This window comes from Lepisma saccharinum, chromosome 8 (assembly GCF_977018435.1).
Source record: "Lepisma saccharinum chromosome 8, izLepSacc3.1, whole genome shotgun sequence".
Classification (NCBI taxonomy): Eukaryota; Metazoa; Arthropoda; class Insecta; order Zygentoma; family Lepismatidae; genus Lepisma; species Lepisma saccharinum.
This window is the reverse complement of record NC_139236.1, coordinates 44,143,848-44,288,026: the sequence shown is the minus strand read 5'-3', so window position 1 is coordinate 44,288,026 and position 144,179 is coordinate 44,143,848. Positions and strand designations below refer to the sequence as shown.

The window sequence follows — 144,179 nt, the reverse complement described above, 5'->3', positions numbered from 1 at the left end:
ATTAACTACTTTGATAAAGTTAAACATTGATTGAGTATGGGTGGATCAACGAAAGTGAGTATCGTGGCTGGTTCGATAGCTGCTACCGTGACAAGTGGTTGCTAGTGGATGCGATGGTACTGTGAGTAATGCGAGTGCCATAGAATGACTCGCATGGCCGTATTTAAACGGGGTTTGAGGGGTGGGTTAGGGTTCAATCCCTGCTGAAACTTCTGGCATGTTGGATTGGTGAAAGTTCTAAATCAAAAATCGAACTTATTTTGAAATACTTATTCAGGGCTTTATAAAAATACAGTAAGGTGACAAGAGTGAGAGAACCCTTCCTTGGAACAATAAAGACAAAATTTTCGAACATTTGGAATTCCTGAAACTCATGCGAAGCAGATTGGAATCTTAAAATAACAGTCCACCCACAACCCCTTCACTTTCACTTCTTGTTGTCCTCTCCAGTGTTGTTTTTGATTATGACTGAAAATTGTCATCTCCCGTCTTTTTCAACTGAGACAGAAACTGCACTCCTATGTTATAGAAGAAAACCATGCTAATACTGAAAACTTCATTCACAGTGCCTTTGTCCAGAAGTTGGCACAAATTTCTGATCTTTTTCACAAACTAAATGTTCTGAATGTATCTCTAGAAGGGGAATCCTGCGACGATCGGACAAGACGTCAGCCTTCAAAAGGAAGTTGCTGCTTTGTAAGAGGAAGATTAAAGATGAAAGAAAGCATTGGTGATTGCTTTTGTACAGTCACGGACACTTCTGGGTAGTAATAACTTCATTGAGTTACAGTGCGATCACTACAACCCAGAAGTGTCCGTGACTGTACATTGAGCATGTTGTTAGAAGAAACAGGACTAAAGTTCAATGAGGAAATCCAAACATTGCTGTATGCCTGTTTTTATCATCTGCTATCCAGCTTGTCTTACAATTTGTATTTGAACTGTTTATCTCTTGAATATCGTATCGCTGAATAAACTGACATAGGCTTATAAACATTTAAAAATTGTACACTGTCTGCATTAATCACACACATTATAGTACCGGGTGTCCCAGAAGTCTTTCCCTGATTACAAACCTTATTCATATCCGCTATATGCAATGTAGAGATGTGAAAGTGGTGCCAATATGTTGGAAAACTAACCAAGTTTATTTGTTGCAGGTTTCAGTAATGTGGCTGTAGTGTAGCAGTGTCAGTGCCAAGGAATCCGGAATTAATGCTCTTGACATCGGGTGGCATCTTTCCATACAATGTTTCTTGAATTTGACAGGAGTTGGGAATGCAGATAAATTCCATTTTTTAAATACCAACTTATTGATGGCAGGTATTCTAGACGAAAGAATTCTGTACATTTGAAAGTTCCTCTGCACTGTTATTGGTGACCAGAGGACATGCTGAGCTTTTAACTGATTTGTGAACATTTCCGGTTTTCTGGGCATTGACACTGCTACACTACAGCCACGTTACTCAAATCTGCAACAAAAAAACTTGGTTAGTTTTCCAACATTTTGGCACCCTTTCACATCTCTACCTTGCATATAGCGGATATGAATAAAGTTTGTAATCAGGGAAAGACTTCTGGGAGACCCGTATTTTCATTACATGCATGTGTACCAACAGTAAAAAACACATGAAGAGATTTTGTGTTGATCTTTCATGGTCACATCGCATGTATTTATCTGTTATTATGAAGGGAGGCGCGTGTAGATTTTGGCAGCGGAGGGAAGTCGGAACAGCTAAAAGTTTGAAAGCCCCTGGTATAGGAGCGACTGTTTGGAATACTGTTAAGAATAAGATAAATTATGGGACAAGTTTCTTTCTGTCATCTTTGGATGTTACAAGCGGTATTATATACGCTTCATTTAACCCCTGTATCTGTGGGACACATGCGACTAAATTAGTTAATTTTCTGAGAAACGATGGACCATATTAGTGTGACGGAATGAGTCCAAAGAAAGCTAACACGTGTTTTTCTCCTATCCAAATCAATTGAATTTTCCATTGGAAAGGGTAGCTTTAATTATTGTGACAGCAGTTGTGAAACAAATTGTGATGCGTACGTATCGTACATCAATGTAAAGGTGAGATTTCGGAGAATACGCCTATAGGCTATATCACACATATCTTACAGATGAGAATTTAAATAATAAATGGAGTAGGAAATCGAGTAACGCCAATGCTCCAAACGGAATCCAATCCGGAATCGCAGCCAATCGGCGGCGCCGTTTCAATCGCCTGAGGCTGCTGGTTTCCCATCATCCATAGCGGCAGCGTGACCGACTTAAGATCGGGTGAGGTTCGGGTCGACTTCGGATGTGCTCGGAACTGGAATGTTATGAAAATGCATGATTTTTTTACTCCGGTTATTCTTTACCTTATCCTCTGTAAGGTATGTATGATATATAGTCGTATTCTCCGAAATCTCATCTTTACATTGATGTACGAGAGGCATCATAATTTTGTTTCATAACTGTTGTCACAATAATTAAAGCTACCCCTTCCGATGGAAAATCCCATTGATTTGGATAGGAGAAAAACACGTTGGCCCGTTGTTTAGACTCAAATCCTGGTTTTGTCGTCTGCAGTGACGTCACCACTAATATGATCCATTGGGCGTGCGGTTCTAAGCTTCTAAGCAGTAGCTTCTTCGCTCTGTCTGAATACAGATGACCACAGTCTCCGCTTGTGTCCCTTAGTGTCTATGCTTACTAGGCTATTTGTATCTGTGAGATACAGGAGACCGATTTCATTCTGTTTAATGGTAGCACAGCCTGATTGTAAAATGGACTGTTCGGATTCGAAAAAAAAGATGAATTCATTCGTTCCATGTCCTACAGCAGTATTGGTAAATGCAATGAATACGATATCATCAGTGATAAGGGTCTGTCGGGAATTGTGATAATGTAAAGGTCAGATAATGTAATTGGGAGACTGAAATGTGATAAAAAACTCAATATGCTGACCAAGGCAGAAATTTATTTTATCATAAAACATAAACTAAACGTAACGTTTCAACCTCCTAGCAAGGTCTTCAGACTCTGTACCAAGTACAAATGTAACTGAAGTTAAACAAAGAATGAAAGAAGGTGTTAGGAAGAGTGGAAAGGACAAGAGAGAAAGAGGAGAGAAGAAGGAAGAAGATTGAAGGAAATAGAGCGTGAGATAAAGAGTCGAACCACATTCTCTTTCAGGTAAAAGTACAGTTGACAAGGGAAAGGCACCTGCTAGATTGTTCCAGAACTACTTTCTAATAGTCTGGAGGGGAGTATTTTTGTGTGTATAAATATATATATCGTCCTGTTGTGTACCTGGTTACATTTGTACTTGGTACAGAGTCTGAACAAGACCTTGCTAGAAGGTTGAAACGTTACGTTTAGTTTATGTTTTATAATAAAATAAATTTCTGCCTTGGTCAGCATATTTAGTTTTTATATCATGGAGACAAGGCTTAATGGTGTTATAAATGAAATGTGATGATTGCTATGAACGGCAGAGTGACGCATACAAATAAATTTGTTGTAAGGTGTCAATAAATATCATATGTAGTACTAATGCAATATTTTTAAGGTGCTTAAGAATCATTATATGTAATACTATAATAAAATAAGGTGAAAATTAAAAGGTAATCACAAATATTTTATACTCTGTCCCGGCTATCTTTAGAGGAAGGCCACGCATAGCGGCAGAGAAGAGGAGGGATCGAGTGGGCAGAGCGAAGCAGTACACGCTGCTGCGATGGCTGGTAACAGAAGTCGCTTTCCCCCTTCCACGCAATGCTGTTTCATCTCACATGCTCATTGGTGGAGCCATCTCGCGTCACTACTTTCGCAGAGACTTGTTTTCGTTCGTTTGCTCCAGAGATAGCCGGACAGAGTTTAGTAAAACCGTACTTGGATCTCACAGATACAGCACGACCGATCCTCTTAATTTCCTAGGTACGGCCTATGAAGGTTTAAATAAATAAATAGACTCCTCGTTTATTGTTGAAAAAAATATGTAATGTAAAATATGCACTTTATGTGCAAAATTGAACAATATATGTATCTACGGATTACCGAAATATGCAAAATATGTAACGTAAATGTATTTCAATTTACTTACATTTGGTCAAGACAAAAATTATTTTTTAAATGTGCCTTTACCAGAAAACACATGAATTTAGAAATCCTCAATCAAAGTACAATCCATCCTCAACGTTGCGATTATTTCGGAGAGACGGAAAAGCAATGTAAATAAACTCTGGCAAGAAATAAACTTCTTAAGCGTCTGAAACGTGTCAAAGTACGTAAAATTTACTGAATAAAATGAAAAACAAAAGGTTGCAGTTGCGAGGAAAAAGAAGAAAAAGTGTCACTTGTTGTGACGTGTCATAAGGCGTTACTTCCCGAACGGTTTAACACAGCGAGAGCGACAGCCGGGCAGAGATTCCGAGGGAAGAACAAGAGATAGGAAAAACCACGGGAGCATTCTGGCGACGAACACAAAAGAAACACAAACATTAAGAGACTTTTATAAACACCTTTGCCCTTGCCGGACTCGCGACTTTTTTCGTTCCTCCCGCAGAACAACGCGCGTGCGCACAACAACTACCCAGCGGAGACAAAAATATACGCTCGAGCGTTCTTTTCGAGGACGACTCTGCGTGTGAGAATATCCCCCCTCCCCCCCCTCCTCCCCGAACCATGTTGTTTTGCAGGTCTCCGTGGCATTGCAGTACGTGATCAAGCAACCTAGACCTTCCGTGAAGAATCTACTGTTTAACCTGCATTGTTGTTTTTTTTTCTTTCTCGTACGTCAATAGGTAAGGGGAAACTGCAATTAGTAATCGCCCAGTTATACTTTCACCATTACCTCCCCTCCCCCATTAACTATATTTAACCGCTTTCTCTTCTCAATAATATTATTCCGGCTTACGTCACAGCCAAGGAAAGTATATTTTTCAGGCCTGTTTGCTTGCCAGCATGATCACGCACAAAATTGTGGATGGATTTTTCTGAAAATTCGTTTGGAAGTTTCGGTCGCTGATAAGATTCCACGTTCTGAAGGCATCTCCACCACAGATGCAGGGTTGTAGAAGGCAAGGATTCTTAACAATTGGCAGTTAGGAATAGTAACATCGTGGCCGAGTGCGTTGAGTGGTCGAATTATGTTCTCGCCACCGTAGGTTCTAGGTTCGAATCGCGGCCTCCGAGTTCCTTTCGTCAGTTTCATCTTATCACCACGCATCCTCATCGTCGCGATTAGAAAATAGTGGCGGAAAAGCAACACAATATAAGAAAATTGCAAAGAATGAAGAATTCTTTGCAACTTGGGAGGTAAGGTGAAAAATAATGAAATGTTTCTTCACTATTTTGGAGAAAAAATGAAGAGCAACAAAATCGTTTTTCACAATTTTGGGGATAAAGTGAAAAATAAACAAACCATTTTTTACAATTATGAAGAAAGAGTGAAAAGCAACCATTCCATTCTTCACAATTCTGGAGAAAAATTAAAAGCAATCATTCCATTCTTCACACTTTTGGGGATGAAGTGAAAAACAATAAAATCAATCTTCACAATTTGGGAAGTAAAAAAAAAAGCATTCTTCACGATCTGGGAAATAAAGTGAAAAGTAACAGAATAGCTGAATAACAAGTAGGAGAAGGTACATCAAGTACTGAATCAGAACTCGAAAACAATGGGGAGAAATACTTGCAAACATACAGTAAAATCATAACAACAGAGTTACAAGCGATTTATCAGAAACGTACCAGAAGAAAATCCAATCAACTTACCTTCAACATTTCCAAGCAGAGCCAATATTTCAAGAAGCTGTACCGATAGACTTCTAAACTAGTCGGGAAACATGCCTGAAATACAAAACATAATGTTAAGAACATACTTGACATCTACCCCCAACTGCATTCCTTCTCAAAAGTATACCAATTACATCTAGAAACGCTAAACGTTGATTTTTTATAAAAAAATTGTTCTTAACACCATTTGCCCAGCTAAAATACAGAATCCCTCCCACCTTTCCGTTGTATTATTATACGAACCCATGAGATTCAATGCAACACATATACAATATATAGGTTATATGAGAAGTAATGAAAAGTTGCTGCTAAATGAATTATGTGAAAAATATTAAAACTCAAAATTTTGGTGTAAACAAACGTTACAATTAAGAGTTATAATTAAATATTACACAAAACAGACATTTCAGCGAAAAAAAAGGAAGAACACTAGAGCCAGTATCTTCTAGTACCAATTCGTGCTCTGGAATGGAATTTTGTAAAGGGCGCTAAACAAATATTTGATTGGTTAAACTACTTCCTTCGAAATAAGCAAGTAGTAATGTTGCTCATAGCAAAAAGTACTGTACAAGAGTTTTGAAATGTTAATTTGACATAGGTAAACACACTGATGGAAAAAATAATAAACTCAAATTTCATAATTTGTAACAAACATTTCCTTCAGTTTAAAATTGAACCTCACTTAATATGTCTACTAAACTAACCTTTAGTATTTGTTTTTGATTGATTTATTTATTTTAGTTCGCTATTTGTGACAATATTGGCTAATTTGCGAAGATGAGTTAGAGTGATGATGAGATGAAATTGATGAATGGACACTCACAAATATCAATGCCCAGGCCGGGATTCGAACACGAGACCCCTGGCGTCGTAGCGCGATGTGCTAACCATTCCGCCACGGGGGCCGGCTTCTAGTATTTGTAACCATAATATAGCATGAAGAGAGAAAAATATAACTTAACAATATGTTCCATTAATTTGGTTTCTTTAGGAAATTCTTCGTAATATTCTGGGCAAATTGTTTTCAATTCATCAATAAATTCTTAAGTTTTAAATTTTAGTTTAATATGAAAAAAAATCAATAAGCACATTCTATCGATGATTATACGTGTGCTCTTAGAAACAATTTACACTTTATAAAATTGTCCATTAGTATTTCTTATGTCTACAGACAATTTCTTCCTTTTGCAGATAACATGATAACGCCAATTATTCTGGGACCAGGACCATCCCGAGTTACATGTTTGTCATGTCAGCAGACAATTGTCACAAATTTGGACCATGAAGTTTCAACAAAAACTCACTTGATGGCGTTGCTGTTATGTTTATGCGGGTAAGTCTAAATGTAAATGTAAAATGTTGATTTGAATCTGTAGTGACTGAATTTCACATTTGAGGGAACATTATAATTTTGCATATCTCAAATGTGTCCAGAGGGCCGACGACTGTGTTTCCAGATTGTCCGAAACAGGTACGTGGGTAAGGATGGACGACTAGAGTCCACCTTGAAAATACATCTTTTCTTTTCTATCCCCCAAACTAAACTACAGGAGGCATTTACAAACAACAGGAGTAAGCTTTCAAAACGAGACACCAATTAGAGCTCAAAACACAGAAAGAGGGGGGGGGAAGGAGAGAGTGAGTGAAATAGAGAGAAGAGAGAGAGAAAGCGAGAAATGGAGAAAGAGGTGGAAATAGAGAAAGATAAGAGCTTGAAACCGAAAGAAAGTGGTCAAGATAGAGAGAGATGAAAATGAAATAGAGGAAGATATAGAAAGAGAGAATGATAATAGAGCGATAAAAATAGACATACAACCTTAAATAAAGATGAAACAGTGACAAAAAGAGCAAGATATGAAAATAGGGAGATACAGAAATAGTGGAAGAGACAAAAAGAGAGAGATAATAGAGCGAGAAATAGACAGATAGAAAAAGAGATAATAACGTAAGAAATAGGGAAGAGCAAGAGATAAAAGTAAAGACAAGCGAGAAGTAGAAATAGTGCAAAATAGGGAAATAGAGATAAGACAGCAACAAACAAGACAAGAGAAAGGTGTAGAAAGGTAGCTATGAATAGAAACAGGTGAAGAGAGAGAAATGGAGATAATATTAGCGGCCGTGAAGGATAGTTTCTATCAACTTTTGGCATGGTGGAATTAATGGATGAATGCTAGGGATGGAGGTGTATACTCAGGTATCCCTGGCAAGAGGTAATCCCTGCCCGGGGATTCTCCAATAAGTCCCAGTCACATATGAAACATTTTCTTTCATTAGATTTTACGATTATTCCTGAACCAAGCATAGTGTTTCCAAAGGTTATCAGGCACCAGAAATGACTATTGCAAAAATAGTCGTGCTGGGACGGGGCGTGGGGGGGAGGGGTGGTGGTACAACATCAGAAAGAATGAAATGATAAGCAAAAGAAGAAAACAATACATTAATTAACATACACTATAACAACTTTAAAATAGGATGGCCTCTCGTTTGGTTAGTGGTAACGTCGTCGCCTAGTAATCAAGTGGTTTCGGGTTCGTTACCCGATGAAGAGTCGTGGCGGTTCATAACTCACTTTAAATCAGGGTGTATAAAAATCATTTTTTTAATTTAATTAATCATTTTTGATGATTTTTTAAAATTTAAATCAGATTTTTTTATTTAAATCGATTTTTTAAAAGAAACACGCTTAAAATTACTTGTACGGTTTTTGGCATCATACATATAGATAGTATATGTTTCTTTAATTAATTTTTTCTGGTAAACGGCCCCCCAGAATATTTGAATCGTTTCATTAAAGCAAATAGAAAAAATATTTCTAAATATACATTTTTCTGATACTGTAACAAGGTATTTTTGAACCTATTATGGAAAAGTTTATTGAGTGTGTTAATGAAACCATAATAATTTCAGTAACTTTTCTGCCACTGAAAATAACACGTTCTGGATTTTCTATGTATATTGTAACTTCATTTTTTTTTTACAGTTTTGTAGCTAAATTTTGGTGATTTTTTTAATGATAGTTTGAAAAATATCATGTGCCATGTTTATCTACAGTTTAATGATAAAGACACAATTTACGGTTTAACATGATTAGTATTTTGTACATTATTCTGCACAAAATTTTTGTCTATAAAAATTATTGAATTGTAAATCAAGATAAAATTAAGTGTGTTTACAGCAAACATATCACATTTCCTATCGTATGAGCTTCACCCAATCAGTTCAAATATTTTGTTTCCTTGGTTAGATCCTAATAAACATCATTCAATTATTACGAGATTTATGTACTTTCACAAAAAGTAATTCTGATATCTACAAAATCCTTATGCACATTATTCTATAAATTATTTCTTTAAAGTGATTTAAATCAACCCACCTTGCTTTAAATTGTAGGTCCAGTCCCTATTAGCCTATCTATGCATAAGATGAACTAACAGCTCAGCAACTTTGAAATAGGATAGATTTGCAGGAACGTATTACAGTTTCATAAAGCTTCTAAAAGATGATCTTAAAACACAATTTAAGACAGTATCCTATCACTCACTTTTCCCTTCAATTATATGTAACAAAATATTTAGAAAACAACTGTACTTGTTTTTAAGTTCATATGTAAATTTCACTTTCGTTTCGGCATTTCCATTTTCTAATGTACCTATAAGAAAACACAACAAACCACGTTAACTCAACTGGATGCTACATGATACAACGTCCAAATTACGTACAAGTTCGAGATGAGGCGATGTGAAAAATGGTTTACGTACATTTCTGTTTTCCCAGAACGAATACAATCACCGTTATAATCGATACTAAAAAAAACGATAGATCGATATCAAAAGTGTTTCAGTATCGATTTTAGCGGTGATCGATTCGTTATAAAAATAACGTGACATCTAACAAGCATTTTGTGGCTTACTCAGCTTATTTTTAAGAGTTTGAATATTGTTTGAAGGATTGGTTGAAAACCCGGACATTTTTACCCTGAAAATCCCCCGTGACACCCTATTTTCTTTTCTAAAAAGAGGCCACGTCCGGGGAAAAGAGGACGTGCAGTAAACTAGTCTCGACCAAGAAAAGAAAGGGTCTCACCAGGCACGTATCTAGAAATATATTTCGGGGGGGGGGGATCCGAACCAAGTGTCTCAATAATAATAATAAATAATATAAATGTTTAAATTAAAATATTTAAGTTATAATCATATTAAATATTATTTAAAATATGTAAATTTGTTAATACTGCATTTTTAATATCACATGATATTAAAAACATTGTGTCAGAATATAGATATAACATCATATATTTATTATCTAACTTGCATGTACTTAAGATCGGCAAATTTTGTATAAAAACTAGGTAAATTAATGTCAAATAGATAAAGAATTGAATATTTATCTAATAATATAAAAAAGTATGTTAGATCCAGTTCACGAAAAATAAAGTTTTTGATTAATCTTTTATGTATGTTATAAGTAGAGGAGAAGGTCTAAATATGGGCGAAGGTTTAAATATGGGTTTTGGAGTTATCAGCGCTCCCGGGTGCTGCAGCCTGGCAGAGGTTATCTGTCAAGGACAAAGGTTGCGGCGTCAATTCGCAAGAGTGAGTGGTGGTTAATTTCGGCCTTGGACGCTGTTATAGAATTGCGACCTCCGAAAACTTTTTGCAGGTATGTTTTAACTCAGCGTTTTCTGAATTCTCATCTGCTTTGTATAGGTTATGATATGAGCGGTACATAAAACAAATGTGAGCTTTTATAATGCCATGATTTGTTTGTGAAATATGTACCACAGAGAGCGAAAATAAATTGAAGAAGAAAAATAGCGTGATGGTCTAAATATGGGCTATGACATGAGGTCTAATGTTATCATATTTTCAACAAATATTTGAATGTTTTTCTTAATTTCGATTTTTCCCATTCCGCGTGATTTTCAAAACAACAGATTATTCATAAATATGAATTTTATAATGTTTTAGCGATAAATGACTGTTTTTTTTAAAAAAGTTAATTGTTTTTTGTGATATTACCACTAGTAGCCCATATTTAGACCACAAATTTGAAATACTTCATTTTACCATTTTTTGGAAATTGCTTTTTTTTTAAAAAAATGGAGACCTATACTTTAGCATGCTATTACATAAAAGGTAAAGTGCTCCCCTGTGCTTAGCACCACGCCATGAAGGCGTATAGGGGGTGTGGGGGTAACGCCCCACACTTTCTTGATCCGGTCGTGAGTGGGGGTGATGTGATCAGCATCACGCCCCTGACCGCCTTTACCCCCCAGGGTTTCCCCTCAGGTACCCATGTTATTCGACGCTGGGTGGGCGCCGGGGCCACTTCCATCGTTAGAAAAGTTCCCGGATTTGAACCGGCCGGGGATCGAACCCGGGACCTTGAGCATGGTAGTCAGACGCGTTACCGACTGAGCCACCGCGGCCACCTATTACATTTAAGTACATATTTCATAGATATGCATTTTAAAGGCAGGTGCTTGATATATTAATTTTTTTCCTCCAAAAATGACAAAATAAAAAGGGGGGCCCATATTTAGACCTTTTCCTCTAGTACTGTGCATAAATCTTCTTTGGTAATGTCCTTCAAAGCAGTGTGGTCCAAATAATAATAATAATAAATAAATATAATAATAACCCTTGCCTTCCAAGTTCATACGAAATAAATAACCATCGAAGTACAATCGAGTACAGTATTATGCTGAAAAGTACATTTTCATTATTTTATTTTAGTACTTGGTAAGTCTTTCGAGGGGGGTCCGGACCTCCTGGACCTCCCTAAATACGTCCTTTAGCCTCAGTTCTCACCTTTCTTGTCAAACCTTGCCCTTCGTCTTCTGACGTTAGCCTAAATGCTTTTGTTGTTAGGTTAGGCATGTTAGGTTTAGGATCTCAGCAAAAAAATAACACCTTTTTGGTCAAACTCCGCCTTCGACTCGCGACGTCACAAAAATTGCAGTGCATTTATGCTAAGAGCCCTAAACCTAAGAAGCCTATAACTTGAAAAAGTAGGCATTCCGCACTTACGTCAGTAGACGAAGGGCGGGGCTTGACGAAAAATGTGATTGGGTTTCGTGCGATCCGTTATACCCGTTAGCGAGCGAAAGGGAGCGTTGGCGATTTGATCAGCTGTTTACCATGTAACCCAGCCTGCGTTGCCAACACGTAGTCGTCGCCTTTATTCGATGCCAAGTGTTTGTATAATCAAGAAGAGGAAAAGCGTATTCAACGAAAGTAGAGTTTAAGTTTGCTTTCAAGTTCACTTTATGCACAGATAGGCTAATCGGAACTGAACCTACAGTTTAGAGTGGGATTCAATCCACTATGTGCCTCCACCGGGCATCGACTCCGAGACCTTTTAGCGAAAGTAAAGAGTAATATGTAATGTTGGTGAATTTTTTTAACACGAAGCTTGACTTCTGATATAATTTTTCAGGAGTTCTGAGATCAGTTGCCAACGTGCATAGCGATGCGGTAGTTTTTGTACTTCCGTTGCAGTTCATTTCCTTTTCTTACACCCGCTTTATACGAACGCATTTTCCTTAATATTTGTGCCATGACCAAAATGCTACCGTGTAATGTTATGGCGATTCAAATGCCATGGCATATTTCATGGCATTTCTCAAGGATAGAACCTGCTCTATTTCCGTAACATTTTTCGTAGCATAACCAATCAGAAACGACCTCATGGTCACGAGTGCAGTTGTTAATGGCGGCCGCGTTAGATGTAAACAACGTATCACTTCACACTTTTAAACGACGATAACTGTTCAACCGAGAGGAATTTCGCTTCGTAGTAGTGTAAAAGGTTATATTATAAAATCGAGAAAGTACGAGGTATTGCCTGTATTAAAATTAGGTCAAAATGCCTATAAAATCTTATTGCTCAAGTGTCCTCCTCTATCAAATTTAAGATTTTTGTACAGAAAAAGTTTTTGAGAAAGTACGACCCCCCCTCTTAGATTGATTTGGCTACACCTGTATCTGTCAGATTCTTATTCATAAGCTTGTTAAAAATATGTCCCTCTTGATAGTGTTTTGGCTTTACTTAAAACTAATCCAATAAGCTCATAAGAGCTTTTTGATTACACAGTAGTACACTGTAATATAATCTTAAATACTTGTTTAAAATATTTTTGTACTATTATGTTAATATGTTGACCTGGAATGTTCTGAATATTTTAATTTAGGACCGGGCTCAACTGATATATCTAATACTAAGACAATGCATTGTGCAGAGGTCTTCTAGAATTGCTCTGTTTGGTTTCGCGTAGGTATTTTTATTTTGTTGAGTTTCTCTGTTTGGTTTCGCGTAGGTATTTTTATTTTGTTGAGTTTCTCAGTTTGGTAGATACAGCGCGTAGGTATTTTTATTTTGTTGAGTCTCTCAGTTTGGTTTCGCGTGGGTATTTTTATTTGTTGAGTCTCTCAGTTTCGTCGATACAGCGCGTAGGTATATTTATTTTGTTGAGTTTCTCTGTTTGGTTTCGCGTGGGTATTTTTATTTTGTTGAGTTTCTCAGTTTGGTAGATACAGCGATATACAAGATCGATATATAACACACGCTATTAGGTCATTGCCTTTCTATGCCCGTGCAGACATGCAATTGTACTAGGTCAGTGATTCTGTAGGTCACTGCTTCTGTGGATCAATACTTATTCTATCTTTGTGCGTGTGGGCTATTAGTTTTTACAACCTGTCATTTATTAAGTATAGAATTTTGATTTGAACCCCAAGAAATTATATATAATAAACCCAGGACAAAAAATACCCACACACTAAATATATACACTAAGTATACAAAACATATTGCTAAACCTAATTCATATTTTATATTAAGTATAGAGTTTTAATTTAAACCCCAAGATATCTTATATAATAAACTAATAATAAAAAAATATTAACATATTAAGTATACAAAGTATATTATTAAAACACAATTAATATTTTATATTAAGTATAAAGTTTTAATTTGAACCCCCAAGAAATCTTATATAATAAATTAATAATAAAAATGCCAAATCAAAAATATTGTAATCAATGCAATAAAAATATATCTAGCTCTAATTGGGCTAGGCACCAAAAGAATTGTGATCCAAAAAAATATAGAACACTTACAAAAATATGCCCAAAATGCCATAGAAAATATAACATGGAATATTTCTTATATAAACATAAAAATACTTGTTATGTACAACCATCTACATCTTCATCTGGTCTAAAAAGAAAACTTGAAACACCTGTTAATCATAAACCAGCAAAGCAGCCCCGCAATGCACCCATCCATAGCAGTTTTAATAGCCAACTAAAGGATTACCGTTTTATATCAGAGCCAAGATGTGATATTAAGAATTTTTTGAACAACATAAATCCTGATATGCAAGCTATTCTAAATGTACAAAATGGCTCTTATAAACTATCTTTCAAATTATTTACACAATATAAGAAATCAAATGGCACAAAATTTACACAGCCCCACATAACAGAAACTGTAGCTATATATTCAAATACAAATTTAGACAAAATAATAAGCAGGTTGATAGAGCAATTGAATATTAAACATTCTGAGTTTGCTGCTAAAGAATCAGGATGGAGTTTATGTGGAACTCCACACAAGTTATATATTAATATTTCTGAATTTAGCCCACTACAAGGTTCTACATATCTGCCATTACCTGCCAATATCAAAAACAAAAAGGCTGTGCTTAACCTAAAAAATAATGATCAGAAATGCTTTCTGTGGTGTATTTTAGCTGCTTTGTTTCCAGTTTTAAATAATCCAGAAAGAATAAGTTATTATAAACAACATGAACACAATTTTGATGATGCTATGGAGGGCTTAGAATATCCAATGTCTGTTCAGAATATTGATAAATTTGAAAAAAAGGCCAGAGATATTAATGGTAAACTATTATCTATTAATGTATTTATTTGTTCTACTGGTGCTGGGAATTGCTTGATAGACCCTCTCAGAATTAGTACACTTGATGATGATTTTGCTGTTCCGATTGATTTGCTTTTAATTGAGGGGGATGGCACATACCATTATACTCTAATACACAGTCTTGAAGCTTTAGTAAGAAAACAACTAGACAAATCTAATAGAATATTCAAGTTGTGCCGAAGATGTTTAACTGTATTTGATAGTAAAAAAATAGTAAATGGGGTTCGTGAACGTAACACAGAAATTGCTAAAAACAAGTTAGTTGAACATTTAAAATACTGTGGGAATCATAAACCTGTTCATATGGTTATGCCTAACCCAAATGAAAATGCAAAATTCAAAAAATTTGAAGCCTTGTTGGAACACCCAGCATATATAGTTTGTGATTTTGAATCAAATCTCAAACCCCTTGCATTCTGCAGCCCAGATCCTGATGAATCTTCAAGTACATCATACCAATTACATGAACCTTCTAGTTTTTGTTATATAGTTATACGGGATGGTGTTGCTAGTGAACCACACTTATATATGGGACCTGATACTATCAAAGAATTTGCACATAGAATAGAAAATGAGTGCCATGATATAGCATCTAATATCTTATTAAAATCAAAACCTATGATGCCTTTAACAAAAAATCAGATTGAAAATTTTAACAATACAGAAAAATGCCCGGTATGTGATTTTAAATTTTCAAATACAAATATCAAGGTAAAACACCATTCCCATACAAGTGGTAAATTCTTAATGGCTCTGTGTAATAACTGTTATATTATGATCCAGAGACCAAAATTTGTCCCAATATTTTGTCACGGGGCATCCAATTATGATTTTCATCATCTGATCAGGTACGAGGGGTTTGACAAGCAGAATTTAAATATTTTAGCAGAAAATGATGAGAAATATATAGCTATTAGCAAGATAATTAAAGTTAATGGTGTTCCTATTCACTTAAGATTTCTTGATTCATACAGAATTTTGTCGGCTAGCTTGGCTACTCTAGCCAGTCAATTATCTGATAATCAATTTAAAATTACTTGTGACACATTTCCAAATCAGGACTTGAAATTAATTAGGCGAAAGGGTGTATATCCATATGACTATGTTACAGATTTTTCTAAATTTGACGAGTGTGCTTTGCCACCACAAAAAGAGTTCAACAGTAAACTCAGGGTATCCAAAATTACTGATGAAGATTATCACTATGCTCAGTTGATGTGGAACAATTTAAAATGTCAGACACTTGGTGATTATCATAAGGAATACTTAAAACTTGATGTAACTCTCTTAGCCGATATACTTCAGGCATTTAGAAAATCTTCAATGAAAAATTATAAGCTGGATCCAATTTATTTCTACAGTGCTCCAGGCCTAGTATGGTCTGCAATGTTTTTGAATACTAAAATGCAATTGAATCTAATCCAAGCTGAAGATATATATCTGTTTATGGAACAATGTATACGAGGAGGCATGGTGCAATGTTCTCAAAGATATGCCAGAGCTAATAACAAATATATTTCTGATTATGATCCAGCACTGCTATCAAATTATATATTTTATGTGGATGCCAACAGCTTGTATGGTCATGCTATGATGGATAAACTGCCATATGTAGGGCTTGAGTGGATTGAAAATTTTAGTATTGGGGATCTTCAGGAATTTGATGACAGTCACTATGGTCTATTCTTAGAGGTTGATCTGACAATTCCTGAAGATTTACACAACAAGTTTTCTGATCTGCCTCCAATTCCTGAGGTTGAGTGTTCACTTGGCTCTAAACAGAAGAAGCTAATGATGACTCTGGAGCCAAAACAGGGTTATGTAATATATTACAAGAACCTTCAGTTCTTGATGCATCACGGTGATAAAGTAACTAATGTTGGCAAAGTCTTGAGGTTCAGGCACTCAAGATGGTTGAAGTTATATATTGATACAAACACCGAGCTTCGAACATCTGCAGTAAGCCAATTTGATAAAACTTCGTTTAAATTAATGGTCAATTTAGTGTATGGTAAAACTATAGAAAATGTTAGAAAGTATAGTGATGTTAAATTAGTTATTGACTCTAGCCGGAGCAAAAAATTGGTGGCAAAGCCTAATTTTAATTATAGAAGAATTTATGATGAAAATATGACACTTTTTAATATGAAAAAAAACAAAGATTAAGTTTGATAAACCTATTTATGTAGGGGATGTGATATTAGAATTGGCTAAATTACATATGTTAATACTCTATTATGATGTGTTGAAACCTTTTTATGGTAATAATATAAAATTAATGTATATGGATACAGATAGTTTTATTCTTGATATTCAAACAGAAGATGTTTATAAAGATATATCACAGCTTGAATTGTTTAAATATTTTGATACTAGTGAACATACAAAGATTCAACCCCACAACAAAAAGGTGATTGGCAAGTTAAAAGATGAGACTCTTGGCGATGTTATTGTAGGATTTGCTGGGTTAAGAGCTAAAATGTATAGTTTTGAAACATGTAGTGGTGCTGTTGCCAAAAAAGCCAAGGGTATTGGTAGAGAAATTGTAGATAAAGAGCTCAGATTTGAAGATTACAAAAATTGTCTCAAGTCACAGAGTTTAATCAGAATATCAGAATCCAGAATCCAGAGTAAAGATCATTTGTTAACCACAAATGTTCTAAGAAAAGTGGCTCTAGACTTATATGATGATAAGAGATGCATTTTATCATGTGGCGTATATACTCTACTATGGGGTTATTGTGACTTGATAAGTGGCAATCAATGCTCAAACACAGAGCATGATTTGAAATAAATAAACATGCCAATGAATTTATTTGGATTAAAAAAAAAGCTATTATGGACTTGCCAACACTAGCATCTTCTCCTAATATACAATCTATAATATCTAAACTAAGTGGTTTGTTAATTATTTATCTAAATAGCATACTTACAGATGTTGATGATAAAACAGGTAAAATATTATACATATTTAACAATAATTTAAATCATTACCAATTACCTATAGGTGGTCAATTACAATTTATTACAACTCCTGAGGGCGATGTTAAGGTTTCAGTAGGGAGAAATATTTACAGAATTAAGCACTCAAACATGATTTCTGGCACTGCTTATACTGTCTCTGCCGGTGACTGTTTATATATTGAGGTCCCGGGATATTATGACAACCTTATACCTTTTTTTATAGAATTAAGAATTAGATATTTTATAATAAATAACTACTAAAACAAAAAAAACAAAAATGCCTAATGATATATTTGGCTATACAAGGTATGAAGATCACAGTGATGAGATTCTGATGCTTGATGTCAGAGTTAAAAAATTAAGAAATGATTTACAAGCTTTACAAACCACACTCAATGCCAGTCTTCAACTAGAAATTACTAATTTACAATCACAATGCATGGACCCTCTTCTTAAAATTGATTCAGAACTCAAATTGCTGCTTCAAAAATATACTGACTTGGCTACATTAGATAATTTTCAAAGTTTAGAGGAGGCTGTAGCAGCTCTTCAAGCCAAATTAAAAACTCAAGCTACCAATTCTGAGCAATTAAAACAATAACTAGAAGAACAGATTGGTAGTGTCCAGACACAGCTCCAAACAATTGTCAAAAGCATAAAGTCACAAGAAGATTTTGATCTAGTAATTTCCACTCTAAAAGAACAAATTCAATCACTGGAGATTTCTAATTTAGACCCTCTGAACAATGCCATAGCCGAGGTTAAAGAAAAAATTGAAACACTTGAAACTTTTATGAACAACCTACCATCTTCTGATGCTCTGAGTGCTATAACTCGTAGTGTTGCCAACATCAAGCTGCAACTTGAGACATATGAAGATTTTGGAAAAATTCAAAGTACCATAACCCTTCTTGAAGGTACCATAGCAGCAGTACAAAATGATCTGACAAATGTACAAGAAACTCTAGAATCTCGCTTGCTTGGTATTGTAGACACTCTTGTCAGTGTTCAGCAACAGATCACCAAACTTGAAAACCTCAACACTGAATCTGAGCTATCTCATTTTCATCACTTGATCGATGATATCCAAACAAAACTTGAAATTTTACAACAATCAACACCTACTCAGGCAGACATAGCCCTGCTCAAAGATGCTATGCGTAGTGTGGCTGATGCTTCTGAATTAAATACTGTAAAATTGGCCCTGGAGTCTTTGCAGAATACTGTAGCCAATCTGCCTACATCTCAGGAACTTAAAGATATTAAGAGAACAGTGAATCGCACACTAAAATCTGAAGATATCAAGAATATCCAGACAGAGATCAAACAGCTTACTCAGACAGTAGCTACTCTACCAACTAATCAACATATTAATGAACCTTATGCTCTGTTTGAGGATATCAGAAGACAAGTCCATGATCTTACAGCCCAAAGTTCAAAATGGCTGTTGTTGAAAATATACAGCAAATTGTAGCCAACATCAAGCAACAGCTAGGGACCATGGAATCTAACCAAGCAAATGCTCTGTCTGTTTTTGCCACGCTGCTTCAAGAGATTGTGCAACAATACAAAAAACTTGCTGTAGACATAAGAATCAAACCAGGCCACGATGAGATTGTTAGGACTATCAATGAGCATCTTGAATCTGTAATCAGTAGATTGCTTACAGCAGAAAGAGAAATAACTGGCCTAATCGAGAATCCTAAGCATACAGTAATCCTTGAATTGTACAGTATCCCCAACAAAGAATATGATTCACCATTTACACCAGGTGGTAAACTGTATATGCTGTCCCCTGCACAATTTTATTACCAGTTTTTTGTTGGAGGCACACTCAGACCAATCAAGATCAAATACTCGCTACAACCACAGGCTCACCACTATCCTACCTTATCAATAACTAATAACTAATAACAAACCAAAGGTCACCAGTGTAGAGTTAGAGGATTTTACAGACCCCAATACATTAGAGACAACTTATGCTGAAGATGATGGTTCTCTTGAATTTAATATACAAATAGGAGACAAATTATATTTAGAAAATCCTGTAGTATCAGCTTCTGAACACCCCATAGTTGCAATATTCTTGTTTACATACTATGTCTAGACAAATTATTGTTGATGAGCTACACAAACCAGCCAGACATAACTATAAGCGACTGCCAGTGGTTACAAAAGGCATAGATGATTTATGGCAGTGTGACTTGGTTGAGATGGCCCCTCATGGGAAACAGCTGAAAAACTTTGACAAGATCAACAAAGACTACAAGTATATACTTACTGTTATAGATACATTTTCAAAATATGCCTGGGCTTTGCCGCTCAAATCTAAGACTGGAAAATGTGTTACAGAAGCCTTCAGGACAATTATTAATCAGAGTGGAAGATCACCACGCTATCTACAAACAGATAATGGCAAATACTTCTATAATTTGGTGTTCCAACAATTTATTAAAAGCCAGTGAATAAAACATTACTCGAGTTACAGTGATCTCATGGCCTCTATTGTAGAAAGATTCAACAGAACTCTAAAAAATCATATGTATAAACAATTTACCCTTCAAGGTAATTATAAATGGCTTACTATCCTACCAGAACTTCTAGATCGATATAACAACTCAGTCCACACCACAATCAACATGAAGCCCTCTGAGGTAACTTCATCTGATGAGTAGCAATTGATCAGCACTGTTTACTATCCTAGATGTCAGCCAACAACCAAAAAAGCTAAATACAAGGTTGGTGATCAAGTAAGAATTAGTAAATATAAGCACTTATTCAAAAGAGGCTTTACCAGAAACTGGAGTACTGAATTATTTACAGTGGTTCAAGTTAAACCTGGGACCCGTAACATATATATAATAAAAGACTATCGAGGAGAAATTCTCAAAGGCAGGTTTTATGAAAAAGAGCTCAGCAAAACTAAGCAGCTCGACATATATCTTATAGAAAAAGTTATTCGCAGAAAAGGCAACAAAATACTGGTCAAATGGCTAGGTCTCCTAGAACACAGCTGGATCGAGGCAGACAAAGTGATACTATGAACACCTGGGATGTTATAAAGAGACTACCAGAGCCTGAACAGCAGACTAAGAGAAATGGCAAGCTGCTGCCTGATAATATTAGATGTCTTATTGTTGGGCCATCGGCTTGTTGTAAAACTACACTAATGGTTGATAATTTTTTATTGGCATCCAACTGGTTAGACTAGAAAAACAGGCACTTGTATGTCTTCTCTAAGAGTTTAGAACAATTAAAATATCAGCAGCTGATGAAGCTATATGATGGACTGGATATAGCCACTTTTGAATCAGATGTTAAGCCACTCGATGACTGTCTTGATAACTCTGTTGTTGTGTTTGATGATATTATATTTGAAAACCAAAACAAGGTTAAAAATTTTTTTACACAGGGGCGACACAAAAACATAGATTGCTTCTACCTGCCACAGACTTTTTCTAAAATACCAAAACAGCTGATAAGAGACAACAGCAATTTTATATGTGTGTTTCATCAAGACCATACCAACCTCAAACACATACATGATGAGTATGTAGGTGGGGACTTGAGCTACAATGATTTTTCTAAGTTTTGCAGTAGGTGCTGGAACCAGGACAGTTATGGGTTTGTCACAACTGATATGGCAAGGGAACCTAATAGTGGTAAATATAGAAATAAAATCAACAATTCTCTAGATATTGAAACATATATAAATAACCATGAAAAGACCAATTATTGATGATCTTAAATTAAGAGGCTATCTTGTAAAAAGATTTAAGGGATGGAAATTAGAGAACCGAGGTATCTATGAACAACACAAGCGCACAGAACAGCCTATTATTGATGCTATTAGTGAACTAGGTAAAAATATCAAAACTGTTACAGAGCAGAACCAAAATTTGATCACAGAGCTTGTGCCGGTAGCTGCTAGGAACATATTAGATTATCTAATCACCCCACTTTCTAGAATTCATACACCTAGTCCTGTTCCTCCTCGAAGAATTGAGGCTAGTCAGGATCCTATTGAATTTGGTCTTCTTGCTCAAAAATATTTAAGCAGACCTAAAGACAACAAAGATGAGGTTTTTGGTTTATATGCTGACACAGAGCTTGATGGTAGCATCATACATAGAATTGGCAATTTCAGAGTAACATTTATGGGAGATGATGATTGTATATTCAGAATCTCATCTTGGAGAAAGAGGTGCTTTTGTTAAGTATCCTGGAACACCTGGATTATGGGAACTGATGACTCCTAAGAGACCTGGCAGCTATACAGATCAAGACTATGAGCACTACAAAGAAATATTAATAAAATCAGATGCTCTATACCAGAACAATGATCCAACACAAAAAGAGTCAAGTCTAGCAGTGGAGCAAAATACAACAACTTAATCAAGCCCATATGGTCACAGATCAAGACAGGTAGTGGGATCAAACAGTACAACACATTGCCTAAAGAATTTGTCTGGGTTGATGATGTCAGGAAACTTGTAGATAGGTTGCTGGTTATAGCTGGTGAAGAAAATGCCGGTAACCACAATTTTTACAATGAAAAGGTTGGAATTATGGACATGATAAGCACCAAATTGTCTAACGTTATAGTGAATGACAGTAAGGGGATTGGATATCTTATAAAAATTATTAATACTCTACCACCTAAATTTTGGAATATCTCTGAGGGTCGAGGGCTGGTTAATGACATTATAAACAAGCTGCCATTTGAGCTACACATACCAGGCTATCAGTATTGTGGTCCAGGCACCAAACTAGATCATAGACTAATCAGAGGGGACCCTGGTGTTAATCCCCTAGATGCTGCTTGTAGAGACCATGACATAGCATACAACACACATACCGATCTTGACAAGCGACATGTGGCAGACAAAAAATTAGAAGAGGCTGCATTTGGTAGATTTGTAAGCAAAGATGCTTCTTTGGGTGAAAGAATAGCAGCATTGGGGACCACAATAGCTATAAACACCAAACAAAAACTGGGGTGGGGGTTGTAATAGATTAAATAAATTGGCTACAACTTAATTGAACTAGTTAATCCAAGAATATGTATATAATAAACCAAGAATGAAGGCCAAAGGTGTTATGTATCAGATACCTTATGCAGGTCTTAAATCACTTAAGACTATTGATAGTCTTCTAACCAAAAAGCAGCGCAAGAAGAAAAGTTCTTGTCTTGCCAAGGGCCATGGTATGAAATTATTACTTAGTACCCCCCAATTAAAAAAATTACAGCAATCTAGAAAAAAATCACATATAGGTGGCTTCATATTTAATATCGCAGCTATTTTAGCAGCACTCGGTGCTGTTGGCAGCTTAGCTGGGGGATCGGCTGCTAGAGCAAAACAGTAATAGATGCCAAGAAGAATAAGGCTGAATTAGATGAACAAAAGCGCCATAATCTGGCTATAGAAAAACAAGGCAAAGGTCTTAAGAGAGTTATAAATAAGTTTAAAAAAAACAAGAGCCGCTTACCAACCAAGATATTGAAGCTTTAATTAAGCCACTGGACATCAAACATTTTAGAGGTGTATACATGTCTGATTCTTTACCAGAACAACCACTCAAAAAAGAGTGTGGCATAGTCAATTTGGATAAGTACAAAAATCAGGGCACTCACTGGATCTGCTATCTTAAATATTCAAACAATGAGGCATTTGTGTTTGATTCATTTGGAGGTGTTCCACCTGATAATTTAGTAAAATATCTAAAATCAACTAATCTTTATTACAATAATGCCCGTGTTCAAAACTTCAAAGATGTTAATTGTGGACATCAGTGTTTATCTGTTCTAAACCATCAATTGAAAATTTTCAAAAAGCCTTGTGGTATCTGAAGCATCATGGGAGTATTCCATCTTACCAGCCAAAATTCAATATTGAAGCTCAGACTACATGATGATATAGTTTATCCCAAAACAATAGCTCTTAGAGCATTCTATGGCATGTACTTGATCCCCAATATTACACACCATAATAACAAGATTGCAGTTGGTGACCAAAACATTGTCATTACTCCAGGGCAGTATAATCTGTCTAATCTAAATGCTCAGTTACCTAGAGGTATAGTGTTAACTCAAAATTCTGTCACTCACAGAGTAGAGATTGTGTCTGCTACAGAGACAGTGGATCTGGGTACTATAGGAGAGCTATTAGGCTTCGAGAACAACACAAAACTTGAACCAGCCATCAAACACATTGCTATTAATATACCTACGTTCTTAGCCATAGAGACTCTGAATATTCACTGTAATGTGGCCGAGGGTATGATCACCAAATTAGATGGCATAGGCACTCACAAACAAACTGGCATCATTGCAACATTCAAACCTAACTCTGAATTTATGGAGCCAATCATCTACACTCCATCACCAACATTATATTTTCCTGTGTGTCATAATAGAATAGATTATATTGAGTTGATGGTCACTAATGAAAAAGAAGAATTAGTTGATTTTGCTGGAGCCACAACAACTGCCATCATAGAAATTAATATTTAAATAAAAATACATACAAAAAAATAAATAAATAAAATGGAAAATATTGAGAGTTATGAGCTACAATCATTCCCCCCAAACCGGAGGACCTTTGCAAATTTAAATCAAGCCAACACAGAGATTGAGGTTGACCTTGATGTAGGAGATGGCTTTATACACCCTCACAGAGCAGACCTATATATCAAGTTTGATGTTGTAAAGCTCGATGGTACAGATTATCCAGCTAACTCAAATATAAGACTGGTAGACAATTTTGTGCCACATCTGTTCTCTGAAATTGAGATCAGAAAACATGGTGTTGTTACAAACAGAATAGACTATCCTGGTATTACCTCTACAGCTTCGGCCACACTAAAATTAGCCAAGACCGAGGCCTCTTACTACAAGATAGGTGGATTTGAGGCTGGTGATAAAATAATATCTAAGAGCCACACTGTACTGTTTCCTATGCGCCTGTTACCTGGATTCTTCTCAGATTACAAAGACATTATATGGAAGGGTGGTTTAAGAATTACATTTAGAAGAGCTGCCAATGATAATAATGCTTTGATGAGGTACAGTTCATTAAATTCTACTGGGGCAGCTCTGCCTAATACTCTACCTGATGAAGGCAAATGCCTTATTCAGACTATGGAGCTAAGAATTCCAGTAGTTGAATATGAAGCTAGTTATGCTCTTAAATACAAAGCAGATATACTAAAAAATCCACAGGTGCCTTTACAGTTTTATACATATCAATGTGTGCAAGAGCCTGCCACTGGTAGCTATTATGAATTTGATGCTACAAACTCATTCTCCAGTATATAATATAACATGCCAGATTTTGTGGTGGTACTGTTTCAGACTGGAAGAAACAATAACCAAGAAAAACATTCAAGTAAATTTGATAGCTGCAACATCAAGAACATATATCTTAAAAATAGCAGAAATGAGGTGTTCCCCAGAGAAAATTATAATTTAAACATGTCCAAGGATGATTTTCTTACATTATATGAAGCATTTACAGCATACAAAAGAGTCACAATTGGGAATACTGACATGTATTACTCACCAGATGAATTCAAAACACAGAGACCCATGTTTGTAATCAACACCTCAAAAAGAAAACAGGTTGTGATTAATGACAGGACAAACATTAAAATTATCTGTGAATTCCATGATACACTCCCTGATGACACCATATGTAGTGTTATTCTTATAGGTGAAAAATCATATGTTTATGATGTAAGAAATGAGAGAGTCACAGAGCAATTCTAGAAGACCTGTGCACAATGCATTGTCTTAGTATTAGATATATCAGTTGAGCCCGGTCCTAAATTAAAATATTCAGAACATTCCAGGTCAACATATTAACATAATAGTACAAAAATATTTTAAACAAGTATTTAAGATTATATTACAGTGTACTACTGTGTAATCAAAAAGCTCTTATGAGCTTATTGGATTAGTTTTAAGTGAAGCCAAAACAGTGTCGAGAGATATATATTTTTAACAAGCTTATGAATAACAATCTGACAGATACAGGTGTAGCCAAATCAATCTAAGAAGAGGGGTCGTACTTTCTCAAAAACTTTTCTTGTACAAAAATCTTAAATTTGATAGAGGAGGACACTTGAGCAATAATATTTTATAGGCATTTTGACCTAATTTTAGTACAGGCAATACCTCGTACTTTCTCGATTTTATAATATAACCTTTTACACTACTCTTCGTATTAAATGGTTTTAGGTAGAGAAGAATGGCGCTGACTAAAAACATACTTTACAACGTTCACTGTGCACGTATGGAAAAATATTTTAGCTTTTTCAATTGTAAACACCGTGCACACAGCATCGACGGTGTAACTCGACGTGCCTTTCCTGCTGTATGTATTGTACGTATTGAAACAGCTAACCGAAATGTTCCATAAAATGATTTCGTGTGAATTACTATCTGTTATAAGATTTTTTGTAAGCATTTACGTAGCGTCTAAAGCCGGTTTTGTTGAGTACAATATCTAAACATCGAAACGATTTGAGCGGTGCGTTAAAAATAAAACCAATAACAAGGATGATGGTCTGAAGATTAAATCGATACAAGACAATTCGCTGAATAATCAAGAGGTTGTTTCGTCAATTGAAACTCGACCTCAAGCATGATTGATTCAATTGTTGTTTTTAAGGCCACTTTATGTACAGATAGGCTAATCGGGACTGGACCTGCAGTTTAAAGTGGGATCCGAACCACTATGTGCCTCCACCGGGTATCGAACCCGGGACCCGGGCGAAGATTCGATTTTTTTTTTAAATTTGAATTTAAAATTTTCGGAGCGTCAGCACTTAGGCTATTTTGCTCCCGTCACATTATACGGGGGCCAGCCCCTTATCATTACAAATAACAACTCTAGCGTTGCATAACTAAAAATGTTAAAATGTTCTGACTTCTGTTAAAAGCTGAGGCCGTAAACGGGCACTCAGCACACACAAGGACAACAAACAGGACAAAACACACAAAATTATACTGGCCATAGTGCCAGTCGCCAGAGCCTCGTTAGTCTTTAGTCCAGGGTGCACTACGTGGAAGTGAGGTTGACTTTTGGGCGCCTACGTGGAAGGTCACCCCTTACACCCCCCGGGCGAAGACTTTACCACTTCGCCATTGGAGAGACCTCAACCCGGCATCCAATAATATACGTGCGCGGGAAGATTTCAAGAACATGATCATGTGATTGGCTATTCCGAGCGCTTGGAGATACTCCCGCCATCCGATAACATTAGAGCACGGGTAGATTCCAAGAACATGCCGTCTGATTGGCTGTTTCAAGCGTCTGGCGTTAGTAATGGCATCCAATATCATAAGGGCGCGTGCAGATTTCAAGGATATACTCGTCTGATTAGCTGTTTCGGGTGCCTGTTGTGACGCGCAGAACAGGCAACCCTGCGAGTAACCAATCACGTCACCCATTGGCGGTGAAAGGGCCGGAAAGTTGCAAGGGCTCTGGTATAGCAAGGAGGGTGCTTGATGTTGGAGTGTGGAACTATTAGAGAATCGTACATAATCTTCGTTCAGATTTACCTAAAAATGTGAAGTGAGAAATAAACAAAAATTTAACACAACTATTTTGTCCCCCTTCTATTTCGGGTATTTTGCGTCGCTTTCTACTTCTCGAGTTAGTCGTGATGATGAAAATGAATGATGAAATGGATAATGGGACGAACACAATGTTACACCCATGCCGCAACCAAGATACGAACCTGGAACACAGCATTACACTGACCAGTCCGCCATAGAGGTCGGTTCTCCTCCAAAATTTATTTGAGACACCAAATTACAACAAATTAATCCAATATATATAAAGCCCCAATCCCACCACTCACTCACTCACTGACATGAATGTAGATTACGACCCCCCACGGAAGTGCCCCAAAACGCCGAGAAAATTAAAAAAAATCGCTCACTTGGCCCTCTTTTAAGGGTGAAAATGCCCTTTTTACGCCCTTAGCAACCCGTTGCCACGGGAATTTTTTTCAGCACACATTGATTCCTTCAATTCTTAATTGTCTAGCTACATTATATTTCTCACAGATCAACAACAGATGAATCAACTCCTGGTTAGAAAAGGTGCCTCAAACAAGACTGACATCTACGTAAGGAGTTTCAGCCCAGATACAATTAGATATTGATATGCTCAATACGAAAATATCTATATCGTGGTTGTTTTAATTAAACGTTTAGGGGTATAATAAAAACAATTCTTTAGAGCTTGCCGTGCTTGTTGTTGTCCATAGAAACAGACGTTGCTAGGGAACTTAAAAGAAAGTTTATTTATTTATTTCAACCCGAAAACTACTGTAAGTGAATTATGCTAGGCTTTAGGAATTTCAAAATATGAGCATAAGAATTTATTACAGAGGAGGACTAGGAAATGGAGGGGAATGATGGGAAACAATCATTTTTCAATTACGTTTACAAATGTGAAAATTACAAAAGACGTAAAATATTGCTTCTCCAATTTAGTGTTGCTATTGAATTCGTTTATACAAAACATCCAAATAACTATTTTGAAACGGATATTACTTACCCAGTTTATTATTAAGAAAACAGACAATAATATTTTGGTTATTTGTACCATATTAGAGCCCGTACACACGTAACGTTACGTTCAAAACTTTTCAAATAAGCGAACCACGTCGGCGAGCGTACGAGACGTGGCCAAAGTGCGCGAGTCAATAATATATTCTCCGTTGTTGTTTATGACTTTCTCCCATCGGTCAATAACCCTCAATTCCACGTCATTATTAAACGATACACCGTGCAAAGCGTCCGAAAGAGTCTGACGGCGCCAAGTCTGGAGAGTATGGAGGATGAGGCAGCACTTCCCATTCGAGTTCTTGAATTGAGGCTTTGGTCATGTTGGACGACGTGAATTATTCCTCAACAACACGAGCCCCACCGAGAATTATCCTGACTGCAGGTCTAGACGTCAGAACCTCGTTAGTCTGCAAAATGCAGTCCAGGGTATACTACGTGGAATAGAGGTTGACAATTGGGTGTCGCTAGAAAGGGTACGCCTCTCCAACGCCTTTCGAATCACCTTGTATTATGCGTACTACACCCAAGAGAGACCTGTGCTTTAATCGTTACGTTACGTACAGTCACCAGCAATAAAACCGCTTCCATGAAATATTCGCAGTAGATTTTAATAGCAAATTTTCGATGGCTAGTTCCGTTACCGCCGTAGAGTTAGGCAACGCACATAACACCTTGCAGGGAAGTAAGTATCTCTGGATGTAGGTGTCCCATTTTTTTGCCGGTGACTGTATCTAAGTAAATGTTAAACGGAGGAGTGATTAATTTTCCTCATGTCTTTCTTGCAGATGCTGCTGCATCCCATACTTGGTCAACAGTTGCAAGACCGCACTCCACTACTGCCCTCAGTGCAACACCTTCATAGGGAGGTACCAGGATTAGCCATTCCAAGAACTGAACGTTCAAGATTTCTGCACTGGCTGTGTTTCGTTAAAGATATGCGGGGTACACCCGGCTCACTAATTCGTTCCTTTATACAGCATTTTTGTCCAAGGTGCAGGTCGACCGACACTGGACAAAGATGATGTGTAAAGATGAAAATTGCAGTAAGTGAGACGAGTGTACGAAGAGGAAAAAAAAGCTTTAGAAACAGAAGCACTTACATCATCATGACGGGTAACTTGGTGTCAGTGTCATCTTCAATTATAATAACAACGAAATAACACTAATAACAAAGATTAAGGCCCATTTACTCTCGCAATTATTCCATTGTAACGAATACCTTAAGAAATATATAAACTTTATGAAATATACATCAAAACTCTGTTGTTATTTATTTATATAAAAGTAGCAAGACTGATCTTTTCTTGTAAACATAGTTATGTCATAATTAGACATCGGAATTTTAGGTTCTAAAAAGTATGCATGTAGGTTCCTAAAATAGGCTCTAAAAATCCGAAAATAGGTTCTAAAAATCCTGAATTAGGTTCTAAAAACCTTAAATTAGGTTCTAAAAACCTTAAATTAGACTCGAGAAATCCTGAAATACGTTGCAAAAAGACTTGATTTGGTACAAAATTCCTGAAAAATACTGATTAGATACAATCGTTAAAAACAAAATTTCACAAGAACAGTAATAACCAAATATTCATTTTCTAAACAAATTTTCATTTCTTTATATCATTTTCAAAATCATCTACAAATTATTATAATACTGCAATTGTGCTGTTAGAAAAAGTTACTTGTTGATATTAAAAATGAATTACGTATGTATAATTTGCTGCACAATATCAGGGTGGCTACTCACTTGGAATTCCTTGAATTCCGGGAATTAGACGTGAACTATTGGCACCGGAAATTATTCATGAATTTTGGCAAGACATAAAATAAGGTACAAGCGGATGTTTTCTCTATTCCATTTTTTTTCTCCGTAGACGTGAAAAATTGCAACTTTTTTATTCCATATCCCATTAAATTTATACATGTTTGTAAATGCTATGAGGCAAGTTTCTCTCAGTTTAGCTTTTATTTCATTCGTTTTTTTGAGGATGAAAAAGAAAGCTACACAGAAAATAAAACAAAATTTTCTCAATCCGTTTACTTTGTTAGTGTATTTTACAGAACAATCTATCTGACAAACGGAAGATTATTACAAAATAATATATCTTCCAGTTGATTAGATATTTTTTTTGTTACATTGAAATCATAGCTACAAACCCTTTATATTGTCAATAGTTTTGTGTATGGAAGGGAGGGTGAGTGTCGGTAATAGGTAAGGTTGGAATAGCGAAAACATCTGCTTGTATCCTTGAATTTTTGGAAAGTTCGCCTTGAAAAGGAGGAATTATACTTGAATTTTATCATAGTCCTAGTGACCACCATGAATCTTTTTTGCGTCATCCACACTCAAACTCCACCTTTTGTCTGTAAGGATCATTTCATGTGCTGAAATCTTTCAACAGAAACATAGTCAGCAGTGCTAATTTGAATGCTGAAATATTACTTCGCAAGGCGTGAATGCCAAAAAGGACCAAACTGACGCGAAAGTGAGCAAGGCCACACAGATCAGAAGTTTGCACTTGGGACTGTGCAGGCAGTAGAGACGATTGGGTGTCAAAACTGAGAATGGGAAAGAGAGGGGGGGCAAGGACAGTTTAAATTATCTTAGTAGGCAAGGCTTATCATTAAGAGTCGATAATGTAGGGGTAAAAAGTAGGGGGGAAACTGTTCCCGTTTCGCCGCCACTGTCTGCAGGTAACAGTGACGTCAGACATTTTTGTTTTGTTTAAAGCTTTGATAAACATCATATACTTGGAGGGGGAGAAATCGACAAAAAACATGTTTCAAACATTGAATTATTTCGCCACCAAACCTAGGAAATACCTCTGTGACATATAAAAATCCTGTAAAACCTAAAAAAATAAATAAAAACCTAAAAAAGGTTAAATTTAGGCACATAAACCTAAAATAGGTTCTAACAAGCAAAATGCCACGTCCTCTCACGTGAGCATCTACCAGCTTAGCACAGGGTAGAAACGATGAGATATCTCTGGCTACAGATCAGGGTGACTAACACTACTAATATATGGAAAGAAACAATAGATTTAACCCACTACGGAGGGTACAATTCGTCATATATTCTTGAATAATCATGTACAAATATTAGATAACTTTGGAAAATGTTTTTATACTATATTTTCTTCTATTTTTATTTCTTATTAATTGTAGCCAATCTTCTTCTTTGGGCTTCTTCTCGTAATCGCTGAGGCTTCTTCTTCTTGTAATTACTGAGGCTTCTTCTTCTTGTAATTGCTGAGGCTTCTTCTTCTTGTAATTGCTAAGGCTTCTTCTTCTTATAATTAATAAGGTTTCTTCTTCTTGCAATTAATAAGGCTTCTTCTTCTTATAATTAATAAGGCTTCTTCTTCTTATAATTGCTAAGGCTTCTTCTTCTTGCAATTAATAAGGCTTCTTCTTCTTATAATTAATAAGGCTTCTTCTTCTTGCAATGAATACATATTGTGCACTTTTTCTTCTTTCTTTTCTTTATCGATCTTATCCAAATTGACGGAAATATTAATAAAATCGATCTCCCAGACAAACAAAGAGAAAGGGTTTAGTGAAAGATCGCCGCCTGGCCGGCGCTAACCTTAACTTGGAGCTGCAATAGATGCGCCTACCAAAAGTGCTTGGGTGCCTGCCGTGAGATGGCGCTACACCTGGGACAAAACAACCCAAAAGCCGCACGAAACTCTCAGTTCGTGGGAACCGAAAAAGACCCAGAATCGTAATTACAATTCGACTTCTTTACTTTTGTATAATGATCACATATGCTATTACTGAATATTAATTAACCTTTCCACCTTATTTATATCCTGTCATTGTACTAAGTTCATTTATTTCTTTCATTATAATTAGTATTAATATCTACAATCATTATTTCACCACATCAGCGCTTTCCTTTTTCTCTATTTACAATTGTATAAGTTTTCTTGGGTGCTGCCATCTCTGGCCCACTTTCTAAACTGCTTTATGCATCATCAAATATAAACGTCGTTCTTTTTGCATGCTGCCATTTATGATCCTCTACCTCAAAGAACAACAATGCAGTTTGTGTACGTGACACAAAATTCCCCTCCTTTGGGTAAAATTTTTCCTTCGTAGAAATTTCGTATGCAAGGAAAAATTTTCTGCAACATCCATTCTTACTATTCACTTCTCATGTGTTGCTTTCAACATTTGTTTAACGTCTTCCGTACAATTATATCTTTTTACATTATGTAGATTTTCTCTCCTTACTTCCTTTGTCACCATGTCTTGTATAACTATAGTGTTCCTAAACGTATATAATACAATATATGGACCTTCATACTTGAAAAACAGCTTTTTAATTGTGCGGTCAATGGCCTTACTGATTGGATGCGTTTTACAATAAACTATATCACCCTTTTTTACTTCTATCTTCTTTCCTTTCACTTCCTCCTTTGACGTCCTCTTCTTTCTTTTGTTATGCAAATCATTGAAAAATTCTTTCCTTGTTTCCCTTTCCATAACCTTCTTTGGCCATTCTAAATCATCGAAAATCATCGGCTCTGCTTCATATCCCAAGAAAATCTCTATCGGGCTCATATTTGCCTCAGCTGATATAGAGTTATTTGATAATTGAACTATCCTGTTAATTACTGCACACCACCTTGTATGATGATCATGACAGTACATTCTAAGTAATCTCACAATCTCTCCATTGTAACGCTCAATTGGATTGGAATTTGGATGATATCTTGTAACAATCAACCTTATCCCTTTGAAATATAGATATTCCTTGAAATATTCTGAAGTAAATTGAGTCCCGTTGTCTGTCAGCATTTTCTTTGGGCTACCATAATGTTTGATGAATCCTTCATCCAACTTCTTGACTATTTCTTTGGCTGTAGCTTGCTTTAAAGGATAGCACATGATAAACTTGCTACATACGTCCACACACGTCAATATATACAAAAATCCTTTAGACCTAGGTAATGGTCCTATTAGATCTATAGAAACCATATCTCATGGCCATTTAGCGATAATATGTAATTCTTCTTTCCTGAATTTTATCTTTGAAGGTTTAGTTTGTACGCAAACTATACAATTTCTGACATGGTTAACAAAGTCACAATTCATAGTCTTCAATACGTAAAATCTTCTAGCTAATCTCAACGTTTTATCAACTCCGAAGTGGCCAGATCCTTCATGCACAACTTCAAGTACTCTTCTTATCAATGTTCGTGGTACACTTATCCTTACTTGGTTCGGATTCTCATAGCTAACTTGGAAAACGATGCCATTTATAACTTTATATCTACTCTTTATCTTATACATCCTTGTTTTCTTGTTTCCTTCCTCTCCTTCCAACACCTTGATAATATCCCTTAATTCCTCATCTTCCTCTGGTCCAACTCGCCATTCCTCTTCTTTAATACCATTTACTTCTTCCTCAGCGACAGCGTTGATTTCTAGCCTAATCACTTCCACTGGTTCCTGATTTCTCTTCAAAGGTGCTCTGCTTAGAGTATCTGCAACATGGTTTTCCTTTCCTTTTATATCCATAACATCAAAACTGTACTGTTGCAGTAAAATCGCCCATCTCGTCAGCCTTGCATTCCACTGTCTTGCAGAATTTAACCAAACTAGACTCTTATGATCACATACCACCTTGAATCTTCTACCTTTCAGATATGCAGAGAACTTTTCTATTCCAAATATTATCGCCGAACACTCTAGCTCGCTTATCGTATACGCTCTTTCGAAGTTCTTCAAGCTTCTGCTAGCATATTGTATCACATTCTCTTCGTTGAAGTCGTTTCTCTGAAATAGGTATGCCCCCAATCCAATGTTCGATGCATCTGTGCCTAAAAAGAACGTTTTCCCAAAATCACGCTGGCTTATAGCTGGCGCTTGTATAAGGTCTTGCTTAAGTCTTTGGAAAGCCTCCTCTTCATCTCCTTCCCATTTCCATTTTATATGTTTTCTGAGAAGTTCATATAATGGCTTGGCTTTGCTTGCGAAATTGTGTATAAATTTCGATCGCCAATTACATACTCCCAGAAATCTTTAAAGTTGTTTCCTTGTGTTAGGCCTTGGGAACTTGCTTATCGCGTCATTTTTTTCTGGGCACATCTTTATTTCACCTCCAGAAACTACATGACCTAGGAAACGTATTTCCTTCCTTGCAAAAGAGCATTTCTCCAATTTGACAGTTAATCCTGCTTCTGCCAATTTACTTAATACCCAATCTATTTTTTCTATGTGTGTCCCCCAATCTTTCGTATGTATACAAATATCATCCACATATATAGCAAGCCGTTCTCTTGTCTCTATACTAAATATTGTATTTAGAGCCGTCATAAAAGCTGATACTGATGAATTTAGACCATATGGGAGCCTTCTAAATTGAAATAACCTTGATCCATATCGAAACGCTCTATATTTTCTAGACTCTTCTATTTCTACCTGAAAATATCCCAAAGTCATATCAAATGATGTGAAGTATATGCTGCCTGAAAAAGTGTGTAGTAATTCATTTATTCTTTCTACTTGATTTCTGGGCAGTAGCACGTGTTTATTTAGCTCCCTTAAATCCAGTACGGGCCTCACACCTCCGTCCGGTTTGTCTACCACGTGCATTGGGCTTACGTGTACGCTATTGGAGTTCTCTATTATCCACCAACTTAACCATTTCTTCAATTCCTTTTCTACAGCTTCTCTCTTTGCAAAAGGTATAGGATATTGCTTTGACACTATTGGACTCGCTGTGTCTACCTCAATCCTATAGGTGTATACATCCGTCACTCCTGGGCGTTACCTAAATATTCCCCTATGTCTAAACAAAATATATCTTAAGTCTTCTTTTTCATTTTCTGAGATCCAATGACACTCATCCACTTTGGCTTGTATTTCTTCTTTCGATGCATTGTATTTATTGTCCTCTATTTCTACATCTTTTTCATATTCACCTTTTTCATTTTCATTTTCAATTATATCATCGTAGTCTTTCTTCTTATACACTGCATTATGTTTCTGATACACAAGACTTTGCTTCCTAATGCCTATTTCGCTCTCGGAACCTTTAATTTCATCCTCCATAGGGATATGTACTGTCATGTTCTCCATTGATTCTAGATTTAGCCGTTTTTCTTTTATGTGTATGTGCCCATTGTAATTTTCTAAGAAAGGTACTCCTAGGATTATATCACACCTCAAACCCTTAATCACCAAAAATTTTACTTCGAAATTAGCTCCTCTGATGCTCATCATGATGCGTACCGTGCCCTGAATTTTGTATTCTTCATTTCCCGCAGCCATAACTAATCTGACTTTGTCCTTTTCAGAAGCGTCTAATTTTGCTTGTGGGTATTTCTCTTTAATTCTTTGCCAACATTTATAGCTCATTACTTCGACAACGCTCCCACAATCGATCAAGCATTTAACCTTAATTTCTATTATTTCTGCTTCCACATATAATGATCTTCCAGGTTTTAAGTTTTCAAAACTCGGCTCTCCAATTAAAAATAACTTCAGAATTCCTTCTTCATTTATCGTATGTTCTCCCTTCATAAATTCATAATTTTCCTTTGCTCTTACACCTGGGAGTTGCTGCGAGAGCTCTACAAGTTTAGCCTCTCGACCGATTCCACGTTCCTCGACTCCTCATTTATCTGCTGCCACCCAGCATTTCCTACTTCGTTCTGCACCTGGCTTCTGACTAATTCCACTTCTTCTCTTCGCTCTTCATTTATCTCAGTATTCCCCCTCTCGTTCCTCTCGTTGTAATTGTTTCCTCTAGGTTGCCTTTCTTCTATCTCCATCCTTCTTTCTGAGTTTCTTCGATTCGCATTTTCCCAATAATCATTTCTTCCTCTATATCCGCGGTTTCCTCTCCACGGTCCTATATTCCTTTTATCATAATTTCTTTGCTCTTCCTAAACATTATTTCGTCTTCTGCCGTTTCCGTTATCTTCTAAGAATCCTCTTCCTCTGCCTCTATATGCATTTCTGACTTCTATGATCCTAATCCCGAATTCTTGTTTCCGGAATTTCTGCTCTGGACGTTGTTCCTCTTCAAGATGATGCCTCTTAGGATAATATCTACCTTCCTTTTCCTTATCCCATGACCTTTGAGTCTTTTTCAGCATGTCATCTGTTCTGAGGTAGTCTATCAAGTCTTCCACCTTCCTTATCTTTACTACAGCCACCACTCTTTGTGTCCATATTGGTAGCGTTTGTATCACTTGTCTAAAAAACTCTTCCTCATTCCATTTTTTATTCAAATTTCGGAAGCTCCTTAATATTTCCCATATGTGTGCTTCCAAACTCTCAACCTTGGACCAATCTATATATTTTCTTTTCAATGTCTCCAGTTGCCTTTCCTTAATTTCCTCACTACAATAATATTCCAAACATCTTTTACTAAACTCTTCGAATGTTCCAAACTTGTGCTAATTTAACTGATACCAGCCTGCCGCAGACTTTTCAAAACATCCTTCGATAAGGTCCAGTATCATATTTCCAGGTATACTCATTAGTTTCACGTTAGTTGTTAGTTCCTTCAGGAATTCTCGTGGACACTTGTCAGATATATTTCCATTAAACTTCGGTAAGTGTTGTAATTCATTAGGCTTAGGGATTCTTGACTTATATTTTCCCACTTCCAAATTACTTCCGTTTACTTTGTCCAACCATTTTCCATTGTCTCTCCCTTCTTCACTACTTTTCCATTTCCTTTTCTTCCTCTGATGATTCCTTTTATGCTTTATTTCCTCCTCTGTAGTCGATTCGTCGCTACTACTTTCCTTTTTTATTCTCCTTTTTTCATACTCTTCTTTTCCATCATTTCCTTCTCGATTGAAACCTATTGGCTTATCTTGTATTCTCATATCCTCTATTTTAGGTATTATTTCTCTCCATTGTACTTTATTCTCTTGCTTTCCTTTGTCGATCTTACTTTCGAGGGTTTGCATCTTCTTATTACTCTCCTCTAATTCTTCCCTAACTTCTTGTTGCTCTCTAATTATCATTTCTCTAAATTTTAAAGTTTATTTTACTATTGTTTCTTCTGTCACAATTTTCATTTCTTCTACTCTGTTTTCTACTTCATCTATTTTAGAGATGTTAATATCTATCTGCTTCTTATTTGCCAAAATTTTGTTTTCTAAACTTGTACTCCTCTGCTGGCATTCTTCATTCACTCTTGAAGCTTCCTTTTCGATCATTCTATTGGTTTCTTCATGTCTTTCACCTGACATCCTAATCATTTCTTCTATCTTTCTCTCAAACGCTTTCCTGTTTTCTTCGCATACTTCTGCCATCTCTTCTATTTTCTCTTCCAACCTTTCTTTAACTTCTTTCCTGTTTTCTTCTATTTTCTCTTCCAACCTTTCTTTAACTTCTTTGCTGTTTTCTTCTATTTTTCGATTATTTTCTTCCAACCTTTCTTTAACTTCTTTGCTGTTTTGATCTTGACTTTCTTTTATTTCCATCATCATTTTCATCAACATCTCCATCGTGTTTTGTTCTTCTTTCTGTCCTTTTTCCTTTAACTTTGCTTTCCTGCATTCCTTGCATTCGTTTCCTTCTCCCCTTTCACATATCTTCTCATATTTTTCTTTCCGGATTCCTTCACATAATCAGTGTTTCATTTCTTCACATACCTTACACTGTATTATTTCTTCCTTATTTCTTTCTTCGCCACAACATATATATTTTCCTTCTTCCATTTTTGCTCTACTTATCTTTCCAAATTCTTATTCTTTGCGTTATTTTAACCTCTGGTCTGTATCGTGCCCCACACGTTGGTCGCCATGAATCAATGCCACGTCCTCTCACGTGAGCATCTACCAGCTTAACACAGGGTAGAAACGATGAGATATCTCTGGGTACAGATCAGGGTGACTAACACTACTAATATATGGAAAGAAACAATAGATTTAACCTACTACGGAGGGTACAATTCGTCATATATTCTTGAATAATCATGTACAAATATTAGATAACTTTGGAAAATGTTTTTATACTATTTTTATTTCTTATTAATTGTAGCCTATCTTCTTCTTTGGGCTATTTCTTCTCGTAATCGCTGAGGCTTCTTCTTCTTGTAATTGCTGAGGCTTCTTCTTCTTGTAATTGCTGAGGCTTCTTCGTCTTGTAATTGCTAAGGCTTCTTCTTCTTCTTATAACTAATAAGGCTTCTTCTTCTTATAATTGCTAAGGCTTCTTCTTCTTGCAATTAATAAGGCTTCTTCTTCTTATAATTGCAAAGGCTTCTTCTTCTTGCAATTAATACATATTGTGTACTTTTTCTTCTTTCTTTTCTTTATCGATCTTATCCAAATTGACGGAAATATTAATAAAATCGATCTCCCAGACAAACAAAGAGAAAGGGTTTAGTGAAAGATCGCCGCCTGGCCGGCGCTAACCTTAACTTGGAGCTGCAATAGATGCGCCTACTAAAACTGCTTGGGTGCCTGCCGTGAGATGGCGCTACACCTGGGACAAAACAACCCAAAAGCCGCACGAAACTCTCAGTTCGTGGGAACAGAAAAAGACCTAGAATTGTAATTACAATTCGACTTCTTTACTTTTGTATAATGATCACATATGCTATTACTGAATATTAATTACCCTTTCCACCTTATTTATATCCTGTTATTGTACTAAGTTCATTTATTTCTTTCATTATAATTAGTATTAATATCTACAATCATTATTTCACCACATCAGCGCTTTCCTTTTTCTCTATTTACAATTGTATAAGTTTTCTTGGGTGCTGCCATCTCTGGCCCACTTTCTAAACTGCTTTATGCATCATTAAATATAAACGTCGTTCTTTTTGCATGCTGCCATCTATGATCCTCTACCTCAAAGAACAACAATGCAGTTTGTGTACGTGAGAAAAATAGGTTATTTTAGGCACTATAAAACTTAGTCAGTTGTTTAGTTTTTTTATGAAACGCCGATATAACATGTTACTTCTTATTTACCTGCAAAGGAAAAAAAATAGGTTAAGAACCTATGTGAAGGCGGTAATTTTCTTGCATGTCTTCTGTGTAGGACATAAACAACAGAACGAAACTCATTACCAGTGATAGCGTCACCACCTCCATAGCAAAAAAAACAACAAAAAAAAACAGGTATTTAAATATTTCTTTTGCATCTTTATATAATAAAATATATGTATATTACCCATTTAATTATGGGTATGAGTCATTCCATGCGAAATCAACCAATGAAAAAGCACTTTTCAACCTCACATATTTTAATCTATATTTATTGATTGGTTGATTTGCTTTATTTTACTTCGCTTCTTGTGCCAATTTTGGATCATTTGCGAAGATGGGGATGAGTGATGATATGATGAAACTGACGAATGGGCACTCACAAACATCCATGCTCAGGCCACGATTCAAACCCCCTGGTGTCGTACCACGATGTGCTAACCACTCTGCCACGGGGGCCGGCATTCTGATTTATATGAAATTTGGCATGCTGAAAGGTCTACCTGAGGTAGGAAAATATGCAAGGTTGTAGATCCATATATTTTTTATTTACGAACTTACAGCTATGCAAAATGAACAATTTTGACCATTTTTCTCATCTCATTTTACATCACTATTCTACCACTTCAGGTTAACCATGACCAGGGATAGAAAAATGCAGAGGATCCGGTCGCCACGGAGCCAGAAAATTTCCAACGGGCGCCTGAACTATTAAATTCAGTTCTTTTGTTTTATTTTCTAATATTTTGAGTTGGCTTACGGAAATTTCCATTACATTTTTTCAAAATAATGAGCACAGTAGGTGTCTTTTATGTATCATTAAATCAGAACTAACCGTTGTTAGCCGAATTTCGAAATCTGCAGCGATATGGTAGAGTCGGCGAAATATTAGAATGTAATGCATAGTTATTTATGGACTTACCGATAGAGCCTTCTTTAAGAACGCCACACATAGCGCAAGAATTAATTACTCTTAATCGAATCTGGTTTTAAGATTGCAAATCATAGTTTATCTTAGATGGATTTATACCCGTTTCAGCCCGTATTTGAAGAAAAATATTGCTGCTGGCCTCTGAGAACAAGAAGCTGGCACCTGAATTATTATTTTTGTCTACCCCTGATCATGACCATTATGATAATTAGATGAAATTGATGAAGATACACTCACAAAGAAATGCAAATGCCCAGGTCGGAATTCGAACCCGGTACCTTCAGTTCAACATCCTTGATCGTCGAGGTGGTCGTGTATATGTTGGTGTTGTGATTTAATATTGATCACGTAATATACGCTATTTTATATCATTCAAAAGTAACAGCGCCTATGACAGAAACGCACTACTTTATAGTCTATAGGTCCTCTTGACTGCTACCGAGATGGCAGAAATAGATTCGAATGTTGCGTAATTCTTATTTGAAGTGTGCAAATAACTTACAGTTATCTTAATCAGAAACTAGAAGTAAATATAATTGATTGCGATATTGATAAAGAAAAAGATTAATAATTCCAGAAATCGTAAATATATGGATCTTTATGGAAGGAAGTGAGTGTAAGTTATCGTAAGAACAATGAGAGTTGTGAAACCATCCTTTCTCACACTTAGAAACAGTCTTGGTGACAAGATCAACAAGAATCGAGATAATCATTTTAAGAGAGACGTTCTTCTCCTCAAAGATAAAGGAATGCATTTATCTTTCGTTATCGTGCATTGTATATCACCGAGGCAGGAAGTTATCAATGTATGTGGCACCCTTAGGGTGTCGCCGTGTAGAGAGCAAAAGAGAAAATAACTTTTCTTAATAAAGCTTTGCTCGTTGACTACTTGTTTCGAAACTACAACCCCTTAAAAAAAGCCAACCTTCTTCCGGTATGTATGCAGCCACGCAGCACATATTCGTACTGTTGTTTGTTTTTCTGTTGGATAATGTATCAAAAGAGGACTCTACTAAAGCAGTACGTCACTGAAAGACTTTGTAACAAATCATGATAATGTTCCTTGGAGTGTGACTAAAAGTACGAATTCTATTTTTAATGTACAAGCATGAAATGTGATAAACGGGATGTGTATGAATGGTGGTGGTGGAGATTCATTCATTATTTGAAAAGGAAGGGACAAGACATGTGACTTCCCCCTGGACTGAGTCTATGAACACATGATTTTGTTTCCATGACGTTCTATCGCTTCTTTTTTGTTATTGTTATCCGGCAGTAAAATACATTTCTAGCAGTGATCATGAATCTGTGCTTCGTGGTTGCACACACACACACACACACACACACACACACACACGATAGGAAACGAAGGTGTTTTTAGGCTTTGCAGCTTACAATCGAGGACTGTATGGGCAAAGTGTTATTTAATAGAAGTTGTTAGTGTTGAACAGTGACCATGTACAGTCAGTCACGGCCACTTTTGGGTTGTAATAATCCCATTGACTTTCAATGGCATCATTACAACCCAGAAGTGTCCGTGACTGTACATACGTATAGCCTACGAGAATGAAAAACATAACTATTTTGGCTGGAGAGAGAGTGATACATAATTATCAGACTAACTTGCTGCCGCGAAGAGGGGTGGGACAAGGCATATGGATTAACAACACGAATGGTATTAATGGTGCTGCCTATTCGAGGGACTATGGATGATTAGCACATAGCAAAGAAATGATCTTATTTGCAGTCAAGGAAATTTAAACTGGGATCCAGTTCTCGAAGGTGGAGACGCAGGGGATGCTATCCCCCGGGTGTGTAAAGCATCCCCCTAAATTTATTCATTGTCACCATGTTGAACGAAGCATCCCTCCAACTATCTCCTAATTGAAACAATCATCTCTCCCTATCTGTGAATTTCCTCATCAAACACTGACTGGGTCTCAGGTTCAAAGTGACTTTGAATGTGCCCCAAATCTGGTATCGAACCCAGTAACACTCGACAAAGATTCCGCAACAGAAAAGTTACATACAGTGTGCGAATTAACGGGAGAGGGGGGGGGGGGGGCTGGTGCCGGGGATTTCCTCCTCACAAAAATTTTTATCCCCGGCAGAAGAAACACAATTCATCCCTGCCAGGGATTTTTTTTTATTTGATTTGTTGTTTTAAGTCCACTTTATGCACAGAAGGGCTAATTGGGACTGGACCTACAGTTTAAAGTGGGATCCGAAACACCGTGCCCTGTGGCTCCACCGGGTAGCCAAGGATGTTTTTATCCCCGCCAAAGAAAATGGAATTGATAGCATCACTGAAAAATCATTCGGGAACAGTTAATTAATCTTTAAGACATGTATCCCGCCTCGCGACTGAAGTTTTCTGTCCATTGCGACATAAAGTACAAAAGCCTACCGCCATGGCAAGAAGAGTTGATTTCGTCAGCTTTATTCGTTGGAGGTGCGTAGATGTAGATCACATTCTCAGTTGAACGCGTAGCAGATATTTGGTCAAGTTTTCTCGGTTTTACTAGTTCAATAGCTCTTTTTGTGTATGGATTTTCTTAGAATGTAAAAATACAAATTTATAAATTACGTGTAAATGTTATCATAAGATTTAATATCCTATAGGCATAGGCGTAGCTAGAACTTTATATTTGGGTGTGCACAAGGGAAAAAAATGAGGTCTTGTACTTTTTAATAGCATATTTTGCAACACAATCACTTGGCTCTTTAACTGCACTCATGTTTGTAAAGGAATATAAATTCACTAAATGACAGTGTTGAAAATTTCTGAATATATGTAGTACAAAAAAATCAAATTGCATAGAAATTACACACACACAAAATGTTCATAAATGTTACAAACAAATACATCAAAATACACGTCATCTATAACAAGAGACGTCTGTCAAAAGGTACAATGTTCTTAAACTCATCAATAACTTTATTTACATCAATAGACTAAGATTTTTTCCTGTTCCACAGATAGCTTCCAATCTATCCTGCTTCTGAGCTCTTAATTTAGTTTTAACTTGGGTAAGCTTGGAGAAAGCTCTGTCTCACACGTGCAGCTTGTGACAGGTATTGATGAAAAGCGCTGCAGTACAGAGTAGAATGCAGTAAATATCTTCTTTCTCCAATGACATAAAAAAATCGAAAATCTATAGACACTCGTTTCATCAGCGATAATGTACACGTTTGTACAGTGTCTCTCAAAAGTTTTAGGACAACGACATTTTAAACTAGGCAACCCAATTTACACAAGCCGTTGGTGGGTTGCGTGCAGAGTTAGGCTCAATTTCAGGGTTGCCACATGCACAATAGATAATTATAAAATACGCGAAAGAAATATAAACAAGTATTATTGTATAAAATTATTAAAAATATCACTATTATATCGCAAATGAAAAATTTCTTTCTGAAAGAAAAAAATAGGTTTTCTAGTATTTCATCGCTGATGAGTCTACAGTAAGGAAAAAAGGTGAGAGGAAACGAAAGGTTACAAAAGAGAGGAGAAAGAGAAAGCGAAAGGAGAAGAGGAAAAGTAGAGGAGAGAAGATAGATAGGATAGACGAGGAGAGGAGATGTAGTGAGGAGAATGGAAAAAGATTCGAGGAGAGATGAGGAAAAAAGAACAAAGAAGGGAAAAGAGGAGGAAAACGAGAGGAGAGGAGAGGAGGAGACGAGAAGACGGAAGTGTAGAGTAGAGTAAAGGAGAGAAAAAGAGAAGAACGAAAAAAGAGAGAATAGTGCAGTGGAGTCGGAAATCTAAGACAGGAAAGGAGATAAGAGGAGTGGAGAAGAGTGGGATGGAGATAAGATGCGAGAAAAGTAGGGAAGGCGATATGAGAAAAAGCAGAACGTAAAGAGGGGAGATAAGAAGGAGAAGGAACTGGAGAGAAGAGGTAGTTGCAGAAAATATCGTCTGAGCGTCAAGAATGGATTCATTGGTCAAATTATCGACATGAAACATTCAATAACATTTTGAAATGTACTGGAGAATATATTAGATTGGTGCGAAATGCCTTTTGGCTGAGTTCAGAGCAAATTAAAATCTTCCATGTAAGATCTTTGATTTTACCTGCGATTACACCACTGAATGTAATTTTTAATATTTATAAGAATTATTCAATTTTTCTCCACTTCTCGGTTCGTTGAAATGGAGATTTTGTAATTCAATATTTCCCCTCCCTCCATCGTTAATTCCAAACTGAATCATTCCGTTTCACACGGCGTGGACAATGAACACAATGGGATATGTCTAAAACTTACGAAAATTTTCTGCCACCGGAAGGGTTTGAACCTACGACCATCAGATTGACAATCCTGAACGGTAGCCACTACCCTACAAGCTTTAGCTCCTTAAACCAGGTAGAAGAACCACTACACCACGCCTTTACCTTCGAATGAAACAACAATTTTTTTTAGTATTCTGTCCCTCCAATATTGTAAATGTCGTTTGGTATACGTGTAATTGAACTTTTACTTTAATTTTGATTTGCTTTCTTGTAGTATAACCGATATCTTCGAGAAATAATTTTCGAAGTGATTAAAAACGAGAATATTGGTAGTTGTGAAAATGCGAGTTATTTCTTCTAACTTATTATTGTGATTAGACATTATTAATGGAAAATATCTAGAGGCTTGAACATTACAGGACGATGTTCTTTTCCTGTGATACTGTAACAGACAAAATGCTTATTTACTGATGCAAGTCTTGTGTCCAGAACAGTCTTATGAAATGTATTTGCTGTTGCGTAAGATAACACGAAATAATTACACCGTGTGCGAACTACCAAATCTGTGCAACGTTATACGTAAACAGGCGGAAAATTTTATTCATAAAATCACTTCACATTTGACAGTGTTAGTCAAGAGAGACTCGTGGGACACTGTGTTAAGGTGCTGGACTAAATCCTTCTAATTTTTCTTCCTCGAAGAATAACAATTTCTAAGGAAGAGCAACAGTGATGATCTTTCTTATTTCTTTTAAATGCTTACACTTTCCTTTAATTGGGTTAAAAATAAATAAGAATATTGCTTGCATTTCTGTCATTGACGTAGACCAGAGAGAGAGACAGACAGACAGACAGAAATTACAAAATAGTTCATATAGTGCGAGTGCCATTAAAAAGTCATCATAATTCTATGTTGCGTACTTAGAATTATTCATACAATAAAGAACATGTCTAATTGTGAGTTAACAAAAAAAAAACAATAATAAAGAGACATTTTAGCATCACGATTGCAGTTCGAAAAAGTCGGGACAGGAATTGAAAATAACGTACTGTCCTGACTAAATCGGTGAATCGGACGTCTGGTAGCCTTGCATCAATGATTATAAAACTAAAACCACTCAATATTGCAGCTTGAAGACTTTTGGCCAAGAAACAGATTCTTTTATACAAAAGCAAAATTGAAATTTTTACTCATTTCAAAAATCGACGATGTTATTTTCGTATTTATTTATTTATTTATAGGTTCACATTTAAATATTTTAGGGTTCGAGGGGGAAGCATGGCCCACATGGCCCCTCCCCTGGGTACTGACCTTACGTAGAGTGTGGAAGAGAAATTTTGGAGAACCTTTCTATTAAATTTAGTATTTACATTCACCTTATGCTCAGATAGGTTAAACCGTTTATTGACAATCGTGAACTTTTCGTTTAATAGATAATATTTGGTTTTAAACGACGGGAGAACATTGGTCGAATTTCCTTTCTTGCTCTTTTGAGAGAATATATACTTCTACAATAGCAATCGCGTTCGAAAACCGTGAAAAAATGACTTGGTTTTCTAAGGCAGACAAGCTTGGTAGTCTAGCTTGCTCGCGATCAAAGTGACTCACTCACGCTATTCAAGGCCGCTTCTTATCGCAAAACACTGTGCTTCCATGCACAGTGTCTGCACCCAGCACGTTACAAGTGACCAGAGTCGGATTTTAAAGAGAATCTGAAGAATGGTAGATTTCATCAGAGGCGGCTAGGTAGGCACCAGCTCAACATGCAGTAGTTTAAGTGATAATTCCTGACAAACAAAAAACCGTATTGAATAATTATTGGGATAGTAATACGTGTATCCGCTCCTTTTTAACAATGTAACCTCGAAGACAATCTGTATTCCATTTATTTATATTGGCAACTTGGTCAACCGGAGGTTATTTTATCGCCTTCGATAATCGAATTGTCTGATCGATTATTTTTTGTTTACCCAGGAACATGCCTCATAGGAGATTTCCGAGACCGGGTTACGCTACTCACTCGTAGCTCCCCAATTTTTTCACGATGGTGGGTTGCCACCGGTCCCATACACAGGCCGAGAACCTAGAGAGTGAGCATAGGCGGACTCGAATCCATGCCGTCCTGCAGTCGGAGGCCACGGAGGAGGACTTTTCTTATTTTACCTTTGGCTAATCGCGACAATGAGGATGAATAATGAATAGAAAAATAAAGAAGGTCACGCACAAAGTAGAGGACGATCTTCAACCTCTTAAGTGACGAGTTCAAGCCCTAAATATGAGGATTTCAACCTTAGACAACCTCAATTTCAAAATTATAAACAAAATGCCTACTTACACTAAACTTCTCATCAAGGTAAATTGACATTTTCTTTCCATGTGAGTAAGAATTAAATGTGTGGTATACAGAGAGAGATGATACCTTTTTGAGAAACAATTAACTGTATTCTGTCCCAGCATCTCTGGAGCAAAGCCGCGCATAGCGGAAGAGAAGTGGAGAGAGGGGAGAGGGGATCGAGTGGACAGAGCGAATCAGTGCACGCTGCTGGGAAGGCTGGTAACTCCAGTGGCTTTCCTCCCTCCACGCAATCCCATTCCTCTCACGTGTTCATCGCTGCTCAGATACTTGTTTTCGTTCACCTGGTCCAGAGATAAGTGGGACAGAGTGTAGTTCGCATACATGTAGCAAGTAAAGAAACTTATCCCAGAATGAAAATTCCACATAGTTTTAAAACGTTTGTTTAAGCAATGAATAACTGGAAACGGATCACACATAATTCCCTTGCCAAAATCTAGTGGTCGAAAATTAATTTCAAGACATTTCATATCTATTCACCATATTCCAAGTTATAAGGAACTATTTCGTAGATGTTCATGAAACCGTTATAAAATTACAAATAAAATATATTCACAAGCTTAGATATACTAATACGAAGAAAGAAATTCAGAGTTAAATTTCAAATGCATGTGTATAAAGTAATTCTAGAAGTACAGAGCTATATCTGAGTATTTAACTTCTTTTTTGCAGATAACGTTTACAATATTGAGGTGAAAGAATAATTAGGAACAGTAGCTCCAAGAAATCAAAGGGCGTAGTGTATTGGTTAGAGTTCTTGAAAGCATTGCGGTCTCACGTTCGATCCTCCATACTAGATGTTCCTTAAAAAAGAATCCCTTCTATTAAACAAGAGCATGGTAACATTATTTGTAATAGCAGTATATAGTGGCTACATTGTTCTGCATATGGAATTTATAAAAAAAAAATAAACAAATAAATGAATTGACACACGTTCAACGGGATATTTTTATATATAAGATCATGGATTATGATGCTCTAACGATAATTGTGTACTGCTTCAAAGACATTGACAAATATTAATGAAATAACTATTTATATGTGTGGCAATTCAGGACATGTTAATTTTACCCCTTTTCCCACTTGAATTCAATGCAAGGATGTGTAAAAATTTCAATTTTGCTTTTGTATAAATGAATCTGTTTCTTGGCCAAAAGTCTTCAAGCTGCAATATTGGGTGGTTTTAGTTTTATAATCATTGATGCAAGGCTACCAGACGTCCGATTCACCGATTTAGTCAGGACAGTACGTTATTTTCAATTCCTGTCCCGACTTTTTCGAACTGCAATCGTGATGCTAAAATGTCTCTTTATTATTGTTTTTTTTTTGTTAACTCACAATTAGACATGTTCTTTATTGTATGAATAATTCTAAGTACGCAACATAGAATTATGATGACTTTTTAATGGCACTCGCACTATTTGAACTATTTTGTAATTTCTGTCTGTCTGTCTGTCTCTCTCTCTGGTCTACGTCAATGACAGAAATGCAAGCAATATTCTTATTTATTTTTAACCCAATTAAAGGAAAGTGTAAGCATTTAAAAGAAATAAGAAAGATCATCACTGTTGCTCTTCCTTAGAAATTGTTATTCTTCGAGGAAGAAAAATTAGAAGGATTTAGTCCAGCACCTTAACACAGTGTCCCACGAGTCTCTCTTGACTAACACTGTCAAATGTGAAGTGATTTTATGAATAAAATTTTCCGCCTGTTTACGTATAACGTTGCACAGATTTGGTAGTTCGCACACGGTGTAATTATTTCGTGTTATCTTACGCAACAGCAAATACATTTCATAAGACTGTTCTGGACACAAGACTTGCATCAGTAAATAAGCATTTTGTCTGTTACAGTATCACAGGAAAAGAACATCGTCCTGTAATGTTCAAGCCTCTAGATATTTTCCATTAATAATGTCTAATCACAATAATAAGTTAGAAGAAATAACTCGCATTTTCACAACTACCAATATTCTCGTTTTTAATCACTTCGAAAATTATTTCTCGAAGATATCGGTTATACTACAAGAAAGCAAATCAAAATTAAAGTAAAAGTTCAATTACACGTATACCAAACGACATTTACAATATTGGAGGGACAGAATACTAAAAAAAATTGTTGTTTCATTCGAAGGTAAAGGCGTGGTGTAGTGGTTCTTCTACCTGGTTTAAGGAGCTAAAGCTTGTAGGGTAGTGGCTACCGTTCAGGATTGTCAATCTGATGGTCGTAGGTTCAAACCCTTCCGGTGGCAGAAAATTTTCGTAAGTTTTAGACATATCTCATTGTGTTCATTGTCCACGCCGTGTGAAACGGAATGATTCAGTTTGGAATTAACGATGGAGGGAGGGGAAATATTGAATTACAAAATCTCCATTTCAACGAACCGAGAAGTGGAGAAAAATTGAATAATTCTTATAAATATTAAAAATTACATTCAGTGGTGTAATCGCAGGTAAAATCAAAGATCTTACATGGAAGATTTTAATTTGCTCTGAACTCAGCCAAAAGGCATTTCGCACCAATCTAATATATTCTCCAGTACATTTCAAAATGTTATTGAATGTTTCATGTCGATAATTTGACCAATGAATCCATTCTTGACGCTCAGACGATATTTTCTGCAACTACCTCTTCTCTCCAGTTCCTTCTCCTTCTTATCTCCCCTCTTTACGTTCTGCTTTTTCTCATATCGCCTTCCCTACTTTTCTCGCATCTTATCTCCATCCCACTCTTCTCCACTCCTCTTATCTCCTTTCCTGTCTTAGATTTCCGACTCCACTGCACTATTCTCTCTTTTTTCGTTCTTCTCTTTTTCTCTCCTTTACTCTACTCTACACTTCCGTCTTCTCGTCTCCTCCTCTCCTCTCCTCTCGTTTTCCTCCTCTTTTCCCTTCTTTGTTCTTTTTTCCTCATCTCTCCTCGAATCTTTTTCCATTCTCCTCACTACATCTCCTCTCCTCGTCTATCCTATCTATCTTCTCTCCTCTACTTTTCCTCTTCTCCTTTCGCTTTCTCTTTCTCCTCTCTTTTGTAACCTTTCGTTTCCTCTCACCTTTTTTCCTTACTGTAGACTCATCAGCGATGAAATACTAGAAAACCTATTTTTTTCTTTCAGAAAGAAATTTTTCATTTGCGATATAATAGTGATATTTTTAATAATTTTATACAATAATACTTGTTTATATTTCTTTCGCGTATTTTATAATTATCTATTGTGCATGTGGCAACCCTGAAATTGAGCCTAACTCTGCACGCAACCCACCAACGGCTTGTGTAAATTGGGTTGCCTAGTTTAAAATGTCGTTGTCCTAAAACTTTTGAGAGACACTGTACCAAGTAATGACAATTTCAACTTTTTACAAACTGCCGCTTATTTTCTCTCTTATTGAAATAAAAGGTAAAGGTAAAGTGTTCCCCTGTGCATAGCACCACGCCATGAAGGCGTATAGGGGGTGTGGGGGTAACGCCCCACACTCTTATTGAAATATCTGTCTTTAATTCTCTTCGATAAAGCAGCCCATTAGGTGTGCCTAGGCACACCCGGCACACCCCGTAGCTGCGCCTATGCCTATAGGTACTTAGAACTGACAGGCAATAGTAGAGTTTACTAACCGGTAACATACAAATTTGCATACCTAACCCCCTCCCGGAAAGGAAATCACAAATACGACACTCATTGGGGGCATTTGCCCCCCAAAGCACGCTGGTTAGATATGCCGAAAATAATTGCGACAATGTATTTATACATACAATTCATACACACACAAGCACACAAGCACGCATGCACACACATGTGCAAGTGTATATATGTAAAGTACATGTGTTCGTTAAATTTATTGAATGATGTATGGAAATGTAAGCCTCTGATCCACTTTATTACTTACTGATATGTAAATAAATGAAAATGGTTGTGGTTCCACGTCAAGCAACACTAGATACGATGTAAATTACTATTGTTATAAGTTCACTTTATGCACAGAAAGGCTAATCGGGTCTGAACCTACAGTTTAAAGTGGGATCCGAACCAATATGTCCCGCCATCGAGTATCGAACCCTAGACCTCTTGATTACTAGGTGCCGATGTGATCACTGCACCATCGGTGAGGCAATTTAGTAACTATTATATTGTGTATTGTTTCCACGTGGGATAACAGAGTTTCAAACTAAAAGAACGCAAGTCTCTGTCTTCCCCATATTTCTTGAATTCATCTGAACAATTCTATATTTTTGTTATTTTGAGTTCATTTTTTTACTTATCTACATTAACTTCTACAGTGACGATGCAACCACACTTTTAGCATCCCTGGTTCCGTTCGCGCTTAGACCACGTCGCTCTAATTCATTTCGCGCTTACTGCGGTACTGAATTATGATTTCGCCCTTAATCCTTTCGCGTTTAAAGTTTTGTTAAGGAGTGTTGGGCAGCTGAAGGTTATCTGGGAAGGTCGCTCGAGAGCCTCGCTTTAAGACTGAGTCATCTGCCACTGGTGCTGCAGTGTGGTGGAAGGTTGGTCGTCATTACGTGAGAAAGTATCGTAGGAGGCGGAAAGCAAGAGTTGTCTGACGCTGCCAATACACGGTTCGGCACGGATAACAAACAAGGAAGGTGAGTCCAGCGGATTGTACTCTTTATCTATTTTTATTTTAAATTGCTTCTACGCCACTTTCAGTTAATCGCACTGACGTAAGCAGGATTTTATTTCTCAGGGGGCTGAAATTGTAAAGGTAGAAATTACATAGCTCAGTTCTGGGGAGGAAGGGGGGGGGAGCAGAATGCACAATGAAATATTTCATAATTACAATTTTTTGAGCTTTCGGTTATCACTTTGGGTTCGCCACTTATTTACTGATTTCAATTGAAAATTTAAATTTTCTCAAAATTCCTGGAAGGGCCTGTAGCCCCATCAGCTCCCCCACTGCGTACGTCAGCGGTTAATCGTGACGATGCGCTTAAATGATGATTGAGATGCAATTTGTGAAAGAATGAATTAATTACAATTTTTAGGTGCGTGTGCACACTTGGCTAATTTGCATCCTTCAGAATACAGGGAGAATTCTGGCATATGGCAGGTAAATACAGTATTTGCCTGTTTCTCCTATCTCCAAAAAATATTTTTCTCATATTTCGAAAAGAAAATTAGTTTTCGGTTTTTCGAAAAAAATCGCTTTTATTTTTCGTTTTCAAAAATATTACGTTCTCGAAAAAAATGTCGTGCCTTCTTTTTTGTTTTCGAAAAAAAGGATTTTTGATTATTGTCACAACCTACTTTCGCCTCGTATTTGTAAATAGGTAGAAGAAACTTCTAATACACGGAAATATGTAAAAATATACCGGTGGAGAGCTTAAAAAACAAAGACTTATGTTCAACATATTTTAGAAATATTCTGGTCTCATATGTATTCAATTTTAAATTCGGCCACTTTTCTCCCGGGCGGATATCAAACCTCACGTGGATGTCATAAGCATGATATTTTAATACTATTAAAACAATATTTTAAAATTGCCCCTTACCTCTAATACGTAATTAAATTAAGTGTAAATTCTGCACAACTACGTCACTACCGTTCCACAGCAAATTGTTGACTCACTAACCGTTAAAATAGCTGCAAGAGATTGAAATTTGTTACAACAATAGAAGCTTACACTACACCAGCTCTACCACTCTACACGTGTCCATTGTTGAGTTTCAATGAAATTGAATTTTATTATAAATTATTAGTTAGTGGTTATCAGAACGGTAATATAAATCCGTTCAGAATATTTTTACTTTTAATTATAAAGAGGACTGAATCTTGCTTATTACAGTGAAAATCGTTAATCCGAACCCCGATAAGACGGACTTCGCTTAATCCGGACAGAAAAACAAGCTTAATGCAAGGTTTTAAATGTGGCTAGAAGTCAACAAGGGAACTTCCCAAAGAAAAGGCAGTCAACCACTGATGAAATTTTGTTTCCAGCAGACTTTGTACTGTACTGTTTAGTGTATTTAGCCATATGCTCTTTAAAAACACCATAATAAACGTGTTTTGTTGCTATAAACGGAGTTTTAATGCACTTTCTTCTGTTCTTTTAGGTTATTTCAGTTGATCCGAATTTTCGTTAAACCGGTCAACTTATCCCCCCCATTAGTCCGGATTAACGAGGTTTTACTGTATTACGAAAAAGCCAGAAAACGTACGTTCTAAGTTAAATGAAAGAGAACATAGTTGCCAAATTCCTTATCCGTTGTCTGAATGCTGTTCCAAACGCACGGCCAAGAAATTAGGTGGGTGACAGAAGTTCGCGCCGTTGCCACGTCAGAGCACAACCTAGTGTGTTGGCAGGTTTAAGAGCAGTCCGACGTGTAGATATGGGACCCCATTTCTGGGGCCTGTAACGAACTTTCAATTCACACGATCTTCAGCTCTGTATCGAATGGGGCTCGAAAGTGCCCGGTTGACGATGCAGCGACTTTTGTCCCGCTCTCGCTTTTCATTTCGCATATGTGGCACCAGCGCAATTCTGCCCAGCCGCCTGTCTGAATTCATCACTGTGTCTATCCGAAATGGGTGCCACAAAATGGCTGTTCGTCCGGATGATTATCCGTTGTTCGTTTTACTAACCTTGGCCTAAATTCTGCCAAGTCAGACTCCCTCTCACCAAAGAGCAATCGAGGAGGTCATCTCTTTGCTGAAGGAGGAAGCATCACTGAATAGCCATTACATAATCCAACACACAATACCATTTCCGCCATCCGTAAATTGTATTTTATCTAGTGAAATCAACGTTGAGTAAAAAATGCTCCAAAAAATGCCTTCTGTTGAGGCATCATTCCTGATACTTTTCCCCGGTGGAGCCTACTTGCATTCAGTGATGGCACTACAGTAAGAACTACAGAACCACAAAATTAATTCTGAATATATTTTGTATTTAAATTTACTTGCATTATATTTCGCAACAAAAACAATGTAGTTAAGTATAAACAAATTCCTAGTTATAATCGATGATCCTCCCTAGGCCTGCATAAACCTTCGTGATCTGAGAACCATCGACTCCCTAACATTTACACGGCAAATTTTATCCTGCGCTTTAGGCTTTACGTATCGTCCATAAGGTTCCATTAGAGCTGCATGGTTTGCAGTTCAAAGAGCGTTCACTGCCTCAAAACATGACGTTCTAGGAGCTTAAGGCTTAATGTTGGCTTGAAATTAAATATACCAATGCCTTTCTCGTGAAATTCTAGCCAATTTTGATATGTTGCAAGAAAATTGACTCCAAAATGGCTGCCTATCGCCACCACCTTCCCCCATTTCAACCTAACATATAAGAATGTTTGAACTGGTGTTTCCAAACTTACGGACCACCCTATATAAAGAACTATAATATCTAGAAAGAAGGGAAATATAAAGAAGAAGAATATGAAAAGTGTGAAATTCTAACGCAGAAGCATGTTTTTCCGAATGTAAATTGTACATTGATGGATTGATTTGTTTTATTTTACTTCGCTTTTTGTGCCACTTTTGTCTAATTTGCGAAGATGAGGATGAGTGATGACATGATGAAATTGATGAAGGGACACACACAAACATCCATGCCCAGGCCGGGAGTCGAACCCGGGACCCCTGGCGTCGTAGCGCGATGTGCTAACCACTCCGACACGCAAAATGTATATTGAAATGCTATACTTCTAGTGAGAACTTCATCTTGATTATGTTTTTCATTGATATATTATTATCATATTATTGTACACACACACACACACACACACACACAATATACAATATGGAACATATAATTGTGGCTGTTACGTTTCAAATATTAGTTTTCATTTGAAAAATCCATTTTATATCAGGATATCAGCAATGGAAAACGTAATGAAATGCGCGCACACACTAACAATAACAACAAGAGTCAAAACAGTATTATTAACTCTTCACTTGATTGTTGTACGATATTTTGAAAATTTGTTTGGAGGGATGGATGCCTGGAGGATCATTTGTTGAATATTAGAGGGTTTGTAGTCGATAAAGAAGTGGCCTTTGTTCTAAAGATAACCTGAAAGCTTTTGCGTGAAAGAAGTTGTGGCATTCGCTCTTGGTGCGTGGAATCCGGTTACGTAAAAATGGCAAGAGGTCACTAGGAAAGAGTTGCCCATTGATGATTTTGAAAATAAATGTCAAAACTGAAACTTGACGGCGAAGAGATTGAGATTTTGTATTTGAAAATTAGATAGAATGCCATGTTTCGAAAGGTTGCAAGTGTCTGACATGTTACATTAAACGTGTGGAACATCTTGGTACATCTGCAGGGACATTTGTGCTTGAACAGCGTGCTTGAACAGTTCACCTAGGAGGGTCAAAAGCGTTAGCGCCCTCTTTGTCGATCCAGCTCTAATAAGCATAGAAACAAAGAAAGAAGTGAAGTTCGACCTTGGACTCATACCTATTCGCACTTCCATTTCCGATAATGGCTTCTCGTCATGTGTTCTTACGATACGTGTGACGTAAAGATGTACTTCGCCGGTGGTTGTTAATCACGTGTGAAATCACATGTCAACACGCCTACCATACGCGGAACTCTCACATCGAGGTATTCGGGAAAGAACCCTTCCGCGAATGTCGCTATTTGTGGCAAGTACTCCTGCGATATCAAAGATGGAGTTCATGACGTCATATCTATTTTAACTATTTCTCGTCGATTTTCTATCTCTTGGGTTAAACGCAGTGGCGCAACCACAGGGGGGGCATTGCTCCTCCAACCTTGGTCGGAAATGAGTTCTAGGTGGGCAAGGGGGGGCCAATATTGACGGCCAAGAGTACCTGCAGGAAGCAATTGCCGCCCAGAAACTTCAAATTTTATGCAAATAAAAATACTTTTCGTAAAATTTTCTTATCAAGTTCAGAACCATAGCTAGGGGACGGCGGGAGACGACCCTGCGCGTCGAACGATATAAATGAAAAAACTTGTAAAACTGATTGATTGATTTGTGTTCTTTTAAAGTCTACTTTATGCACAGAAAGGCTAATTGAGACTGAGCCTATAGCTTAGAGTGGGTTCCGAACCACTATGTGCCTCCACCGGGTATCGAACCCGGGACCCCTTGATTACAAGGAGACGATGTTACCACTACACCATCGGGGAGGCACAAAAGTTGTAAATGATATAATGCCATGGCGTTTCCTGAAATCATTTGCACCCTATTCAATTAACATTGATTTCACCCTCCAAAAAAGTTGGATCCCAAAATGTTCTTGCTCGCTTCGCTCGCAATTTGTATTGTTCGCTGTAATGCATTATAAAGCATCAGACAGAGAAATAAGAGTTGTCTTAATTGATTTTGTTTTAAATGCATGAACAATAGTTTTGAGGAAAGGGAGCGTGCATATTTGAGAGACAAATTATGTAATTTTTGCTGTTGGTTAAGTGTGAAATGGATGAATTGGTTGTGTAATGTATTTAAATAACTGTATATAATATTTATTAAAAAAACTTTGAATACGTACACAATTTAGTGCCACGTCACTCCACGTTGTATATATGTGAAACATATATCGTGCATGAAAGTCATGTTAATGTAAAAATTAATTATATTTGGAATGCATTTATTTAGCATTTTCTGTGTTTGAAAAATAGTTTATGTGCTCGTTTTCCGTTATTAATGTGAAATTGAACATGTTAAAAAAAATTCAAATCGTTTGTTCGACCAGAAATGCTTTAGCACAAAGTTCTACCCCCTTTTTGCGTAATTTACGAGGATAACGTCTTTGATACTACCACTACTAATAGTAATAATAATGTTGGTCATGGGTTCGAATTCCGGCTTGGGCATGGATGTTTGCGAGTATCTATTCATCATTCATCATGCCGTCACTCATCCCGATCTTCGCAAATTAGCCAAAAGTGGGACAAGAAGTGAAGTAAAATAAAGCAAATCAATAATAATAATAATGTTTTAATAACATTATTAGTAACACTATTATTATTAACATTATTATTGTTATTATTACTGGCACGTTTATCCTGGTACTTGCCCCCCCCCCAGACAAAAATTCGTGGTTGCGCCTCTGGTTAAACGTCACGACGAGAATGAATTATGAACAGGTGAAACAGATGATTGGAACCTAGGACCTCTGGCTTTGCAGCACGTGATGTTGACAGCTGCGTTAGGATCCACTAAGCAAAATTCATGGAAATATATTTTGAATTCAGAGCAATAGTACATTTTAGACTCTGCAAGGTGTAGCCTACTCAAATTACCGAACAGTATTCTGTTTCGACTCTGTAAACAGCCCGTTGAGGTTCAAATCCTACCAAGATCCAGGGTCTCCCCGATGGCGCAGTGGTACCGTCGTCGCCTTGTAATCGAGGGGTCCCGGGTTCGATACCCGGTGGAGGCACATAGTGGTTCGGATTCCACTTTAAACTGTAGGTCCAGTCCCGATAAGCCTTACTGTGCATAAAGTGGACTTAAAACATCAACTCAAAACCTACCAAGCTCCTTTTCTTTGGGTGACGCGTGGTCAGCGCATCGTGTCCCATCGCCGCTGCTTTCTGGCTTTAGGGACAGGAGCCCGTTGCTTTCAATAAGCTCTCTAATTTTCCTCGCCATACTGGATCAGCACCAAAATTTTGGAGTTCTCAACGGGACATATATTCAGGATAAAATCTAGTTGGTTTTTTTTTCGAGCGTTTGTAGTGTCGAAACGAGGCGTCATTAATAAATTAAAGATAAAACTTAATGGAGAAAATTAGTTTGCCTCAATGACCTCTTCTATCCGCTGTGGAAGTTTCTGTGTCGACACGTCGTATGTCTTGTTCATTCTATATATTTCGAGACTCAATCGAAAGCGAAACTTTCCATTCGAGATCAAGACGAGAACTAGACACTATGCCAGGTCTTGCCTCGTCTCGTCTCGATAGGACCTGCCGGAGAGACTAAAACACAACTACGGTTATCTTTAGCATCACCGTCTACGTCACCAGATTTGTGTTAGAATAACGGTAAATGTAAAGGAGCTCTTTAAATACTGCAGTTAATGTGAAGGTTTGAAGTAGAAGTTAATAGAGAAATTAGATACATCCCATGACTGCTGACGTGGTTTTGCATTTGAGTGGAATTGGTCAAAGCGTATCAAGATCATGCAAAAAGTGCACTTGATGTGACTGATTAATTGATTTAGTTTATTTTACTTCGCGTTTTGTGCCTCTTGGCTAATTTTGCGAAGATGGGGATGAGTGATGAAATGATGAAATTGATGAATGGACATTCACAAACAACCAAGCCCGAGCGGGATTCGAACCCGGGACCCTTGGCGTCGCAGCGCAGCCATAGGGTCCGGCTGACTGATGAGTGGTAGAGATGTTTATATATTCCTCTCTCTCTTTCTCTCTCTCTCTCTCCGTTTCTCTCATAATATATTAATATATTTATTTGCATATTTATATATTTATTTATTTTCTCTACGAACTTCCATCTCTACTATGAACATAGTTTTTATCGGTGGGCAGTAAGGTGGGCTACGATTATTAAACGGCGAGCTAGAGCCCGCATTAGCCCCTCCAGTGGTGGCGCTTCTGTAATAAGCTTTATTTTGAGTTTGTCTTAAGTTTACTTTATGCACAGAAAGGCTAATCGGGATTGGACTTACAGTTTAAAGTGGAAGCCAAACAACCACTATGTGCCGCCTCCTAGTATCGAACCGGTGACCCCTTGAATACAAGGCGAATACGTTACCACTACAACATCGAGGAGGCCCACTGTAATAAGTAGAGCCCGGAAGTTCAGGCATTTATTTTCCTTGAAATAGGCAGGCAAAAAGGCATTTATAATGTGGAAAATAGGCACTAAAAATGTAAAAAAAGGCAAAATAAACCGAAAAAAGGCACATTTGGAAGTCGCTTACTTTTATCTATAATTTCTGGCAACATGTTAAAATCTAAATTGGGAAGAGCATTTCAATTTTCTCCGTCTTGATTGCACATAACTACAAGGTGTTTCTACAAGGTCTGTCAGAGAGAATGTTTTTCATAATAGAAAATTATCTTTCTACTTCGACAGAAGTTATTGGAGCATACATAAAACAAGCTAATGTAGCTGGACTCATTTTGGTAACAGCACTTTCACCTTTTAGAATATCACAAATTGTTTTCAATGTTTCAAGTCCTCATTTGCACTCACTACCCGTTTGCACTTTTCCGCAACAGCTGGCCCCTTTTCTCCTGGCACTTCCATAATCTGCTACATAGATTCCTCGTAGATTTTCATGGATGCTATAATTGTAATTGTCTCTGGCAATGCACCATTATGTGCAAAAATAAACTTGAATAGCACAGGAGTTTTTTCACTTCACGTATTGAAGCCGCTTCATTTTCTGAAAGAGCATCTATCACCTCACTGATTTTTTCAAGGTTGTTAGCATAATATATACCTGCTGATATCCAGGTACCCCTTCTGGTTAAGACTGGTTGCGGAGGTAAACTAAGCTCAGATGCAACTTCCTTAAATTTTCGGGTTCGAGAGGGAGATTTCAGAAATATCTTCTTTGTGTTCGAAATCATCCTGTCCACTTCAGCAGTCAATCATGCACAAGGAAATATTAACCGAAAGGCAATATCCTAAATCAGCATGAAATACTTTTTTCTCACACTTTTCTCCTTCAGCAATGTTGAAACATGCAGGAGTTCAATATTACTTAAATAAGGCGAAAATTATTCACATAATAAACGGAAGAAAAATAAATGCCAACAACGTTTTTTGGGAGAAAAATAATTTATATACACATTTTTTTTAAAAAAAATGGTCACATTTCATTGAAAAAGGCAAAAAAAGGCATTATAATTAAAAATAGGCAGTGGGGTCCCAAATAGGCAAAATAGGCAAAATGAAAAGGCTTCTAAAACATTCGAAACAACATAAAAAATGTATATCCGGAAAAAGATTATCAATATATGTAGTAGATAAAAAGAGGCATTTTGCCAAACTTCCGGGCTCTAGTAATAAGCGTCGAAAGAAAAAAATTAAACCACTGGACTTTCATTATCACCGACTTTGATTCATTGAGCTGTGCGACTTCACCCGCGCTTTGGAGAAACTTGAAACTGTGACGTCACGACGCATGTAGCCTGTTTATAGTTTACGCTGTCAGAAATGTGTATATCGCTTCCAGGGATTCATCTCGGTTTGGCGAGTAAAACCCATGTGAATCAGAATCCCTGACGTAGATAACGCTTCCTCCGTTATCAGTTGTTCGCCACATATGAAAAGACCAGTCCGCGAGACGTGGTCACAGATCGACAGCTAGCGTTCGCAGAGATGGAGCCTGGATACGAGCAAGAGGTTAGTGTCACCATTACCTTACGACAGAGGCGTCTCCGGAACTTCTTAAAAGGGTCGCTTGCGCCTTGTTTTAACAGGTTTGAGATTTAATATACAGGGTGAGCCACCTAAAATTGTCACCGGAAATATTTCGTGAACAATAATAAATATTGAAAAACTACTTTCGAAGACAAAGTTATGAGAGGGGTTCATAATATTAGTGAACACAACTGCGTAAGGAAGTACAATTTTCTACACAAACTTATGTTTTTTTTTTTTTAATGGAAACCCCATATTATTTTAGTGCAATTGAAAGTAGGAATTAATGCATTGAGAATGGCGTTTGTCACATTGCAATACGTCAAGTGGTTCTCAAGTAATTGTAACGTGAAGTTGACTCTTGAAACAAACATCCCGGAAATTGATACGTGTGTCGTAACAAACATGTTTTCCCATTTGACTGAAAATTGGTTCACTCCATTTATAATGAAAAATATAAATTAAATACGGGGTGTCCAAAAGGTCACGCAACCGAGACATTGAACGTAAGTAACTTTTGCACAAAAATCGATACAGACCTAAAACTTACTCTGGACATTAACTTTGCCTATGTGCATATCTTTTAAATATTTAACAAGAAAATCATGCTCTAAATGAACGTTCAGTTTGCGAAAGTAGTTACTAAGGTATTAAAAAGTTATTGTGCAAAATAAAGAAAAATATGTATAAAAGACAGATATGAAGTCGCTTGCAAACATTTTCGATGCGTATCGATGGTCTGTGAGGGTATTTATCGAACTGATAAAAGAACTGTAAATTATTACGAATTTCATGAATTCCATGGTGTTATTTATGACATATTCATAAAAAAAAGTCGTGTCAGAGGTACCAGTGCCAGTTGTGGCCGACACCTGACTATTTTATTCAATCAATGTCCAGATGAAGAAAGAAAAGATTTGAAATTTATTGTACAAAACCTAACCTACCCATCTCGAAAAATATTTCAGTTCGGTTAGGCAACCCAAGCAGTGGTAAAGCTGCTATCTTCAATCGCTTACAGCTGTTGATAAATCTACATTTTTTTTGAAAAACATTTCCGAATAAACGTTTCATATGTTTGTGTAGAATTTGGTTCTCAAATTTTAAAAAAGGGTGGGGGGGTTCTCATTGGAAAAAAGTGAAGATGATCACCAACAGAAACCCCATCTACGACATAACCGAAGCACTACAATGCGGCCTCCTTCCAGCGTTCTATTTTTTATACACACAATATAATTTTCGTATGATATGTATTTTTCGAGATAGGCCTTTTTATATTTTTCATTATAAATTTACCACCCCTATATATACGTAAATATGTATGTGTGACATTTCCCCATGCATTTGAGGTTCATATGGTGGGGGTCACGCCACTTAGGTACGCCACTGGTTATTACTGTCTGCACTGGCGCAGAGGTTGTTGAGTACCAAGACGATGTTGGAGTTTGGATGAGTGGTTAAGGTGGCGCACTCATCTTGAGTTGGTCACAGGTTCAAACCTCACTTGCGTACATCCATACTGTTTTCTTTCCCGTCGTTATTCAGAAACGAGTGCTCGGATGATACATATAGGAAAGGCTACGGACGCCTACTCCAAACCTTCTCTCGCGTTTACTTTTCTTCGCACTTCTCAGTGCATCTTCGTTGCTTAAAATGTCAATTAACCCAAATAAGTGAACTAAGGATACACATGCGGCGACGGAGTCGACAAAGAAGGACATCCTTTTCCAACACAGCACACACTGGCAATGTCAGTCTGGTTTAAAGGAAATCAAGTAGCCCATGAATGTCCGGTTTGGTTCACTTCACTTCAGCTCGCACGGAACTGCCCGGATGCCTCCTCGAGTATTAAAACCGGTTTTGAGCATTCATCCAGAACGGCCAGGGTCAGAAAAACTTAGACCACGCTCTGCATAACATTATTAACATAATGTCTTCTTCTGATTGTAACTGTGAGCTAGTCCGATACAGTGCCAACCGTTCAAAATGGGATTCCTGTTTAATAAGGGTAATTTCCAAGGGGATGAGACTGGAACGGTCAGCAAACATAGCACCCAAATGTAACCCCAAATAATTTACCCTGTACAAACTTGTTTATGATTATTAAAGTAACTTGTTTTTCTACTTAATACTGAGTTAAACTCAGTCAACTGTCAAACTGACAGCAAGCACAAGGGTCATTATCGAGAAATAAACACTGCTCAAAAGAGCAACAATTTCCGTAAAGTCGTCCACGCATGCACAGCCGTTTCGATTAGCATTGTACGGCCTCCCCGATAGTGGCACTCCCCCCTTGTAATCAAGGTATCTCTGGTTCGATTCCTGGCTGAAGTACACCTCCGCAGGGGTTCTGATCCCAGTTTAAACTGTAAGTCCACATCGGATTAGCGTCCTGTGCATGAACTGGACTTGAAACATGCTTCTTGTGGAAATTAGCGATCACAAGTCGCAAAAAAGCAACTAGAATTTTTGGTTTTGCGCCTATATAAAGGTTTCAAGTTGCCACTTTTGGAGAGCAGACTCAGAACTTTTGGCAACTCGACAGCGGCTGCGTTCTCAAAGGGGTTTACTAATTTCTTACTTGCGTTTTTTTTTTCTGAGGTCTTAACCAGAGTGCTAACATTTTTTGTAACTTAAACTTTCGAAATATAATACATAAAGAAAGTGGTAAAATATGTAAAATGGTTCAAATGTGAAACTTCCAAAAGGGTAATACGTATTTGTTGCAAATCTCCTCATACTGCAAATTGCACTTGCCGAACACTGAACAAATACGATTCAGTAGCGATAAAATTATCTCATATTTAACAAATATCCACAGGTTTTTTTTACAACGAAATGATATTGTACTGCTGATTTTTATGAACACCTAAAGAAGGAGGCATTTGTGACGGGTTTTGTGACAAAGTAGATGAATAACTTCTAGGTGTCTGTAACAAATTGCAAATACTACCTTTTTTTGTATGATTTTTAATCACTATCGAAGTGGAGTATTTTGCTCTCTAAATGAAGTAAAATTCGGCAACTATCATTCCAAATTTGGTGATTAGCTCTAGTGTCAAACACTAGTTTACACAGTTCATTAGGATAAAGCTGAAACAAGTGTTTTTTGCATTTATATATCCATTCTATACAATCAGTTAACTTTATTGCACAAGACTCGTAAGTATGTATACATCCTAATGTATACATAGAACGCTACAAAAACTTGACGGCAAGACTTTCCTGGCAGTTTTTTGTTTACGTGAAAGTTTGTTGTCATAATATGCAAATCTACAAACTACCATTTTCTTTGTGTACATCCTGTACTGTGTATATATAGTCTACAGCACTATATACCGAAATTACAACACTATATCATTCTCAATTAGGATAAATATACGGAAACCGAAGAAGATATGAGCCTAAAGATTTCGGATATGGGATCGTTGACATGAGCTTAGATATCTTTGTCTGCCAGTTCAACAAACAATGAGCAGCTATGCTAAGCTCGAACGCATGATAATCCAGTGACCTTCAGACTGTACAAAACTGCATCTGGCCGGCTGAGGGAACAATTGGCCTTGCAACGAAGCGAAGTTTTCCCATGTGATTGAAATGATATCATCACTATTATAATATTATTGTTATGCAATAGCTTACATTACTTAACTTTTCTTCTTTCAATGGAGATCCCGAGTTCTAAGACCATGCCTATAACTCGTGAACATCACCGACTGTTAAGAATAGAATAATAGGATTAGGAATATGAAATGTTTGGAGCCAGATCTGGCTTTGATATTTTGGGACTTATTTAAGTCTTTCTTTATGCGGCTTCAATCATCAATGTACCCCATGTTTCTGTATCATTGCTATTCATCAATTTTTCTTATCGATTCGGAGTGCTATGCGGAAGCAAGGTACAGTGGAATGCTCAAGTATTTCTCGACAAATTGTTCATCAATATTTTCATCACATGGAGCTGATGACTAGGTCTCGGAATTTCATGACCTAAAACATGTAAAATGACCTTAAAATTGTTAAAGAAAATGACCTGAAATTTTAAACAATGATCTAAAAATAATTTTTGCTCTGATAATGAAAGTTGTATATTTTTATTTAATTTTTTTAAAAAAGTTTCTATTTATTTATTTTCAATAAAGTCTTTAATGCATTGGCAAACATTTCAGTTAAAGTAATATTGCATTTCTCAATTGCCGGTATGTTCGATTAATGGCGAACTTGCTAAAAGGACCATGTCAGGAAATTTAAATATGTAAGTTATGCTTCCAAATGCGTTTAAAATTCACGAAACAAGAAGGGAGGAGAAAAACAAAGATGGCTTCTCGTCAACTTCCGAGCAAAATTTGATGATCATCTTGACTTAGCCAAAACTCCAATGTATTGTCATCGAAGGTCATGACGTCAGCCTGGAATGTGGATGTCCTTCATGAGCGATGTCTAGCCGTCACAGACAGTAGGCCACACATGTTGAAGTAACTTTCTCGCGACCTTCTCTGTACATTGCGTAACTGAACCGAGTTGGAGCTGCGCTTACAGCACAGCACATTACAGCACACGGTTCGTGTAATTACTAAATGAACGTAGGATGCCTATGGACGATTCTGTCGATCAATTGACAGGTAGACAAAAGCAAGACTGTCCATTTGGGAAGGCCACGACGCCTGATATGCGTTTGTAAAACACTCCGAAAACAATAAAAGCGCACACACTGAGGTATCATAGCTCTACGTGTTATCAGTGTGAATGCTTTCATGAAATCTCACTACTAGAGACCGAATTTTAAAGGGAATTCCTTTCTAATTTCTCAACACGGATCATGTAACAATTAACAACAGTGTTGATAATTATCTTTCACCAACAAGATTACATGTTTTTGATTTCCTTTCTTTTATTTGTTTTTTCAAACCACATTCCCTTCTTACATACATTTTCCTTTCTTGTCCCTTTATTGACTACTTTTTTAACCTACCCCTGGGTACTTTCCATTCTTCCATTTTTAATAAACATCTTCCTTGGTCCCTTTATCGACAAGATATCAAATATTTTGTACGACTGTTTTTTATCCTGGACAAAACATTCAACAATTGTCTATTTGGTGCAACTCAGAGGAAAGAAAGAACAAGCGCCTTCTACGTTACCTTCCCTCCATGAGTATAAGGAGTACGTTGCAGCGATTATTGAAACAATGCAATATGGGCTTAAGCAGTAACAAACGCATTCTAAGCGGCACGTCTGTTGAGTTGAAAGTGTACTTATGTGCTAGATTTAGACTATTATTGTGAAGTTTTTTAGAATAGTTTTAACTTTACTGTGTGACAGTGACGACAGTATTGTGTGTCAGTGAAAAGTCGAAGGTACAAGTTGCAGCAAGCTATGGAATGCGGTAAGTTGTTGCAAGGAAGATTTTATCGAAACGGATGGTAAAATTAACCCTGTAGCCGAGTGGTTAGCATATCGCGCTGCGAAGCCAAGGGTCCCGGGTTCGAATCCCGCTCGGGCTTGGGTGTTTATGAGTGTCCATTCATCAATTTCATCATTTCATAACTCATCCCCATCTTCGCAAATTAGCCAAGAAGCACAAAACGCGAAGCAAAATAAACTAAATCAATCAATCAATCAATATTCGCTGTACTTTACCTTCAAAGAAAGGATATGAAATAGGACTATAGTTAATTTATGCACTCCACTAAAAATATTATTTTCAATGAAAGCACAATATAGGCCTATACCATTCATACATAAAAAGGGATACGTTAATATTTTGCATTTTTAACTTTACTAAAAAAAAGTAAAGTAAAAAAAAAAGTAAAGTGCTCCCCTGTGCTTAGCACTACGCCATGAAGGCGTATAGGGGATGTGGGGTTAACGCCCCACACTTTCTTGATCCGGTCGTTAGTTGGGGGTGATGTGATCAGCATCACGACCCTGAGCGCCTTTACCTCCCAGGGTTTCCCCCAGGTACCGATGTCATTCGACTCTGAGTGGGCACCGGGGCCGGTTCCAACGTTAGAAAAGTTCCCAGATTTTAACCGTCCGGGGATCGAACCCGGCATGGTAGTCAGACGCGTTACCGATTGAGCCACCGCGGCCAATTTTTTTTTAACTTTATTTAACATTTAATTTAATGTATCCCTTTTTATGTATGAATGGGCTTTTATTTAAAGTAATTAGTGGAGTGCAAGAATAAACTATAGTCCATTTTCATTTCCTTTATTTTTGGCAATAATTGTCCCTCTATTGTCCTTTTTAGAGAAAAAAGTTCCCTTTAAAATCCGATCTCTACTTATCACTAGAGAACGGATTTTAATGTGCGGCACCTTTCCAAAAATATAGCTGTATTCACACCGATCGTTTGAGATATGTATTTTAGGACATGAAATCAAGTAAAGTGAACACACTTTGTTGTACCGTTGTGCCCCTTTTCGTGAGATTAGCATACAGGTATGTATCCCCTTTTACCCCCTCTTTGACGCTTCAGCACCTCTTTCCTTCCTTTACTTTCATAAAGTTGGACAGAAAAATAAATTACTTTCACTCTTTTTGAGCAGCTACATAAATTCCTATACTCTCATTTTGTAGAGCAGAATGAGAGCTACAGAATGGTGTAATATAATCATTGCAGACCCAATAGTTCCCAATATAATGTAGCAAGACCATCGAGAGAAAACACAAATTTCAACGAAACCTATCCGGCAGAACCACAGTTCTCTACGCGGTCCGCGCGCATTATATACAGAAGAGGCAGAAAGAGAGAGCATCGAATAATAGCATTTTATCAGCACCTTTTATGCACCCTTTAGAAAACATTTTCAGAGCCCTTTTTCCCTTCCCGACCATAATTTTTCACCTCAAAATCCTTTCATGGCGAAAGGTGATAACTTAGCAAAGGACGCCGTGGAATAAAAAGAATATTATACTGCGTATCATTGCTGATGTGTGAGGCGAACTTTTCATGCTCTTTCTTCCAAATTCGAACAATTTCTTACCTAGGAAAAACCTAACATAGGAAATATTCTATTGTTTTATGGGGAAATAGACCACTCTTGCCTCACGACTGCCATCTGTTGTTGTTTTTTGCATACTATTTATCTTCTTCCATAGTTGATGAGATAAGAGAAGAGAAATTTTGTTGTAAATAGGATTCTTTTCAGTTTGTTAGAAACCAATATATTTGAAAATGTCACTTTTCTTTCATGAAAGCCTTGAAAATTAATTTTAATGCACTTTATATTGTCTACGTAGTCTATGTAAACTACAACCCAATGTAATCTACGCGTAGATTACGTGTAGACAACGCATGTAGACGTAAACTTATAGTCTACGGCACATCACTGCGCATAAGACAGTACAATCATTGTCGATGTGAGAAAAGAGCTCTCTACAGTTCCACAGTTAATCCTGGAGTCTTTCCTGGGCGTCTCCCACGTTAATGCTCTTTGTAGAATGTAGGGGGCACGTGTCGCAACTACTTTCGACTCTTCCTATCTCTAGAGGAATGTACATAACGACGCAGATAATGCTGTTCTTGGGTCAACACTTTTTTCCCAGAAGTGTCACGTTATCTGTATAGTTTGCCCACACTCATGGCACTATCTGTGGGCAAGTGATCTTTCTACATAGCTGATCAAAGCTATTCGGTGAACCGTTATGTTGTTTGGCGTCCACTGTTCCTTCAAACGATCCTTGGACTCCATTTTGAATAATTCAAAACGCTCTGCATATACAGAGTGGCCCCAGTTAATGTAACGGCTACAAAACCTCTCCTCTTCTTAAAAGCAACGTTTTGGTTCTGGCAGCCAGAAGATTACAGCGGGAGTAGTAGAAGCTATGGAGGGGTATGAGCCCTTCCATGCCCCCGCCTGTAACACTGATACTGACTCAGTGTTATTTTTAGGTGGCCTGTGATAACAAAACAAGCATATTAGTAGAATTAATTCTGATGTTCAGAGAGTTTGGGTTGCCATGTTAGTAAAACAGAAAAAGCACTAAAAGTGTTTTCCATTTTCCAAAAGTATTTTTCTTAGGGGGGAGGGGTTGGTTGTACTAAAAGCTCTCAATAGTTAAATTCGGTTTCAAGACGGTGTAACTTTCTAATGATTTTCAGACGGTTCCCAAGGGTATCGTTTATAGAAACAATGAAATACCCCGTTTTTAACATTCAGTTAAGCCAACATTATACATGATTTTTGTAAAAGTTAACGTGGCGTAAAGGTTAATGATAGGGGAACTCTTTAATTACGAAATATTTTTCTTACTTTACTGTAAACGTTTTCAAAACGATAAATCGCTTATATTGAAGGTATACCAATCCAATGTATCGCAGTGGAACGATAGTTGACTATCTTGAATCCTCATTTTATTTTTCATGGAAAGCTACTCTTGTGACATTGGTAGTAAGTAAATTATTGGGCATCAACTCCACTATAAGAACAGTCAGCCTTTGCCACCCCACGTGGTTTCAAAAAACTTGATTTGAACAGGTATTTGGTCTGGGAAGAGTCAAACTCAAAGAGGATATATGTTAAAGAGATGCAATCTGTGTAAGACTTGGAGTTTTCTCACTGGCACAATTTTTACTATCAAAACAATGACAGGTGTTCAGAATGCATACAGATACAGTTGTTTGCAATTAAGGGACAATATGTGCTGGTGACCAAACACTTGTTCCAATAGGCGTAGGCCGGCCCCCTCTGGCGGAGTGGTCAGCACATCGCGCTACGAATCCAGGGGTCCCGGGTTCGAATCCCGGCCTGGGCATGGATGTTTGTGAGTGTCCATTCATCAATTTTATCGTGTCATCACTTATCCTTAGCTTCGCAAATTAGCCAAAAGTGGCACAAAAAGCGAAGTTAAATAAAGCAAATCAATCAATCAAATCAAACCAATAGACGTAGGAGCGTCGCTACAGCGTGGGCGAGGATTGGCTACAGCTCAGGCAAGTCAATATTATCCAAACCAAATAGCCTACACGAAAACTTGTCAAAATTTATTTATAATCGTGACAATATAACATACACCTCGAAATAAAGGAAATCAAAATAATAGAGACAGTGGAAAATAGAGAAAAAGACAGAACCAGAAAAAGGAGGAGAGAAAAGGAGAAACAAAAAAGACAGGAGGAAATATAAGAGACAGAACATGAAAGGGAGAAAATTAAAGAGAGACAAGGAGAGGAACTTTAAGAGAAAGGTAGGAAGTGAGAAAACGAACAATGAAAGAGAAATAGACAGAAGGAGAAAACAAATAAAGAAAGAAAAAGAGAGAAATATAAAAAGAAAGGGAGAAGCAGAAAAAAGAAAGTGAAAGAAACAGGTGAGCAAAGAGAGATAGAGAACCTTGGCTACTGAAGCTGAGTCCAGTGAAAATATTCCTCCTACCTTTTGCCAACCTGAACGAAATTATCTGACATCAGTGAATAGACGACCAACAAATGATTTTTCACCAGCACCATTTTTAGGAATCAGATCTATGGATTTAGAATTACCAAATAATCTTGTCAAAATTATTCAATTTAGTCAAGAAATCTTAGCTATGATAACTTTATTGCATTTATTATACTATCATTTCATTTTTCCGTACTTTCTTGTCCTGGTGAAGTGACCGGGATTGAAATGAGATTGATCCACCCCGATGAGCACGTTCAGCGGTCGATTCCCGATCTCTCTACCAGGGATTCAAGGTTCGAGTCCCGTCCTGGGGACAGGGATTTGTTTTGGGTGGAGGTGGCATCATCCATTTCATGTAATCACAATCCCATCCTTATCTTCTCGATTAATCAGAACTGGGAGAAAAGCAAAATAAAGGAAGAAAAATGTAATTAGAAGACGAGAAAGAAAGAAAACAAGATACCGAGAGCGAGACGATGATGTACCAACGGCAGCCTGCTGCGCACAAAGAGTGCGCAATTGCATGTGCTTCGCTTTCCGCGCATGCGCGGAGAAGCGAAACGCGACGAGTGGGCGGAGCCTTGGCTTGAAGTTGAGAAAAGCGACTCCATTTCAATGTGCGTTTACGATAACACTACAGCTGCTGCAAACATAAAGTTAGCTGAACCTTAGGCTTGAGTGCAAGCACCGTGAATTTAATCTTCATGAGCTAGAAAGACAAAATGGAAGATTTGTTAACTTAGACAGGTGCGACCTAAAAAGATAATCGCGGCTTGTTTGATATTTCGCTTGATAACTTTTGGCTCCATATAGAAACGGTTATCGATTTAGGAGTTTCTTGGTAACGCGGTCAGGTTTCACAATCTTCCCTTTTATCTTGACTGTTCGGCAGTCTTATTGCTTCCATGTACTAATCTCCAGACGTCCAGATTGAACTGAGAACACACTCGCTAGTTCCCACGGATCGAAGAAAAAAGGCTCTTCGTGTGGGATTCGATTCTACGAATCGATTCGTTAAGTAATGATCCGTTCATTGGAAGTGCATGTTGTTCGAATTCTTCCCCGGAGTTTTCACTGCTGACTGTACTTTTTCATGTTTGTGACTCGGTGAACTGAAAGTTACTGTACAATCACGTACACTTCTGGTTTGTAATGATCCCATTGAAAGTCAATAAGGTTGTTACAATCCAGAAATGTACGTGACTGTACAAGTGCGTCTGTGTCGTCACCATTCGTCCACAGTGCATTGACCACCAATCATCGCTTACAATCACCGTGGCACGCAAAGGACTCATAAAGAATAAATAGAGGTGTATTTAGCATTTCGCGGAATAAATAATATTAATTCACTTCGCTTGCACCGTTGTCCATAACATCAGCTCATTCTCACAGCTTTAGCTAACATAGAACGAGCCCACAATCTTTGCTCAGAGAAACACAAACACTCAAGTTATCAACTGGAAATGATGCATTCCTCCCCTCCATTTACTATTTTCTCTAATACATCCTTACATTATATGCAACACGCCATGCTGAAATGCAGAGTGGGTTGACTGTCTGGTAGGATGCGTGTTAAGCGGGCTAGTTTATTTTTTTAACGCTCACCGTACAAATGCCTTTATGAAATAACATCTTCAAGCATTAATTTAGAAATTAAGTAAGACTGAATGCCATATCGTCGCACCAATCACAAAAGCATGAATGTGCACATTTCTACTTTTCACCTGCAATTTCTGACTACTTTTGGATGATAGATTCCTATGCTAACTTACATGACCTAAACAACAGTCACAAGTAGGGTGAAGATTTCGTTTTATTTTCCCTTGAATTTCGATGTTATCTTTTGCTGCAATTCGATGTTATTTTTCACGGTTTAGGGCAAAATTCGGTGTTATTAGTTTAAAATCGGTGATATTCTTAAATGCATTTTTATTGCTCGTACTGTACTTAAAATTTTCACATTGTTTTAGTTCTGGAAAATTGAGACAAATTTGGGTTTTAACCCATTTATGCCGGAGGTTGAGAATTTTTAATTTTTGCATGAAATTCACATATGTTAGGTAGAAATATATAAAAAACAAGAATTTGAAGGGAAAATACTGTTATCTAATCCCGTTCATGGGTTATGTGGCGTTCCAAAAATGGAACACTAGTACATAATGTAAAAACTCCATTTTGTCTCAGAATGTTACTATTCAACTGAACACTCCACACGCAAGGCAACATCACATCAAAAAATGATGTTCTTATGACATGGAGCACACCGTGTTTGCTTTCCTTGCTTGATGATCACACGATTCATGCCATCATAACGTGAATCAATGTTGCGCTTCTGAGAAGGTCATCCTTTCCGGCCAGGATGGCCATGGGTCTCCAGATAATGACATGCCACATGACGACGAAACTCCAGAAGATCGATTGCTTTTGCGTCATGTGTTTTATGCAGTTACCAAGCATTTTGTAAGACCAGTTCAAAACAGAACAACAGAGGGCTGGAGTACCATTTCTTGCCACGGATTGATGGTCGATACTTGTCAATGTTTTCATCAGATCTGTCTACGCCCCCCATAAACTTATTATACACTGTAATCATGTGTGGCTCCTGAACCTGTATTTTCTTCTTCTGTTTCTGAGAATGACGACTGAAAAGAGACAAAGGATACACACCAGCACCAGATGATGCAACAATCACAACACTGTTGTCATGCCATCTGCACACGATATTGCCTTTGCCATCAATACGACAATCAAATACACCTCTTTCTTTTTTCTTTAGATCATCATCTGATTCCAGTGGAGCTTTGTCAATGCGATCTTTTCTCACTGTGCCTGTTGCCTGATGACCCAGGCAACTTGCCTGTTGTCTGATGACCCAGGAAACTAAGCTTATCAAGTAATGCAATACTGGTGAAAAAGTTATCGAACACAAAATGGTATTGTCCAGGGTGCTCCTCTGTAAGTGCCTCAGCAAACTGAAGGACAGCGGATGCACCAACACCATAATACTCATATTTGATATTCGGATTTTTACCCTGATACGGCTGAAACCAGCAAATATTGCCTAGCCAAACCGAATTGGCTTTCCCCGAATAAACTGTTTTCACTCGTGACGACCAAAGTAAGGAACCATGGATTCGTCCACACTAAAGCATATTTCGTTTGGAACAAATTTCATACATTTCTGATTTAGTTTGTTTATGAGAGGTCTCAACTTTGCAAACTTGTCCATTGGGTCCAAATTTGCATTGTCAGCAACATGCAGATTAGAAAGTATAGTTTCAAAGCGATCACGTCTCATGGCACCAGTAACAAGAGGGAAATTTTCAAGCCTATAAATAATACAAGAATAATAATTGTTGCATTTTCTTATTACAGCCTGATAGAGTAACTAGTACAGTAGTAACATGAAAAAATTTACAACTTTAGGGTGTAATGCAGTAATGTTATAATAACCTGTCTTCGAATGGATGTTCAAAAACCTTCTCGAAAATACAAATCAATTTTTCACATCACTGCAGCTCGGTATCTGCATCAGTGACTAACTCTGTGCACTAGGTCATATCATATACCCTTACGAAATAGGTTGATATGACAAATCAGAGAATATTGACGACTTTGAGCAGCGGGCTACAAATAACTTCCACGTGACTGGTGTTCCAATTATGGAACACTAGGCATAAATGGTGACAAATAAAATGGCTTACCTTTGTGAAAAATTACCAAACGTCTTCCATTTAGAAAACTATGTCATCTCATCAGCCATTAAATATGAAATGATTATTGAACAACAACCAAATATTTGGACATAATCATACACATCACATTTCCCTAAAATACCTCACCTCTGCGACTTTAAATACCGTTGCGTGTACACACACACACACACACACACACACACACATACACGCCCCCCCCAAAAAAAACAGGTGCTTTTCGCTGACAATTGTCCCCCTCCTACGAAAATTCCCTTTTGGGAAGATACTTGCAGCGATTTATACTTCAGGACGAGGTTAAACACTTTCGGTCATTCTGCGACAATCTCTTTTGAATTGAACTACCATAGCGCTTCAGTATTTCGTTTTGAACAGAAGTCTTAACCACAGTTTATATTGCATATTTCGCTCCGTTTTTCGCGTTAAGTGCGAAATTCTGTGTTATTCTGAAAAATGGCACAATTCGCGTTATTTTGCAATTCGGAAACACTGAAAACTTGCCTCCTTTATCTACCCAAATACATTTTAAACACTTTATTTTGCTTTCCTCGACTTTTCAGTGTTATCGTTAAAATGATAACTTCACGTTCCTAGTCATAAGAAGTTACACATTTTACAGATGACAATATTTATTCTAACTTAAAACCTAGTCTTCGCAGGAAATTAATATTAAAATATTTTTTTCTCATAGTAAGATTTAGCACATTCATGCTTTTGGCATTGGTGCGACAGTGAGGTACATTGATCATTCTGCATTCATATTTTCTTCCATGTAACATGCTAATGCTAACTTTTGTGTTTTTCAGCCTGCAAGTAAAATGGAAGGACCTCCACCAGCCTACGCGCCCCCTCCACAGGGGCCACCCCCCGTTGGGTTCGTGCAACAACCTTACCCACAAGGAGGACCAGTGCCCGGGATAGCCTACGCACAGCAAGGTACGAGACATTATTTGTGTGTACATATGAACTGGAATTAACAGCAGAAATATACAGGGTGTCTCAAATAATTACTTCAATTTTGTATTTGCAGATGACTTGGTGCAGTCTTTGAGTTTTTCTGGTTTAACTGCTTCGGTCGCTAAGAGAGCTGTTCAGTCAAGATGGCGTCTGTTACAGCTGTTCATTACCTTTCACACTTATTCGACTTTCCTTAATAGTCTAATTTAACATTATATCAGGTGAACTTCCTTGTTCTAAGCATGCAAAGTTATAGGACGTTCAGGATTAGAGTCCCGGCTTGGGAATGGGTGTTGTTCTTTGCGACACTTCATTTTCATATGATCATTCATAATGCATCCACATCGTCGCGATTAAGCCAAGAAGTCAAATAAACGACATTGAATAAACAGTGATCGAAGATTTTAGTGACCAATAGATTTTTCTCTGACGGGCGCCATCTTAATTTAACATCGCTCACAGTGATCCTGGTGGCTGAAGTGGTTAATTAAACACAGAAATTCCATAACTGCGAAATCACCTGCAAAATGAAAACCATTTATGGACACGCTGTATATATTATTATAATCATATATGCAGGGTGTCCTTAGTAGTGTATTTATAATTTATAATTATAAATGCACCTATAGTTAGATAATATAATCTCCTGGCTGTGGTTATATACAGGGTGTCATGGCGCCCACAGACAACAGATTCGTATAGAGGACATCAAAACAAACAACTTTTCTCCATAACATTTTTCTCGTTGGTGCGTCGATTCGACGCTACAGCCGTTCAAAAAAGCCCGTTTTGCCGCCTGGATGCTGGCAACCCAACGCAAAATTTGATCGTATCTGTGACGTCATGTCCTTCTAATAACCTTGGCGAAACCGCGCACGGCAGGGTTACAAGGAACACACAAATTTTGTGAAAAATGCCAAACTACCAACCACATTATTAGCTGTAAAACGAAGCGAGAAACGCGTCCAGTAGACCGAACATCATAGCCTACCAGCCAGAAGATCTGCAGTCATCTCAGGGGAAGGAGGAAGTGAACCAACGATATGAGAAATGGTAAAAAAAAACTATTCAAAATGAAGTCTCAATATCGGATTTGTCTCATAGTCAAATTCAACAACAATAAATTTTATTAGACTTACAGTTTACATGTGGCTGTTTACGCCCAGCTACATTTCAATTATACTTGCAAATGTCGATGCAAGGTTGATATCTAAAGGTTTGTGTCCAGATGCCTTGTGGTGCTTTTGTGCTGATAACGGAAGTATCCGAGGTTCACGTTGTTACATTACGGCTAAAACACGTACAGCCACAGTAACAATGTAATGATGAATCAGTAGCGAATATACTGCCCTGTTCACAGTTACATGTGTATCCGGTGCGTAGATAAACACAGTCGTCGAAGAGTTTGTTTTACTACTATTTATATCCCTGTACTTTCAACCATTTTTGGTCACTTGCCTCATAATGAATGCCCTGAATATACATTATGTTATGTGTTGCTTACCTTTGGAATTTTGAGTTCTTTCATTTCTATTTTGTCATCTGTTCAGTGTGTCACAGACAACTAGTATCAGAAGGACGAAGTGGATAGACTAAATTGTAGATGCCAACTTGGTAACTAGATTTGCAAATATTTGACATTTATAAGCTGAGATAAAATTCGATATGACCACTTCCACTTGAATTCTATTTTCTTTCTACCATTTTTCGTATTGTTTGTTTCCTTCCTGCTAGGTTACAGAACGTGTTTTCTCGTTTTGTTTTACGGTACATAATGTGGCGTTTTTCACAGAATATGTGTGTTCCTGGCAAACCTGAAACGCATCGCTTCACGACGGGATATGACGTCACAAAAGCAATCAAATGTTGTGTGTGGTTGCCAGTATTCAGACGGCAAAACGGGCTTTTTTGAACTACTGTAGCGCCGAAACGATGCACCAACGAGAAAATGTTACTGAGAAAAGTTGTTTGTTTTGATGTCGTCTATACGTTTCCGTGGTCCGTGGGCGCCATTAAAATGACACCCTGTATATATATTAGAACTGGAGTATATGCTAAAATGTTGTGGGTTAATTTGAACTACAGGGTCGGGCAACTAAACCTGACTGCCTTTATTTACAAAAAAAAAAATCTTTCATGCAACGAAGTCAATTTGATATAGGTCTATCAATTTGAACGTCACATCTTTAAAATTAGATGAAATGAAAACCACAAGTGATAATGATATATATTTCTTTTATTTTGAAGAGCAAACAAATGCATTATGTTTTGAACAATATGTCGTTCAAATGTCCTCCTCTGCTTCGGTGGGTGGAATAGATTCTGAATGTCCAATTTTCCAGCACGTCTGCACACATATTGAGCGGTATAGCCTCAATGGTTCGTTCGTTCGATGTTCCGCTTCAGGTCACGAACTGTGCGTGGCTTAGTCTCATAGACCTTAGATTTGACATAACCCCATAGAAAATAATCCAGGGGGGTTAGGTCACATGATCTTGGTGGCCAGTTCACATCACCCTTTCTAGACAGAACTCGTCCGGAGAACTTTTATTTTATTTATTTATTTATATTCAAACTGTCAGATACAGCACTTTTAAGGCCATTTTACACTGAAAACTAATAAATCAACAAGAACAAGTCAAGATGGTTTTAGGTAAAAACAAAGTAAATATAAATATGATAAGACATAAACAAGGGTTTAAGGCGGCTAGAGAGTTAGTTATAGTTAGTTCATTAGCTTGCATCTACTGGTAAAACTCAATTTCATCTATTAGTAATATTTGTTTTCACCTATTGGTAACATTTGATTTCATTTATTGTCATCTTGCAGCTAGTCATCTATGCTAATTTTTCCTCCCCCAGTTCTCTCTCACTGCCTCGGTGGCGAGTGTGTTGAGTGTTCGAGTCACAATCTCGTCCCTTTGGTGTGGCCAGAAATTTCACTAGGGAACGGGTGCCAGGCCATGGATATAAAATTGAACATTAATAGTTATAACAAAAAATATCAAAACAATTATTATATTATTTTATTACCAATATATTGCATTATTATTATATGCTTGGGAGAAACTTGTATTCGATAAATCGTAAGAGCAAATGTCCGGCATAACATGTTTTTCACACACCATACCTTTAACATACTGAAATTAATTGTTATTCTATTTACTCATTAATCTTTATAGCTCTTTAAGAGACATATCCTTTGAAATTAGGGCGAAATTTTAGCCTTGATGATTACGTTACGCGACCTTACATAAAAATTATTCTTTTTTGTATTTTTGAAAAATTACGGTAGAATAGGAAACCAAAAGTTGTAACTTTCAATATTCCACATTCCATTTTTCGAGCTTTTTTTAGGCATTTCTTATTCTGCTGGAATAGCTGCTAATTAATTGAACTCTGTAGCAGCGATTGGGAGCCAAAATTGGAGGGGGGGGGGCGCAAGGACAGTTTACTTTATTTTGGTAGACAGGGGTTAGCATTAAGAGGCCGTAGTACTGGGCAAAATGTTGTCGAGTATCAACATAATAAACTTTTTACTTTTATTCCAACTTCCAATAAATGCTACGAATTACCATGAAAACCAACAGTTGGTTACGTGTCCATGGGAGCGATGAGGAAAATGTTTGACTTAGACAATAACAGATGGCAGCACCTGTGACAAAGGATAAAAATAAATTAGTAAAGTATAAAGGTGTAAAGGATGGTTAAAACAAAGCTGGAAAGTTCGATAATTACAATGAGTGAGTGAATCAAGTCGAATGTGCAACAATGAATTATAAGGAAAAAAATAAAATGTGAAAGATAGTTGACAAGTACACTTACGATATGTATAAAAAATCAAAGAAGGTTGAGAACCGATTTTGATTTTGGTCTTTAGTCTTTTGTCAAGAAGATTATCAACCTGCATATACTAATGAAGAAACATGTCAAACATTGTTGATGTACAATATTGATGATCTCAGAATATAACGATATTTATTATATCACCATTATAAGCTATTCGCGTTGTTTCCTTTTTATATATGTGTATTATAAAGAACCCTACCAAGGATTACCTATTACAGGATGGGACACAGCATATTCTCTATTGATATCTGCGAACACTTTTCTAAGGCCTTGTAAACCAAAGACTGTACATGCCCAGTACAAGCAGAACAATCTGGCGGGGGAAAACAACGTTGAGTGAGGAACTATCGATTAATACGCATATCGATGTTTGAGCTCGATACTTGGAAAGCAAATCGACTTTTTTCATTGGATGGAATGTAATAAATATAAAAAAAGGAATAGATACTTAAAATTGTTGCGTCTTCTAATTTTATTATATATTTACTAAATATATATATGATATTGGGTCATTTTTTGGTTTTCGTAAAATTCAAGGCAAGAAACATTTCAATTCAAAAACTAAAAATCTTACTTAATACTAAATTATTGTAATTGATTCTGGATTTATTTACATTGGAGTTTATTAATTGCAATCTAAGTGATATGCAATGAGATAACAGGGCCGAAATATCTTCCACTTGCACTAAAATAACAAACTACCCGTAGCGCAATACATTTATCACAGAATAAACTGTGGAGTTACAATGAAAATTCATCGTATGCAAATACAGAGGAAGAACATACACATAATTATAATATTGAACTAAGATTTTTAACGTTGACCATACACGTGTTTTTTTTTTATTTCATTCGTCATAAGTTTACCTTTTACATTGTCTTCTGCCTATCCGACATTAAAAATAATTTAGTTCCAAAATGTTGCAAATATGTCTAGGTTTTCCTTAAAAATAATAACTATTCACGTATGCAGCCAAAACTCATTTGTAGGATACAAGACATTTATTTTCCAATTAAACTTAAATTTCATGGTACTACTTTCGTATAGGTGTGACACCTATAAATAATTTATTTCGCACTCTTTTACATTGCTAACGTACTATTCTGCATTGCGGAACATTTCTTTAGGTGAAATAATGAATTTCTAACGAAAATAATGTCTGTTTTTTACATTTACGAGTACTTACTGTTTCTCGTTATTTCGATTCTGTAACACACATTATGGCGATAGCGTACTGGCTCATCGCGTGTTGTGTTTTGTCGATTTATGCTGTGTTACAACCTTGTTCACCGAAAAATACCTACTTTCGTGCCCGGATTTGAAATTATGCTAATACCTCGCAAACCATTTACGTTAGCCTCACAAACCATTGAAGTTAGCCCCACAAACCATTCACGTTAGCCCCACAAACCATTGACGTTAGCCCCAAAAACCATTCACGTTAGCCCACAAACCATTTTCCGTAAGGTTAGGTTAGGTTAGGTTAGGCAAGCATAGTTTAAAAAAAAAATTAAAAATACTCGACACGTCATGTTATAGTGAAAATACGTCGAGGTTTGAAACACTGACTACGGGGTTTACGTCATCTAACACACGGAACATTGTGCTCTCGTGCAGAAAGCAAATGGCGGCAGCAGCAACAGCGTGTGGGACAGAGATTTTCGCAGAAAACAACATGCATTCGCATTAAAATGGATCAAAACTACATTCACGAACTTCCACAACGCTACTTACTTATTTGCGTAAGTACTTTCTCCTGTAAAAAGTAAGAAATCCGTCACACCTATATGAAAGTGTTACCAATTTCATTCTACACGAATTTAAATTACACACACACATAAAAATGTAGAGTTTCTAGCTTTGCTTAGAGCGATCAAACTCAACCTGTCTGCTTTGTGACTTCTTAGAGGATGGTATTTAATCAATACAGAAGGTAAAGGAGTATCTTACACGATACTCAGTCAACGACGCATGTAAAAGTTTTGTAATGAGATGTCTACGTTAAACACGAATACCCCAATTCCTAGTCTATTCTATACTATGCTCGACATAAGACATAAAACAAATCATTCACAGCACAAGGCTTAATCACAAAACCAATCACCACTGAATTCCTAAACATTCCAGGAATAGCATAAGGGAAATCACAGAAGCTTTAAAATTCTCCGCAATGAACCTAGTAAAATATAGACACACTAAATCGAAATGTACTTACAACAAAAACTAAGTCCTTGATCCACTGTGCGTTACCACAGGTTAGTCAATAACCAACTTTGAGAATAGTGAAATGCGTCACAATCTTCAATGAAAGTCTAAAATCTTTACAAAAGCTTTATTAAAAGTTTCAAGTGGTTGAATATGTACGACGTAACGCAGTATTACATAAAATGTAATACAAATATAGTTAATAATGTACATCGCTTGAATTTATACGATCGTTTTATGAGTTAGCCTCTGGTCATGGACTAATGGCAAGCTTGACAGGGCAGATCCCATTAATTGTCCATCATTTTAGGGCTGTTAGTTTTCATCCAAGCGGTTAGATGGCGCTAGGCACTTCCGTCTCCAACGGAAATGTCGTATAGCAACTTCCATATCCTCCGCGCTCGCCATGACTTATGGGAGTTTCTTGTCCTCCTATATATTAACCTTGACCCTACTCTGAGGTATCTCATGCTGAGCTGATGTCCTAAGCCGAGCAGGTGACAAGTTTTGAAAGAGGACCTATTATAGTCGCGGGTATTCCTTTGTTAGCATCCCTTCATCATTTTCACTAATCATCATTCAATTCATTCCTATCGTCGAGATTAGCATCAAATTGCAGAAAATCTCCCTATCTTAGTATTCTGACATATTCCTTTGTTAGTGTCCCTTCATCATTTTCATTAATCATCATTCATTCCTATCTTCGCGATTAGCATCAAATTGCAGAAAATCTCCCTATCTTAGTATTGTGTGAAACATTGTCGCTCTTCTTTCAAAAGGGTCATTTTCAAATACAATAGTTAATTAAATGGAAATGTATTATAGTGCTATATCTTATTTACCTTGTTTTTTCAACATTTTAGCGACTGTCGTGACATCTATCGTCGCTCTGGGACCAAGCCCATCGACGATGGTGTGTCCTTCGTGTCACAATCAGATGACGACAGATGTACGCCACGAGGCTGGAACCAAGACACATTTGATGGCCTTACTTATGTGCCTTCTTGGGTAAGTAAAATAATAAACAAATCTTGTAGATAAGTGCAGAATTGTGCCAGAACCTCTCCATGCAGTAACATTGCTGGAGGAAAAAAACCGGGAAGCATACACATGCATATGTAGTGTGGAGTGTGTGTGTCTATTCTTGTTCTACAAGGAAAATGTTTTCATACAAATTCAATATTCTCAAATACACACATTCATTATTTTATACACAAATGTTTTTGCACAAATTAATGGATCGCGAGTAGATATGATGACCCTCCAACCTCGATGGCGTAGCAGTAACGCCAAAGTTTTGTAATCCATGTGTCCTGGATTCGATTCCCGGTGGAGGCACCATGAGCAGTGGTTCGGATACGACGTTAATCTGTAGGTCCACTCCCCATTTCTGCATAATGTGGATTCAAAAACAAATTTTGTAATTCCGGTCTTCCAGTTTGGTGAATATTTCTTGTGTAAAAATGTATCCTCCATAATTTTGGTTATATTTAATTTTTCACGTAAAGCACACCATTTCCGATTTTTGATATTTTTATATATATAATTTGGATTCCGGCACCGTCATTGGCTCACCCATTTGTTTACTTTCGCCATATCTTGAACTTATGGAAAGTTTGCAACACTTTGTAGGAGTACATGCTCCTTAACGTGTATGTTGTGCAATGTTCAAAATCGTTGTTTACGTTGATTAAAATTCAAATTGCTTAGTCATTTTAGAGTTTCACCTACAAGTAATTGTAAAGCAATTTATTTCAACGGTACGTTTTCTGGAGAAAACAATGGTGCAAAGTCTACCACTATACAATATCACCAATATGGCGGATTTTCCAATATGACTGCCATACATGCCTAGATATATGGAATATGAATAACCATTTTGGCTTATATCTTCCTTCATATCCCATAAATGAAACTTTTTTCTAAGGTAAATTAGTAAATTATAATGAAGAAAATTACCTTTGTTATGATATAAGCACCATGATTATGGTGAATATTAAACCTCAGAGACTAATTTTCTTCCCATAAGTCGCACTTTTTTTATATCGAACTGTAACTTACTTTACTTATAGTTTAATACTTTTCAACTTGGGCAAAAAAGGTGTACCAGTCTAAAGTTATTCCTTAAACAATTAAGCCAACTCGTAGAGGGGCAAGCCGACCTCCTTGTCGGAATGGTTAGCACAGAGTGCTACGATGCAGGGGATCAAATTCCGGCCTGGGCATTGGTGTTTTTTGTGAGTGGCATTCCGCATGTTTTTATCGTAACATGTTTACTGCATATCAAATTTTAAAGCCAGGACTTCAATAGAAATTTTTAAGTAGTGATATGTGTTGTATTTATACCATTATACCATATTTTGGTTTGATTTGCTTTATTTTACTTCGCTTTTTGTACCACTTTTGGCTAATTTGCAAAGATGGGGATGAGTGATGTTATGATTATATTGATGAAGACAAACTCACAAATATCCATGTTCAGGCCAGGATTCGAACCCGGGACACCTAGCGTTATAGCGCGATGTACTAACCACTCCGCCACGGGGCCGGCATTATACCATATTAAAAAGTGATCTTGTGCGATAAAAATTCCTTCAAAGTTCGACTAGAATTCCGCACAGGGAAATTATTTTCGGTTATTTTCATAATTTCTGGGAAAAATAAGTAGAAAGTACGAAATGGATGTGAATGTGAGAATAACAAACTTGCTGACATTAGAAGAGGAGGTGAAGCAAAATAAACACAATCAATCACTCGTAGAGAGATAAGACTTTTCGCCACTGTTTTCTACAGAAAATTTCCTATAGGTTAGCATTTTGCGGAACATTTATTTCTAGGGCTGAGCCGGTACCAGTTCTATAGGTATCGGAAAGTATCGGTAGAATCCACCTACCCATACCAGCCGATACCATCTATAATATTGGTCTTTCACAGAGTCCGGAAAAATGCCATTCGACACTTTCGCAGAGTAAATTATCCTGGACATTATGCAAAATTCAAACTTTATTTTCATTTTGCACCAATTTTGACACGAAAAAATGCATTTTGTGATTACTAGGGCTAGGATTTTTATGACTTAGCATATTTTTTTGGTAAGGGTGATGTGTTCCCTAAATATGTAGAAATTCATATTATGAAGAAACTAATTTAATTAAGGTGATTTTTAAGGGCATATTTTGGCATATTTGCCCATTTCTGCGTGATAGGCATATTTTGATGGATTTCCGGTCATATTCAGCATATTTTTACATTTTCAAGATATATGCAGTCATTTTCGAAGTGGATTAGTCCTTACTCGCCTGTAAGAGTTCGTTTTTTTCTCCTTTGGACTGCAGCAAAATCTTTTTTCATTTTTAATTGAAAATTTACAGAAAGTATTCATTGTGCATTGCAACTCAGTGCCCATAAAGTGGATTATAAATAGTACGTATGTGAAAATATCTCAGCATTTAGATATTGGTTTTTGAAACAGTCCAGTTATAAGGGCATATTATATTTTGCATATTTTGGTGATTTTTAAGTCAAAAAAATCGTAGCCGTAGTGATTACATAATATCTCTTTTAATATTTTGATGTATTTCTTGAATATTCTAAAGCAAATTTCTTGATAAATTGATGCACATATTGGAGAAGAATATTTACACAAGACCATTGGTCAATATTTTGAACAAATTTTAATTATTATTATTATTGTATCTTGCAGGTGTTGGTGCTGCTGTTGCATCCCCTACTGCACAGACAGTTGCATGACCGCAAATCACTACTGTCCAAACTGCCAAGCGTACCTTGGTTCTTACAATGCGTAACAGAATGGCCATGATGCGATGGCTGAAAGACTGCTTCGTGCTTTATGCACGTTGATGTTCGCTAAGCGAAACGAGACAACTGCGTTACCGAACTACATTCATTGGTTTTCAACAAGGAAGGAACGAGCTCAGAAGAAGTCCAACATTCCAACAGCACGTCGTGATCCTTACCAACGTGTGACAAGTTTGGTTATAGATCTTCATTAATGTAGGGTAAAGGTTGGTACATATTATCGTGACAGTTTTGTATTGACGTATCATGAAATGACCTCGCGTGCGAGAAACTGCCTGTCGTTCGTGTGTGTTTCTTAAAGGTCCTGCCAGTAAGTGAGCAAAATGGCGCTACGCAGAAACACACGTGTTGATCAGGATACGTCAATACAAAACTATCGATATTACCTATGTCACGATAATACCAACCTTTACCCTACATTTAAGAGCAGTTATGTAATTTCTGAAATGGACAGAAGTGTTGATTTTCAAGTGCGTATGTATGTGTGTGTACAAAGACTGAAATATGTACGTATTTATACTATATTTGAATTATGCATTCGAATAAATTCTGTGAAATAGTATTTACAATGTAATGATACATAAATAGTAGAAATACAAATGCAATTTTCAAATAATTTGTATTGATTATCTCTCGAGCATACTTCATCCAAGGACCGTGTTTATCTGTGCTCATATGTGGTCTAAATATTATAATATCTCCTGCACATTAACAGCGCAAAAGTTGTATTACGTCTTATTTAAAGTCCGCCATCTTGAAATGATTTGACCTATGTCGTTCAAATGCGGTGATAAACATGTTCTCCAATATACCTTTCTGCCATGGCAGTTTCAGCTCAAAATCTCTAAATTTGCTGTATTTATCGCTGTCACAAAATTAGTGAGTTGTCCGTTACTTGATCTTTTAATAAACACTCTTTGCAATTAAGTATGTGGTTTTGGAGAGACAAGGAATGAAGTGAAGCAAAGACACCATTTGATTACACTAACTCACGTAAATTTACGACACATAGGATGACTGATCTGGTATGGCATTTGAGTGAAATTGGTCAAAGCATTTCAACATGGCAGTTGAGAATCGATTTTTCCTACGTTGCGAGAGCCCAAAGTCTGCTGACATTTTCAAATATGTCCAGACTAAGGCTATAGTTATTGGTGATCCTCAGTTAAGAGGGCTTATGGCGACAGTATTGTTTTCAAGCTGGGTGTGCCACGCACCAGACACATTTTCATCTTACGAGATTTGATGTAATGAAATTCTGCTGATACTTGTTTAGTCAAGAGGGTTGGGCAGGACAACAAATCATCCAGTTGATATCCATGTATGTTTGAATTGTCTAAAGTTCACTTTACACACAGATAGGCTAATCGGGACTGGAGTTACAGTTTAAAGTGGGATCTGAACCACTGTACAATGTTCCTACAGCGGGTATCAAACCCAGGACCCTTTGATTACAAGGCGACGAAGTTACCACTACACCAGAGGGGAGGTCTCCTTGATATCTATGTAAACCATTCCAGCCTTGGATATAAAACCCTCAAATGTTAGCCTACAACGTGTCTGATGCGAGAGGTCTTCATCCGTGGGATAAAAAAGAAGTACTCTCACGCAACTTGTAGGATTCACTCTAGAGAAAAGTGGAGATGTATTAAACGTCCGGTTCTATTAAAATGCACCGTCGATTTACGAAAAACTACAAGATGGTTGTTGCACATTTATAACAGAACTAGTAGACTACGTCATCAAAGTTCTAAAGGCATGCTTCCCATTGATACGCTAGTGGCCTGTATGGTCTCCCCGATGGCTTAGTGGTAATGTCATGGGATTGTAACCAATCAATCATTGTGTTCGATACCCAATGGAGGCACATAGTGTAGGTCCAGTCCCCAATTTGCCTTTCTGTGTATAATGTGGGCTTAAAAACTCAAATTCAATTAACTCCTGGTACTTGGGATGAAGCATATTACTAAGGTTACCTCACTCCCTGCGCCAACAGAAGAAGGTAATGAATCTAAAGAAGACACGAGTCAACGACTATATGGATATTTCTGAAAGTTGAAACATGGGAGCTGGAAAGCGATTTATCCACAATACGAATACCCAAAAAAAATAAAAACATTTCTTGAACAGCCCTTAAAACTTTTCACAAAGGCCCAATTTATGATGATTTTTGCTGTAAATCTACCCTCGCACTCCCTATGGAAAATTCTGGATAAACCCCTTGTACAGTGGGAAGCATAAGTATTACTAAGCAAATTGTCCGTCACCATGTTCATATGTACTTTGTCAAAATCTTTTCCTTAGAAACATGTAGGATGCAAAAGAAAAATTAATGAAAATAGTTATGTGCCGAGCAATACTTGTGCATCCCACTGTACGGTGGTACAGTGATTTGATTTGATTTGATTTATTTTACTTCGCTTTTCTGCCACTGTTAGTTAATCGTGAAGATGAAGAAGGATGAGATTAAGATGAAATTGATGAAATGACAATCGCACGCACACACATGAATGGCACACAAGTTCCATAGAGGATTATACTGTCTGTGAGTCCAGACGCCAGAGCCTCGCTAGTCTGTACAGTCCAGGATACATTACGTGGAAGTGAGCTTGGCATTGGATACATTCCATAGTCTAGCATGGTGATCCACCTATGACGTCACCCACATCCTCCATTTCACATGCAGAGCAGAAACACGTACTTCATTATATATTTTAGACGTCAGATCCTACCTCGTGACCAAACTGCGTGTTATGCATCGCCGAGTTGCTTTCAGTGAGGCAATGGTCACACGTCAGCATGCTGCAGAAAGGCAGAACACAGCATACCACCCAAGTGAGTCAACTGCAGCATCGAACACGTGGCTGGTAGTGTTGCTCACGAGACGAAACATTACCCGTCTCGTCTCTGAAACCTCCGTTAGAAAGCTTTCAGACTGAAGTAACAAGCGACACGCGACAGGTAACGAGAACTGTCATTCAAAATCAACCCTTAGTAATGGATGTAACCTTCCGAACCGACAAGCTGCACAATGTCGCTCGGACCGATCCGTTTTCTCAATATCGTGTCGCCTCTGTCTGTTGGTACTGCATGTGCGGTGAATGCTTGCCTATGGACTAAATGTGCTTGTGTCGTTTAGCACTTCGGTGCGATACCTCCGTGTCGCATGTCGCTTGTCTCCTGTCACGTGCCGCTGAAAGCTACCTGATTTGAAACCTTTCGATTCGAACCTAATCGACACAACAAGCTGTAGGTATCGCTTGTCGCTCGCGTATCGTTTGGATTAGGCCTTTTCCTGAATATCATGTCGTGTTGCCTCGGACTGTTGTTAGCGCATATGCGGTGAATACTGGCTTGTAGACTATAGGAGCCCATGTCGCTTGTCGCTTCAGTGTAAAAATATCGTATCGCTTCCCCCTGAACGCTCCTTAAGATAGCTTCCAGACCAACGCGATACGTGTCTCTCGGAAACGAACAATCAATAAGAAATGCAACAATCCGAACCGAAGCGACACGACAAGCTGCACGTGTTCTTCGGAGTGGGTCCTTTTCTTAATATCGTGCATCGTGTCGCCTAGGTTTGTTCATAGCGCAAGCGCGTTGAATACTTCCTTACATACGAGAGGGGCTCCTGTCGCTTCGGTCTGAAAGCTCCCTAAGTGCAATGGATAACGAATGGATGGAAGCCATAAAAAGAACAAGGCAGATTCCATAAACTACCTACCTATAGGCAATGAACAAACTGCATTTCAAATATTGATGTTCTTATGACTAACGAACTTCACTATACAGGGAGCCGTTAAGTTTCTGAAATAACAGTTTGTGATGTCTCCCACTTTTAAGTTTTGTTGGCATGATATCCTGCATTGCTTTCAATGATTGATGAAATGAATGACGGAACTAACACAATGACAGCTATGTATCCACAGACACTCAACACCTCACCTACATTTTTTCACACATTCTCACTTGATGGCTATTTTGCCTCAAAAATTTATCCTTGCAACCGCGGATGGAAAATTCTGCATAATTCCCTGCACAATGATACATCCACGTCTTGACCAGGGTTGAAACCTGAGACATGCTTCGGAGGGCGTTACGCTCACCACTTCGTCAGAGAGATCGGCAAATAGGTAGCTTCAGTGCTCTACCTATCTACTACATTAACTAGTGTTGGCGATATAACGTCACGATATTTTAGCGATATATATCGTGTCATCGATATATTGTCACGATATTTTAGCGATATATATCGTGTTGTCGATATATCGTCACGATATTTTAGCGATATATATCGTGTTGTCGATATATTGTCACGATATTTTAGCGATATATATCGTGTCGGAGATATGTCGTCACTACATTTGGCGGTATATATCGTGGAGACGATATATCGCCAAAATCACGATGCGGAAAAAATATCGTATCCTATCGTCTGTGACGATATTTTCTTTACGATATACACGATATCAAATTTCCGATATCGTCCTTCCCTAGCAATAACTCTAATTTGCACCAAACGTTATCACGCCATTCTTAACCAAGCAACAATGAGTTGAAAAGTAAATCAAGAAAGAAATTTGAGCGTCTTGTTTTGTTTCTTCATACCTTTATTTTCAATTGATGGGCACCTGATCCGCAGCTGGACAGTACAAGAGCGTTAATTTGGGATGCAACATAGATTTGCCTTCTAAGGTTTGTAAGTGCCAACGTGAGTCATGCAGTTCGGACAGTAGTGGTCGCAGGAGTTCAAGGACGGAAGGCAGTATGGTAACCAGAATGTGGTGACGCATCTGGAAAGAGGACATCGGGAACAAGATAAAGCACTCTTTTTAATACAGGGTGATTCTAAAGTCCGGTTCCATTGAACAACTCCGTTATTAGTGCGCACACAAAAAAAAGGGAGCGAGGGGGAAATATGTTGTTGGAAATATGTGGGTTCAGTGATGAATTCAGAGGGTGGCTCGGAAGGAAGGAATCCCCTCCGGAAATAGAATACCCTCCCCCGCTAGAAAATTTCAATAACATGGGAGAGCATTCGAATAATAGCTAAGAATTTTTTTCTTTAACTTAGTTAAACGTAGAACGTACATTTTCTGACTTTTTTCTAATAATAAGCATTAATTCAGTCCTCTTTCTAATTAAAAGTCGAAATAATGGATGTATTTAAATTATCGTCTTCCATTGTTGAAACGAATTTCAACTTCTTGCAGTTACTCAACAGTTTGCTGTGGAAGGGTGGTGACATGCCTTATCGAACTTTAATTTAATTTAATTACATATTTATCGGAAGTTAGAAGCACTTTAAAAATATAGTAAAAACAAAGAAAAATAAGTTTAGTAGTTTCAACTATTGGATCTAATGAACATCGCACTGCCTAGTATAATTGATGCCAGGAGACGGTAGTGGGGTGCGGCCCAGCCGTTAAGAAACGCTGGTCTACACGGCGTTTGTTACAACCTGTCCCGGTTCTCGCGCTAGCTGTTCGCTGGCTTTTCTCCGTGCTGGGGAAAGTCAAAGCCAGGCAAATACTCAACGTCGCAACAGCGTCTACGTAAGCGCCTCTCTTCTGGCTCCCATTCGCTCCTCGCTGCCCAGCAGACGATTTTTTCCTCGTTTCTCATTGGCACCGAAACTGTCGAGCGATCGCTAACGCGGGAAAGGAGACAGGTTCTAACAAACGCGGTATAGGTGGTTCGGGACAAACGCGCAAGACCTGTTTTAATTCTCGGGGAGGCATCCAGGACGTCTTACTCATGTACAGCCAACGGCAAAGATATAGCACGCAAATTGATCATCACTATTTTAATTTTTTTTCTATTCTACATCCTGCATTGTTTCAAGTAGTAGAAATCTGTCAATGTGAAAAGGGTGTCCTGTGCTTATTGACTTTTGTATTTCAATACATAGGCCTAACCATCACAAGGGGTAGACAAAACTATATATAATTCAGGTACCAGCCCCTTATTCTCATGAGCCAGCATTTTTCTTAAATACGAGCTAAGAAAGCATGAATCCGTATAAAACCCCTACGGGTTTTTGGGATCGAACTTGGGCTGTGCCAGCCTAAATCAACTCGCTTATACGAGAGGTTCTTTTTTACATGCAAGAGGACTTGCCCCCTGAGAAATAAGGAGAACACTTTAACATTCGATATTTAAGTTTCGATTGACTGGTCTGGCAGGGTCATGAGAATAATAGAAAGGATGTTCGTTTAGCTGTAGATCTAGATGTGAAGATAGTCTCCGCTGATTTGGATGATGAGGCACAGTCCCTGAAAATAAACTTTGATAGCGCACCACTCTTCGGTGTAACTCTTTTTCGCAGCAATCGATAACACAGGCCTGCATGGGTTTGGATGACTCACAGACGTCTGTTGTCCCTGAATAATTTCAGTATGCTGATTCCAAAACTGAAATCCATTCTTACCCATCACGTGTAGTTTTTTCAGAAAACAGCAATATATTAACTGCCTTTATTTCACAATAAAATGTGTAGTTCCATGATTTCCTCAATAGATGGCTCTGTTTAGATGATGATAGAATATTGGTTTTCTATAATACAAATCCTCCAATTTTGATATATAAATGCATGCAGTAGTAAGCATTTAATCCACCTTCTATCACCACAAGACACATTGACATGAAAATTGTAAAGTTTGATTACGTAAATTCCATTTTTGAAATCCCTCATAAATATTTCGTTCATAAAATGTCTAAAATTCAATGTTATTACGTAGTGGGTTGTTACCTTGCCCCCGTGTCAGGGCAACAGTGTTTCTTTTCCTTATTGAAATATTTATTAATATGTTAATTAATTGGGTAATCAAGTGTATAATCATATATATGTGTGATTAGTGTAAATCAATTTATTATGCATTTTTAGGTTCGTATTATTCCATGTATAAATACCATGTAGCTCTCTGTTTTTGTTTCGTGTTTCGAACGTTCAAAAGAAAGGCGGGCTTAAAAATTTTGAAAGAAGGGCCGTTGGCAACAGACGCCAACAAAACGTATATAAACTCCCAGATGAGAGTGGGGGAGGTCGGCTGTTGGAACTGAGACTTGGAAGGGAGAGGCTGTTTTTGCTTCGGTTAGCTAGGACCGGAGGACAGGTCTCCCAAAACGGATGCTGTAAGAGATTGGATTGCCGGGCAAGCTAGTGAGTGCCTTGGTGTCCAGTTTACAGGTAAAAAGGTAGTTTGTACTGGATGTTATTTTGAAAGTAATTACGGTGCGCCGGGCAGCCTAGTGCCTTGTCACCGTGGAGGTTGAGAAATGTACACGTCGGGCGGCCTAGCGCCTGTTAAGACGTTTCTTGGAGTAACGCGAGTCTACCTTGTGACAAGCGTACTCCCGATGTAATTCATGCAATGTAAAGCATCCAGGTACAAACAATAGAGATTCCAACATCAAAATTAGAGTTTTGGCCCGATAATTAGAGAAATGAACGTTCGGATACGACTTGTATATACTTCAAATTTTACGTTAATTAAACTATAGAAAATATCCAAAATTTCCGTTTTTAATTTCACACATGCTGGACAAGGTAATTTATTCCCCTATAGCAATAAGGTTTCGCAAAGGTTTCAGTTGTCCCTTGTAGTTAATTATATAATTATGTTGACTTGTAGCAACCCACGTGCATTGTCGTACAAAGAAAGATACCCCTAGACAAATCTGAGCCGAGTACGAAGTGCACCGAACCTAGAGTGCGGACGTAAAGTGTGTGGGGGGGGGGGGGCGAGTAACAGGGTTGATTAACTTAATGACGTGAAGAAAAATCCTGATCTAGGGAGAAATCCTGATGGGAAGAAATTTATGTCATATTCGTTATCAGCATTCAAAATACTTCCAGAATCACCTATTGATTTCAAATCATCCGATTTTTTTTTTCAAAAATGCAGGGTGGTGTAATCAGACTATAAATTGGAGGCAAGAACTGTTCACTCGATAACTTTCTGATTACAACTGGGCTAGATATGTTCTCGCGATCTATTTAAGGCGGATTCAAATTTTCGACCGTTAATGCCGTTGGGCGAGTTCGGTCCTGTCGTTAACCGTGCTTCTTGCATAAGGCTGACGTTACGTTGTTTCAACTGATTTCCTGTCGATTCCCTTGTCAGCGGAGTTTACAGATCCACTCAAGGTAGCCGGTGTAATATGGTTGTAAGAAGCTACTTCCAGCTCTTCAGTCGGACCCCTTGGCGAAAAGAATAGTCTATCGAGTTATGACGCCGGGGGTCCCGGGTTCGAGTCACGCCGTCGGCGTGATACTAGTCAAACTAAGGTAAGCTATGAAATGTTAAAACATTAAATTTAATAAGTAATACAAGATTGGATTTAAAGTAATTAATTCTTGCAACAGAGTGGCCTTCCTAAAGAAGCATATATATCAGAGCAGAATCTGTAAAAGTTCCACTTTTTCATCGCTCCACTTCTAACCAACGAGCCGACAAGTCACTGACAATGCCGCATACCACGGAGAATAGCTTCATTTTTTTTAAACTGCATACCGCTGGGTATGTAATCCTGGCTTAACTTCCTCTGGGGATTTTCCTTGGAGGATAGAGGCTTTGGCCTCTCGTTGAGAGGTAAGAACAAAGGCTGTGGAAGGGAGTATAAAACATCCTGCAAGGTAAAACTCACTCTTAGTTGGTAATAAGAAATCGTCGAATACAGTGAGCGCGGGATCGTGAAATTTCGAGGCGCGTATAACTTAATGTGCGAAACGCCTCAGTAAGTTGCACCTCGAACCAAGGACTTTACATGGACATGGATTAACAACACGGGCGGATGTAGGTAAGTGTGGAGAGAAACTTGTTCTGTCATACCTCTTCTTTCTTCTCCTTGACAGATAGGCAAATCATCTCGCATTGCATAATCCCCAAGTCATTAATTGATAATTAATTCAATATATATATATATATGGAAGCTGTCCCGGCGCCCACCCAGCGTCGAATAACATAGGTACCTGGGGGAAACCCTGGGGGCTAAAGGCGGTCAGGGGCGTGATGCTGATCACATCTCCCCACTCACGACCGGATCAAGAAAGTGTGGGGCATTACCCCCACACCCCCTATACGCCTTCATGACCTGGTGCTATGCACAGGGGAACACTTTACTTTACTTTTATACAGAGTGTCTCATAAGTAATAGCTCAAACTGACACAGGTGAAAGTACACGGTAATAGTTATGGCAAATATATAGGATGACGTTTACAAATAATGAAGTCAGTGGCGATCACACATTCGCGATTATCTCGAAAACGGCTCGTTTGCAGACCCATGTTTACTGAGACTTTTTTGCTTCTATTATCGTGTACTTTCACCTGTGTCAGTTTGCGCTATTACTTTTGAGACACCCTGTATATATATAGGGGAGACCGGCGGATTCGCAAACACTTGGGTAATGGCGAACACAAGGTTTTCAGCTTTTATTCCTTGTTAAAAGTGATCCAATTGGTGTTGCCACCTAGCACCTGTCACGGATAATGTGTTAAGCTGCTTGAGTCTCCATTGTTCTGTGAGACGTAGAAGCTAGAGGGCAAAAACTGTTTTCGTCCACTTTTCTTGCAATATAAACAATGTGTTTACGTCGAGGTAAGTGCAGAATGGTATATTATTTCTTATTGTCGCTTACTGTTGTAGACTGTACATCTATTTTGACAATTTTAATCGCACTGCTAGGTTTGTAAATGAAATACAGTGCTCATGGTGATAATGCCAACAAGATGGCGCAGAAAGGTGTAATGGCGAACAGATGTTCGGCATTACCCTAGCCAGTTAGTTTATATTTTTATCATTTTGTTTTGAACAACCGCAACAAATAAATCAGAATCATGGCATCTTGCGTCTATATTAGACTTGAACTCTTGATTTATGTGTTCTGAGGTCTCCAGATCGAATCTCCAAGTCGACACTTTGGGAATTCCTTGCTATATTTTATTGAATTACGTTTTTATAGTGTTTTCTTGACTGAAACTTATTGCAAGACGAAATTTCTAACTGCAGCAACATTTTTAATTTCAGATGAGGATCCCAAGGAAGACATCGAAAGCCATTTGTCTTTATCACAGTATTTCATAAGGGGTAATGACGAACACAATGTTCGGCATTACCCCAAAATTCAGGACAATGGCGCACATGGTAGTAGATGTGTCTTTTTCATAGTTTTTGTGTACAGCAAATAGTTTTTTTTAGCACTGTTCCTGTCTTAATTTGGCAGAGGACGTATTAAGGTTTCTTTAGAATCCATGAAGTTAAAAAAAAGCTTCCAAATAAGTAACTAATTCAACTTCAAAGCTTAAGTGTTCGGCAATACCCGGTCTCCCCTATATACGTGTGTATATATATATATATATATATATATATATATATATATATATATATATATATATATCAAAGAAGGTAAAAGGAAACACTCACCGGACAGTAGAAAAATTCAAAATTTTCGCTAATTTCATAGCATCATCAGTGTATATATATATAACTGAATTTGAAATTTCAAGCGCCATGGAGACCCGCGCCTTGTATTTTTCAATCATCATTGTTGAAAACAGACTGAATGAAAATGGTGATAAACAATTCACCTACTATTTCTTTTGGCGTTGGGTGTACGAACTGAATCGAGCACTTATAGTTATAGGCTACTTTCTGTTTGATTTCCTTCAATTCATTTTACAAATACTCGTCTGTGACGTGCCGTGCCGATGGGTTTCCTGTCTAACGTGCTTTTCCCAAAGACAGTAAAAAAAAATAGTGGAACTCACCCCATCAAGCAGCAGAGCAAACAGAGACCGTGTGTGATGAAAGATGGCGACACCACAGTGTAGGTCGTCACGAAGCAGCAACAGTTGGGGCACTGCACCACCTGGGGGAAAGGACCTAGATCCGGGGTCCTTTCATTTTGGCAAATGTTACAACCTAAAAGAACAAACAATTCTTGTAGTATGATTAGGGGGGTCTCGATTTTTCGGTGTTATTTTCCTACAAAGCTTTTTTATTCCTTAAATTTTAGGTATTTTTCCAAAATTCGAATTTTTATTTTAGCACACTGTTATGCCAAATATGCCTAAAATTATGCCTTCATTGTGCTTTTAATTTTAATGTAAATTGTAGGTCACATGGGCTACGCCTGTTCGTAACAGTTTCATACGTTGGAAACAATATTTGAGGAAGTTATTTTCCACAAAGATCTTGGAGTCATTTTCAACAGCAAACGCACTTTCAGCCACCACATAGATTACATAACTTCGAGAGCCATGAAAACCTGGCTAATTTACAGATTTACAGATATCACATATGTTTCTGCCCTCAAAACCTACTTTACATCGTGCGTCGTACCTATTCTTGAATATGGTTCCTGTATTTGGTCAATGGCCTGTGATAGCAATATAAAGAGTGTTACGTCCGGCTCGTGACAAGAGAACAAACAAAGTGGTAAATTTCTTTATCAGAATAGTCAAACATAGATGCCCAGCCCTTGCAAACTTTTCCAAACATGAAATTCTGTGCACTCTTCAAATTCACGATCCTTCCCTTTGCCGTCAAGTTTCAGATCTAACATTTCTTTTCAAAATCATGAATGGACAACTTTTCACTAACGAACTCTTGCCACATCTTCACATCCGGATCCCACGTACCAACAGCAAATGCAACAACTTCTTTTATACAAAAACTTCAAGGCTATCCCTAGAACAAAGGTCATTTCTATATAGGCTACAAACAAGGTACAATACACTAATTGATCCTCCAGGCTTCCATCTATCTAAGCAGGCTTTCAGAAATGCGTGCATCAAGCAGCTGAAGAGAAATTAATATTTGTTATACCCTTGTTATTGTTTTATTATTGTTTATTTCTTATTTTTTTATTATTATTATTCTTGTTATATATGTGTGCGTCCTTCTCATTTGTTAATTTCTATTTTTCTCGCTGTTGATATCCTGATATAAAATGGATTCTCTCTGTATTCAGGATTTCTCAAATAAATAAACTATTTCTCGCGCGACCAATGCCGATGTTGTGTCTCCCGCCTGACGGCAGGTGCGCACTCGATCCCCGCCAGAGAAGCGCCACTTTTATCGGTAATACAAAACGTTCCCACAAAATGCGAGAAATCATGGGAAACGTCCATTTGCATGTGCGTTCATATATAGTGTTAGGCAATATATCGTTCAGACGGTATATCGCGATATTGAAAAAAATATTGACAAGACGAAATGAACAATATTTTGACGATATGTATCGTGTCAGTGATATATATCGTGGGGACGATATATCGTCGATATCACGATACGATATTTTCTTGACAATATACCGCGATATCAAATTCCCGATATCGTCCATCCCTATCATGTATTTGTTGGATTTATGTCATGTATAACACGCACCATACTTTTCTTTTGCATAAAATTTTGGAAAACGTGCGCGTTATACTACATGCGTGAATATGGTTCATTTTATTTCTTTAAAGCCTAAAACCCAAGAATTATGGATCTTTGTCGTATTTTTAGTTTAAGCGCAGAATATGTTTAAATTCGCGAAAATACCACAATTCGCATTTTATGCCAAATCTGCGTCATTTCTCGATTCGAATTGATGAAAATGTGGTAATTATTATATTATTCTGTGTTATCGCATTTGCGAAATATCAGGGTCCCTAATTAAGATCAATAATATCTTATACTGTACTGGAAATCAAGGCATTCATGGGAATTATTTTGTACGGCAAAAGGCAGAAAGAACACCCATGCCCATACAGGGATTCGAACCCGGGACCCCTTCCGTCGTAGCGGGCTGTGCTAACCATTCCGCCACGGGGGTCGGCCCCTTTGTCTCCTAATACTTTTCGTGCCATAAGTATTTTCTCACTGTTGACACTCTGTTAGTTTGAATTTCTGATAATTTTATGCTACGCCATTTCACACATGAAATCACTTACCTGCTGTGTCCATAGCATATGGGCAGTAACGTCTTTCCAGCATGACTGGAAGCGTTTCGATTCATGTTTTCACTGCAGCCATTGTCCAGTGGGGGAAGGTCTTTATCTCCTGGAACAAAAGATACTTCAATATGTGGGCGTATCCCAGACTTTTTCCCCCCAAAAACAAAACATTTTTCGAGAGGTGCAAAATGCATATACTTCGAAATCATGGCATGCGTTATTTTCAATTACTTGAAAAGATATTAACACTTTCAAGCTTAAAAATGCAAAATGAACAAATGAAATTTTTCACCGCTCGTTTTCTACGGTGAAGCATCCCCCTTGCCCTCCTCTGGATACGCACATGGTTTAATAGGTGAAATGTGATAAGGAGCAACTTTCTTAAATGTGTCCAGAACTATACACGTACTTCCTTCCTTTCTTCCATGCCTAATTCGACCCCACTTTAAACTGTAGGTCCAGTCCCGAATAGCCTTACTGTGCATTCAAGTCCATTGCCTATTTAAATTCCACAATACATATTTCTCGATCTTCTAGTGTTTCATTTATCGGCTTCAAAGTAATTACATTCTATTTTAGTGTAGTTATTGTTCCAGTGCCTATTTACTTCTATTTTAACGAATATTTTCGACGTGCTTTACTGTATATTTCTATCATTATAGTCCACTTTTTAACGTCAATTTCCTACTTTTCTAGTGGATTTCTCATTCGCTTTAAGGTTTTTCTATGGTTTCCAACGTTAGTCGAGGTATTTTCTTTCATCGTGGAATCTATTTGACCAGGAAATCATGTATTTTTCAATAGAAATATCTCACCGACGCACAATTGCCATTGCTTTCCTACGTGAACCGGATGCTCCATACGTTGGATGACGTAACCCCCTGTCAGTGTTTCCAACATTTTTTTTTTTTTAACTATGCTTGCCTAACCTAACCTAACCTTATCGGAATGGTTCGTGGGGCTATCCGTCAGCTACCCGTGCATAATGTACAATTTGCACACGTGACGAACACGATAGTAGGAATTTTTCGGTGAAGAAGGTTGGGAACACTGTTATTCGAAAACAAAAGAAGCGATATCATTCGCAAAGCAAGCGATATCGCACCGTTACGTGCGTTCGGTAGCACTTAGAAAAATGCGTTATTTTAGTAGAAAAGTGTTTGTTTTCTTGTAAAAAGCATAATGGCACCTTGAACTATGTTCCGCAATACACAATTGGTAAGTACGAACCATGCGATACACAAAATATCCGACTTTAATGTGTCTCCGATCTATGAAACTGGTACCAAGGTCTATTTTCTCCTATCATTGATGTGTTTCAACATAGTAGTTTACTTTTTGATAAGCTTGTACACTAGTATGCATGAGAGACTGACATCTATAGTTGTATTGACGAGCCTTTGATCTTCAAATTGTATTTGTCATATATCACATCACTTTACGCCACTTATGGTTAATCATCAATGGACCTGGAATTTTAGGTTTTTAACCTTCTTTTTCCATTGTAGGTAAATGAGAAATAAAAAGTTATTAATGAAGTTTTATAGTGACTAAAATTAAAATAACCTATTTTAGGTTTTTGTGCTAAATCAAACCTTTTTATAGGTGTTTTATATATTTATATTTTATATTATTTTTACATCACATTTGTTCTGTTTGGTAATGAAAAATTTCAATGACTAACTTGTTTGAAACATACTGATTTCCCTCTCTGCAAGTCCATAATGTTTTTTGAAGTTTTAAACAAAACAAAATTTCTGGCGCCACTGTTGCCTGCACAGTCCAAAGTGCAAACTTCTGATCCGCTTACGTTTGGTGTTTTCTAGCATTCAAATTTGCACCATTGACTAAGCATCTGTTTAAAGATCATTTTCAGCATGTAGAATGTAGGGTTTTGTCTGAGGATAATGTGAAAAATATTGTTATGTATTGTGCAGGAAATTATACATAATTAATTGTTCATATCGATAAGTAACTTTGCTAACAGTACAAGTATTAGTATTACAATAATTAGTGGATAATTTTGAAAATGATGAATAGAATTGAAAATTTGGTTACAAAATTAATATTTTTGATGGTTATATATCTATTAAAATTTCTCACGGTTCCTTTTAAATTTTGTTTTTAACAATTGTACCTAATTAGTATTTTTGAGGGTCTTGAACAATTTTAAGATTTTTTGGAACCTACTCCAGGATTTTTCAAGTATAATTTAATATTTTTAGAACCTATTTTTGGATTTTTAGAACCTATTTTATAATTATTAGAACCTATTTTTTGGACCTATTTTAGGATTTTTAGAACCTATTTTAGGAACCTAAAGTACATTTTTAGAACCTAGAAATCCGAGGTCTAATCATCACGATGAAGATTAGATCACGTTGATAAATGAAAACTCGCAAAGAATGTGCATAGGGATTGGAACACGGGGCCTTCATTTGACGAGATCGAAACAAGTTAGGGCACCGAGGAGGCTAGGCTCTTCGTACGAACGACTTACATGTGAAAAAAGCTTCTAACTGCTATTGTGGAACTCTTGTCTAAATTTTTACATATTATACAGTCCAACCACGCAACTAGCGCACCGCTAACCAACAATAACCACATGTTACTGGGATACATGAGCAATTTAAGAACAAACCAAGTAACGTAAGTATTTGGCAACAATGAATAATTTTGAAATACATAAATGCTCGTGTCTTGAGGACGTAAGTCGAGTGATGAACATCTGTGTCTTTTGCTTTGGTACGTATGATGGGTGATTTACATCCATAAAAATTTCTGTGCTTGGAACTTAGCCAATAGCGTTGTGATTGGTTTAGGTTTTCTCTGCAAACAAACGTGTCTATAGCATATTTGTATTGTAGCATTATATTTACTTCAATTAAACAATAAAATTGGGCATAAAATATAGTTATTTAAAACTTGGGATCCAACAGGCCCCAGAAGAGTATAACAATAAATCACTGATGTAGTTAAGAGCTAATGGATTAGTGTGTAGACCTAATTAATTATGGAAAGCAGGACCTATGAAAAAAGATTATGCAAGATCTATTTAAAATTAATACAAAATTTTATCCAGCAGAGTGTTGTAATACGAATCTGTAAATGAATTTCTTTTTTTAAATTATAGTTTTGGAAATAGAAACAAATATATTCAATATACGGTACGAACGTGCATTGCGCAATATGTAAGTTATTTCCATGAAAATGTGAATGATGATTATTGTGGTTCTTCAGCAGCAGCTACTCTAATATTGAAGTTCATTTCATGTTATTCAACGAAGATGAATTGATATTATTTTAATAGTTACAAATAAAGGGGGTAAGTTCATGAATTTTCCCACCATAATCTGTAAATTTTGCGTTTAACAATAGCTAATAATAATCAGCCTATAGGCTGCTCTGCCACCTAACCCTTGTCAATGTCAACTAACAGTAGTTGACTGTGTATGTAAACTTAGCTAGATATCAATCAGTGGCGTAGCATGGACATTTAGGGTGGGAACGCCAAGTCCGAAGGAAGGGTCGGCCCTTTCTTGCTTAATAATTTACTTATGGTATTAGTCGCCACGGGTATTATTTGCCTGAAGTAAGCTGGGTTTTCAATAAAACATCATCATTGCATGTTTTAGCTAGAAAATTAGATACCTCACTATGCCACAGATGTTTTGAACTCTGGTGTTCTATACCTTTTTTTTTATATCTTTCTGCATGACGCAAGTCATTAAAAACCTACCTGAATCACAAGCGCCTCTGCACAACAGTAGACGTCATTGTTGTGGGCGATCCAACTACTGATTGATTTGGTTTATTTTACTTCGCTTTTCTACCACTTTTGGTTAATTGCGAATATGAATATGAGTGATGATATTGATGAAGGGACACTGACAAAGAACACCCGTGCTCACGCCGCGATTCGAACCAGGGACCTCTGTCGTCTTGGCGCACTGTGAAAAGCAGAGTGGATGATCCAAATATCGTACACTCTACTGACGTAACAGTGCCGATTAGTAATTCAGACCACTGTTTATTACATCTTGAGAATGCTGATAAACATTTTAAAATAATTTTCTCCAGAGACCATTCGATGTTAAGAGTTTTCAAATGAATGCTAAACATTTCCATTCACACAATATTAAGTAGTTAGATAATAACGAAAAAATACAATAAGAAAATAATAGTTTTGCGGGTTAAGTGGTAGAGCAGCCACAGGCTGAATTTCTATCACGAGGACTTCACCAACTTATTTGACAAAAACTGTGTTGATCTTTTAGTTTCTAATACACATCGCTGTTCGTGCGATAAATTATACAATGCAGTGGCCATTAAGAAGCAGTATATTTGAGATTGGTAAAGTTACGTCAGTCAATATTGCGTATTGTAGCATCACATAGCACGAGTTGCATGAGAGCGAAGAAGCGGGTAGGAATGCTACCGCTGTCGTCTGCTTCAGAAGGCAGGAAGGGTCACATGAACCAATCACGGTAGACCTCTCGTACGCCAGCGTAAGAGAGCCCATTTACGCGCGTGCTGTAGAAATGGAAGCTTTCCCTCCATAAAGGCAGCAAGGAATATAGGAGTCCTGTATGCCGAACCTGCTCTGCGTCCGGCCGGGAAAGGCATTGAAAAGAGATCCTAGAACGAGTGTTGAGAGTGGAGCGTTGCAAGCGGATCGCGAAAAATAGCCATTATAATGCCATGAAGGTCAAACATATATGAAATTAGTCACGTTTTACTTTATAATCACAGCATTTAAGCATTTTTGAAATTTTAAATCTGGGAACGCCGAGCGTACGGGCGTACTATAACGCTACGCCAGTGATATCAATGTCAAGAAAAGGAAGTTTTATTCATTAACTGCGTCTTAAACAATTAACACGACAACTGAAATACTTGATGATGGTGTTGAAGTCATCTACAATGTGACCCCCCCCCCCCCAATGCTTTGTATTTACAATTAATATCGCACAGCACCAGTGCTACGGTCTTTGGGGATTCAGGGACGCTTCCCCCTCACCCCCCAAACATTTTGCCTAATGTGGAACCGAAGGATAGACTACATTGACTTTGGGGGAAAATACAATCCAGTCTACGATTTCTTTTACAAATTGATTAAAATATCTAAAAGTGGATAAATTTACTGGGTGGGGGAAGGAGAGCTATTAAGTAAGAATAGTTTTATAGTGAGAGCAAGATATATCTTCGTCCTCCCCAATAGTTGGGCAGGAAAGGGAAGATATATCTTTGTTCACTCCAACGTGGTGATTGCAATGAACATACTATTGCACTGTAAAGTACAATGGAAAACTAGAAATATAATATGAATGTCCACACACACACACACTCATTCATGATTATTAATGGATATATCCAATAACTTCTAACAAAAGGCAAAACATTTTGATGTAAATATGTATAATCGGTTTTCAAATTGTCGACAGTCATCTTCTTAAAAATAGATTATTTAAGAGTAAATTAAATTCAAATCGTATCAACAATTAATTACAACCTTGTTTAATTTGCTATATGCGAAAGTATAAGGGAGAATTCACACCGAAGAGACACGCGACATGTGACACGTGTCGCTTGGAAGCCAACACTCAGTAATCAATGCAACCTTTCGAACCGAAGTGACACGGCAAGATGCACGCTTTATCAATTTTTTGTGATGCTGTTATCGGCTCTAATTTGCCTTCAATATCGTGTAAAGAGGCCGTGTTTTGGCCATTTACCTGACTGCTTTTATTTGAAAAAGCCAGCATATGGAGGAACTTTAGTCCAAAATATATTAGTCACCATGGTAAAGTACTCTAGTGCATTTGTTTCTCAACCACCGGGCCGCGACCCGATACCGTGCCCTCCTATCAACTATACTGAGCAGCGAAAGGTTCTGCTGGAAGTGGTTGACAGCTATCATAATCCCAATATCATATTTGAGTTGTGAGTTTTCGTTTTTTAAGTCCATTTTATGCACAAATAGGCTAATCAGAACTGGATCTGCCCGGTGCCTTCACCGGTTATCGAACCCGGGATCACTTAATTACAAGGAAACGACGTTACCACTTTGTCTTCCATATTTTTATATTTGTCAACAATCCTACACACGTAATCAAACTATTATTACTTTTTATTATTATGCTAGAAATTATTTATCAATATTTAATTTCATAGGTACATGTTAATTCCTGCATAAAATCTTAAATACTGTAAAGATTTACGAGGAAAATTCTTCCGCTAAGGGCATTGACTTAAAAAAAAATACCGTTATATGGTTTCAAGCAGGTTGAGAACCATTTCTCTAGTGTTTAGGTATTCGCTTTATTCAGGCTGAAAAGAGCGTATACAGTTTGAGTATTTCTCGGTTTTCTCATGCACAACATGCCTCTCCCGAGTTTCAATAACTTGCACAAATTTTAAAACGCAATTTACACCTAACAATGACTCTTGTTACGTTTTTTTTCGGGTGACTAATAAACTGATTATTGCAATGATATCGGTACCATCATGCAAACTGAGCAAAGAAACCAGTGTCGCGTGCATCTTGTGTCTTCGGTGTGAAACTCTCGTATCGCCTGTCTCTTCGGTGTGAATTCTCCCTTATATGACCAACTGCATTTCAGAGTAACATCCCATCACAATAGAGACAGACGAATTCTTCAACGATAAATTAATTATTATTTTGATATTGAGGAACCTGTTTTTTTGGTGAAATATCCTTAACTCAATGTATATTTTGGAATCATCCGGGGCTTCCCCAATGCCGCAGTGGTAACGTCGTCGCCTTGTAATCAAAGGGTCTCGGGTTCGATACCCGGTGGAGGCACAGAGTGGTTCGGATACCATTTTTAAAAGTAGGTTCAGTCCGGATTAGTCAACTTGTCTATATAGTTGACTTAAAACTATTCGATATCGATTTCAAAAGCAGCCAATAATTTTTATGACATATCTTTATAATCAAAATATAAGATATAATATATAATAATAATATATAATAATATATAATTTGGATGACTGATATCTTTATAATCAAAATATAAGATATAATATATGAGCCTATAATTTGGATGACTGATATCTTTATAATCAAAATATAAGATATAATATATGAGCCTATAATTTGGATGACTGATATCTTTATAATCAAAATATAAGATATAATATATGAGCCTATAATTTGGATGACTGATATCTTTATAATCAAAATATATAAGATGTAATATATGAGCCTATAATTTGGATGACTGATATCTTTGTAATCAAAATATAAGATATAATATGAGCCTATAATTTGGATGACTGATTTCTTTATAATCAAAATATATAATATGTAATATATAAGCCTATAATTTGGATGACTGATATCTTTATAATCAAAATATAAGATGTAATATATAAGCCTATAATTTGGATGACATATATTTATAATTAAAAAAATAAGATACGGATAAATACGTATCCAATATTAGGTTACTAAAATTTAATAACAATAGTCTCAATTATTGCTCACATGTGAAACATGAATTAACCAAGGTTTTTAAAACCCAATATGAAATTTTCAAGACGAATGTAACTACGTGCAAGGTATGACGTGGTGTTTTGCGAGGTACGTCTGGTGTTTGACTAGTATACATGTGTACTTCGCAGGTAAATGTTCAACGAAGAGAATGATATCGACCTCATATTTTGTAGGCCCCCGCCTCCTTCTTATAACGAATCGACGTTCGGGGTCTCGGAGACACACCCAGAGCGTCCTTATATGTTCGTTACAGGTAAGAAAGAGTTACCTTACTTATATGTTTGACATGGTCTTCAAATCTGAATAAGATAATTTGTTTCGCTGTTCCCTTCTTCTTCTTGCACTTGGCAGAAAGAGTGAGAAACAAGCTTCGAGCTATCAAGCCCACAATTGGTACATGGCGTTCGTCGTGCCGTCTCTCCCGTAGAGAAGAAGTTATTCTAACTTGTCTGCGTATTCGACACAGCCTTCTAATACATGGTCACTTACTGCAAGGGCTGCACACTCAAATGTGTCGTGTCTGTAATGTCATTTTAAGTGTTTGGCATATTCACATTGAATGGTTGGCATATTTAGTTCAATAAAATATATTTTCTTAATGAATCCTGCGAAACTCGTGTCCGAATTAATTGAAAAGCTTGTTGAGTACCTCTTGATTACCATATTAACCTCGAGCCAATTTCTACCCCATGCTTTTCTTTTAGTTTCAATTCTAAATAATAACCACAACAGTACTATTCTCCTGTACTGTGTCCCGGCTATCACTGTAACAAGGCCGCGCAGAGGGGGGATCGAGTGGGCACGGCAAAGCAGTACACGCTGCTGCGAAGGCTGGTAACTGCAGCCGTTCCCCCTCCATGCAATCCCATTCCCTCTCACGTGTTCATTGGTGGAGTCGTCTTGCGTCACAACTTGCGCAGACATTTGTTTTCGTTCGCTTCCTCCAGATATAGCCGGGACAGAGAAAACTACTTTCTTCCTCAAGTGGCACGTCCATCCTTTTAGCTTGTCTGCTCTGCGCAATGCCTTGTGGGAACAAAAGTTTACCGACAAGTACTATCGTTTGAGGCGAAAACTAGCAGATGCGCAAGTACCACACAACTAGTCCAAGTCCAACTGGAAAATCCAGCAGGAAATCTATACCTTGTCCAAGCTAACTTTAGAGCAGGGTCCAGACCTTAGTCCGTACGCTAAATGCACGGCTTGTCAAAATTTGCTCTTGCCGTTTTATCCCTAATATTTCCCTAAGAAATTCTTAAACCAATCGTACGGACCTGGAGACAAAAATACGGTCCGTTTGCCATGTGCGTTCGGTATTAACGTTTTCAAAAGTTTGCAACGCTGCATAGCGAAGGAGGAAATCGGGTAACTCCCGTCGCCCATTGCACAATCCCATTTCTCTCACCGTCCATTGGTGGAGCCGTCTCGCGTCACTACTTGCGCAGAGACTTCTTTGGTTCGGCTGGTCTACAGTTAGCCTCGTCTGGTTCCGGCAATAGTCATTGGAGCAGGAAATACTAAGAAAAGAACTGTGTCAAGGAGAACACACTGTTGTTTCAGCCTTCAAACCACTCCAATCTTACAGTCGATGCACTACAACCAAGCCTCCGGTATACAAATCATTTCAAAGTTATACACCACGTAATGAATCTCATATGCATCCAGATGAACTTAAGGAGCAAGAAGTGAACATTTAATCTCTCGTGCTTTCATCCCTCAGGTCCCGGCTACCCACAGATGGAGATCCTAGGTGAGAGATCGGAGCCTCTGCGATGTCCTTACTGTCGCAACTTGATCGCTTCGGTTGTTGTGAGAGCGCCGACGGAGGAGGCCCATACTGTGTGCTTGACCATGTGCTTCATGGGGTGAGTAGGCGTATCGCAGACCGCAGTATAGATCGACCACAAGATAAAAAACCTTGGACGAAAAGTCCCCGCGCAGCTTTCCCTTCCGACCTTCAGCTCGGGCCATGAGGAAGCATGGTCCACCCTCCCCCTCCCCTCGTCGCGGGAGTACGGTGTGCAGGAGTCGCGGGTCTGCGCAGGTTGTTTTGATTGTGGTTCCACTATAGTTTGTTGGAGTGATGAGCATGCCCAGCAAAAAATTGGCATTAGAATAGGCTTTAACGTTTCAACGGCTGTGGTTCCCAAACTATTCAACCCATTGTTCATTCGCTTTCACATGCTGACCCTTACGCCACCTTACTTACACGTGCTAATGCCTCGCCGACCCTGAGACTAGGGTGACCTACCATCACAATTTGTCTGGAGGTACCCTGGTAGTTTCTGCAAGGGCCTCATTTTGACACGTTCTAATCCTTGCTGAGTGCTGTGTTTCTCTGACTTTATACATACATTTATACACACACACACACACACACACACACACACACACACACACACACACACACACACACACACCCACACACACACACACACACACACACACACACACACACATATATATATATATATATATATATATATATATATATATATATATATATATATATATATATATATATACAGTGTGTCCGTAAAATAATGGTGGGTTTTTAAACAAACAGTCACAGTCTTGGAACAAAACATGGTAGAGAGATGAACGATACGTCGAAGGAAAGAGAAACTCTCCAAGTTTCTTACCTGTTCAGTAGACTTCGATGTGTTTGTTGCCCTGCAGACGTCAAGACGATACTCAGTCTCTTCCCATACACGGCAGAGAACATCCGGCGTGATAGACGAAACAGCTTCAATGATCCTTGCTTTAAATGGTTCAGATTTCGAACTTAACCGTAAAACACTTGTATTTTGACATAACCCCACAAATAGAAATCCATGGGTGTAAGGTCTGGAGACCGTGGGGACCAGGCAATCCATACACATACACCCTCTGCACCAGCGTACTTAGAAATCTGTAGGAAGCAAAAGAAAACTATTGAAGATAGTCAATGACAATTTGTCGAGCAATACAGGGTGGTCCATTTAGGTGCTATCGGTTATTTCGCAGATGGAGTTATTGTTGGTGAATTCCAACCAACTTCAATTTTTCAAATGGGAATAATTTTATTTTATTGCAGAATCTAATTCTAAACTAAAAATTATGAACCTTTTCGTGGGAACATGTTTGAAAAAAAAGTGCTTTTATCAGTAGTTATAAGCGATTGAAGATAGCAGCTGAACTAAAATATTCGCTCCTAATGTGCAGCAGGGGCGCAACAACAATTTTTTGCTAGTGGGGGTGGGTGCAAGTAGCATATCGTGACTAATTAATGTAGGAGGAACGCAATCAGATAAATAGGCTCGGCGTTAGTGTTCATACATTGGGAAAACTTTAATTTCGGCAATTTGTAGGTTCTAGATTTTACTTGCAAAAACGACACGGGGATTTTGATTCTGCTTGTTACTGTTTGTTCCACCACATCGTTGTTGGAGGGGAACGTCTTATGTCAACGTTATAACGTTTGTATTGATATCAGTGCTTGTACATCCACACACACGCAAACACACATGCACACATTCTGTTTTCAAAGGGCGGTTGTAGCACTCCTATGCTTGTATGATAAATTACTTCAACTAAAAATACACGACTTGTCTACTTTGCAGGATGTGTTTATGTGCATGGATCCCGTACTGCATGAAAGCCTACAAGAGATACGACCACTACTGTCCCGACTGTAAGAACTATCTTGGATCTCACATGCTGTAGGAGCTATGAGGACAAGGCTGTCACTGCTATTTACTCTTATATCGCCACGTCAGCGTCCTTAACCCACGACGGTTGCTTGACCTCTGAACCTAGTTCTGTGAAAGAAGTCTGCTTCTACTGAACATTTATCTGTCTCACAACGAGTCAGCCGTGTAAATAAGTTTGTTTAGATGCGTAACTTTTGTATGGGGAAAGCTTTGAATATATTTCGTGGTGATTGCGGTCGATTTCTTCATTGTTCGATGTGGTGAACAGAACTAACGTTCGATTATTCCATGGTCGCTGTCGGAGAATCCTGAGTTTAGAGGCAGCAGTTACCTTGAACTTCAGGTTAGGTTAGGTTAGTAAGAGGAATTCGAGTGTATACTACAGCACAACTTAATCTTGCAGCAGGGCTTTTGTTTCATATTAATACGCGTGTGTCTTGGGTGAAAAACAGAGCCATACCTACATGTAGTGGTAGTGGGAGCTGAGAAAATCTCTGCGACAACTGTGTTAAAATACGGGTATGACTCATCGCACCAAACTCAAACACCTTCTTGGTGAAGCGCCGTATTACAGCTTCTGACGTAAGCACAGAATGCTTTCGTGCTTAGGTTAGGCTTGTTAGGTTTAAATCTCAGATTATTTTTTATTTCTGTTTGCAAAGTCATCTCAAAATTAAACTTACACCAAACAGATATTGCATTTAACTGTGTAACATACTTTATTCCCCACAAAATTGAACATACATATGTTTATACATGCAAGGTCAAAGGTCACATCATGTGACCTCGAAGTAAAAATGTCAATATATTCATATAAAGATATTTTTTTATGAAAACTATGCTCCCTTAGCTTCAAAACTAGCCCAAGATGAAAGTTATACCATAATTGGAAAGAAAGTTATGAATTGTTTTATTTGACCTTGTAAGCACTTACATTTTACATGTGTTATAAGGTTGGCAACCCTGCTGTATGAATACTGTGTATCACTGAGGGCTAAAATTTTATATATGTAAGTTATGTTCATGTCTTCTACCATCCTACCAAATTTCATGAAAATCTGAAATGGTCAGGTTGAAAAATTCATTTTCTTGTGATGATTTGGCATGGAATAATCCATATGAATGTACATACATTTTTTTAATGAAGATTTATTAATAGAAGCAGTCAGAAAGCCACTAATTTTATTTTATAGCCTTTTAAAACATACTTTAAGCTTCAATTTTTTTTAAAAAAATGGTATGATGACTGCAGTGCCTTTTAGTGATAATGCAACTTCAGAAACGTCAGACGTTGACACAAAAAAACAACATTATTTACAATACAATATTTTTTCTGACTCTCAGTGCAAGGGAATCTTGGTGATAACTTTTTTAATGGAATATACATACGTATATCTATTAAATTCAGAAAAAATTTCAAAGTTATATATCGATTTGGGTCTGAGATTACCTAGGCAATGACCGATGCGTGCAAAATTCTGAAACTTTAGCCTCCTGTTTCTCAGTAACTATGAGGTGTAGATAAGAAATTTTTTGCATGTGTTCATACCTTGTTAGTATTGACAAACACACCAAGTTTCATTAAAATATGAATCGGTGGGGAAATTTCTCTGGGTGATTTGATATGGAATCAGTCTTTAGTGATTACACTTACAACTCGAACAAGTGTTCTCTGGTTACCAGCCAGGTTAAATTGGAGCAATGAAAGCAATGTATGCCCTGGAAACGTTGGAAGTCAACTCCAATTTAACCTGGCTGGTAATCCGAGAACACTTGTTCGAATTACGTCGCCAGGAAAGCTACATTTTCTATTTACACTTACAACATCATGGCAAATAGCAAATTCGCCAACTTGGCAACCATGCTTCATACCACCCATTACTCCATTGGAGTTACTAAGTGAATAGTGCAATGTATTCATATCTTATTGCCCATAATGCAAAAGGTTATTACTAATAATTAAAGAAGACAATTCTTTCTGTCTTGTATTTTGGTTACTTTCTGTCCGTTTTCCTCTCTCTACATTCGTCGCAACGGTAAAGGTGACTTGGGAACCCAGGGCCGCAGCAAAGGAGGGTTAATGGGCTTGGACCTGCTTTTTAGACTTTAATTTTACTGAAAAAAAATAGGAAAATATAACTATGTTGCCAGCGGCGGCGCCAGGATTAATCATCTTGGGGTGCTCAGGGGGTGAAGAATGAAATTTAGGGGGTGCGACGTTGAGAATAAAGAAAACAATGAAATATGCATGCCTAAATCAAATATCAATCAACTTTTAGTATGCATCTATGATAGTATGCTAATGAAACTGAAGAATACTAGCGACTTGCTTCATTTTTGCCTGATTTTAACACAACAACGAAACCTGAAAAGAACAGCTTGTTTAAAGAAGATCAATGACATATATGGATGACTGGAGGACTTTTTCCATGGAGGGGCAAGAAGAGCAAGGCATTTTTCCACGGGGAGGGGTCGATATACATTTCCCCCTCTAATAGTGTTGCTCACTCGCTCTAAAAAAAATCCTGCAGTTTGAAGTTACAATGTTCCTGAAACGCTCTTATAATAATTAATATACATGCTTTTATATATATGCTTTTGTCGTGAATGATTTGAACTCATGCTGCTAATGGCTTCAAACGATTCTACCCTCTCTGAAATGTACAATATTAGATTGTTTTAAGTTCACTTTATGCACATATAGGCTAATCGGGACTGGACCTACAGTTTAAAGTGGAATCCGAACCACTATGTGCCTCCACCGGGTATCGAACACGGAACCCCTTGATTACAAGGCGACGACGCTAAAATTGCATCATAGGGGAGGCGCTGAGTGTTGTTTGTGTGCATTGGGTAAAAGAGAGAAATCGCTACTATGCAACCTAAACTTCTGCAATTTGAAAAATAAAATAACACAATAAATACGAAATCATGTAGTAATTATTTATCATTTAACTTTTTTGGACTGCTTCACTTTTCTGAAAATGTTCCGTTGCTTTGTTACCCCTTTTTTCATATCCGTTCATTTTACATACGTACATAGCATAGCCTACCTTCCGTCTGACTAGATGCTGTGGTGTCAAGTGCATAGCACCTTCTTAGTTAAATTAAAATCCCTTGGGCCGCACTGTCATCAACAATGAACTATAACATTTCTTTGTGTATTTCTGACCTCTTCGTAACAGTCTTTGAAAAAGTCTGAGATGGTACGTTTCCTAGAACAAATAGAATGAATTAACAAGGAAACTACCGTCACGATACAACTCGCGTTAAATAATTTCCAGAGAACGACCTGATGATACTTGAAAACAACTGAAATTTTTGTTCTAATGCGTCTTTAAGAAAAGAGGAATAGCAAGTAGGAAGACAACAAAACCGTGAGTCAACCTTGCGAAGGAAAACATACAACAACTGACACTGAGCTTATACATTCATCGAAAAACACAAACAGGCTACATGAAACACAAGAAGAAACAATTCTTAACAGCAATTCTGAAGAAACAAGACTAGGGCCGCTGATCTTTATAGACTGCCGACAGTACAGGAAAATAAATGCGGAATCTCTTTGAGAGTAGGATCAAGGCTTGCCTGTTGTAAATATTAACAGAACTACCTAACATTCGGCCCTCAATATGACAACGACATGACGTAATATGACACTGCAAGAGGTAATGTTTTCGGTAGAATATTGGTTTTGGATAGGGGCTGCTGGAGCATGGACGTCCGCAGGATTTTTTCCAGGGAGGGGCAAGGAAGGTATTTTTTCCAGGGGGCAAACAAGGCACATTTTCCCCAATAATAGTATTGTTCCCTCAAAAAACATTGCTAAAATTTGAATTTATCATATTCATACAATAATTAATAAATATTGTTGTGGCTGAAATGAAATTGTATGTCAAAAATATATAATTTTTGGTTGACTTTGCTTTTCCAGGGGGGCCACGGCCCCCCCTTCCGGACGCCCATGTGCTGGAGGGGGTCGGAAGAAAATTAAGGCCCGCCACCTGTATGTTGAAAAACCCAATATATGAGAGGAAAATAATTTTTCATAAATCGAATACAGATGGCAGCACAAGGCGGAAAGTGATAATTGATTGGCCACAAGAAAAATAATGATCAAATAAAAGAGAAATGTAAATGCGGAGATTGTAAATAACTGTATTTAATGTAGAAAAATAACGAACGAAGGATAGAAGATATATAAGTATAAATATTAAAAGAGATAATTGTAATGTTGTAGTCAATCTGTAGATAAATGTGCAGGAAAGTCCGAAGAGGCAAAAAATCTTTAAAACTCGTCTACTTCAATGTTACTCTCACTGTTTATTTGTTGTGTAGTTCAGCCTGGTTTAGCGGTTGGCGCGTTCCAATCACAGCCCTCGAATGGGGCGAATAGTGGGAACAATAAATAGAACATTCAAATTGTTTAGATACCTAAAGGGAGGGGATAGAAGTAGAAATGCGTTGACCTGAGCTGCGGAGTTGTCGATGAATCTACGGATTGCTGTGTTTCTGAATAGATGCTAGTCGTGGAATTGCAGATATACTGTTGAGTTGCTGAAATCGTCGAATTATTGCTGAAACACCAAATTGCTGAGATGAACACCATTGAGATTCTGAATTGATGAATTGTTGCTGCTGAGAAGTTCCCAGAGACATCGAGACGATGAGTTGATGAGACGTCGCATAATTGCAGAAACGCCTATGAGATGCTGAATTGTGGATAAGCTACTGTGTTAGCCGTGGCAAGAATAAATTGTACCCAAGAACAGAGGTTACAACTATTACGCTGCATTTTTCTATTCATAATTGCTACCCAGTGGCGGCGATTAGTGGGGCCAGTTGCCCCCCCACTTTTTGCCACTTTTATCCCCAGACTATGCTAGCCTTACCTACAAAGGGAAATAAACTGTTCTCTCCCCCCCAGTTTTGGCACCTTGATACCCCCAGTTTTGGAACCAAATCGCCGCCATTGTTTCTACCTATTCAAAAGCTGCCTCCCCCTCTTTCAAAAGTGCTGGGTGTTCCTACGCATGAACCACCAGTTCTTATGCTTCTTTGTGTTTGTATGGTTTGGACAGGACCCGAAATTTGCTGCCGTTTAAGGTACTCAAGACTGCCGTTTATGGAAAGGGGGGGGGGGGTGCGACATGTGCAACCACACAGATCCTCGCGGTTGCGATATATATCTAAAAAATACAAATTTGAATCAGGAATCTGAAGGACATAAAAAGAATAATGCGTTTTTAAAACGTCAGGAAAGTCACGTCGATCTTATTTTACAACCTTCAATAACGTTCAACAATGGGTAACAACATTGAGCGAATGGGTTAATCTCAGGTTTTCATCCTGTCGCCTTCTCTGCTAGCATAATCCCGTTTCCGTATAATACTAATGATATGTTATCTGAGAGAAAAATAAATGACAGTGGAAATGGTGAATCTGTGCTACATGGCTCCTCCATACAAGCATATTAAAAATGTTTTTGGAGCACTCGTGTGTGTGTGTGTGTGTGTGTGTGTGTGTGTGAGAGAGAGAGAGAGAGAGAGAGAGAGAGAGAGAGAGAGAATTTAATTATTCAGTAGTGATAAGTAATTTACATGTTCGTTTCTCTTCACATCACATCTGTGACATGTTGGCTTTACATGTCAAATAATTAGTTCCTGCAAACGTGCATTTCAAAGCATATGTACATATTTACATCCTTTACTCATAAAGACATATTTACTTAATAATTATGTAATTGAGACATTACATGGGGAACTACAAAGGACGTAAACTACACCCACGTCTGTGGCTACTGTGGTACGTTACGCAACTGTGAAGAGGAAATGACTACGAATTTGAGTGAGTGTGTGTCTGAAGGGAGAGGGGGGATACACAAAATGTCACCGTACATCAACGATAAACCACAGCATGTAGGGGAAATGAAGGCCAACATATTTTCTGAATGACATTTTACTCAGTTCCTACGAATCCTCGAAAAATGAAATTCTGTATGCTGCATGTGTATGCAACCACGTGATACAGATTCACAGTTGCCAGGGACATTTATTACTTCTATCGGAAAGCGACAAAATCTGCACTACAAAACGGGTAAATTAGGCAGAGTCCGTTCTCTGGACCACGGGGTTGCATACATACAGGATAATAAATGCAGTTTATCAACGACTCGCGGCATCGAGGGTCTCCCGATGGCGTAATTGTAACGTACTCGGATCTCATTTTAAACTGTAGGTCAAGTCCCGATTAGCCTCTCTGTGCATAAAGTGGACTTAAAACTCAAATTTGTTGTTCCGGGATCGATTTTCGGTGGCAGCACATTTCACACCAATGAGATCAAGTACCGATTAACCGATACGGGACTTGGACCCTATTTAAAGTGGTCCGGAAAAAAAGGTTCCTGGACCGTATTCAAATTGATCCAGAAAAAAGGTTCCTGAACTGAATTGAAATACTTTGTAGATAAAAAGGTTATTTACGGTCCAGAACCCATTTACGCTTGCTGATTTTCTCTCCTGGACCGGAATTGAATTTAAAATTCCTAGATCTTGAACAACCCTGGTCACAAGTGAAAAGTAAAAAAAAAAAAATGTTCCCGGAACCATCGTCGACAATACACACAAGAGATTATACAATATGCACGAGCGTACACACTCCTTAAGCATAAATAAAATAGTTGTTCACTTGGAAAGAATGCTCTGGCTGTTTGTCGTTCAGCTTTTCTTCTCCACCACAACGAACAAGCACCATAAACTTTGGCTGTAAAAGGCGAGGGACTCTCCAGCATGTGAAAGTCAACGCATGACGCCTCTCATTAAGCATCTACGTGCAAGGCAAGATTAGCACTCGCCCCCACGTCTGTTCAACGTCTGCAGTAAAGTGTCGCTGATGTTCGCTTTTGAGAACGATCGTTCAGGAATATCGACGCTGCAGTTGCACAAACTTTGACGGAGGTAAGTGGTGCAATTTCGACACATATGTTTTGATAATTAGCGATAAAAATGTGCTTTTTGCTTCCTGTCCTTCACTGTTGGCAATATGCATGCACTCGATTGTAAGAGACCAAAATATTAGGGAGATCTCACTTTTCGGACAGTTCCCGAGCTCCGCCCCGCCCTTCGACTTGTGACGTCACAAAAATTGTATTGTGTCAAGTGTCTTAAACCTAACATGCCTAACCTATAAAATGCATTTGACCCTGACGTGAGAACACGAGGGGGTGAAAGGTGATTGGGAACTGTGCGATCAGTTACACCAAATATTATGCTCTGTCCAGGGAATCTCTGGGCGAGCGAACGAAACCAAGTTGTGACTCGCGAGAGCTCGACCAATGAACAAGTGCGAAGGAACTGGATTATTTTTCGCAGGAGAGACAAGACTAAAGTTTCAAAAAACACTCTGGTTCTGAATTTTTAAAAAAACATTTTAATTTCTCCATCCCAAATGTTTTTCTTGGTATATGGGCGCCAGTATAAACTTTTCTGGGCGAGAAGGGTGACATATTGTGAGGTCATACTTGCGGGTCAATATGAGTATGCGGTTTGACCCACACGCACACAGAGAGCGAGACTTGCAGACACATGCATGTGTGGGTATATGGGGATTATGTGTGTATGGGGAAGGGTGGCAACCCTGCCATATTTTATTTCCACTTCAACGTTTACAATTTACTTGGCATTTGAATAGCAGCTTAAAGAGGACAAAATAATGCAGATGAATAACCAAGCTGCTAATTGGTCACTTCATCAATCTGTAAGAAGTACTGATAAACAGAAAATAAACGAAATTATCGACTTTGCCCCCACACCGTCTCCTCTATGCTTGTTGTTGGTATTCTCATTGTTTACCCTCCTATTCATTATCCAACAGCTCGAATCTAATTTACTGCAAGCGAACCGAGCAAGAGAATTTTTACTTTTGCATGTCATACAGATGAAGCCAGACATTTTTCAACCCTCCGCAACCCAGTGTAATTTCTGAGACGCATTTCGATGAAAGCAGCAGAATTAAAAGGAAGACAGGGAAGTGAAAGTAAAGAAAAATATTGGCCTGCTACCTGTTTCTTTATCTTCTTCTTTTGGAAAACACATTATTGTTACAAAGTTAGGTTCATCAGGGAAGAAATAGGCCTACACTATTTTCAAAATGAAACAAAAGGTAAACTAAAATACGCTAGTATCCAAAAGTTAAGAAAAATCAGAAAACTAGAAAAATGGAAGGGGTGAGTTGCGCGATCACCATAAATATTCATCAAAGAGTGTAACCCAGCTTACGTGCATAGGCAAGAGAACTGGAAGGCGTCAAATAGGCCCGCGATTGAATGGTAAACAAAACACCGTGTTTCAGAGCAAAGAGTGCCTCATTCTATATCGAACGCTCATTGTGATTGATAAAGTGTGTACTGTACAGTAAGAACGTGACACAAAGACGTCAGTTGGGCCCTTTTGGAAAGGGAAGAGTCATCAGATCCCTGGAAGCAGGTCAAACACAGACTGGAGTCTCAGCTGCGCTGAATGTGCCACAAAGTGACGGTTCCGAGCAGGCCCGTAACCAAGATATTTTTGAGGGGGGCCAAACCCGAAACCATGGATATATATATATATATATATATAGTCATGAAATATATTTCAATTAATAAATAATTAATTAATGTAATTAAACATGTATAAATAAATTAATTTGGTACATTTATAAACTAGAAAATTAATTCCTTTAACAACTGGTTCTAAATGTCGAGAAATTAGACAATAGACGAAATGCTTTTAATAAGATTAGATTTTATTTAATTATTGCTTTCTATAAATAATGGTCAATAAAATTTCATAATTTCATTGTGGTATGTTTCTATAATGGTGTAAATCTGTTAATGGTCTCTCGAAAGGAAATATTTCCTTATCAGAGTTGTAGCTAGATATTTCAGCGCCCGGGACGAGAATAGATTTTCGCACCCCCCCCCCCCTGCCTAGATGAGGCTCGCATACTTAGACAATGAAGACATTTTATGTACCTAATCTTTTCCGTTGAATCCGACGAAAATAAAACTCAGCATTCAAGAAATGTGGATAATAAAAGGACAGGACAGTCGGTTATGCATCCTACCTCATCTTCATTCAAGCAGTGTGTGGTATTGTTCACATAAAGGTAAAAAAGGTAAAGTGTTCCCCTGTGCATAGCACCACGCCATGAAGGCGTATAGGGGGTGTGGGGGTAACGCCCCACACTTTCTTGATCCGGTCGTGAGTGGGGGTGATGTGATCAGCACCACGCCCCTGACCGCCTTTACCCCCCAGGGTTTCCCCCAGGTACCCATGTTATTCGACGCTGGGTGGGCGCCGGGGCCGCTTCCACCGTTAGATTGAACCGGCCGGGGATCGAACCCGGGACCTTGAGCATGGTAGTCAGACGCGTTACCGACTGAGCCACCGCGGCCGCGGTATTGTTCACATGCAAATTAGATTGCAAATTAAAGATCTGATATTGATATACGTAACTAGGTGGAAGGGCTAAAAATAAGAGACTTTGAGAACACATTAGTTTCCTATTAAATTAACATGTAAGTGCTATGTTTTATTTCCGACGAGGAGAGTGGGAAATGGAGGAGAAATAGCAAGTCGGTCTAATTTCTGTGTTCCAGGGGGCCTAGGGTGACTATAATGACAACCCCATTCGCAGCTACGGCTCCGTTCCTCACTTGTCCACTTTGATATAATTATAATATCTTATCTATGACCAGTGGCGGAGATTGAGTTCCAAAAAATAGGGGGCAAGGTACCAAAACTGGGGGAGGGGGGCAAAAACAGTTTATCAGTTCAGTTTTTCTTGGTAGATAAAGTTTAGCATAGTGCGGGAGTAAAAGTGGTAAAGGGAGGGGGGGGCAACTGCATCCCGAGATAGAGAGCAAGAGATGTATGCAACATTCACACAAACACACAGACAATATTCCTTGTTCTTCCTTCTTTGTATGTGTCTGATATCATTCTTACAAGGGAGATCCCCCTCAGATTTCCATGAAACTTGGCAGGTGTATAGAGGGGCCCAAAGGAAGAAATACGTGTTTTAGTGTTTCAGCTAAAAAACTGTTTTAGGGGGCAAGAACCCCCCTCAAATGTCAAGATGAGGAGACATTGAAGTGGGGATGAAGTCAAAACTAATTGCTTATTTTTATTGTTATAACACAAACTCTTCCCCTCGGAAAATTTTGATGGGGGGTGAATTTTAATAGAACAGGATCGTTGGTGGGAAGGTGTGAGATCCATCCCACCGCCATGGGAATTCGTACCCTGGATGTGACCACCAACGCTAAGGTAGTATTTCAGCTGGATGTACATACAATTGTAGTGTTATAATATTATGGACAAAAGTAACGGGGGAAAATCAACTCAGTGATAGCCCCCCCCCCTCCTCTCTCCCTGACCCGACAATCAAAAATACAGTTGCTTACAGAGAAAGGCTGCCACCTGGTGTACAGCTCGGTGCTTATTGCTTACATTCCATTCTCAAAAGTATTTGAATAATACAATATTCACAAATTAACAATGTTTTCGATTTTCTTATACCACCACCATTGAACAGCCATGATTTGATTAGATTTGTAATAAAGATAATCTATGATTACAAAGTAATATATTTATAAGTTATACGACTTGTATTAGGAATGGTTCTTATAATGATGAACATGGCTGAATGTGAATTAACCAAAAAAGAGGACATTTTCTCATCAAGTCTGCAGTTCGAAAAAAATCAGGACAGGAATTGTCCCGACGAAATTGGGATGTTTGGTAACTTTGCATAAATGGTTATAAAACTAAAAATGCTATACTACAGTGCAGACTTCTGGAGTCTGCCTCTCTCTCCCGAAACAACCCATTCATTTGTGCAAGAAGAAAATTGAAATTCTTGCAAAATATGAAAAAACGTCCGGGTTTTTTGTAGTTTTTTATAGGTTCGCATTAAAATATTTCATAGCTCGAGGGGGGCCATGGACACCTTGCCCTCCCCCCTTGGGTAAAGGCCTGGTTCCGATACACAGGAAATGTTCATCGTAGGGCAGTACAAGGTTATCCAAGAGTAACAACGTGATATCTGTACGAAGAAACGATACGATGCCTGCAAAACAACTGTCCTCAGAGCTTGCAGCCGCCTCAGGAGTCTAGAGTTTCTCGCCAAAATGTGTACCGGAGACTCAGGACAGATGGTCTTTATGCCAGATGTCCAGTAGTGTGTGTCCCGCTTGATCCAGTGCTCTCACTCTCTTTCTTCTTCCGTTTATTCATTTTTGCTTTCTCTCTCTTGCTTCTCTATATCTTTTTTTTCTTCGTCTGTTTCTCTATCATTTTTTCAGTCTCCATTCTCTTTCTTCGTGTTTATCTCCCTCTTCTTCAGTTTCATCAGCTCCTTCTTTTTGTTTCTTTCTTAATTATTCCGGTTCTTCATTTTCTTTTCCCTCATTTCTCTATTACTTTCCCTGTCTTTATTTTGTTTCATTATTTCTGTTGCTCTATCCTTTTATCTCCCGTGAGTGGTGGTTGTTCCACTATAAACGATTCATAAGGGTCCTATTTCACTTTATGCTCTATGTTCACTGACTTGGAATAACCTTCGTGGGAGAAAAGAATTTACCAGAAATCAGACGGAATGTTAATGACGTGTGAATTTGTTACATTAAAACGATGCATAACTTTCTTACACTTGTTCTATTTTTCATCACTGATGTAATCCACTAAATTGTATAAAATGAATGTTAATTATTTATATTCGTTTTTTCTACAGATGGGAATATGAATCAGACACAATGGTTTCTCAAATTATATGCGGCTCAAGAAAATTATGCGGTGTTGCTACAAGTTCGCCAAACCAATTATCTGTGTACAGTAAGTAGTTCATACGTATACATTGTAATATAAAAAACTTCATTATATACTACTTGTGAAGCTTCGTGATGAAACACACCCTTCTGTTTGCATAGCAAATACACACACACACACACACACACACACCATGTACGGATATGTAGTTCTGTATGAAAACTGCAGTAAGATCTTACTTTAAAGTAGTTGAACAATTGTATGCTTTAAATACGCAGTAACTATACATTTATACAGTTGGGGTTAACAATTGATGGAAAAGATTTGTTAGTATTATAATGTACTCATTATGTTATTTTTAAAAAGCAAAATTTTATGTTCAATATATAAATCTCAAGAGTGCAATTAATTCATATTAATAAATCACCTGAATCCAATACAATTGTTACCATTGTCAATTCAAACCATGTATTCGTAGCTCCTACAACATTCTATTTATCGCTAACGTTTCGCAACGCTTCACGTACGACAATGGGAATTGTTATTTTCTGTTTTACTATGTGGCTGTAAATATTCTAGTGCTGAATTCATATTTCATCATTCTAGTGACAAATCCTTTGCATTTTTCGTAGCGGTAGGCTACGAAATATTCCTAAATAGATATATGCACGATTGCACGTTGCTGTATTTTTTTTTTAATCGGTAGGGCATTCTATTTATCACTTCGTACAATATTGTCCTGGATAGGCATTGCAAATTATTTATTTTGTTCATTAGCGTTTGTAGCACCTCAAAAAGCTGTTCTTAAGACTGGTCCTACAGTTTACAGTAGATTCGAAAGCACTGAAATGTGCTAGTGCTGGAAATCGAGCTTGAAGGACGTCTGAATCATTGACTGGGAGATTGCAATGCTAGCGAGCAGTGGCGGCGATTAGTGGTGCGAAGGGGGGCCAGTTGCCCCACCCCCATACTTTTTGCCACTTTTGCGCCCGCACTATGCTAAGCCTTATGTATCAATGGAAAATAAACTGTCCTTGCCCCCCCCCTTCCCCAGTTTTGGAGCCCAATCGCCGCCACTGCTAGCGAGGTTTCAAATAACTAACTTAATTATTCATAGTGTCTAGTGACCACAATAGTCAGATTATGTGGAGAAGTTTTGGTATTATTTAAGTGCATCTTGTTAATCGAGACAGCATCTACAATTTTATATGGAATCCAAACCACTATGCTATATACATGAGCATGAATCGAACCCGGGTAATCATGATTACACGACCACAGATTTACCACTAAGGATCCGGAAGAGCCATGGGAGCTTTGTATATTGCATTGTATTTTTTATATTGTGTATTGTATCGAAATACAGTGCGTCCATTTCCTTGCGAGGCCGAGAGATCGGGAGAGGTGTGGCGGACGGCGCTAGCGGAGATGCCGACATTTTCGACCAGTAACGTCCCTCTTATTTTTATAGACATATCTTTAACGTGCAGATATTTATATTAATATTGCAAAACGAGCACTAACCTGTGTTATAAGAGTTGTTTTTGCTTAGGGATTGTAAAATTTAACGATCCAGGTTCTCGTAATTTAAGGACGACGTCTAACCGTCTCTCTACCTGGAGGTGAAACGCCAGTGAATTTCTGTTCAAATTGCCTACACACGTCTCGCCACGAGTCTGTTTTCACGTAAGTGTCATACATAAAAAATATTTGTTCTAACGTGAACTTTGCGGCTGGTATTTCAATCGCCTCACTTACACACAACACACACACACTTCAATTACGCAAAGAAGTAGCACGGTAAGTAACCAAAAACCACAGTCGTTCACACAGTACGAAATTAACACGCTCTTGGTTCAAGGTCTGCTCCTCACTCCATTCGCAGGTCTGTCCAGGGCACCTGACAGGGCGCGAAGGAAAGAACAACTCAAGCTCGGAGCTTTCAGATTGCAAACAATGTTCACGAAAACCATTGACTTTTAACGTCTGCAACGTAATCTTGATACAGTGTTGCACATTCGAAACCTCCAAACGATTCCGAGCGAAGCAAAACGCTTTCGAGGGTAAACCTAAGCGGGACGTTACTGGTCGAAAATGTCGGCATCTCCGCTAGCGCCGCCCGCCACACTTCACCCGATCTCTCGGCCTTGCAAGGAAATGGACGCACGGTACAACGTAATATTAGCCTCATATCATTCTACCAAAGAAGAATATAATTTACTCTGTAACTTGTCGTTTACGATTTTCGCGTAACAGAGTGAATAGTACAAATTTGATATTTTCGTTATTACTGAGTGCGTTCAAAGGGGTAAATAGTCCCCAGGCTAGGATCTGGCGTAATTGAAATTATTTCACACAGTTTTCAAATTTCACGCATACCCGGAAAATCGAAACGCGAAGAGGGAGTTTCTAAAACCAAAGAAAGCCCCTTTCACACCGAAAGCTGTCAACGTTTACGAAATATACATTTTCGTATTCTCCCGACGAGGATGAAAAATTATTTCAATAACATGGCCATTTTCTTAGCTGTTTAATACATTTTAAAAATCTATGTTTGAGCGACTTTTTACTAGCTACTTCGCTTCTGAATATGTGTCAACCACAAACTATGGAATCAAATGTGAACTATGTAACGTTTTTATTTTTCAGCCTCAAGCAAATTCGGAAATAAACCAAATTCAATGACCTGTCCTCATTGTCTCTTCGGCATAAAAACAGAGATCAGGCGGGAATTCACGAAAAAATCTCATATCTGTGCAGCCTATCTTTCCTTTATTTGGTAAGTTCCCAGAAAACGTACAGACGTTATTGCGTCCAAAAAATGTTGGTTTTTGGTTAGTAAAAGTTTTACCACTCCATAATGTTTATGTTACTATGAACGCACATTTAATTTTTGTCAGTACTAAAATATTATTTTATGCTAGTAATGTGACATTCACTAAAAATTCGCCTCTTTTTGCGTGTAATCTTTGTGAAAAACCATTCAAGGTTCATACAGGAACAAATATTTTAGTATTATGAAACAAGGAAAAATCTCATTAGCCTCTGTTATTCAAGAATAATGTAAGCAGCTCTTTTTTGCTCTTTGATTGAATATAGTTTATGTATGGAAATGGTATTACTGTCTCATTCATTGCACTGTGACTCCATATGGCTGACAAGACTATTTTGCTCTCTTGGCTTTATAGGTCACATAATCTTGACTATCTAAGACTGGCATTGTCATTCATTGTACTCTGACTTTTCAAGACTGACATGGACACACAATGTATTGCACTATTGACTCAATAACGCTGACAAGGGTCAATCATTGTACTGTGACTGCATACGACTTGCATGATTATATCAGTTATTGCATTTCGACCCCATAAGATGGAAATGGTCATCTACTGAACTCTGTATTTAAAGGCTGACATGGTCATGTGATTCATTGCATTCTAATTTCATGAAACTGCCACAGTTGCATCTTACTGAAGAAAACACTTCATTTAAAGTGTGTAAATTTGACTTTTTCTCATTTCAGTCTATGCCTTGTTCCCTATGTGCTTGGCTCCCATCAAGTCGTTCGCCATTACTGTCCTTACTGCAACATCTACCTAGGCTGCTACGTGATGGGTCCCTACGAGTAGCTGTGCTCATCCTGAGTACTGAAAGCCAGATCTGTTGCAAAGCGGTATCTTTGCTTAGCCTCTCTGTATCTCAATATTCACATTTTTCAAAAGATATTTTAAATTCTTTCACTTCAGTTTTGCTGACTTTTTTTATAAAGTGTGTACTGAACAAGTGCAATTTTAATAAAGAAAAATACTTTGCTGCTGGATAAAACTCTTATTTATTGTTATACAGCCATCTTACCATGATTTTTTGTGACTGAGTGGTACAAGCATTTTGAAGAGATGTTACTTTCTCTTCATATTGAACATCTTTAATTTTTCACTGATTTGGTGCTGGCTTACTTGCCAACATACACTATCTGGCCATTCGTCACCGGACACCCCACCTTGGCGTGTGGAAGCATCATGGTGTGCTCGTGCTTCTCCTGGTATGGTCTTGGTCCCCTTGTGTTAGTGCGTGGAAACATGAGTGCAGATGCATACCTAACGATCCTGGACAATTCTGCGCTACCGACATTGTGGGCACAATTCGGTAGTGGTCCTTATCTGTTTCAGAACGACAATGCCCCATGTCATACGGCAGGTGTGATCAACACATGGTTCGAGGATATGGGTGTGCAAAAACTTGATTGGCCCATCCAAAGTCCTGATCTCAACACGATTGAGCATCTTTGGGACGAGTTGGAGCGCCGGTTGAGAGCCAGGCCACACCGCCCAAAAAACACTAAAGAGTTGTTCGCCGCTTTGCAAGAGGAATGGAGCAGGATTCCCGTCGAAACCTATCGCAATTTGGTGGACAGTCTTCCTCAGAGGGTTGCGGCTGTACTTGCTGCGAAAGGTGGCCCCACACGATACTGACGGACGCCTGAAACCGGATTAAAGTACTCGTGCCAGGTGTCCGGTGACGAATGGCCAGATAGTGTACAGTCAGGAGAAAATTGTGGTTCTTACGGAACCATCCAAACACATCCTAAAATTCTTAGAATTTATATTCCCTTTCGGCAGTGTTAATTACGAAAATCAAAACGCAATACACGATTCTTTTCATTGTTGTTTATCATGATAGAGCAGGGTGCAAATTAAACTTTTTTTAGTTTGGGGAAAGGAGTATGGATATTCATTGCTGAATTCAGTGTATTATTATTATTTTATTATTACTATTATTAACAGCAGTATTATTACCAACTACAAAAACTTTGAGATATAAAAGATACATACAAATATTTTTCATCTCAATACTTGTTCTTACCTAACAAAGAGCATATGACGCATTGTTAAAACACTTTGTTGTGAACACGCGACGTTTCCATTGCATTCTTTCGGTGTTTGTTTTGGAGGGGAACCTGTCAAATTAGCCAAGGGAAAATAATATTAATTAATATTAATTAGGGGGTTGTAATAGGAGAAATCTTTTGTATCTTACATTTAGGTTATCCTTTTTTCAGGTAAGAATTCACAATTATTATTACCAGCAAGAACTTAATGCGTAGCTATTAAAAAAGGTATTTTTACAGTTTAATATACCTCACAGGAAGTAAAATTGAAGTAGCTGAAAAGTACCGTTATAGCTGCTTCAAAAGATAATAAGTCATTTTTGTAGTCGCTTTATGCTACGTAAGTGAAGCCAAGGTTCGAATCCCAAGTGACGTTGGTCGTTTGAACTTTCCATCTGACTTCAGAGGAGAGAGCGAAATCATCGTGAAGTAACTGTGTTCTTACTGAATTATTAAATTGCATTATTGCAAGGAATACGAAATACTGTGGACCTCACTTATAATTTAAAATTGGAATTGAACCATCAACCGGCGTCCCTGATGGAGCAGTGGTAGCGTCGTCGCCTTGTAATCAAGGGGTCCCGGGTTCGATACCCGGTGGAGGTACATAGTGGTTCGGATCCCACTTTAAACTGCAGTCCCAATTAACCTTACTTGGACTTAAAACACCAACTCAATCAATCAACCATCAACCCACTTCCTCAGTAGAGCTGGCTTAAAGGGAACAACATGGGTACTCATCCAAGGGTCCGTGGATCAGGACAGCTCCAGGCCAGGCTAGTTGCATACGAAAACAAAGGAAAGATAGCGCAATTATCACTTTACTTCGGAACATAAGTTAGGGGAAAGTATAAAAGGCGGATTGTCTGTCTGTTTTTTTTAAACTCCTCTTTCACACAGATAGGCTAATCGGGACAGTTTAAAGTACGATACGAACCACTGCACTGTGTCACTCCACCGGGTATCGAACTCGGGACCCTTTCTTACAAGGCGACGACGTTATCACTACGCCACCAGGGAGGCAAGAGGCTAATTGTTTCTACACATATGCACACTTTCAAATATCCAAAATTACTTAAACCATTCAGTAAACGTATTTCAGTATTCATATGCGCTATCCATTCATTTACAGAGTGAAACCGTATTGTGTAAATATGTTTAGTTGCAGCGGCAAAATGCATTCGAAAGCGTACAAAAGAGATTTTTGTAACTGAATGAGAATTGAAATTAAGACTTTGATACTGAGTAAAAAAGTAAAATTTAAAAGTTAAAGCTGTTTAGTAGGCATCTACAAAGAGCTCCATGTCAGTGATACACCGGAAATGGAAAATTATTTCAAAATTTCCATAAGCTTTTGCGTCTCGCGTAAATCTATAGTTTATTAGTTTCCATTCATTTAGTGTGTGTGTTTATCCACACACGCCCAATACACTTCCCAAATTTTCGTAACAGCCCTAATTTTTTTTTCAAAGAAGCTCATTTTTTAGTCTGTGCTAAAGTTATGCTGTTCCTTACAACCGATTGAAAATTCTGGATACAGTCCTACTAGTCGCAACCAATCAGGAAACAAGATAAAAATGATTCACGAAGTAAGTAAAATATTCCCCTGCACCACACTGCAACAAGCCATTAAGGCTCATAGGGGAAGAGGGTGGAGGTACAGGCTCCACACACATTCATGATCTATGCCATTGTGGAGGTGATGTGATCAGCAGCATGCTCCGGTCGCCTTTACCTTCTCAGGCAGCCAATTTATTAGAGACTGGGTGAACCCCATGGACAAGAACCGACCTTACATCACCCACCCCTGGAATCGAACACGGTCTCCCTCATGACAAGCAGGTGTCCTAGCGGATGGACCACCGCAGCTCCTCAGGAAATAAGAACTAAGTAGATAATTACAATCCATTAATATTTGAAAAACTCAATATGATGACCAAGGCAGAAATCTATTTTATTTTAAAACATAAACTAAACGTAACGTTTCAACCTTCTAGCAAGGTCTTCTTCAGACTCTGTACCAAGTACAAATGAAACAAGGTAAAAAACAGGAAGATATATATACAGAAAAATCACTCCCCTCCAGACACAAGATTATTACAAAGTTGTTTACGACTTAAGAGAGAGAGAAATGCGATATTTAAGCACAGTTGAGAAACAGGACATGACATAGAGAGGATGAGGCTAAGCAGACAGGAAGAGAGAAGAGAATACTAGTGAGAAAATGGAAGGGGGCCAAGGAAATAGAGAAGAAAGGAGATGAAGACACAATGAACTGGAATGGAGGACTGAAGATAAACAAAGAATGGAAGAAGATGTTAGAAAGAGTGGAAAGGACAAGAGCGAAAGAGGAGAGAAGGAAGAGGAATGAAGAAAGAAAGGATAAGGAAAAAGAGCGTGAGATAAAGAGTCCAACCACTTTCCAGATGAAAGGAAATGTATGGCTAAATCGCCTGTCAGGTGAAAGTACAGTTGACAAGGGAAGGCCACCTGCTGGAATGTTCCAGGAAAAAGATCTTTCTAATAATCTTGTGTCTGGAGGGGAGTGATCTTTGTGTGTATATATATATATATATTCCTGTTTTGTACCTTGTTTCATTTGTACTTGGTACAGAGTCTGAAAAAGACCTTGCTAGAAGGTTGAAACGTTACGTTTAGTTTATGTTTTAAAATAAAATAAATGTCTGTCTTGGTCAGCATATTGAGTTTTTCATATCATGGAAACAAGGCTTAATGGTGTTATAATTAATATTTGGCATAAGACAGAGTAAGTGCAACTTTGTACTGTGGCTGATTAAAACGAACTTTTGATCTCATGAGTGTACAGTCACCGGCAATAAAAATGGGACACCTAGATCCTGAAATACCCACTTTCCTGTAAGGTGGTGTGTGTGTTGCCTAACTCTAGGCGATAAGTGGATTTTAATAGCAAATTTTCAATGGCAACTTCTACCATCGACGTAGAGTTACGCAACACACATAACGCCTTGGAAAGAAGTAAATATTTCAGGCTAACTCTGGGAAAACAAGTCTCTGCGCAAGTAATGACTCGAGACGGTTCCACCAATGAACACGTGAGAGCGAACGGGATTGCGTGGAGGGGGGAAAGCGACTGCCTCGCTCTGCCCACTCGATCTCTCCCGCTATGCGCGGGCTTACTCCAGAGATAACCGCGACAAGGTATAGGTGTCCCGCCGGTGACTACATGAAGATGCTGCATGGTGATCACTGTCGTCTTTGCCACCAGGAGAAGCAGTATTGGATTGCCTTCACATCGCACTAGATGAGCAAAGAGTTCGATTTCGCGGAGAAATGCTCGTCTCACTCTTGGAGGGAAAAGGAGCGGGACGTTGTCTGCTCACGATGCGGCAGGAGCGTCAGATATCGCCTCAGCACATGGCCCTTGGTTCGACACCAGCAGGAGCACCACGGCAGGCAGATAGGACACTTCAGGACATCCACTGACCGCAGCTCCGAGGTAAGAACCATTTCACTGACTTGGAAATAGATAGGTGTTAGAGTGCAATATGATCCTTCGAACCTGAATCCTACAAGAAACTAAAAACAATATATCTTTGCTGATCGTCAGCAACTGTACTTATTTGGACATCCTCAAAAGTGTAATAGCTAATGCTGTTGTCTTGTAATCAAGGTGTCTGCAGCTCGAATCCCGGTGGGAACAAAGTGCAGAAGTTCGGATATTTCTTTAAACTGTAAGCTCAGTCCCGATCATGGGAGTCCGGAAGAGGGGGCAAGGGGTGGCGTGCCCCCACCCCCTGGAAAATGAAAGTGAACCAAAAATTATGTATTTCACACATATTTCATTTTTCTCACAATAATATGTGTTAATTAGTGCATGAACACCATAAATTCAAATTTAAGCATCTTTTTTTAGGGAACAATACTAATTTTGGGAAAAATGTGCCTTGTTTGCCCCTCCTGGAAAAAAAATACCTTCCTTGCCCCTCCATGGAAAAAATCCTGCGGACGTCCATGGTCCCGATTAGCCTAGCTGAGCATAAAAACGAACTCAAAACTTTGACAGCTGTAATGTGGTCAGAAACTAAGTTTAATTGGTTGGTGAATTACTATGAGTTTGAGTTTTAAGTCTACTTTATGCACAGATGGGCTAACCGGGACTCGTCCTACAGATTACAATGGGATCCGAACCACCACTATATGCCTTGAAGGGGTAACGAACTCGGGATCTCTATATTACAAGTCGACAACGTTACCATTATGCCATTGTAGACAGTGACGGCGCCTGCCTGATATAAGTAGGGGCTAACATAGCCGTAACTTGGAACCTAACTTTCGAAGCAGGGAGGAAGGGGCGTCTCAAACGAAACTTTTTCCATCACATAAAAATATTGTTGAGGTTCGTGGATATCTGGAACCTTTCCGTTCTGTTACGCCAGTTTTTGTACATATCTTAATACCTTTTTATTCTCAGTGTGAATTTTAATATTAACGCGTCATCGTTAATCTCTTCTGTATTGAAAGTTAACAGAAAAAGCAAGATAAAACAACATCATGTTAACGAAAGTGTAGCGTTTAGTTTCGTGAAAATTTCCATGTCTAGCCCCGACTTAACGAAACGTGCCTCCGCCAGGGATCAAACCCGGGACCACTTTGTTACAAGGCAGCAGTGTTACAACTATACTACCGCAGTGGGGAGCTCAATTTTAATAATTCCAATTCTTAGCATTTGAGAAATAGGTTGATTCCTTAACTTCGTATTTCTCCGTCTCGGATATTTCCAACGATAAGGATATATGACACGAATGGGAGCACATTGCCAACATTCATATTGCCGGTATACTCGAATGAGGAACTAACAAACATAAATGATTGACGGTTGCTTAGATGTTAAATGTCCTCTTACTTATAAAAATTCATTGTTCGCTTCTCTTAAGTCTATTCATAAAATACTGAAATTACATACATTTAGCTGTATATGTGCATATTCTTCGTCACCGCTTGAACCTCCAAACAAAGAACAATTTCATCACAGAATAATCGCCTACCAGGCAGGCAGCAGAGTATTAAGTCAATTTAGTAGCAAGTTTGGCGACTCATGATTGGCCAAATGGAAATTTTATAATGGGAAATATTAAGTACGAGAACTTCTCGTTTTTCTTATTTTCAATCGAAATGAGTTTACTGTACTACAAAAATCTGGGTGTTGGCTGAGTTCAGTTTGGGGGGGGGGATTCAGCCCCACCAGCCCCTCTGTAACGCCGTCCCTGATCGTAGAGGCACTGGTAAATTAGTATGAAAACCACGGTTGGTGCGTCAGCACTTAGATTATTTGTCCCATTTAATTCGCCACACCCTACCCAAAACCGAAAGTTTTTTGCAGAAAATATTTTTTCTTTATTTTTTCAAACATTAAACGAACTCATCAAGAGCGTTATATAAAGTATACTCAGGAATATAAATTTCCCACGTTAATAATAAAAGCATTCAACAAGAATAAGGCCAAATACAATGGTTGTCCTGTATGTATCCTGCATCAGAGCCTCGCTAGCCACATTGAAATGGAAAGAAGAGAAGTTAACATTAGAGCCTTTTTAAAGCCATCTTTACACCCATTTCATAAAATTGTGTTCCGGGAAAAAAATGTTATTTACTTTAAAACGGATCTTATTAGGTTATAGAACGAAAAATTCTCGGAAAAAAACAATTTATTTAATTTTTCTTATTTTCCATCGCTTTTCCCCTCATTTAGAGGAATTTTTGATGATAAGGATGAAATACGATGAGAAGGAATTCATGAAGGGATATCTATACCCACTCGAGCATGTGGACGTGGTTGGTGTGATAGTGGGTCCAGCAATCTACACACTCCCGTCACCAAGGCGACAGACAGTTTATTTTCTGAAGATCGAGCAAAATAAATTGTATTCTTATTTCTTTTGTGTTTTAAGCAAATCTATAAATTACGCGTAGCAAGAAAATCAAGTAAGAAAACCATGCATTTTTATAACATTCCAGTTCCGAGCACAGCCGAAGCCGACCCGAACTCACCCGATCTCAAGTCGGCCACGCTGCCGCTATGGATGATGGGAAACCAGTAGCCTCAGGCGATTGAACCGACGACGCCCATTGGCTGAGATTTCTTTGGAGCATTCGTTTTACTCGATTTCCTACTCCATTTATTCTTTACATTCTCATCTGTCAGGTATATGCTATATATAGACGTATTCTCCGAAATCTCATCTTTACATTGATGTACGATACGCATCATAATTTTGTTTCATAACTGCTGTCGCAATAATTAAACCTACCCCTTCCGAAGGAAAATAACATTGAATTGAATAGGAAGAAAACACGTTCTCTCGTTGTGAAGACTCAGTTCAACTCGTCGTCTGCTTGTGACGTCACACTATTGAACTCCATGATAGGTGGCTGGCAGAATTCGCAATGTTGCCACATCGATGCCGTGTATCTGCTCAAAATTGGATTCTACTCAAAATTGGATTCGTTCTGGGATTTACAACAATTCATGTTCCTGTTTGGAAGCTCGTCTTTGTAGTACAAATGAAACAATGATGACATCAATATTTGTTTGAAGGAGAAACGACAACTGTCTGTTTTCCTTAGGATAAAACAGGGGTTGGCGATCGGACTAGGCAACGCTGCATGGTGAACATTGAACGTTGCCACATCATGTAAGGGAACCAGAGATACTTGACCTTCGATCGCTTTCCTTACGCACATTTGGCACCAGTGCATTTCTGCCAAGCATCCTCATTGCGTGTCCGCTGGCATAGTAACTTGAAAACGCTGATTCGAAACAGCACAGGTCGCCCTGCAAAAAATGACCAAGAATTCAAAGGATATCGATACGCTGCAAAGTATGTATGTCAATAATTTAAAGCTTCAGTTGTTTTTGCATCCGAGTGTACATATATATCACGCTCCTCTCTTGATTTCAGCTCAGCTCACGTCTAAGCAAAACATCAAGTCCAAGTGCAATAAGGAGTCCTCATGTCAACATCACCACATGTAAGTAAAATTTAATACACGCCCTAGTTTCATTTATGGCCTGAAAGTTATAAAGGCTTTGCCTTCCTTCCTTTACAATAGTAATGGGTGCCAAAGTTTAGTTACTCGGTCCAAAACTCCTATCATTCTAAAACCAAGAAGAAGAAAACAAACAGAGTAGGATAATCATAATTACTGCATAAGAGAGTAGATTGAAGGTCCACGCAAAGTTTGCTATTGAAGTTGAATTTATAGAGGGTTAATGTAATTTAGAAGCATAGTCTTGTGAAAATTACGATAGGGATTCATTACTTATATATTTCATCTCCTTTTTTGTAACGTTATAATAGCAATCTTTCTCTCATCTTCAGAGGTAAGTAATTTTTTCTTCTATTTTTAAACCGAGAGGAATTCGAACATACGAGTTCTAGATTGCTGTTTCGGTAATAAAGGCAATATGTGAGCCTGCATGAAACAATATACTTTTTCTGTTTTCAGTTATTGAAATTATCTTGAACTTTGCCATAACATGCAGTAAACACTTAGAAAAAAGTTCTTGATTCATTCTCCTATATTAATAATGCATCTACACTAACCCCTTTTGTCAGATAATTTCGTTAAATTATTTCTCTTCCATTTTGGAAGTTCGAGCCCAAGACAACGATAACTTAGTTCTGTATGTTAGAATAGCCTACTGCAAAACCAGGGGTTCTAAGTTCGAATCCACTTGAGGTTTCACGTACCTCATTGTTAATCGTAAATTCCAATTGTCGCAGGTAACCTGTAGGTGTGAACACGTTGCAGGAATTGTAACTAAACTTTACATCGTTCTTGTACGTCTCTGAGTTAATGAATGGTGAGTTTATGATCCAGTTAAGCGTGACAAACACTAAATCCTTATCTTATTCAGGAATCTAACTAAGGTCTCCTATTCATATTTAGAATAGTGTTTTGCAATCTCCTGCGCTTCTGTTTCAGTCTACGAGTGGGGCACAGTTCCCCGTTCTGTTACCTGCCCGTACTGCATGATGACAGGCGAAACCATCGTACGCTCGGAGGACAACGTATACACGCACATTGTAAGCATCCTCCTCTGCATTGCAGGGTAAGTGTGGCAACGATACGCATGTATCACACTATAGTGTGGTGCGTTCGGAAAGAATGAAAAAATGTAAACGTCAGCACGAGTTGAAAAGTAGAGTGGTGCAAGGGCAGGATGTGGTAAAGATGTAGGCGTATAGAGGTGAATCATCTCGGGCAGAGGTTATCAAACTCTTTCGTTTCACGGCGTCCTTAATGTTTCAAGATCTTTCCGCGGCGCCCAAGTCAGAATGTAGGCCTATCTAACACTTGCAACGCTCAGTTAGTGTGGTTAGGATGCTTGCCTTGAGTTAAAAAATAAACACATATTTCAAATTCAGAAACATTTTATGTGTAAAAAGTACTAAATAAGCACATATTTGGAACAATGTGTGGACTAACAACTAAGTGTCATTTCAGTGAAAATATTGGAACATTTCGCGGCGCCCCACACTTTGGGTACTGCTGATCTATGGATTTGATCCTACTTTCTGGGACGAACAAGCGCCCACGAGCTTTTGAAAAAAACTAGACCATATCTATGATACTCCTTTAAGGTACTCATAACTAGGGAACGAAACTTTATGTGCTAAAAAACTCAGAAATATTTATTTTTTATGTGTCATAAATGTTGAAAATATGTGACAAATATAAAAAACATTTGGTAACAAAAACAAAATATTACATGCATTTTAAACACCTGAAATCAGTTTCTAAATGCTTACCTCTTAGCGAGCTATTTTTTGGAAGAGTTGCAGTGGATCACCATAGTTTTTTCCAAACTCTCCATTGTAAATCTGTGATGATTATCTCTAAAAAGCATCTTATATTGTGAGAAAGATCGCTCCACGTCACAAGAAACAATTCTTGCATATTTCAAGCACGAAATGTCACTAACGCCGAAGTTTTCCACTTCCTCTTCCTCTACTTCACCTTCCAAAACGCGTGCAATTTGGCACAAAATTTGAAAACCTTGGTTTTTCCCAAACATTTCTGTACATTTAGACATTAGCACTTGTGCGTTAGATCCAGCGAGTTCTTTCAGTTTTGTTTCTACTATACGGACTTCACCCACGGACGCTGCCAAAGTGTTCGCGGACGATTCAAGCTTTCGTATGGAATTAGAGAGAAAGGACAGTTTTGTTGAGATGTATGCCAATTCGACTTTTAAGGAGGGATCCTTCAACAGTTCTTGCAGAATTTCTATAGAATTTCTTCTTTGTCGAGATCATTTACAACAGATACAAAATTTTCAAAGTTCTGGGCATAATATACAGCTGCATCCAACCAAGTGTCCCATCGCGGAACTACAGGTGTAGGGGGAAGGACATTTTTGTTTAAAAATGTATATTCTTCTAGGCGACTAGAAATGTCTTCTCATTTGAAACCAGTTTATCGACATTGGGGTAAAGAGCTCTTATCCTCTTAACGCATGAACCACACATGTAACGTGCACCATTTTGAGGTAGCTAACGACAATGCCTACTGCAGATTTTTTCATGTAAGCTGCAGCATCTGTCACGAGAAGAAGAACATCGTCAAATTTTATGCCTTCCGGCCACAATAGCTGCATTGCTTCGTTAAAAAGCCTTGCTATCGTTACATGTGTAGCCCCAGCTACCTCTCTACACACTAGCAAATAATTTTTCGTTGAGACAGTTTCGTCATTATTTAGCGCTCCTACGTAGGCGAGGCGCCAGAAGTCTGCCAGCGAGCGTGTTCAAAGCCAAAATAAACCTAACACTCTCGATATGAAAGAGGTGCGGAGAATAAGCATTTTTCCTTCGAGGATTTCGAGGTAGCTGAAGTCAATGAGCGATTTTATGTATTTAAAATAAAAAATTGCAAAATATGTATTTACATACGGAAAACTGGAAAATATGTGTTTTTATGTAAAATAAAATTTACAGTGTTGACATATAAGGCTATGATCAGAATTTTGGCAAAAACGAGGGTCTCTATCTTATCGCAGAAAAAAAACATTTATTTACCTAAAGTTCCGTTCCCTACTCATAACTGTGTAATCCGTCGAACAGATAGACTGATTTATGGCACTAGGTTGGTGGTTACCTGTAAGGCTTCTCAGCATACTTCCAGGACACTTCTGGGCACCATTCTTCATTTGAACTCGTGCTGGCTTTTGCATATTCTTGTTCCTCATCTTTCCATATAGGCCATTAAAGACTGATTCGGTCGTTGTATTGCCGGTTTAACTCCTCCTCTTGTGGGCGTGGAACAATGAAGCGCTGTTGCAAAAGCAGAACACGAAATACTGCGTGCATGCGCGACTTTTCAATTTCTCATCAGTGGACAACCGTGCATTATTTTTAAATATTTCTTTATCCTTTATGAGTACCTGTAATTGTACTAGATCTGGAAACTGTATTTTTGTCGTATACAGCAGCCAATGACAATGAGGAGCACGAATCCTTTTCATGTGACAACACTTTCTGTAATTGGCCGGCAAGAGTGCAAGTGCTATTTTCCTCCAAGGACAGTTCAACTAAATTTAACGTATATGGGAGAAAGGAAATGAATAAAAGTTGAAATTATTACGGTTACTAATCTTAATAAAATTGATACAAAGTCCTCCAAGCAAGACCACCTGACAGTGTTCATTAGACATACTGGACTACAGTGGAGTCTCCGTACTAACCGGTGTGCAATCACAGCGCAGAACGGTCATTTTGACAAAATCCTATTTCCCTAATGGCTGCTTTGGGGAGGAGTATTTTTAACGTTGTCAGTTCTTGCCCAAGCGGTGGGCTTAATTGGCGATTTGACCGCGAGTTCCTTCGCAGGTAAACGCGGCAACAGAGGGTCACTGCCATAAAGGCGGTTCCCCCGCCGGATATTAAAGCAAGATGGTTCCTTTGGTTTAACAAGATAACGACAAGACAGGTAAATTTTTCTATTGAAAAGGACCCCTGCACTATAGTTACAGCTTGCTGAGAGGATTCTCGGAAGGTTATTGCATGTACGATTAATCATCATCATTACTAGAATAAGCCACGGCCAATGACGTCGACACATATACCGCGTGAGGCACCTAAAAGTACCACCTGAAATAGCGAAGAAACCAGAAACAGTAGCGATGTGAGGTTTGCGGGAAACAATAATATCAAATGGGGCTCGTAAATCGGAGGTATGGGGTGGGTCGAAAAATATCGACAAATGGGGCATCTGGAGCAAAGTCATATTTTTTTTAATGGAACGATATACAATAACATGCATAATATAAAAAAGCACACGCAGAGAAACACAACGCCGTTGGTCTCATGCATCTACTGCACATAGGAACGAAGATATGGCCATGTGAAAATATGTAAACAAACTAACAAGTGGCCCACTTGACCGTCAGTACCACGGCATGTAAGACTTCTCAGGTGAATGACAGAACTGCCTTTATGCAGAGCAAGTTTTGATAGCAGGTCCACGAGATCGTGTTAGTTCATAGCAAGCAGTCGTAGTGGTAAGAGCGAAGATTATGGTGTTCACAAACATAGAAAAAGCGGACATGATCCTGATTTATGGGGAATGCCGAAAAAATGCCTCAGAAGCCTACCGTGTGTACGCAGAGAGATATCCGGACAGACGACAGCCATCTCGACGTCTGTTTGGTAAGTTATTTATTAAATTAAGAGACACCGGAAGTGTAACACCACGAGCATGTGTGCGGAACAAGCCAACTACAGGTGAGGCAGGTGCAACAAATGTTCTCGCCGCTGTTGCTGTGAATCCGCACGTTAGCTCCCGTGAAATTGCCAGGGATGCTGGGATGAGTCAGCAAAGTGTATTGCGCATTCTGCACACACACAAGTTTCACCCATATCATATCTCCCTCCATCAGGAACTTCACGGGAATGATTTTGTGGACCGTGTTCGGTTTTGCACATGGATGTTACAACACGACACACCCGATTTGTCACGTATCCTCTTCACTGACGAGGCAACTTTTTCCAATCATGGAAATGTCAACCTAAGGAACATGCACTATTGGTCGGTGACAAATCCACATTGGCTTCGCCAAGTGGAACGCCAGCGCCCATGGAGTGTGAACGTGTGGTGTGGTATAGTGCGTGAACATCTCATTGGCACTTTTTTATACAAGGGACACTGAATGCTGACCGATACATACAGTTTTTACAACATGAACTGCCTGTACTATTGGAGGACATACCACTTCAGACAAGGAGGGAAATGTGGTACCAACATGACGGGTGCCCAGCTCACAGTGCAAGACGCCCTACAGCATGTGTGGAAAATACATTTCCAAATCGTTGGATTGGACGTGGAGGGCCTGTCAAATGGCCGGCTCGTTCCCCAGATTTGACACCGTTCGACTTTTTCCTGTGGGAAAAGCTGAAGGACATTGTTTACCGGGATGTGCCAACAACTCTAGAGGATATGCAACACCGCATTACTGCGGCCTGTAGGGACATTCCCTACGAGATGCTACATTCTGTGCAACGCTCTTTGCGTGGGCGCCTCGTTGCCTGTATCGCAGCTGACGGCCACCACTTTGAACACACACTTTCACAGGTTTTCGCTTCTTACGCAGTGGTTCTTCGACATACTGTCATGGTCATTTCCATTATGCTGTAACACTGTCAAATACATGGTGCTGACGATGTCTACTGTATTTTTTCTTCCTTTAACACGTTCTGTCTTCATCTTGTCCAATGGCTTCCGACATCTCATACTTGTACATGCCGTGGTACTGACGGTCAAGTGGGCCACTTGTTAGTTTGTTTACATATTTTCACATGGCCATATCTTCGTTTCTATGTGCAGTAGATGCATGAGACCAACGGCATTGTGTTTCTCTGCGTGTGCTCTTTTATATTATGCATGTTATTGTATATCGTTCCATTAAAAAAAATATGACTTTGCTCCAGATGCCCCATTTGTCGATATTTTTCGACCCACCCCATACCTCCGATTTACGAGCCCCATTTGATATTATTGTTTCCCGCAAACCTCACATCGCTACTGTTTCTGGTTTCTTCGCTATTTCAGGTGGTACTTTTAGGTGCCTCACGCGGTATAATTCAAAACACTACAATGCTAGAACATTCACTGATGAGCAAAAGATAGAAAGCAACTGTACAAATTCCGATTAAAACAAACAAATGGTTTGAAAACCAATTCCAATACGTTGTGTTCTCAATCACTTCAAAAGCTGCAAATTTATAAAGGGCAGAAAATAACTTATTTGATTTAACCCAAAAACGTTTGACTGAGCTTCATGCATGGAAATCCTCAGTGAGGAGAGGCAAGCAAGGAAAATTGTTCCCATGGGCAGTGAGAGGGGCTACAGCAAGACATTTTCCCCCAAAACTCTGATTTGGTTTGAAATTATTGCGTTCCTGCAGGGATCTACCAATCTTACTTCTTATAAAAAAATAACGCAAATTACTGGGATTGAAACTTCATTGTGTGAATTCGTATATAACTTTTGGTTGACACTAATTTTCCAGAGGGTTGCACTACACCCCCTTGGCTCCATCCCTCTGGATGGCCATGTATTTTGTGACCATAACAAAGTTACATGGTTATGTGTACTAAATTTGATAACTTCACTAAATTATTTCATAATTCTAAGCAAATTGGCCCGACTTAGACAGGAGGGAATAAAATTGGTGATGCTGAACAATTATTTGTTAAATGTCTATTTGAACAAATGTTTGGTCAAGATTAGCTTTATACACATGAAATTATTCTGCTGAAAAAAAAGTTTTGCTAGGACCTTGTACCATTGTGCCACAGTACTTATTTTTCCATTACTTAACAGTTTGGATTAAGAAATTAATTATAATTTATCAAAACATAGTAACAATATTTACTTGGGGCTTAAGATGCTTTCAGTGCTACCATAGTCACAAATTTTAAAATATGATAGCTTACAAAGATTTGTGTTTTTTCTCTATTTTCAAGCAGGTGCTGGCCATTTTGCATCATCCCCTATTGTATGAATGGCTGCGTTACTTACCATCATTACTGCAGGCACTGTAGTGCTTACCTAGGTTCGGACAAAAGGTAGCTCAAGAGGACACCCATCAACACAAATCGACAGGTCATAGCTTCTTTGGTGTCAAATGCCGAGGTTTCTACTGCTGTCGTAGCGATTTGTTTTTTTAAAAAAATAAATGTAAGGTTGTTATGCACCAATATGGATCATTATTATTCTTCTCAATGATTGAATTAATTTTATTGGATGCGTCAGCATGTATGGCCACTTGGTACCCTCTAGTGCAGTGGTCTTCAACCCGCAGCCCGCCAAAGCCTTTAATGAAGTAAATAAAAACACTACATTCTACGCCAGGAAAATTTGTGTGCCCAAGGTGTAGGTTTCAAATATGTCATGAGATATATTGTTCCAATAGTGAACTTTGGATCTCTAGCACTGAACTACAGACAGTTCCAAGCCTTCTTAATGATATCGAATCAGATCACAGTGACATGTTGTGTTTGTTGTGGTGCTCAAAGGAGTTTTCGATCTGAGGGATGATGAGATAAGCGATTTCATGACAAGTAAAGATAGGGAAATAGAACAGTTGTACAATCCAGAGTGGATGGCCTATGTTGCTTATCTCACAAACATTACAATGCACCCAAACGAACCGAATATCAAACTACATAGGAAGAACAATTTGGTAAGTCATCTCAGTGCTTACGGGAAAACATTTGAATCCAAACTATATTTGTGGGAGAATCAGCTTAAAAATGAAAATTTCACACTTCCCAAAGTTGTCACAAGTGTTGGTTCCAAAAACGTGAGAAGTATACTGAAGCTGTCTCAGCATCGAGATCTGAATTCGCCACAAAATTTCAAGATCTCAGGTCACATAACATCATGTTTAAGATAGTTTCCACCCCTTTCAGTGTAGATGTGAAAGATTCTCCAGGTAACATGCAAATGGAACTCATCGAATTGCATTGTAATACTGAATTAAGGGAAACATTTAACAATGTGGACGTAATGGAGTTTTACTCCAAATATGTGAGAGCGTTGCTTCTTTGCCAATTTTGGTTAATCGTAAAATGAGGATGAGCGATGATGTGATGAAACTGATTAAGGGACATTCACAAAGAACACCCATGGACAGGCCGATATTCGAACCCGGGACCCTTGGCGTAGTAGCGCACTGTGCTAACTACTTCGCCACAGAGATCGACATGAAAAATATGAAATCGAAGTTGAGGAATCGACTAGCCGATAAACACATTCAAAAACTGTCTGTGAGTAGCGTCATTAAACTTCAAGGCGAATACTGACATGCTAGTGAAGAAAAAACAATGACAGTCCTCTCATTGAAACGGTACATTACAATTCTTGTGTATGAATGGTTTACAGCAAGCTTCTTTTTAATAAACAACGTAACAGTTTTCTATCATTCTGCTTATTTGTTATGTTGAAGTACCTAACCTCAATTCAGAACTTGTCAGTGTTCTTTCCAATAGTTAATTATCCATGCTGCTGTGTTGTTTTGTAAATAATCTAGTAAATGAATATATAGTGAACAGCAGAAACCATGTTATTATTTGTAAAGCTACCACTGCCTTTATGATCGTGTCTCGAACAGTGCGGCCCGTCAGTTCCTTACAGAATGTGAAAATGGCCAGCTAGGGGGAAAATTGAAGACAATGCTCTAGTGTATACGGGGAAATATCGCCTTGTCTAAAATCTTTACTTGAGAGATAAAAAATTGTGTACAAAGCCTCAAAAAAGGTTAAAAGTGCAATATTATATAGAGACCTGCACAACACAAACACAACACATTAGAAGGGTAAGGATGCACTAAAAGCACCCTCAGAGACAGCGGAAGAGTCCCGCTCTTCTCAGAAAGCAGAAACATTTGTTAAAAAACTGTCGTCATAGATGATAAACATTCCGAAAGATTGAAAGTAAAATCGACACAATAACACAATAACAAAATGCCGAACACTTAGATTGACAACACATTTCCAGCCCTTGCAGGAAGTGACCATGGGTGAGGACAATGACAATGCACGTCCTCATGTGGTAAGTTTGCTGGGACAGTTACGCCGGGTAAGTGCTGAAACATCCTCCCTACAGCGCAGACTTGAGTCATTGTGACTTTCACAAATTCGTTCCTTGGTTTTCTTTATGCATAATGTTAAGCTAGGATAGATTACAAAGATGAGGAGTAGTGAGTAATCACTCTTAAAAGGCTTCAGTTGAATTCATATGTGTGGTTGCTCGTTTCTCAGGAAGCGAGTACCTGTTTTTTTTTCTTTTGGTTTCAAAAACACAGAATTGCTAATACTGTACTAAGGATTGAAAACAGAGACAAAATATCCTACTCGTAAGCATATTAGCTATGCTAACCACATCCACTTCCATCGCCAAAGTAATACGAAAATTATATTTATATTTTGTGTGATTACTTTACACGGCTTTTCAACCCCTTGGGTAGATTAATAATGAAATAGATGACGAGACAGCACAATGACACGTATCCAGGATTAGAACACGGGACCCCTTCCTTCGTCGCACGTTACGCTAACCCTTCAGCTGGCATTACAAATATATCTACTGTTGACACAATTGCTTATTGTGCAGATTTTTATTGTAAAAACTGTCAGAAGAGGAATCCAGAGCTGTGTTCGTGTTCCGTCATATCCTGAAAGGTTAGTTATTTATGAATTCTGTTCGCTCTTTATGTAAAAATAATTTCCGTAAAGTTAGTTTCCACGGAGAATAATTCCTAGCAAGTCTTCGTATTCTGTATTTTGCTTCATTTAAGTAAAAGGACATGTGTTAAAAAAAACGTCTGAAAGATTAAAGGTTCGATTTTGTAACTTAATGTTATTTATAAGTTACACAGGAGGATAGGAAGCCAACGAGAATAGTAGGAATGACTTGAAGTTTGTTTGAAGTTCGGAAAAGCTCATTTGTGCATGTTATAATGCAGAAAGTTGCAAGTTATCGCGCTCCTATTCGCTTCTGCATGAAGTTTATTTCTTCTATCATTTAAAACTTTGTCAACATGTACAGGAGATGAAAAAAGCGTGTAAATATTAAAGCTATGAAACCTAAGGTAACGGTTCCTATCGTTCTATGATTTTTTTAAAAATTCTCTTAGCAGGAAGACTAATTATCGTAGAATTTTAGCAATCATTGTCACACAAAATTTGAACCTTTCTTAAAGTAATTAGCACTCTTTGGATTTTTTTTTAAAAAAATATTTATGTTAAAAAAACAACTTAAAAATTACCTTACGCAAGCTTGCACGCTTCCCAAGGACAATGTATTTTCCATTGACAAGGGACTGTAAGTATCGGAGACTAGAGTGCGCGTCAAAACTCCTGCATATGGCCTTGAACTGCTGAACAGCACCAGCGAATCACAGACGTGCGGCGTTGCCTAGTTCAGAACCTGTTTCACCTCGCTACTAAATCGTGTACCTGGCGCTCGGATATAAATATATTATTTCAAGTGTCAGTAGTTCAACAGATGGAAAGATAATGAATTTGCGAGTATGTACGAAAAACAAGCGTGATTGTAGCTTATACCGTTCCCTCTGTAGAAGCAATGTCATTATAAACGTATTTGCATTGTATCGTTTTTGTTCTCCCTTCGTTCCTGTTGCATTCCGAAACTTTCCGATTAGCGAAGGGAACAGGGCAGGTTCGTTCCCAGTGATGGTAGAAGGAGAAATTGACGAAGAGGATACCGTCACTGTTCGTTTTTCCCACGTTTTTAGTGTGTGTGTGTGTGTGTGTGTGTGTAGCATGTCGTTGAGTAAACCAAGTGGTAGTGATAGCGAGAGAAGAGAGAACAATACAGTGTTGTACGAAGCCAGGCACGACGGGTGATTTTTCAGGTGTACAATTTTTTTTAAAAAAAATGTTCGAGTGAAGAAGAGAGCAGTAAGATTGACTTTAAGAAGTGCCAGGCTCTAACAGCTCAAGCGTGTGGTGTGAATCAAGCTACCGGTTCTCGGATATGTTCGGGGGCAAACCAATGTGGATCGCGGCCTGCTCCAATGTTTCAATCACCTAGAAAGCACATTAACGTACCAAAAAAGAACGACAAACTTAGATAACTTTGAAAAAGACGTAGTTCGTAGAACCGTCTTTGAAATTTACGATTGTGGCGAATTTTCTACTGCCAAAAGGATAACGTACTCTTTACGGGACGAAATATCTTACAAAGGCTGTACAACTATGCAGTCCCTCTGGCATAATCAGGTATGTTCTTTTCTTCCATTAAGTTTATTATATGTTATATTATCTAATGTTCCGTGCTCTCCGTTACAAGGCGTTTCGCTCAACCACGCTGTCTCTTTTCCGTGTGAGATTTCGACATGGCACCGCTGCAGTGCGCTGCTATTGGCTATCGCCATATGCAGGAGATTTGACGCGCACTATAGTGGGAATTAATGTAGCAGTAAATTCGAACCTTAGTAAAATGAATTTAGGTAAGTTATTTATAATGCTAAGAGAACCAAACCTGGCCTGCCTAACCTAACTACGAAGGCATAGTTTTGGAAACGAAATGAGTGTAACTAACCTACATGTGCAATATATGCAAAATATTTTACGAACATTTACACATGTGTTACTGTAAAGAAAAATCCTTTCTCATTGGTGCCACGGGAGGAAGATTTTGTGTTTCAAATCGCATTTTAATCTATGTGCTTTAATCCAACCCTACAGAATTATGGATGTTACTCCTATTATTAATAATAATATATTTTGTTGATGGAATCATCTAATTATACCTGTAGTTAATATTATTGCTGTAATAGCTCTTGTTGTTGGTCATGGGCTTTGATCTACTAGATGGTATGGGTGATTTTGATTTGTTGACATATTTCCTGTCCTGGTATCTTCTTCAGAAATATGTTGTGTCATAACATTTTTCTTGAAAGCACTCCCGGGAATAGATTCCATGATCCATTTAATGACAAAAATTGCGTTGTTAGCCAGTTGTAGGTTAGGCAGTAAGCTTCAGGGACTCTTTCTAAAAGATAATGTGGTAAAACTTTGCTTCATATGTTAGGAAGTTTAGTGCAATATCTATAATATTCCTTTATTTGCATTACCACACTGTATGGTGCCATAAGAAGTAGTTACGATGAGAAATAATGTGAAAATTGAGTAAAAATAAATCAATTGAATTTGCGCAATTGTTGAAGGAGCTATCATAGAATGGACCCTTATACATTTGACACTACTTTATTCAAC

At 38.0% G+C, this 144,179-nt stretch overlaps 5 protein-coding genes across 9 annotated transcripts; 4 read left to right on the top strand and 1 right to left on the bottom strand.

Moving 5' to 3' along the window:
* Positions 1-4,672: 4,672 nt before the first annotated feature.
* On the top strand, positions 4,673-29,544 carry LOC145991436 (lipopolysaccharide-induced tumor necrosis factor-alpha factor homolog). Its single transcript, XM_083127440.1, has 3 exons — positions 4,673-4,800; positions 6,986-7,127; positions 29,072-29,544. Exons 2-3 carry the CDS (start codon positions 6,991-6,993, stop codon positions 29,163-29,165), a joined length of 231 nt encoding a protein of 76 aa, XP_082983566.1. The 5' UTR covers positions 4,673-4,800; positions 6,986-6,990; the 3' UTR covers positions 29,166-29,544.
* Positions 29,545-51,253: 21,709 nt separating this feature from the next.
* On the top strand, positions 51,254-84,627 carry LOC145991435 (lipopolysaccharide-induced tumor necrosis factor-alpha factor homolog). Of its 2 annotated transcripts, none has more exons than XM_083127439.1 (4): positions 51,254-51,378; positions 74,015-74,144; positions 81,084-81,228; positions 83,924-84,626. In XM_083127439.1, exons 2-4 carry the CDS (start codon positions 74,027-74,029, stop codon positions 84,024-84,026), a joined length of 366 nt encoding a protein of 121 aa, XP_082983565.1. In that variant the 5' UTR covers positions 51,254-51,378; positions 74,015-74,026; the 3' UTR covers positions 84,027-84,626. The 2 variants fall into 2 exon arrangements, with proteins under 2 accessions (XP_082983565.1, XP_082983564.1); XM_083127438.1 differs by lacking the exon at positions 51,254-51,378 and adding an exon at positions 59,980-60,088 and having other exon boundaries at positions 83,924-84,627.
* Positions 84,628-88,666: 4,039 nt separating this feature from the next.
* On the bottom strand, positions 88,667-99,589 carry LOC145991434 (lipopolysaccharide-induced tumor necrosis factor-alpha factor homolog). Its single transcript, XM_083127437.1, has 4 exons — positions 99,487-99,589; positions 96,984-97,092; positions 94,812-94,965; positions 88,667-88,832 (listed from the first exon to the last, which is right to left on the bottom strand). Exons 2-4 carry the CDS (start codon positions 97,024-97,026, stop codon positions 88,730-88,732), a joined length of 300 nt encoding a protein of 99 aa, XP_082983563.1. The 5' UTR covers positions 97,027-97,092; positions 99,487-99,589; the 3' UTR covers positions 88,667-88,729.
* A 27-nt stretch (positions 99,590-99,616) lies between these two features.
* LOC145991433 (uncharacterized) lies at positions 99,617-123,819 on the top strand. 3 transcript variants are annotated; one of them, XR_014442058.1, is made up of 7 exons: positions 99,617-99,731; positions 104,634-104,758; positions 106,226-106,370; positions 108,108-108,550; positions 119,970-120,070; positions 122,654-122,783; positions 123,528-123,819. XR_014442058.1 is itself a non-coding variant. In XM_083127436.1 (4 exons), exons 2-4 carry the CDS (start codon positions 119,992-119,994, stop codon positions 123,631-123,633), a joined length of 315 nt encoding a protein of 104 aa, XP_082983562.1. In that variant the 5' UTR covers positions 108,449-108,550; positions 119,970-119,991; the 3' UTR covers positions 123,634-123,819. The 3 variants fall into 3 exon arrangements, 2 of the variants coding, with proteins under 2 accessions (XP_082983562.1, XP_082983561.1); XM_083127436.1 differs by lacking the exons at positions 99,617-99,731; positions 104,634-104,758; positions 106,226-106,370 and having other exon boundaries at positions 108,449-108,550; XM_083127435.1 differs by lacking the exons at positions 99,617-99,731; positions 104,634-104,758; positions 106,226-106,370; positions 108,108-108,550 and adding an exon at positions 115,005-115,153.
* A 1,123-nt stretch (positions 123,820-124,942) lies between these two features.
* LOC145991432 (lipopolysaccharide-induced tumor necrosis factor-alpha factor homolog) lies at positions 124,943-139,039 on the top strand. Of its 2 annotated transcripts, none has more exons than XM_083127433.1 (5): positions 124,943-125,063; positions 128,140-128,370; positions 131,834-131,903; positions 132,861-132,987; positions 138,903-139,039. In XM_083127433.1, the coding sequence occupies exons 2-5, from the start codon at positions 128,176-128,178 to the stop codon at positions 139,003-139,005; spliced, it is 495 nt and encodes a 164-aa protein (XP_082983559.1). In that variant the 5' UTR covers positions 124,943-125,063; positions 128,140-128,175; the 3' UTR covers positions 139,006-139,039. The 2 variants fall into 2 exon arrangements, with proteins under 2 accessions (XP_082983559.1, XP_082983560.1); XM_083127434.1 differs by having other exon boundaries at positions 132,861-132,961; positions 138,903-139,030.
* The last annotated feature ends 5,140 nt before the right edge of the window (positions 139,040-144,179 follow it).

What these genes read in the sequence shown, in the direction of transcription:
- LOC145991436 (XM_083127440.1), top strand. Translation starts at nt 6,991, where the DNA reads ATGATAACGCCAATTATTCTGGGACCAGGACCATCCCGAGTTACATGT. An exon ending in TTGCTGTTATGTTTATGCGG is followed by an intron (nt 7,128 to 29,071) that starts GTAAGTCTAAAT and finishes TCTTTCTTGCAG; the next exon opens with ATGCTGCTGCATCCCATACT.
- LOC145991435 (XM_083127438.1), top strand. Translation starts at nt 60,065, where the DNA reads ATGGAGCCTGGATACGAGCAAGAG. An exon ending in AGCCTGGATACGAGCAAGAG is followed by an intron (nt 60,089 to 74,014) that starts GTTAGTGTCACC and finishes TGTGTTTTTCAG; the next exon opens with CCTGCAAGTAAAATGGAAGG. An exon ending in TTACTTATGTGCCTTCTTGG is followed by an intron (nt 81,229 to 83,923) that starts GTAAGTAAAATA and finishes TGTATCTTGCAG; the next exon opens with GTGTTGGTGCTGCTGTTGCA.
- LOC145991432 (XM_083127433.1), top strand. Translation starts at nt 128,176, where the DNA reads ATGAGCAAAGAGTTCGATTTCGCGGAGAAATGCTCGTCTCACTCTTGG. An exon ending in CCACTGACCGCAGCTCCGAG is followed by an intron (nt 128,371 to 131,833) that starts GTAAGAACCATT and finishes TCTTGATTTCAG; the next exon opens with CTCAGCTCACGTCTAAGCAA. An exon ending in ATCCTCCTCTGCATTGCAGG is followed by an intron (nt 132,988 to 138,902) that starts GTAAGTGTGGCA and finishes ATTTTCAAGCAG; the next exon opens with GTGCTGGCCATTTTGCATCA.
- LOC145991434 (XM_083127437.1), bottom strand. Translation starts at nt 97,026, where the DNA reads ATGCTGGAAAGACGTTACTGCCCATATGCTATGGACACAGCAG. An exon ending in ATATGCTATGGACACAGCAG is followed by an intron (nt 94,966 to 96,983) that starts GTAAGTGATTTC and finishes TTGTTCTTTTAG; the next exon opens with GTTGTAACATTTGCCAAAAT. An exon ending in TTGCTCTGCTGCTTGATGGG is followed by an intron (nt 88,833 to 94,811) that starts GTGAGTTCCACT and finishes TCCTCTTTCCAG; the next exon opens with ATGCGTCACCACATTCTGGT.
- LOC145991433 (XM_083127436.1), top strand. Translation starts at nt 119,992, where the DNA reads ATGGTTTCTCAAATTATATGCGGCTCAAGAAAATTATGCGGTGTTGCT. An exon ending in AAACCAATTATCTGTGTACA is followed by an intron (nt 120,071 to 122,653) that starts GTAAGTAGTTCA and finishes TTTATTTTTCAG; the next exon opens with CCTCAAGCAAATTCGGAAAT. An exon ending in GCCTATCTTTCCTTTATTTG is followed by an intron (nt 122,784 to 123,527) that starts GTAAGTTCCCAG and finishes TTCTCATTTCAG; the next exon opens with TCTATGCCTTGTTCCCTATG.